The sequence below is a fragment of the Eleginops maclovinus genome, chromosome 19, assembly GCF_036324505.1.
Source record: "Eleginops maclovinus isolate JMC-PN-2008 ecotype Puerto Natales chromosome 19, JC_Emac_rtc_rv5, whole genome shotgun sequence".
In the NCBI taxonomy this organism is placed as follows: domain Eukaryota; kingdom Metazoa; phylum Chordata; class Actinopteri; order Perciformes; family Eleginopidae; genus Eleginops; species Eleginops maclovinus.
In genome coordinates, this window is record NC_086367.1 from 14687359 (window position 1) to 14829515 (window position 142157).

Genomic DNA, 142157 nt, shown 5'->3' on the forward strand with positions numbered 1-142157 from the left:
TCCAATACGTGACGCCAAAAACATGTATAATCATGTGAAATTAAACACATGCTTTTGGGGGCAATCCCTGAATGACACAATGGAGTGACACATGGATGCCTCTCTTGGATGTCACTTAATTGATACACAATGGAGAGTGCGGGCGTCACTGGCGGGGCGTAGAGTAAGCTGACAGACAGGCCATGTCAGATGTCAGCTTGCGGAGCGCTGTTCAACATGTCTCCTCCTGTGACTGACAACCCACCCCAATTAAACTCAAACTCCAAAACATACAGGAAACACATACAAGTACACCTGCTCTCTCCCTCTCACACACTCAGACACACTCACCCTCCTTGGGTGTGGGACAGCTGTGGAGCTTTGTCTTTATTCATTCAGCGCTAATTGACCTTGTTTTACAGGGCCCATCTTCAGCAAGGAAGGCATTGTTTGCTTGCTGCATGTGTAGGCCTATAGTTAAAGGCCGTACATAAACGAAATACCTATAGAATATAAATAGAACATGTCAAGGTTTTCTATCCATTCCCAATCTATTCCGATGTTCAAGGCAAAACCTGGACTGAGCAGAATACTGATGGTTTTCTCAGCTTATTAAATGCAGGACCATGTGCAGATGGAGCTTTTTACTTCTAAGTATGTCACTCTGGGTCCCTCTAGTGTGGTAACAGACAGATGGGAGGTAGGATTTTAATCCCAGCCTCCATTTACTGCATTCAATACAACAAGGAACGTAGGCCTGATAGAGGGCTTGTTGTATAGCTCTGAATAAAAATAACATAATGTACTGTGTATAAGATTGGCCTGCAAAAATCTGTATTACTTTGGTCATGTTTCTGGAACTGGCAATCCGTTTTTGTATAATATGATTTGATTGTCTCCACAATTCCCTACCCAAGATCACAGTTTTAACTTCAACAGCATTTAATATTTAGAGACTGCTCTGTGGAAGCAATAATAGGCTACTCTTTAAAACAGTTATCAGAAAGAAATAATTGACTGAGGGAAATTTGGGCCAGCAGATAGCAAGCAGGATTCAAAGATCTTCTCTCTTTTTGCACTATTTTATTTATCTTATTCGCACCATGTACGTTGAGTTGTTGGAGGAGCATGGGATATAAGATTTTCATTGCCAACATATAAGTTGTATATGCTGTGCATATGACCAATAAAACCTTGAAACCTTGAAGAGACTCATTTAGATGCCAAGAGAAGGCAACATACTCCCTATTTCTGGTTACATTATGTCCACATAAGAGGTTTGCATTAGATGAAGATTTAAAAAAGCACAGGCTCAGTTTTTGACTACGATCAGCAGGTTGGAAATGCTTTGTATAAATTGAGTCCAGCTATAAGGATTATCTTTATCTGTGGGAGTAGAAAAAGAAGGAAAAAGAGGATTTTGTTATGTTTATTCCACTCATTCATTATACAGGATGACTGATAAGACTGTGTTCTCAAAAACAAAAACACCCTTGCATCAACATATACTGTATTTATATTAAATGTATATAATTATATAGCCTTATATTGCCTTTCAAAAGATAAGATACAAATCCACATATCATTGTTGTTATAAAACCACCATATCCAAGGGCAATGTGTAGGATTGTTCAAAACAACTTGTTTAAATTGTTAGTTAATTAGGTTGAAAATGTCCCAGCGTTGAAAATAATGAAAAGAGCTATAGCCGAACACACCAAGAATTAACTTTACACACAAAAATGAAAAGGTATTTATAATGTGGGTCAATTGTGGTAGGCTACTGGGTCAATCCAGCACCGATCCAGTAATACAATTGGTTAAACTTCAACCATTAGCATAACAACTAACCAGAACAGATGGGTACTTTTGACCCAGTTTTATTTATATTATTTCCATTGTGCTATTCAACGACACCAATATGGGGTTACTCTAACCCAGTTGACCCAATTACATTTCTGTTGGTTGAGGGAAAAACAAACAGACACTTGTTGTTTGTACACTCTCTATGGTTAATTTGTTGTATTTGGTTAACACACGTTTTTCTTACCTATATTTGCTTAAACTTAACAAGCTGCAATCATTGTTGTTAAGAAGCAACGTCATTTAAACTGTGTATTGCTAGTAATTAGTTTATGCAAAGTGTAGCTGATGTTGAACTATGAAAATCATGCTTTTATAATTTACACCTAAATATGTCCACCCGACTCCAAAATCACAGGCAGAGTGGATTTAGAATGAATTATTAACCCGTATCATAATCACTCAGGTTGTTAATTTAGTCCCTCACTGCTGACTGACAGTTCTGGGACTGCGCCTCGCGACTGTCCGTACAAATGGAGAAGCAGCAGCAGATGAAGCACGCGGTCCAGCGCTGCATTGATGCACAGAAAGACGAGCTGCACAGTTTGAGTCAGGACATTTGGAGCAACCCCGAGCTCGCTGGAAACGAGACACAGGCGCACGATAGGCTGGTCCGCTTCTTCTCTCGGGACGACACATGGACGGTAGACAGTCACTACAAGCTACCCACCGCATTCCGGGCCGTCTGGGATCTGGTCGGTGGTCGCAGGCGAGCACTGAACGTAGGCTTCCTCTGCGAGTACGACGCGCTTCCGCGTATCGGACACGCCTGCGGGCACAACCTGATTGCGGAGGTGGGAGCTGCAGCTGCTCTGGGGCTGAAAGCTGCTTTAGAGAACCAGAATGAACTCCCTGAACCAGTTAAGGTAACCTTTCAGGTTAAGTTCGATTCAGAAGGCCAATATTGACTCCTCACTGTTTTGATCACTTTGAATCTCCAGAAGTCTTGAGTCAACTCCTCTAATGATTCACTGTTTCAGAAGTAAATCACGTTAGGCCTTTTGCCCAATATAACAAGGGAATAGGCTTGTTCCAACATTTGTGAATTGTCAAGGGTGGAATTCCTAGACCCAGTCTTGTGTTTCAACGTGACATATCTGTAAATTCCACAAACATTCCATAAAATCCTCAATAAATCAACATTTTCATTGTAAACATTACAATTAAAAGTCAGATGTTAGGGAAATGTATAACAATATTAAGCATCATTGTACTTTTGTAAGTGTTATTTGTAAAATAGTATGTATATGATATCATTCATGATTCAAAGGCTTTAATGTCATGTGCACACAATATACAGTGTAGAAATGGCAGTCAACATTTCAAGTCCCGAGCTCCTCCAGCAATGCAACATAGTTATATAAGAGATAAAACAAATTTTAAAAAGAATATAGAATAAAAATAGTGCAAGAAGAAGTCTATATACATGTATAGAATATGATATGTACAAACACAAAATGTAAAATGAAATGAAATACTGTTTATTACAGTGATAGCTATTAAGATAAATAAATTGCAAGATGCAAACTGATGAATGCTTTTTGGAGGCACTTTACAGAGCTCAGGTGTTCAATAGTATTAAGGCCTGTGGAATTAAACCATCTCTGATGATGTCAAAAGACTGAATAAAACTCCTTTTACACCAGATAACAGTTTTGGGAACTCCTGCGGAGGAGGCTATAGGAGGAAAGATTGACCTGATCAACGCAGGAGCCTTCGCTGGCATGGACCTAGTCTTCATGGCTCACCCCGCTCAGGAAGATGCTCCATACCTGCCCACTGTCGCTCTCGATGAGTGAGTTCACAGACATTACGAGTTCACAACTTGCTCTGTGTGTCTTAACCACCATTGTATATTTCAGATATCCACTAATGCACTGTGATGTGACACAGGGTGATAGTGAAGTACTATGGGAAAGCGTCTCATGCTTCTGCGTACCCTTGGGAGGGACTGAATGCCCTGGACGCTGCTGTGCTGGCCTACAACAACCTCTCTGCACTCAGACAGCAACTCAAACCAGAATGGAGGCTTCATGGTGAGAAAGAGGCAGAAACTGCGACCAGCTGAGCTTTAAAGTAAATGAAAAACAGTCTCCCCTCAAAATAATTTTAAGAAAAGTAAAAGTATCTCGCAAACTTGCATGATAAGGTCACTGACGTGATTTAATTACTTGTAAATGAGCTTTTATGAACTTGGGCCGCTTTGTGTTGTCTTACAGTGAAGTTGCACAATCCTTTAATAAGTTTAGCAGCCAGAGGGTATCTCTGTGATGCATTTTTTCCAAGTATCCAACATATTTACATCCACATTATCAGATGGTGTCATGACAAAAATGTGTCAAATCACACCTTCCATAATCTTATATTTTGTCAAGAGCAAGCCCACATATCTTCAAATAAAAGAAACTCAATATATCAGCAACAAAATAAAAAGTGCTTCTGTAAAATAATTGTGTCTTACGGATGTATTCCTTCCTATCCTTCATCGTGTACATTTTATTTCCAGGCATCATCAAACATGGAGGGGAGAAGCCCAACATTATCCCTGCCTACACAGAGTTGGAGTATTATCTGCGCACGCCGCTGGTGAAGGATCTTTGTGACCTAAAGGCCAAGGCTGAGGCTTGCTTCAGGGCAGCTGCTGTTGCCACCGGCTGCCGAGTAAGCTTACCTAAAAATTCAAGTTCCTCTTGCTTCCCCTCGGGTGCAGATGTAAGCACCAACAGTGTATTTCAATATATCTGAGAAATGCAACGTTGGCGTTGACTTTTGTTATATAATATTGCCCTTTTTAACATATTCCTGTTATAACGCTCCAAGTTCTGTTCCACTTTTACATAATTCACCGTTATCTTCAGGCGGCTTTCCTCCTATGCCTGCATTTGCTTCAGGGAAGTTAAACTGACTTTAGAGACCATGCACGGAGCACCATATTTGTTGATGATTGAGAGTAATCTCTATTGTTATATGTCGGATTTTTTAAACAAAGAAATACTTGTGGTTCCTTCAGGTGGAGATAATCTACCCATACAATTGCTACTATGACATTCTGCCTAATGCCACGCTAGCAAACCTGTTTAAAAATAACGGAGAAGCTTTGGGGATTCAGTTTCCGCAGCAGCCAAACAACTTTTCTGGTATGTGAGACTAAAAAGCCCTTGAATCATAGATAATTATGTCTTTATAATCCTGGTTTGTGCAGAAAAAATCTTTCAATTGAATTGAATTAACAAAGAATAATGATTAAAGGGTATTTATAATGATTTGGCAGGTTCTACAGACTTTGGCAACGTATCATACGTAGTCCCCGGTATCCATCCTTTCTTCTACATCTGCACCGAAGCGGTAAACCACACTGAGGAGTACGCCGCAGCAGCAGGTAAGGCAGCACGTGTTTGGTGTGAGCAGATGTTTTCAGATTCAATCATACGGTTTTCCAGGTCACTCGGTTTGTCTCTTTAGTTTCTATTTACTTTTTTCTTCCTCTCTTTTTTATGTGCCAGGAGCTGAAAAGGCCCAGTTGTTCACCCTGAGGACTGCCAAAGCCCTGGCTATGACAGCTGTGGATGTAGTTTGCTGCCCCGATCTGCTGCGGAAAGTGAGAGAAGACTTTAGCCACGCCAAACTGAAACAGGGGAAACACCTGGAAGGCTTGGATAAATCTTTGACGGCTCCATAAATACGATAATATGAATAGTAGTAATTGATTCCTATGGCTTGTATGGTTACTTTTGAAGGATCGAGCTTAAAGAAATACATGAATAATAATGACTTTATTCAGGACATCACAAAGAGAAGGTGCAAGGATGTACTAAATAAAATCAAATAATATAAAAAATATTCCAAAAAATACTTAAACACTAGTAATATTTACATAAGCAGCTTCGTCATATTAAAAGAGAATTAGCAAACTGCACCAGCAGGAAAAATGCATGGAAACTTCCACTGAAATACCACCTTCTTGAATTGGAGAGTTTATTCCCAATAGACTAGATCTTGTCGAAGTTCAAAACCTTTAACATTAAAATGATTGTAAAGATAATCGTTTTACGTCTAAGTGCTGTTTGCTTTTAGTGCTAATTAACAAATGTTATTATGCTTTAACTAAGATGTGTTGAGTTTCAGCTCCAAGCATACCTGTGCCAAGTTGCTTTCATGGCTGTAGACTTAGTTTTGAGGAGTCTTTATTAACCTATACATCAAGAACCACAATTGAAATAACCATAAAATGTATTTATCTTTGACATTTTTGTACTGGCGATTTGATACTCTGTATATAATTGTACAATCAGTAGAGAATGTAATCAACACTTTTGAACATATCTCATACATGACCCGAATAGAAAATGACTTTGCTTTGAGTTCTGCCTGGCAGTGCCATTCGCTACCTCACTCCTTCAGATTTCTCAGCATGTTTTCAACAGCAGCACAAAGGTCGACTCAAACGTTTGCTTCCCTTGAGCTCCTTTGAGAGATCACAAATGTGGTGTAAAAATCCGGTTGTGGCCATCTTTTTGGATGCTTTCTTCTTTTCATTTCTCTCTGCTGCAGGGATTCAAGGATAACGGTGCACACAGCTTGAATTGTCAGCTTGCCCTTGGTGATGTTACTTGAATAAAAAAAGAAAAGGATGACACGTTCTTTCAAAAACACTTTTGTCTGTAAGAAATCTGAAATGGGCTTAATGTATTAAAGCCAAGTTTCCTGATCTTTCACAAATGAGCCGAGCTTCTGTAGTCAGATCATCGACACCTCTCTACTTCAGAGGATATATTCAAATTCTGTTATACCATTAACCGTTCACAGGTAAAAGAAGGGATACTTCGATTTGGTATGAAAGCTAACCAGCAATATCAGACCTGGGCTGTAGAGAGAGGAGAGATCCTGCAGCTGGTGGCAATCCAAAGTGTAATCACTGTGAAAGCTTGTCCTGCAGCACAGTTTAAATATACTGTAAAGGAGAACAGGATAATTGGATTAAATTGCGAGACTCTGGAGTTTGTACCAGAAAAATGTAGCCAAATGCTTTACCGGTTATGAGCAGATTTTAATTGATGTCTTCAGAAGCAACATTCAGAAAAAAGCGATATTAAGCCATGCAGCAAAATCCATTTACATCTGTACATGTATTACACTGAGCAGATTTCAAATGTACAATAAGTTGACTGTGTTCTTCAGCACCTGTAAGTTCAGATAACAAAGCATGTGTTGTATCTCATTGATACCATTTTTTACAGAGTTTAATATATTATCTGAATGTTTTGTCATAAAATTGTCATTAACCACCAAAACATAGTTTAGTTTAAAGCTGAAAAAGACGATAGAACAAGCAACTAACAGGTCACTGTAACCTCAAAGCCTCACAACATCAAACAGAGGAGATGAGCTTCAGTTGTATCAAAAATACAAATATGAAATTAGTACATTTATCAAGTCAATACCATAGTTCATATTCGGGATTTACTTAACATACATATTAACTGTGGTGTTTTTATTGACTGCATTTTTTGCTCTTTTTACTTCTACTGAACTTTGTCGAATCACATAAACACAGTAAGTAGCTTGACAGCAAAGTAACTGCATTGATGCAAAGATCAACAGAACATTTAACACATTCTGAATCAAACTAACGTGCTGCAAAGGAAAGACTTAAAATAATCACATTATCAGGTTTTTAGAAGAACATGTTTTGGGAAGTTCCCCTTTTTTTTTCCTCAGCCAAGAGTAAGTTGAGTTTTTCACCACAGAATCATATTAAGAAGGTAATAACGACAAACTATCCTCAAAATATTTTCAGTTTGCCATTGATTGTCACGACTAGTTCATATACAAAAGAGAAGGAATGTGTTCACAAGTGTCAGTAATCTGCTTCCAGTTGATATTTTCAGTAAAGAGTTTCAAAGAGCCACTGCATTGAGAACTGAAGTGAGTTGCACAGATTCACAGGTCCATGTGTGTGAGTCTCTCTGTGCAGTGCGTTTTCAGGAAACAACGATATCCAAATGTCTATAGTAACAACATGAAACCACACAGATTTGATGGATTGATTAAAAACAGCTATGATGACCGTCCTGTCCTGTCAGTTGCTGATTTAAAATTCTGCAGTTTTAAGTGGCTGGGTCGAAAAGGCAATGGTCACCAATCTGTCAGTGGTCCCCATGCATCATCATGTCCGAAAAGCATCCCATGTTTTCCTCCTGCTCCTCGGGTCTCAACATCATCTTCTGCTTCCTTGGTTACGAGTAGATAGACCAATAGATGATGTTAAAGAGGATGTACGCTCCAGGAAACACAACCCTGGAGTACTTGTCTATAGCGTGGGTGTCTATCCAAATGTTCACATAGCCTCTGGAGGCCTTCACCTCGCCTGTGATCTGCGGGTCGTTCAGAGACACCTGGGCCATCATTCTGTCCTGTCGACCGCCGTTCACTGGCATCCCATAATTCCCCGTGGTGTTGACATCCATGGACCCGTAGCCAGTGATCTGGGGGTCGATCATCATGTCGTCAGGGTTGCCAATGCCGCATGTACACGGCAGCTAGAGGAGAAAAAACAAGTCATTATTACACTTTGAAATCTTATTGTGAACGCTGTGTAAAGCCATAAACTGAAACAAAGAATATAAATCCACTAGTTTGTTAAATGTTATTTGTCTACACACTGAGGGACTTTAAATCACTTTGCCTTGAAACATTTATAGAGCGAAGGATGTTTGTGCTGGAAATGTTCCTCGGGGTACGTGGGCAATTTGGCTCCATATGCTGCGACATTTGGCAGATGAAGAATAGTGATATACTCAGAAATAATATGCCAAAGAGAGCAGCTTAAACTGAGCCAATTTAGAAAATATTTATCTGTTTATTTCAAATTCTCATGAAGTATTAAAACATGCTTCTACCGGTTTTGAAAAATGTAAAATGTATCAAATATTTTAATATAAAATCAGGTCAGCCTGGTGCTGTTTTGACTTTGAGAGAGAGCTTCTAATGCATTTCATTTTACCTCAGCTGTCTCTTCATGAGAATATCTTTCTTATCTGAAGCTATTACAGCAACTCAGCCTTCATCAGAAGACTGTTTAATATGTGGGATATTCAAAAGATCCCGTAGAACACTTTAAAATGGTTGGATTTGAATTTTTAGTAGCCTATAAAGTATTAGTATTTATTAATGTTTACCACCAAAGAGGACACTTTTGCTCAGATTTAGGCTCATCCTTGTCATTTTTGGTTTCTATTACAACACATTTTCATGCTTTAATGCTACACATAACTGTTCTCAATATTAAATCTCTTGTTTAAAAAAAAGACAGCATGATTTTTCTTATTTCAAACCAAAATAAAGCTTTTCATGATTTGCCCCCTTTAAACATATGTCATGGGTGTTTAAAGGGTTCAACTATAACTGTATAAGCTGTTAAGGACATGATGTCCTCTGCACAGATCCACACTATATGTGGCAACGGCTAAATTCAGGAAAAGAAATCAGCATTAAACAAAAAGAAAATGTTTGTTTCAGTTAGTTAATAATTTATTAAAAAACATCAGAGCTTTCTGTTGCTTCCTTATTTTAAGGAAAGATTGAGTCAGCTACACATTTATTATTTACACCCTGTAAATGTGAATTCCTCACTGACATAAGAGTGAAGCAGTTTTTACTCTTATTTACTTCATCTTCAGCAATGTTGCACTCACTAAGAATCAAGGACTTTCGAGTGCTATGATAAGAATTTGTCTAAGTGTTAATAGGTTAACTGTGTGTTCGACTTCAGGTGATGAACAACCAGAGGGTAAAAAGTCACTAACACAATACTTACTCTCTCCCTCAGTTTCCTCTCTTTCCTCTCCTGCACGGTGGAGAGGTAGTTGACCGCCGCGTACTCTATCACCGACAGGAATACGAAGACAAAACTGACCCAGAGGTAAATGTCCACCGCCTTGATGTAGGAGACCCGCGGCATGGAGGCGTTGACCCCGGTGATGATGGTGGACATGGTTAGCACTGTGGTGATGCCTGGAGTAAGACACACAGACAGTTCAGTCAAATTAGAGCGCTAAAACCAAACTCTAGTACTTTTGTTACATAATCTGATACAGTATTTTAACTATCAGTGTAGGAACTCTCTCACACCTCCAGAGGAAGGCCAGTTACAGCTGCAGATAAAAATATCAAGACTTGATGTTTGAAAAGGATCAGTTTTACGAGTTTTGGGGATGAGTAAGCATGAAGTCTAAATACATTTTTCCAAAGCTTGGTTTAAACGATGTACTCGCTGTATCACCAGTGGTTGAGACACATGTCATGCTTCCATCCAAACCCTTAAAACTTTTGTGCGCCACCATTTTCTATTGCAACTGGAATAACTACTTTGCCACTATTTCAAAAATACTTTCAACAACTTTAAATGTCTCTCCTCATATTGCCTTATTTGGCCTCTAAGAAATTAAATATTCTGCCTTGCACTTCCTTCCTGGCATGACACCATCCTCTTCCCTGGAAGTCTTCTTAAGCTCCCTCCAGCACTCGGTGGTATCTTGTCCCTTCTGAAGCTAGACAAGATTAAATATTCAGGGAGAGCTAATTCTGTTAAGTTCTTTAAGAAGAGGCAATCTTTAAAAGACATATTTCAACTCTCTTACATTTCTTTACCCTGACTGACGTGAACACTTTCTTCTTGGCTTTGTTGAAGGTTTGTTTTTTGTCTCTGAAATGCTATTTTAATTAGGGTTTAATCTTTGTGCTTTAATTATATTATGATATTTTTATTGTATTATTTAACTGTGATTCTCAATGTTAAGACACGTTGTTTCTCTCTACCTGCACCACGTTTCTTACAATTCTTCTGGACAATCTGGAGGAGGTGGCGGAGGGGAGGACAAGGAGAAAGCAGCTGGAATCTATCCTTGAGAACCCCTCCCACCCGCTCCATGTAGAGCTAGTGAAGATGAGGAGTACGTTCAGCCACAGACTCGTCCCACCTCGGCACAGCACAAAGCACTTCGGACAATCCGTTGAGTCTGTAACCATCAGCACAACCAAGGGCCCCGTAACCCGTACTGGACATTAATCAAATCTGCACTGTTCACTCTTAATCGTAACTCTATAATATTATTTTGACTTTTTGTGTGATTTTTTTGTATGATTTTTTAACCTTTATTTCACTCTCACTCTGCTGCTGCTGCTTTAACTCCTGAATTTCCCAGAAGGATTAAAAAAGGTCCATCTTATCTTATCTTATATCCTACTTTATATTGTGTAAGCTGTAATTTGGCCCTTAATAGTGTTTTATTTGTTAAATATTTTGCTAAAAATGTTTTTTTTTCACTTTGTTAGTTCCGTTTTATTTTTCTATTTTACGATCCTTATATTGTATAATTGTTTATCTACTATTATCTGCTGCAATTCCTTGTTTTACCTGCTACTGTATTGAAAAGCAGATATCCTATCTCACCCAGCTACCCCATTTTTTAGCTGGGAATAAGCCACTGCTCCATACTTAATATTCTCTTTGTTGAGCTAAGTTTTTCTGCCGATACATCTCCCTGTGAAAGAAACTCCTTCCTACCGAGCGGCACCCTGGCGGGGACGGCCCTGCGATCGATCCAAAAGGACACCCAGGACAACATGACCATCAGAGTAGCAGGGAAGTAGGTCTGCAGCAGGAAGAAGAAGATGTGGCGCCGCAGGGTGAAGTGGATGTACAAACGATTGTACCAGCCTGGGAAGAAGAAATAATAACACAACATTGTCGTATTTTATCTGCTTATATATCGCACAAATACTAAAAGCGGAGGTTCCAAGCTGTTGTGGCAGGGAGAGATAGGAGCGAACAAGTTACATGTTGTTTTAAGGAAGCTGCAGGGCTTTCACAGTGGCACTCCGGCAGTGCACAAGTGTTTGACAGGAGCTTGATTTATTTTCACAAGGATTATATATTAGTATATTCTTCCTGGTGTGACATTGAAAATACATGTGAGGAAGGCTTAATCCTTCAGTTGGAAAAGGCTTAAGAAGTTAAAAAGGACTCATTGTAGGTTGGAATTCAATTGTGATTTAGTTTTTCATGCACGAAGCAGACATTTGCCTAATCAGTTCGGTATACTGTATGTCTTAGAAGTGCTTGTTGTGGATACAGTACCTGTGCTGCTGTAGAAAGCCAGCTTAGTGGTGGTGTGAAATTTCTGGATGAGGAACTGGGACAGAGATATTCTTTCATCCGTGTTCAGGGATTCGTTGCCCTTCTTCCAGTACAACATCAGGTCGTCATCTGTGTACGCATCTGGAGGGGAGAACAAGGAGTACATCTGTGACACACCAAAATCAGGACAGATTTAGTTTCATTTGCTGGGTTTTAATGTGAACAAAATGTGCAAAGATTTAAAACGACTTTTCACAATTCTAAAGCACCTCCAGCAGTCCCTACAGACTACAGTGTTCATCACACTGTGGGATTCTGCACGTTTTAGAGCCTTATTAGCAGAGGAGCTGAGAGGGGGATGCTAGAGGCGAGGTTTTGGCATCACATAGAATCATATATGTGAGATTTCATCAGATATCGGGTGAGCAAACTTGACATTTCGGCCTGAGGAGAGTGCAGTAGTAATATTTTGCAAGGAAACTGTAAAAGAGGTGGCAAGGTATTCAGTAAATGTTGCTATTTCTTGAAGATGAGGGAGATGTTTGTCATATCAATTGCACTTCAAAAAGGTCAGTCAGATAGTAATCCATTCTCTGGGAAACACAAACATGGAAGCAGACATAACGTTTTTCTAATACTCTGTCATGTAGGAAACGTTGCTATCTGATCATTGAACTGACATATTGCTGACTTTCTCAAATATTTGTCGACGTTTTTTTAATTTTTTTATAAATCCACTCACAGCTCTCAATCTCCAGCGAGCAGGTTTGGGTGTCCAGAGGGAAGCGGCTGAGGTCCATGTTGCACATGGCAGTGACAGTGACTCTGCAGGGAAACCAGCAATGAAGCAAAGAAAATGAATGCCAGGAAGGACGCAGGGTATAATCACAACAGTGTGTACATAGGCAGTTTTTTTGGCTGATTGAAAACAAGAAACATTTATTTCTCTTCCCGTATTATTGTTTCACTTTTTCCCTTCCACCATATTCCCATCAAGAGGCCTACTTCCACACTATCAATGTAAATATTAAACCAATTGATATTTAAAAATCCCTGCATCAGCTGACAAATGTCACACAGCATTTTACATTTTCCTCTGGTAACTTGACACAAATTATCAAATGACTCATACATTTTATTCCACACAATGCTTCCCCTGCTGTGAAACTATCTACAAAAAAATCTGTAGTGACCTTTATGATTTTCTAAAGACTGCTCTGCAATCTTTTCAATTGCCAATTTTGGTTATTTTTTTGTATGTTGGCTCTTTTTTAAATGTATTTACAGTACAGGGAAATAAGCTTTTCTCTTTGATTCCTGTTTTTTTTAAACAATAAAAGGCCAAAATCATTCTCTTAAATGTCATATTTTTTTAAGATACAGACGTTTCCGACTGATTACTATCTTTCTGTATGATATATTTGATATATTATTTATTCAGTATCCTCCTCGGCTTGGTGCGTGCTCCCGTAGATGTGTTTACCTGAGACTGTAGAGGACGTTGCCGTCAGGGTAAACCCTCAGCATGACGTTATCGGTCGTGGTATCGTGGATGAAAGATCGCTTGGAGTGGACGAAGAACATGTCAGGAACCCAGATCTTTTTCACCAGGCGGCTGTCAAAGGTCATGCTCTGGTTGTTGGTGCTGGGGAACGACAGCCGCTCATCCTTCCAGTAGTGACGCAGGTACAGAGTCATGGTGAAGTCCTACAGGAAGCACAGAAACTGGTTCTCAAATGCTTTAATTAAGTTAAAGTACCAAAACAATAACGTAAAAATACTCCATGGCAAGTTAAGGTCCCTTTAATACAGTATTATCAGCTAAAGAAGAATGAATGAAGGAAACCTTTATCGTCCCACAGTGGGGAAATTTACATTCCGCATTTGACCCATCCTAGTGTTAGGAGCATTGGGCCGCAGTTTGTCTTTCCAGGACTGGAAATGGTAAACCTTCAAGATCCCAAGCCAAGTCCCTATGGACTTTGCCACCACCGCCCTAATGTAAATGAATAAAGTAATGGATGCGAGGTGGAGCTAGTTCATTAACTTTTTATAAGGTTGGGCTGTTGAGAGTCCAAACCTAGGGGTCATGCCCTTCGAAAGGTTCTCAGTATAATTTAATGCACAAAATGTGTTATTTTTGTTTGTGTTTTTTTCTCAATTCTGTACTTTTCTTTTATATATAAGATCATATGAAACCATATGAAACATTTGGTGTGATTGCTACAGTAACTAACTCGCTCCTGTCCTATCTCACGTCAGCTGTATACCACCATCTTTATTACTTACCATATCAACCTCAGAGATAGTGTCAAGACTTTCAACTTGAACGTCCACTCCAACAGGAATTGGAGGACCTGAAATAAAGACATAAAGTGTTATTTCTCTGCATAGATGCTTGTTGAGCTCTACGTAATGGACTGTGTGTTAAACATATAGGGTGACTATAACAGAGGCTGTTTAAATCATCCATGTTTCCAAAAAACTACAACAATGAACCACAGTAAATATGTAGAGCATCTGTTTGCATCACATCTGTGTCAGTCTTTTACTTTTGTCCCTTTTTAGCCTTTGTAATCTGCATCATCATACACCAAAACAACACAATTAGGTCACAATAAGGGATCAAAGTAGAATGTCGCAGTGGATAAAATCTAGCTCTCCTTTTAACTTGCAGCTGAGCAAAAAGGATCCTGAGAGAGGTCACTTGGAAAGTTATCAGCAGCAGATTGTGGTGTAATTAAAAGTAGGAGTGGTCTGATTAAAAACAGCACATGTTTCTCTTTTCCAAGCCTTATGTCTAATGACAAATAAAAAGATAAAGATGGCTAAAAGGATTATAAATTTAAATGTCATTACTATTTTCTAGTAAAAGCAAAAGCCGGTGAGCTTTACTAACATTAAATCACTTTTGTATACGCTAATGATGCAAAAGACGTTTGTTAACCCTCGTGATATAAAGAAGTGAGCTGCAATTGAAAGTCAGGGACAGCTTGCATGGTGGAATTAAGATCTCCAGGAGCTTATGGGACTGCTACTGGACAGATCTTATCCAGCTTAACATGCAGCCTATATACTGTGCACACAGTATGTCTGAGCTATACACCCCTTTTATTTAAAAGCTCTTAAATTGGAAGTAACATTTCATTTTTTACCTCCAAAGGCAGGCCTCATGGTGAAATCGTGGTCGTCTATTCTCAGGAGCTGCTCGGATTTTGTCATCAGAGATTTCGTCATGTCTGGACTCCGTTTGTAAATTGGACTGTGAAAACAAAGATGTTACTGCAACGAGCTTCAGGGATATATTGTGTGCTGCTTAAATGTCAAAATGGAACATCCGAAGAATAAATAAGACTGTCATTTTATCATCAAAGGTTTAGAAAACTCACCTTCCGGTTTTTTGACCTCCACTCCCGTCCATCCTGGTTTCTCTTCGCGACCTAATGCGTTAACGATAACAAATATATACTGTACATGATAAACATCTGTTACATGTGGCAGCAGCACAACATTAGAACAAGTAGAGTCCGCGCTTGCTGAGATATCACATTTAAATCAAGTTTAACCTTTACTTAACAGGGGTTTTCATTGGCAGCTGTGATAGATATAGACATAGATTCATTGTTTCAGAGAGGGGACCACGAGGTATATTTTGTGCTAGATTTGAATACCTACTCCAGTCCAGCATCACATCTGGTATAGAGTAAGCCAGCTCCTTTGTAGTTTTACTTTTCAATTGTCTTTATGACTATGCGTTATTGTGTTTTAGTCAGAGCCACGAGCAGAGAGAGAGAGAGAGAGAGAGAGAGAGAGAGAGAGAGAGAGAGAGAGAGAGAGAGAGAGAGAGAGAGAGAGAGAGAGAGATGTTCAAAAACACTAAAATGGATTAATAGAGTAGAGCAAGCTGTGACAGACAGGGACAAATCCCTATGACAACCACAGACATGCATAAAGGAAATACCGCAGTGAGAGAGAAAGAGGAGGGAGAGATGAAGGGACAGAGCGGAAAACAGACAAACAAAACTAAGGAAGAGGGTTTCTCTGGCTAGCCGCAGAGCTCTGGTGGGCAATGGGTGCTACTTGTATGCGTCTATCCAGCAGCTGGTTTCTAATCCTCTTGGCATAAAGGCCTCTGCAATCCCCCTCTCTGCCTGCCCACGCCTCACAGCAGGCCGCCTGTCTGCACATGATTTCTGCTCTGCAGACAGCGACCTGCATGCATGCACTGCTGCATCTGGGTCAATGGGCCAGATTCCTGCAGAGGTCATTTTAGACACAAGCATGAATGCAAAGAGAAGAAAAACTGAAGTGGAGACAAGGCAATTCATGTTACTGGGTAGAAACAGGAGGTATTTATTATTTAATTAAAGATCTGAATACTTCTCAAAGGAGGTTTGCACCTGCTCTGTAGATCAAGGGAATTGGGCATCATTTGGAAGATTGTTTTTGTACTTTTTGATAAATATGTAGCTAGTTAGTTACAGCTTTGACATTGCCTCAATGCAGGGAAGACCAAGGAGCTGGTGGTGGATTTCAGACGGCGCCAACACTCTCTCCCCCACACCAGTGAACATCCAGGGAGTGGACATAGAGATTGTGAAATCCTACAAATACCTGGGTGTTCATCTGAACAATAAACTGGACTGGTCAGACAACTCTGCTGCTCTCTACAAGAAGGAACAGAGCAGACTCTTTCTGCTGAGGAGACTGAGGTCTTTTGGGGTGCAGGGGGCACTCCTTCAGACCTTCTTTGACTCTGTGGTGGCATCAGCCATCCTTTATGGTGTGGTCTGCTGGGGCAGCAGCATCTCAGCTGGTGACAGGAAGCGACTGAACAGACTGATAAGGAAGGCCAGCTCTGTCCTGGGGAGTCCTCTGGACACTGTGGAGGTGGTGGGAGACAGGAAAATGGCAGCCAAGCTGTCCTCCCTGCTGGACAATGTGTCCCAGCCCCTCCAGGACACCCTGTCCTGCACTGTGCAGCTCCTTCAGTGACAGGCTGCTGCACCCGCGGTGTCTCACGGAGAGAAACCGCAGGTCCTTCCGTCCTACAGCCGTCAGACTTTACAACCAGCATGGCCCCTGGTAGACCCCTCATACTTAGAAAAAAAAAACTGACTAGTGCAAACAATTTATGTGCAATATATAAACATAAATATGCCATTATTAATAACTGTGCAATATTTACCTGGCTGCTATATCTCACTACAGGATGCGTATTTTGTAAATTGTGTGTTTATATATATTTTTAAATGCAGATTTTCTTTGTAAAGCTGTCTTGGGCTCTGTTGCTGCTGTAGCAAATGTAAATGTTCCCTCTGTGGGACCAATAAAGGGATTCTGATTCTGATTGAGATGAGTTGCTTTGGTATGCTTCTACATCACGGTTCCTCAAAGGGCTTGCCGGAGGATAACAGCGAGAAATGTTGTGACCCCCGAACGTGACATTTGTATCCTCCATTCCCATTCTGCCATACTGCGCCCAATAAAAACAGAATGACAGAAAGCAAGATGGTTATATGGCACGGCAAACTATTTTAGTGGAAAAGTCAGTAGGGGAGGTGAGATGGATCAACTAAGGTTTCCGGAAAAATGCATCAGCTATTTGCATCTTAAACGATGCAACATCGAGCAACATGTTCATTGGGAGAAGCACACATTTAAGCTTGCACAGTTTCTACAGGTGTTCCTGTTTGAGAGTCAGTGCTCACACATTCAAAAACAGTTATGTCTCACCAAATTCATATGTGTAGAAAGTCGTTCAGCGCCTTTGTAAAGGACTGCTTGGTGAAAGTGGCTGAAAGTGTGTGTCTTGATGGGCTGGCCCCCTGAATTGGCACTTTGACAACCCATGTTTATGTGGAGGTGTGTAAAATACAAAAGTAAGAATGAAAATGGAAAAATAGGAGCATCATTCATGTTTTAATTAAGTCATCCAACGACCATTTAAATGTATCTTAAAACCTCATGAGCGCTTTCTCTTCAGATGTTTGATGTGTGGGCACTCTGCTGTCCTACACTTATCCCTCTCTCTGCTTCCTCTTCAACGCAACGAGTGAAAAGAAAATGTAAGTAATGTGGGGAAAACTCCCACAACACACGCCAGCAGCATCAAGCCGCTTTTCAATTTCACACTCCAAGAGAGGAGGAGTGCAGTGATGAAAAACAGGGAGAAGAAAGATTCCTCTTCTTTTGCATAAGCATACGAGAGTTTCCCTCCCATGCTGAAAGAGGAATGACAGATTTATATTTGATCTGTATTCTCAGACTGTGTGAGCAGAGAGGAAACATGATGAAGTTTGATAACAAGGCAAAACTGGGGTTTAGAGATTGCAACTTTGAGCTCTCCGTCTTTTGAAGATTTTCAACAGATGATTACGATTGTGCTCCTATTGAACTCAATGCTCATCTTAATCACATCAGGGTTGAGATCAACACTTGAGGAGCGTTTAGCTTTAAAGAGAGCATGATCTGTTGTGCTCTGACAGTTTTTCATCATGAACATAAGAACCAGCAGGTGTGTAATGTCAAACAGATTTATCCCTCTAAATGGATGAGACTCCTAATAGCAGACTGCTGTTCAACGTCGCCTCTGATCTATAAATAACAACAGTTCCAGCATTAAAAACGATACTGTATCTGAAGGCAGAGGGATTAATGATTCGACAGGGTTTGATGAATAAATTAAGTGGATGCAAATCATTCAACGCTGATAGCATTATGAGGCATACGCTGCTGTAATTCCCCTGCTTGGGAAAATCTTATCATCTTCACCAGAGATTAAGGCAAAGACAGTTTCTCAATTGAGCACCTCAGGATATAGTTCAGCTCTTTACTGATATTTCCAAGAGAACATTTGAATTTGTAGACGTCAATGCTGGAAAAGAGTCCAATCCTGCTGTTTAATGGGGATTTTTTTGGCGGAATATATTGACTTTTCTCCTTGTTTTGTATGTATTTTTGTCCTTTGTGCACTGACAATACATCAACTTGACATTTTATCAACCAAACAAAAATGTGATTCCTAAATAATAGAAAATGATTGCAGTCTTGAGTGAGTTATGTCTCTCTCACAGCACTCGACAGGTGTTCATCTGAGGATGGTATTGAAATGCCTTGAGGCGTTTTTGCTGTGCATGTAAGCAGTTATCTTTTTGAAAGACCCTGCAGATGTTTGTTTATGCTTCAGATGTTTTATAAATGTAACTGACTCACTGAAATAATGATCTCATTTACATTTGTAATGAAAATCAAAGACTACGATGGTTATTGTTTTTTTGTTTTGCTGTGTAAAGTCACATTTCTTACACTGAGTAAGTATGTCAGGATGCATCTGTACATGCTGTTCCCTGCACTCAGCAGCAGTGAGAATGGAACAATTCTTATATTCCATAAATCAAGGTCAAATAAATCTTTCCAGTCCTTTTTAAGCAAAATGTAGGCATTTGCTGTTTGTAGTCTTTTTTGATAGTAAACTGAAGATATTTAAATATATTTTTGGTTTTGATTCAACAAGACATTCGCTCTGGGAACATGTGAAGGGCATGTTTTTGTTTGTACATTTCATAAAACAATTGATAAGTAAAAAAAACTAAAATCAACCAATTAATCAATTGTAAAAAATATAATATTTATGACAATTGTGCAATATATTTAGGCATTTAGCTTTCTGAATACCAATTTGAATACAAAAATCCATCCATCTTTAAGTGTCTTGCTGTGTCATTATGTGCCCAAAATTAAGTATGACCAATCAGCATCAAATTATAAACATTTCTAATGTGGGTCAAAAACACTAAGATGCCACAAGCTTGTTTTCTTTTTGTGTAAATGTGATACTTCTTTCATCATAGGTATGTCCGACTACCCCTCACATACTGCTCCCTGCACCTAACAGCAGATAGCAGTTCAAATAAACACACTTTTGGCAACCTTTCTACATGAACTGTTAAAACCATTTCAATCAATAGTAGGTAGAAGTAAGGGTGCTTCAGCGAGCCCCTGATCTAGTTCGTTGTCCGACTAAAAAATCCGATCCATGGGATGCATTAACACGGGAGCAATTAGCCTACATAACAACCTGGAAGTGACATTGGCTACAACTGCTGCCATTGGGGATATGAACTGGCCTGCAGCAGTTGTGGGGCAAAAGAACATAGCACTCAGTAGTAGGGCATAAATAGATGTGGGGATTTAGGTGTCCTCTCTCTCTCTCTCTCTCTCTCTCCTCTCCAATCTGCCTGAATAAGTATGTTTTCTGAGGGGGAGGGAGCAACACAGGTGACACAGGAAACTCGGGACAACATGGTGTAAACATATAAAAACACAGAAAAGGAAAATAATAAAGCCCTCAGAAGAAAAATAAATTACTAAGATAAGAACGTTTGCTTGAAAAGCCTATTTCAAAACACTCATACATGCTGTTGAGAGAATAAAAACATGCATTTCCAGTGTTTGTCTTCCTGTGTCCTTTGACATTACCTGGTCTGTTTGTAGGTCTGCAGCTTGTGACCCCTCGACTGGGTCATCCTCCCAGCGGCACCGGCGAGCCAAACACAGAAGAGCACAAGAACAGCATCCACCTGCATGGTTCACATTCCCCAGAGGACGCACCTCTCCTGTCAGTCAGAAAATATTCCCCTCAAGGGTTCGGAGCACTCTGCCTTGCTGAGACATTCCCTTCTCCAGCGCCGGAGCTGATAAGAGGGAGGAAAAGCAGCAACAGCAGCAGCAGCTACACTCAGCTATTCTATGGCCTGAGTGGAAAACATCCTACGGTGCTTAATCTCCACAGTGGGAAAAGCAATTTTGACTAAACCCATAAATCCTTGAGCGTCAGATGGTACAGATTTGATCCCTCCAGCGGCGGATGTGCCTGCCTCTCTGTGCTCTGCTGTGCTCAGATACCCTGCACTCTGATGTGCTCTACTCCACTTTGCACCGCCCAGAAACACCAATTCTCACAATGATGCAGCGCGCTCATTTGTAAGGTCACCGGTTTAGAGATGCAGGCTCACAGAGGGAGCTCTGTGTGCGATGTGAAAGGCTCCTCAGCTCCTTTTGATGTAGGAGTCTCGTGTCTGGCATTTCAACAATCTCTACCCAAAAGGGAAATTATATGCATATCTGTTTGTTGATGTTTGGAAGAAAACAGTTGGAGGGTTTTGTGAATACAGAGTTGTTTTCTTGCTGTCTGTTACTGTTTTCTCTCAGGGGAATGGGAATATTTTTAGATGCTCCAAATAATAATAACACAGGTGGATGTGTTGACAAATCCAGCAGAAATAAGGCCAAGAGAGTTTGATAAACAATTTACCTACAAATCGACATAGTTAATCGAATATGCAAAATATAATATTTAACAACGCTACTGACTCTTTAATATTTGTAGACTTTGACAACAGTTATTTGGTCCACAGTTTTGTCAGTCGATGCATAAAATACACAGTCAGTCTGATAATCACACACCTATCAATCTCCTTTGAATATTAAAATAGGTGAATACAGTGATTTTTCATTTTAAGCGACACATTAGAGGCACTACTTTTCGTCTGTCAAGGCTGTCTGAATAAGCCAATCAAGGATCATCTCAGCCCAGACGTCACCAGCCATTTGCCAACCCTCTTTTTTGTTTTAGCAGACTGAACAGTTGGATTATAAAATCATGAATGTGGGTTAGCTCCATGGACGTCAATCTGAAAATTGGTGTAAATACTGTTGGGGATTGTTTGTGTTTCAGATTTGTGGATCGTTCTGTACAGTAGTCCTGCTGACCTGGCAGCAAATATAACAGCTGCCAAACTAGACATCTACCGAACTATCTAGGATTTATTCAATCATCTTTTAGTTGTTGTACTGGAATTACAGTGAGCCCAGCGGTGTTCACATATGTAAAAAATATGCTAGAGTGGTGAAATAAAGAGAAATAATAAAAAGAATACTTTTTGTGAATATCTCATTAGTATGACATGCAACATAATTTTGACTAACAACATCACAATGAACGTATTACATCTTACTCACTGTATGAGCATGTGTTCGATTTACTTAATCAAAGTTATTTAGGACCGACTGATATTGAGCTTTAAAAGGGTAAATCTACACTCTGAAAAGAAAAAAGGGAAGTGGCACCTGCCTTTTTTGGAACGCTCTCTAATGGATTTATTATTGGTATAAATCCATTAGAGAGGGGTGGGCTTTTTGTCTTTCTGACCACAATCAATTTGGATGTAGTACCACACACCACACTGAGAGGGAGAGCAAGCTGTCAGCAAAAGTTGGCAGCATTACAAGATTAGCAGAAGTTACTCTTTGGCCTAAAACAATCTGACAACCCACATTGGCAGATATTTATTTTTTAAACATAATGACCCAATATTTTAACATCAGCAGTTAATAATACTTTACCAAATAACAAATAATAGTTCAGCAGAAGACACAGTGTGCAGATGTTTCAGTGTTTCTTATACATCCTTTTTTATTTCTAGCAAGCATGCATGACATTTAGATAGAAGCAGTGGTGTGTGTATCTTTACATTAAGAAAAAATAGTGATCCCTTAAATAAGGACAGCAATTGGGTTTTACACTAAGAGGGATATTTTAAGGAATGAACTTATTCTCTGCTCTGAGCTGTACATTTTTAAATGTATAAATCCATCATACAGATTGATAGATAGAAATATGTGATAAACTAAAATACGGTAATTGTATTGGCCATTATAGATCCACTGATTTACAATAATTACAAGATACCACCACATATGTTTACCTATCCTATTCTCTTTAATATAAGGTAGTAGCCTACATGCAAATGTGTTGTTTTTATTACCCTGGCAGAAGTTGCCATGCTTTTCCTTGTTACCATTAAATGTCCAAAAAACAAAAGAAAAACCAACACAAATAACAACAAATGTAAAATATTCCTCAACATGTCAGTCACATTGAGTTTAGATGTGGGTGATCATTACCTTCAAAACAGGATCAGGCACTGAAGGGACTCTTACCCGTGGATGTGTGTATGTGGCCTGTAAAGTGCTCTTACCTTTTCTACCTTGTTGACCTGACTTGACTTGGCCCACATGCTGTATAGTCAGCATCACTCACAACTCTTGCGGTGTTTCTCTCTTTATGTATCTGTTGTTACACTCAAAAGACATAAATAGGATTTTAAAAGTCTGAACTATAGCGTTGTGGGTATGATTTAGGTGCATAAACAATCACTATTAGTACAAAAGTAGCAAAAACGCACAAGGTTTCTACTTAAACCACCCTGTTATTTTTGTTTCTACGTAGAACCACGTCACCCTCTGGCGTTAGCCAATGAACGGTGGTCATTTTATCCCTTTTTACATTATGCCCTGAGTTTAGTCTGTCAGACAGGAAGCTACACTGCTGTCATGCTATACATCGTCTAAACAAACGTCAACAAATTGCATACGTTGGGTTTAAGTCCGTGGTTACAGAAAATGATCAGGATTGAGGGCAAGGCGGGACACACGACCTTTTAATCCTAGTGAGTGAGACGGCATTTGTGCCTGAACGGCTAACATCAGGGTTTAAACACTCTCCCGGATGCAGCGAGGTCATTGGCTAGCGCAGTACTGGCGGGGCAATGTAGTTAATGAAAGCTTAAGCAAAATATGTTTACTGAAATAACAACTTTTTAACTCTTATTCGTGATATGTCAAAGACAATTGGATGCGTATACGAGAACTTAATAGACAAGCACGAGGCGTATTGGTTAAAATGAAGTGATTAAGTGGTTTGATTAGTTTATGTAGAGTGTCAGATGTGTTTAGCGCTAAGCTAGAGGGAAGCGCGCTCCGTTGTCATTTACTTTCAGCTGTATGTTCGCTAACATAGCTGTGCTGGATCAAGATGAGCTCTTTACGGGAGATAAAACGTAAGGATTTATTCATTATAACCGGTGTTTGCAAGTTGAAATGGGTGTGTTTACTACATTTGCGTTGATTGTTTACACTGCTGATATGTGCGATCCCCCTGCAGAGCTGCAGAAAGCCAAAAGCAAAGTGCAGAACAGCAACAACATTAGAGAGGAAGCAAACATCTGCAATCTGCTGGGAGAACTGCTCTCCAAAAATGGTAAGTGGTTCCTACTATTCACAATATTGAATATACTGCTTGATGAAGACATTTGTCAGTAGGAAGTATGTGCAGATTGCTCTTATCATATAACATAAGGACGTATAGAAGACAACAGATCAGAGGTTTTCCAATATAATTGATGGCAGTGTGTTGTATAAATGGTAAATGCACTTAATGTGTATGGTATAGAATGCATATTATACAGATTTACTCATTCTTGTATATTTTGATACGTAAGAAATTGAGGTGATGTGTTTTTTTCTGTGGCCTTTATCAATGATTAAACACCTTTCAACTCTTAAATTGGTTAATCAGTTGTCCTTCAAGTCTCTTGTATATCTTCCCTAATATTTTAACAAAAAGTCTGTTGATTTCTAATAGAGTAAAGTACACTTTCTAGATAACTGTCTCATATTATAAACCAATCACTGATCTGTTCTTATTTTTTGTGTATCTCAGGTGATTATGAGGCTGCTATTAGGGAGCATCAGCAGGAGCTATCCCTCTCTGAGGCGCTTAACGATGTGATTGGACGAGCTGTGGCCAATCGTAAGATAGGAGAGTGCTATGCTGAGATGGGAAACATTGAGGCTGCTTTGAAAGTGAGTAAAGTGATCTGCTTTGTTCAAAATTACCGGGACAATACTACTGTGGCCATTAAACCTATTGAAACCCTTTTAGTTGGAACCAAAATGATACAAATGTAGCAGACATAATTCAGGCTCATATTGAAACTATTCAGGGTTAGTAAAGCATGTAAAGGAGTTTTATGTATTTTTGTCCTCAGCACCAGCGACGTCACCTGGACCTGGCTCGCTCTGTCAGTGATCATGCTGAGGAGCAGAGGGCACTTGCCACTATTGGTCGAACCTACCTCTTCCGTTATGAATCGGACCAATCGAGAGACAGTTTGGAACAGGCAGAGGAGGCCTTCAAGAAGAGCCTGTCCATTGTGGATGACTGTCTAGAAGGTTGGCACCGTTTGTATCCTCACTGTGTGTGAATACTTTTTATCTTGTCTGTTTGTTCTTACAATTTAAAATGTTTATTACCTCCAGGGACTGTGCCACAGCGAGAGATTAGTGAGATGAAAGCGCGTCTCTTCCTCAATCTTGGACTGGTCTGTGATCATCTAGGGGAGCCCAAGCGTTGCAGCGAGTTTATCCGACGAAGTGTCTTCATTGCAGAGTAAGAACACAGAGTAAGAAAGTGTGCATTGTATATCAAATATTACCATAAATTGTTGGTCATTTTGATATCTTCCTTTTTCGTCCTGTAAAGGAGGAGTCAGCTGCTGGAGGATCTCTACCGTGCAAACTACAACCTGGGCAACATTTACTTCCGTCACGGTCAACACTCGAATTCTGTGCGCTGCCTTGAACAGGCCAAAGAGTGCGCCAGGAAGATCAAGGAGAAGTTTAGTGAGAGCGATTGCTTTCACTGCATCGGCAAGGTAGAGGCCTATCCTTGAGAATAGCAAAAAAGCCAAATAACATTCACTAGCTGACCCATTTTTGTTGCTGTGCACATTGTAATTAGTGCTTCCCCATGACATTAATCCACAGGTGCAGCTTTCTCTGGGTGATTTTGTAGCAGCTCGACGATCTTTGAAGAAAGCTCTCCTTCTGGGTTCCAGCAGCCATTGGAGAAGCAGGCAGTGAAGAAAGCTTTCAGATATGGTGATGGACCTACTTTGTTTAATCAGCTCGGTGTGGCAAACTTGTTTGTATTTAGTTGAAATAATTTCTGAGTTGTTGGTGTAATTTTTTAAATTTTTAGCGGATCAGGGCTGTAAACTGGAGGAAGAGTTGGGGGAGGATCAGGGCAACGAACTTACCTCCCATCATTCCGTGGGGCTGGCAGAGCAGCTGGGGGACCTTTACTGCAAGGTTGGCTGCTACAGAAAAGCTCTGGATGCATATCAATCTCAGGTAAAGAAGGTTTCAATGTTCACTTCAGAACTCAATTTTTACCACGTTGGAACTCTTTTCCAGATTGAGGTTTTTTCACATAATATAATTATTTATGTCATCTTTGTTGTCTGTGTGGTGCAGCTAAAGGGCGCTGAGGCGTTGGGAAAGCCTGCCAGGGAGCTGGCTGTCATCTACGTGTCTCTGGCTGCGACCTACACAGACCTGAGACAGTACAGCAAGGCGGAGGAGCACTACAGGCAGGAGCTGGCTCTACGGCAGGGCAGCGCTACTGAGGTACACATGCACTACATCTATCTGATACCACATTATTCTCATTATTAAAAAGGCCATTCTATGGTCATAGTGATATAATCTGCAATGTTAATACAAAGTCTTGCATGCTTGAAAAGGCTTAATTTTAACCATAATGTTTTCAGGTTAGGAAATATGCTTTGCTTTAATTTACTCAGTGAGCATTTGTGTTTGGACACAGGTAAATCATGCATAAATATTGTATCTAATATATAGTATTTTGGTTTAAATACATAATCACCAGCTGAATCACCTGCAAGGTTGTTGGAGAATAACTTAGTAATTGATGGGAAGTGTTACTTTAGACCAGGGCTGTCCAAACTTTTTTCACCGAAGGCCACATACAGAAAAATATACGGAGAGCTGGGCCACTTATAGAGGTGCATATTGCCTCATAAGTTAAGTTATAAGATCAAAATCAATCAAGTGTAGGTGAATAATGTGCGATACTTTAAAATGCTTTAAGGAAAAAACAGCCTACATCCCATGTCCTTTGTTGGCAGCTCATTCCTTAAAACAGAAGCCTCAGATTGCTTATGGTAAGAGTAAATATGAAGATTGGGCTTTTTTTTATCAACTAAGATTTGTTAGAAAATGTTTTAAATTCTAAATGACTGAATTTATTTGAAAATTGGGCTCATTAATATATTTTAATATATATATTTGAGAAGTACAATTTAAGACAAGCAAAAGTTTAATTTGTGGGCCATATTGCATTACACTTTTAGAATTAGCTGAGGGCCGATTCAAAATGGCCTGCGGGCCGCATTTGGCCCCCGGGCCGTAGTTTGGACACCCCTGCTTTAGACTGTCAAACTGTTGAATATAATTTACAATATTAAATAACATTATAATAATAAATCCTTCATGTCATTTAACCACCTGTTTGTGACTCAGGAGTGTAGCACTTGGCTGAACATCGCTATGGCTCAGGAGGAGAGCGGCTGTGCGTTGGAGGAAACAGACAGCAGCTACAGTTCAGCCTTGCGCATGGCTGACCAGTCTGCTCAGGCCAGACTGCAGGTGAGCGGGAATATACTTTAGCAGTACTAATTTAATCTACTGTATTCTCACTTTATTTCTATTTTATAGTGTGTATTTTTTACATACGATATAAATATACATATTTCTACTATTGATATGTTTCATTTATTTATGTCGTTCACTCATGTGCAATGTCTTGATAACCTGCTGCTGCTGTAACAAATCATTTTCCAATCTTGGATCAATAAAGCATCTATCTATCCATCATACACAACCCACCTTTTTTAAATAGCTACATGTCATTTCATTAAGAATAATACTTTGACTGTGAAGGGTCCAATCTGTGTACGAACGCTCACTTTCTCTCAACAGAAACGCGTGTTGAGGCTCTGGCTGGCGTCCCAGGGACGCCGTGGCTCATCGCAGGCAGAGGACACTGAGGCGAGGCTACAGGAGCTCTGTGCTGCTGAGGGCTGGAGTCCAGATGGGAGTGACGGTGAGGAGGGTGAAGAGGAGGAAATGGATAACAGTGAGCCACTGGATGACAGCGATGTCATTCTCTCAGAATCAGGTAACACTTGCATCCGGGCTCCCTGACATTTTTCTTGATTTTAATGAATAATTTTAAAGTTATTTTATGTTTATCTTGCATTACTTTCCATTCTGTTTCTAGATGATGATTTAGAGGGATATGACAAGATGGTGTCCGGAAGGAGGAAGGCATTAAGGGTGAGTGGTCTTTAAGGTATCACTAGCAACAGTAATTATCTCCTCCTTATTTTCTATGTCTTCAGTGTTTTACTGCTTTTCTTTATTTCTTATCCTGTGTTAGTGGAACAAGAGGAACGAGAAGGGTGAGACATCTCTGCACAGAGCGTGTATAGACGGAAACCTGAAGCAGGCCCAGTATCTGATGGAACAGGTGGGGAAAAGAATATTTATAAAAGTTGTTTTATGTGGTTAGAAAATGACAAAATGCAATAAAAAGAAAAGTCCTCAGTTAACAATAAAGCGTCTTTTTGATACTGAGCTTAGATACTAAAACTGTTAAATATTTGGGGCACAAAAACACATTATCTCACTTTTCTCTGCTTTAATTTATGTCAGGGTCACCCGGTGAACACCAGAGACTATTGTGGCTGGACTCCCCTTCATGAGGCCTCCAACCACGGTCACTATGGTAACTGATCTCATTTAACTCTGTCAACCTTGGGTGAAAGTTGTTTTATAAAAGCAGAAAAAATAAACATTTATCTTCTTTCTCCCATGCAGAAATCGTAGCCTTGCTTCTGGAGCACGGCGCTAACGTCAATGATCCCGGCGGCCCCTTATGTGAGGGAGTGACTCCTCTCCACGATGCGCTCACGTGTGGAAATTTCAGAGTTGGTAGACTCTTGGTGGAGAGAGGGGCTTCTGTCACCCAGTGCAACTCCAAGGTGTGTGCGCGGCATTTTGCCCTTTTATTAATCACAAGATCTGGTTCTGTAACAGACAGTGATGTGCTTCAGGAAATCGTTTTATCCGTATATTAGTAATATTAAAAAGTTTCAAACAACTTAAATATATGTTTCTGAATGTTGAATAGCTCCGCTTTGTGCAACTCTTTCAAATACACCGGGTGCCAAGCTGAGGAAACTCACACATATCTGGATTTTAAATGCAATGTGTGTTATTTAGTTGAACTGAAATGCCAAAAGTCCAATACACATTTGTGTCTTATCTCAAGGATGAAATAGATATGTATCCTGTTTGTTTTTCATAATTAATTCATTGATTCCATCTTCCATATAAGTCCCTTTTAGCATAAACTAAATGTCTTTATTTTTTTTCACCCATTTACATGATTTCTGTACCCATAATTTACATATAAGTTTCATAATATCCATATAAACTAAATATGTATCCTAGATAAAAAAACATTTCTGTTCAAGTAATACAAACTCTCCGTCTAAAACATGAGTCTGTTTGATGTTTCCAGTCTTACATTTTGGTCTTTGTTGATGATGCAAATGGAGCTGTTGTGATGCAAGAAGAATGTCAGGCCAGATCTGATAATGAAGTATCGTCATCATAACGTTTTCTCTGTCCTTTGTCAGGGCAACACCCCCATGGAAACCCTGCGTCACTGGCAGAGGACGTACAGCAGGGAGTTGGACCAGGAGACCAAGCAAGAGTGCATCGCTACAGAGAGACTGCTGAGGAAGGCGCTTGCAGGGGAAGGTGAGGCCTTTACATCTCTCCACAGTTTGTCCTCGCTTTGCCTTTTAGGTCTCCTTTCAGACATCACTTATCTGTCTCACACAGTGGCTGCTGCTCCGGCCCCAGCCAAGCCTTTCGATGCCCTGCAGGACAGCCAGCTGTTTGATGCTGAGAACTCAGAGCCGCTGCAGTCCTCTGGGGGGGGCTGTTCCTCCAGCCAAAGCCGACCCAGAACAAATAGGAACTCGGAGGTGGCTGCAGCACCTGCCAGCCCCAAACGGTGGCAGAGCAACGGCTCAACACTGCGGCACAGAGCCAGAGGAACAGAGGCTGCTGTTCTCTATGGGGTAATGCTTATTTATTTGTAGATCAAAATAATTAATCCCTTTTGTTTCTGATTATGTGCCGGCCGACTTTATACACCTATTAACTAACTAACTTTCTGATCTCCTGCTACATTATGAACCATCCAGAACTCACAGGTGTTCTGGAACGGGTCAACTTTCTGTCCCCAGACTTAGAACTAAACAAGGAGAAGCAGCGTTCAGTTGTTATGCTCCAAATATCTGGAACAAACTCCCAGAACCATGCAGGGCTGCTGCAACTCTTACTACTTTTAAATCCAGGCTGAAAACATTTCTTTTTGCCGCTGCTTTTAATTGAACTGTACTGATCTAACATTGCACTGTGACTTTTATTCATGTGTTTTATACCTGTTGTGTTTATTTCATTATCTTTTCATTACGCTCTTAATGTCTTTCATGTTTGTAAAGCACTTTGAATTGCCTTGTGTTGAAAGGTGCTATATAAATAAACTTGCCTTGCCTAACAGTTGATTGGAATGGAGGCCTTTTAATCTTAAAGCAAACACCGCAGTAACTAAGAAGCTCATCAGATATTAATGGGCTGATTCAATCCAAACACAACAATTATTATCCTTCTTAATTGGTTAATATACCTATACATTTTACACTTATCCTTCTCGTTATTAAAGTGATATACTGCTGGGATGTACTGAACAAAATGTGATTTAATAATAGGACCTTCTAGACCATATTATCCTTACTGGTCTTCCATCATCCCTTCACACAGTGAAACGGGGATTAAAGGAAATACTTTGTGATATTAAGGTCTGAAAAAGTCTTGGATTTGCCCCTGCAGAAACCTTGCCACTGAAATTGAATTATTTGGATGTACAATACCTGAATCTATTTGTGTATATATAGTCAAGTTAATTCATATACTTCATATGTTTCCAACAGAATAACTTCAGCTCCTCAGACGACAGCGACCCTGAATACACAGTAAGTCCTCCCTGTGCCGCCCGCCCTCGACCCTGTTTCACTGCAGCCCCGAGTCAAAAGGAAGTCCCTGCAAACAAGGAAGCCAGCTCAATCCCCAACTCGGGCCGAGAAACTCTCAGGGAGGCTCCTGTGCCGTATGTTTTTCAACGAGATGAGTACCACAGTGCCATTCGAGGCCTAGGCAGTGCCAAAACTCTCATCCAGGGTCTGACGCAGCCTCAGTTCTCCAGCACGCCAGCTGTTTCATCCAGCAGCAAATCGGCCCTAGTTCCTGAAGAGGAGTATCTAGCTGACAAGTGGCTGGAGGATGATTTGGGGGAACTCCAGCCGAAGAAGAAGAGGAGGCTCCGGGTGGATCAAAATGGGACGAGAGGAGAGGACAGTGTCTTGTCTTCAGCAGCAAGGAGTCAAAACAGGCTCTTTAACTCTGACTCCAGCAGAGGTATTGATTTATTATTTTGACCCATGATATGATTGTACTTCCTGTTTCTTAGTACTTCATATTGCTCATATTGTCTTTCAGCTTCTTCAGTTCCTTCGTCCTCCAGCAGGAGTCTCTCTCTGAAAAGGAACGGCTCTCAGAAGCCTCATCAGGTGAAGATGACTCAGTTGCCAGGGATGATTCGTTTAGGCAGACGAGAGGTCAACAGGTCACACAGCCCCACCGTAACCGACGATGAGGACATGAGACCTGAGACGCCACCACCTCCACACATACACATGCAGGTGAGAAACAAACCTGAATCCTGCCCTTCATCTGATGAGTTACAGATGGAATCAATGCTATAAAATGTAATGGGAAAAAAGTAATTTTTTGCAACTAGACAATCATTAATTTTTCAGCGTCACTCTGGGACACAAGTAGAACATCATTTGTAAGGAATCTGTCTTTATTCTTGATGAACTTTAGACTGTAATTAATGTGCCGGTGACTAAGAAGGAGATGATGAAGGAGGCAGTGCCATTTTAAGACACTGCTGCACCCTGACTGTGTTTTGATATAATTCACGATTTGGTGGGGTTCCCGATATGTTTTGCTTATGTGTATGTTTTTTTTATTATCAATTTATTTCAGCCTCCAACTCACACTCTAGCTGCCCCCCTGCCTACATCACTGCCTCCACCAATCAGAATGAGGGTCAGAGTTCAGGAAGATGTTTTCCTCATCCCAGTTCCTCAAAGGTTTGTGTACACCTCACTTTTTTATACACATGAATGACTGCAGTGTAAGGATGTCTTAAGTTGCAATGTTTTTTTCTTACAACTTTGGGATTAAAGAACATCTATCCATATCCTCATTTAACAATTACCAGTGAGGCGGACTCGTGCACGGTGTCATGGCTCTGTGAGCAAGCGGCTCAGCGTTATTACCAGAAGTGTGGACTCCTGCCTCGCCTCTCGTTGCAGAAGGAAGGTGCTCTGCTCTGCCCTCAGGACCAGCTGATGGCTGTCCTGCACACCAACGAGGAGGCGAGTCCAAGTAGCACTTTCACTGAATATAATCTTTTCTTCTAAATTAAATCTTAAATCCATTTTTAAATGGCAAAGAACATACTTAATCTGCATACTAAATGCCAGATGGAATATCTATTTTTTGTTACAGTCTGAAATACATACTGTATGTCAGTGAACAATGTTCATTTTTACATTTTTCACAATACAGCAACGATAACCGTAGTCGGAAACGGGGAATTAGCATTGGGCAAACATGAGAAAATGTCTCAATCTGGTGTAAGATGTTCAAGACTAACATTTTTAAACCACATGAATCAACACACTCACAAATTAAAAGCCAAAAGGATTCCTTTTACTTATTTTTCTTAGGACAAAATAATTAACATGGTGTGTTGTGTTTGAAGGTTCTGGCTGAAGTTTGCTCCTGGGATCTTCCTCCTCTCCCCCAGCGATACAAGAAGGCTTGCAACAGCCTGGCAGTGGGTGAGCATCACACACAACAAATGCACACAAACGTACACATTTTGAAAACCCAAACTGGAGCTTCTCTCCCTCTCCCTGCAGAGGAGAACAAGCGTGTGACCCATCTGTGTGAGGTGCAGGATGGGAGCTCCTCTGTGTCCGTGTGCGGCCTCAGCTTGCCGCACTCCTCCCTCAACCCGCTCCTTCGCGCCCTCAAACTGCAGGCCAGCCTCACGGAGCTGTGCATATCCGGCAACCGTCTCCATGACAACCTTCTCCCTGAGCTGGTTGCCACAACAATCACCATGCCTCGCCTTCGCCTGCTGGACATTTCTGCGAACGCCTTTACAGGGGAAGGGCTGGAGAAGGCGGTGAATGCCTTAAAGGGACAGTGTCATCCTGCGTTCCCGGTAAAGAGCGGTTTTCATTCTTTTGTGTTTCATTATTTGGACCTAGATAGTGGTGAAATTGTACTTTAAATTATACAATATTATAGTACACTTAACCGAAATAACAAAAAAATGACTGCTCAATCACACACATTGTTTTAGATTTCAGATCGTAAACCGAAGTGGGGGGTAAGAAGTGTTGTTGCTATTTGAGTAGCGTGTGACACTTGCGTATGTTCCTTCTGTGGTGACAATTTCGGTTTTGATGATAAATTCCAAGTGTTTGTCTCATCACAAGTAGTTAATGCTACACATGGAGTTCACAGTCCCTCCCTGTGTGTCCAACCCTAACCCTACACAGGGGTGGGGGTTGTGGTTGAAGCACACGTTTCCTGCACAACTGACGTAAACCAGTTTATCATAAATGAAGCTTAAAAGAGAATTCTCTCTTATGCACAGTGCTGTCTGTGGTTGATTTCCTGTTGCAGTGCCTGGAGAGCTCAACCTCAGTATGAACCAGCTGGGTGACGCCGTGTCCGAGTCTCTGTCCTGCTTGCTGTCCTGCTGTCCTCTGTTAGCCAAGCTGTCTCTGCAGGCCTGCGGCCTCACCGCACGCTTCCTCCAGCAGCATCGCCTGCTGCTGGCCAACGCTCTCAGAGGTTGGTTCAACGGATGATAACTAATATCAATAATGGTCTCAAAGATAAAAAAACAACCTTGTATCTTACCATAAACAGTCATGGGTTTTATTTTGTAGAAATTGAGACCAAATGTGGTATAATTGTATTATAAATCTGCAAAGTAAGAGAAGAAAATATTTCAGCTTAAAGATTTTTCGGTGATTTAAAAAATGAATATCTTTTTTTAGGAACGGGCCACCTGAAATCAGTGTGTCTTTCCCACAATGCACTGGGCTCCACTGGCTTTGAGCTGGTGTTGAAGACTTTGCCTCTCCACTGTCTCACACACTTGGACCTGTCTGCCGTCCGAAGGGGTCCGGCTGATTACCCGGCACTGGAACACCTCGCTAACATCCTGTCGCAGGTACACACACATAAGTCATGTTCTTTACACACAAAGAATAAAGAAATATTTGTCAGAGCTTGAATTATTTTGTCTTCCCTTGTAGGAGGGGTGTTCACTGACCCATCTGAGTCTGGCAGCAAACGGGTTGACTGACAGCAGTGTAGCTGCTTTGGCCAGGTGTGTGTGTGTGTGTGTTAAATATAATAACCAACAAACCATAATGATTGTGTGATGATGTCATCGAAGCATGCTGCCAAAGGTCAGTCAATACATGTTCAGAATTATGAGAAGTTACATGTTGACTTGCCTTATTTTGGGTTATTGGTTTCATTTCCGGCCTTGTACTTTAACAAAGAAGAGGAATTGAAGGGACCTCTCTGCTTTGGTCTGACTTAATTTTCCTCTGCAGTCCTCAGTTTCTCTGAGTAACTCTTATTTGAATTCTCTTCCAGGTGCCTGCCTTCATGTCCAACTCTGGTGAACCTGAACTTATCAGGAAATCCGTCTGTTACTTCAGCAGGACTTAACAACATCCTCATCTCTCTCAGAGAGGCCTGTCGACCTTTGAGCCTTCTCAACCTTCAAGGTTCGTCTGTTAACACGCTTAAACATTTAACATTGTATTGGGTGTCATTTGAAGTCACATGTGCTACATTACCACAAAATATTGAAACTGGAAGGTACAAAAAGGGTTGGTTGAACTGAAAGGCTGCAAATATTTTGACTTGTGTTTTTTATTGTCCTTTGATATCAGGATTTGTGACAACTATTGTTTAAAAAGCGTTTTCTCTATTTGCACATTTCAGAATTTATTTCAATAGCATAGCAGGAGGAAGCAAACAACAAATGTATACAATTATTCTAAATAGATAAATAAATAGATATTCATTTTATAAAAAACGGTATGACATACACCACAATTTAACCAGCATTAAGTGATTGATACGGTAGTTAGTTTAAAGTGTTATACTATGTCTACCCCAGGGGTGTCCATCGGCCCTTAGCACATTCTAAAAGTACAATGCAATATGGCCCAAATTAAACTTTTGCTTGTCTTATATTGTACTTCTCAAATATGTTAAATATGATGAGCCCAATTTTCAGATAAATTCAGTCATTTGGAATTTAAAACATTTTCTAACAAATCTTAGTTGATAAAAAAAAAAGCCCAGTAACTTATTTCTATAACAAGCTTGAAATTGAACCTTCATTTTTGCTCTTATTAATATCAATATTCACCTCTAGAAGTGGCCCAGCTCTCCGTATATTTTTCTGTATGTGTCCCTCGGTGAAAAAAGTTTGGACACCCCTGGTCTACACCGTGCATACTAGGCTGTGTGTTATAATACATATCATGGATTCTTGTAATGCAATATAAAGATAAGCTGCTTGTGGCTCCACCCACAGGCTGTGAGGTGTGTGGCCCCTGGGACAATGCCAGTCTGGACGGTTTGTCGGATCTGGTCCAGGATCTCCGTATTTGCTCGCAGGGACTCAACAAGCTGGACCGGCAGGCCTTAAAGCAGCACTGGGACAGCAGCCGCTCACCAGGACGCTTCATTGACCGAAACACTAAGTGTCTGCTCTCTGCTGCAGCCTCATCCTGAAGGAGATCATCATGATGGCACATCTTCATCACTGACCCTGGGTCCTGAGTCGCGGGAACTCATCAACACAAAACATTTATGCACCGGTTGCTATATGACGATTTTCTTCAGTTAGCGAGGATCGCTTGAGGCTGCACGCTTGAATCCTCGAAGGGAGCAAACCGCACTGAACAAAATGCAGTGACATGACATCCAAGGACATTTTGTGTTATTGTCTATGTTTCATGTGTTTTGTACGGCTTATTTATGTGTATCTGTAAGTCTTCAATCTTTTTATGTTTGTGTTTGTGTCGCAACAACTGGATGATTGAATGATTTTGCTATAAAAACAATTAAAGTGACTAATTTCGCCTTGGTCTTCCAGGGGCCCATATTTCATCTCTAAGAGGGAATAGAAACCAAACATAGATCAGAGTGGCTGTACGTTTTGCACACAAAGGAACATTTTTACCAGTTGATGGTGATGTGAGGACACTACTTAACATCTCCACTGAGGGCAGGGGTAGCTTCTTTTCTGTCTATCTCAACAGGCTTTTTAAATGTACCACTGGTCTTTTTTGTATTATAAAATGCTATATATTTCTTTAGAAGTGCTGAATCTATTTTTATAGTTGCTTTTGTTTATAAAAGTGGAGTTCTGGTAAGGAAAAGATCACAGGTTTCCGAGAAGCTTTGCCACAGAAATGTCAATGCGTGATTTGACACATCACAAACCTCATAGTAGCCACGTTGTAGCCACACTACTGGTATTGTCTGAATACTGTCAGCGTCTGACTGTTAAGACCACATGTTCCGGGATTAAAAAGTGATTTATCTAACAATGAATATTCATACAATTTGAAATGCAAACATTTATTGGGACCAGTTGTACACAGATACAGAAATGGCAAGTAACATTACAGGTTTTGCAAAGAACAAAAGTACAAGAGAAAGTAAATGCAGTGACAGAATTCATATCATATGCTTAATGCACGGTGTGGTCAGTCCGTCACTACCACAAGCGTTTCCTGTTTAGGATGTTTTTATTTATTCATCCATCCATGCGACGTTTGGGATATTCATTTGTATTTGAACACCCTCGTCACTTTCATAAACTTGTTGGAACAACTTCTTTGGCCTAATGGGAGCAAGACAAGATAGCAGGAACAAATATTAGATTAGCAAAAACATTCCAGGTAAAAGCCCTGCCTTCAAAATTGTAATTAACAAAAGCGCTCATTATAAAGAATGGGTTATATTGATAAAGCATTGTGTTGTTAACACTTTGTTACATTTCAGAAGTGTAATGTTGTAGCTGGTCATCGTAGGGCTAATTTATCATGTGTGATAAACGTTTTATATACATATTAAGCTAAAAAATATACTGTGGCTTTTAGAAAAATGGAGTGAAGTAAAGACTGCTCTGAATGCAAAAAGAGTCAATGTACCATAGTGACGTTACATGACTGAATGATTATTGAAAGGAAAACAATTTAACCTTAAAGAGTTGTTATAATATCCGAGCAATAGAGGTTATATCATTAAAATATTGTACAATGGCGGGCTGGAAACTCACTTGCAGGCTTTGGTGTTGACACAGATGGTCCGCACATCATCCGTGGTCGTGAGCTCCTCGATTAACACTGATATGTTTGACTTGACAAATTTGCGGCACAGCGATTTTAAGAGGCCAATTTGGTTGCAGATGTTCATCAGCTTTGAAGTCACTTTCTATAAGAGTACAAATTATCATTAATGCTCCTACTTTCAATGCACCGACTAAATCAACCTCATCACTAAGCTGTCAGTGTTTGAGAGTTTTACCTCTCTCGTTCTGTTCCGTCCGAACTCTTTCTTGGCCTTGTTTAAAGCCCACTTGCATGCCCAGCACAAACCTGGAAGCTGCAGATCAAAATGACACATCGTTTTAATACTACGGAAAGGAAGGAGTGCTTCAAACAGTACTTATTGAACGGAAAAATGTTAATTGAGCGGTAAATAAACAACTAATCAATGGTTTTAAGAGGAACTCATTACATGCAGGGATGCATTGGAGCATTATAATGTTTATTAGTGGAGTTTCTCACTCAGTTTGCGGTCATTTTTTCAATATATTATGAAATCATTGTCATTTTAAGTCAGGTTTTCATGAAAAAAGTTTGATTGATACATTCTGCGTTTGTATTTTAACTTGTAGCATCTCCTGCCCACTGTAATGATAATCCCTAAATTAGTTCAGGCTTGGATACGATAACAAATCTGGGTTGAAGGGAAGTTAACAGCTGCATAGTTTACAGACGATGCAGAAGATAGGTATTTTAGTCTTTGTACATTATCTAACATTTTGTCATCTGATATTAGTAGATGAATTGTGGTCTAGCAGAAGGTTAGTAAAGCAGCCTCGTTACCTTGCCGGCCTCCACAAAGATTTCCATTTCCACCTGCTCCTGATCCTCAATGTTGACCTCGATGCTTCTCCCGTGGACTGTCCATACTGAAGAGACAAAACAAAACATGTTGAAAAACAGTCAACATGATGATAAAGACAACGCTACCCATTCACGCAAACTTCAGCACACCTGAACATGTCACCAGAATGCACACAATCAGGACCGAAGATGATTCCATTGCTGCCAGTGAGTGCAGATCTCTGAGTGTGTATGACTGCATGAGTATTTTATACCCAACAGCTTCCCACAGAACCCCCCCACTGAAGGAAATGTTAACCACAACAACAGGTTGTTACGCAAATTGGGTGGTTTTGTTGAGACCACTAGCTGATCAAACTTGTTCACACCTCCAACTTAACGAGACTCAACGTTTCCATTTAATGCACTCACTATTCAGTGTCACCCCAAAGACTAAAAACACATCATTATCTGTGTGAAGAACAAACTTTATTTATCTTTCAAATTGATCCAATGGGTCACTGTGCAGTTCATGTGTATAACCCACTATGCAGAAAGGTGATGTTGAGCTTGAAGCCTGGAATTATTTGGTTGTAAAAAAGTTAAGGGGTATTTGGATTTTTGGAGTTATGCCCATTTTAACGTTCATATTTGTATTGTGTGCCTCTACTGTGACATGTTTACATGCTTTAATATTCAAAAAGCTCTTTATTTTTCTCATAATGCCTGTGCTGCAGAACCCCTTTTACCCTCTGTCTGCAACCAGAGCCCAGTCTGCTCTGATTGGTTAGCTGGCCGGCTCTGTTGTGAGTGGTCACGTACAATGTGTTGGAGCGCTAGCACTATTTCTTAATGCTCTTAATGCTTTGATTGTTGTAAAGTACTTTGAATTGCCTCGTGTTAAATGGCGCTATATACAATAAATAAACATGCCTTGCCTAACCAAGTAAACAAAGGCGTCCAATTGAGGCAATTCAGAGAGTAACTCCCTCTGGAGGGAACTCAGGGATTTTAGCCTTTGCAGACCATTTGCATGCACAAAAACCCAATGGTCTGTAGATGAAAATTAATTCCAAGCTAAATGCTATGCTACTATAAATGGTAACATTTAAGTTTAATATTTTACATATCTGATCATAAATAAAATAAAAGATGTATGCAGGTGTTGTAAGGACAGTTTGTCTAAACAAAAACAAATACTATTTTTGTTACATTTTTCAATTATCACAAAATGTACATAAGCATTTCAAGTAGTATTTTTTTTAATTCAATGCTTTGAACTATGGAACATGGGAGAGATCCATCCTGCAATATCTGATATAAGAAAGATTCAAGTTAAAAGGTTTTACTCACTACCAAATAAGATAGAAAACAGTCAGTCTAAAATTGCCATGTTAATACAACGTTTCTTAGTGCAAAATTAAGGTGCTTTTAACTGAAATTCATTAGGGTGTGTGTGTGTGTGTGTGTGTGTGTGTGTGTGTGTGTGTGTGTGTGTGTGTGTGTGTGTGTGTGTGTGTGTGTGTGTGTGTGTGTGTGTGTGTGTGTGTGACAACTTCTCACCTCCTCTGTATGATGGTCAGTATTTTCCCTCACGTTTTGACTAGAATGGAAACTCTCCTCCTCAGTCTGTCTAAAGATTTACAAAAATTAACCACAGCTGAAATATGTCTCGTTAAATATTTAAAATACAAAAAAAAATGGGTTATTAATGTGGCTTACTGCTGGAGAGCATGAGATGCACATTGTTGGTAGGAGTCATTGATGTTTCTTCAGCTTCACCGTCTGTGGCTTTTTATAATTTGTATGTCTCTGAAACACATGTACACATTATGTGCCATTGCCCTTGCTAAAGTCAGACACTGCATTTAAAAGAAAAGGTCTCACAAAACAAAAAGTATTTCAAATGTACTTCTTAAACAAAACAAACGCAAATGTGTGTTTTTGAAAAAGAAACTCAATAAGTTAAGCTACGGAACAAATATAAAATGTATTAACTTAATATATTTGGTTTAATGTTAATATTTCTGTTAGCTCTGCAGGTGCCTGGCAGCAGTTTTGGGGATATGTAGACAGCAACTAGATAGATAGAATCTTCGAGTTATATTTATTTAAATATATTGTTTTTTATGATCCCTTTGCAACAAGCAAAGCCTAAGATCATACATATTTTTAAAAGCTTGAAGTTACGAACGATTTATAGACGAATGAACATGCAATGGGTTTCAAATGTAATCCCTTACTATTTCTCTTCCCCTTTAAAGAGCCTCTTGTTCTGCACATATTAGTTGTTTTTTCCTTGATATAAAGGAAAAAACAAACTTACCTACTTTATTCTTGTATAACTAATGTGTGCTTTTCTTCTACATACTAATATGTTAGCTTATTCTGTGTCATAGCATGCCTTCTTTTTTACCTGCCCCTTTTGCTACAGAAAATGTACATTTCTCCGCTGTGGGACTAATAAAAGAGTTCTGATTCTGACTCATCTTCATCAGGAAAATACTCAGAGGGGACATAGGTGCACATACTGAAAGCCCACATGTATAACGGTGTAAATGACAAAATGTGAGAAACATGACACACTGTTTTAGACAAGCAATGTGACAACAATTAACATGATGATTCAGCCTCTAGGGATAGGGCAAGCATGATCATTTCTGACGTGGGATCTGAACAAAACATTGTATACTGCTTTGAACCGGTATTCCTCTATCCTGTGACTGTGTAACACCCTCTCTTGTATATAAGCATGTGAAGCACTCTGTTCAAGTAACTGCTTGTACCATATTCCTTTATGTGATGACTGCTTCCATTCATGCAAGGATAATAAATACATGTAATCTTGTTTTGAAACTTAAGCCGGTGATGAGTGTGGAGGAAACTTCTGAAGCAATGGAGACGAAACTCAGAGAGACGCTGGAGAGCAGGAACCAAATGGCAAGACATTTACCGGTTGCCAAACCAATTCTGAAGATCTCGGCAATAGGAAGAGGTTTTAACTAGTTCCAAATGGATAATCAACATTCTTCAAACGTCAGACTAAACAAGCTCAGACAATATGTTTGACTTAAACTGTCATCTAGGTCACAAATAAATAAGGTGTTTACCGGAGCATAGTGGGCCAGATAAACTGGAGTTAGCTGTCCCTAAACAATAAAGTCAATCTTAGGTCAGCGTGAGCTTGTACCCACTGTGGGAACAACAAGGCTTCGGAAGCCCAGGCTGCCCCTCCGTAATGAAGATAACAGCACCTGCAAGGCCGTAGAGCCAGGTCAGAGGAGGACAGAGAGAAGAGATGCAAATGAGCTAAAGATTTACAAGCTTACACAAAATAATCCCTAACAATGAGGGAGATATTGTTTGTTTGATAATGAAGGCATTATCAGAATGTCTTTTATAAACCTACAGTATCTAACTCGTGAGCCTAGCACCACCAGCAAACATTTGCAGCCATATCCTTCCTGCTTCACAACTACTGAGACCATATTTCACACCCGTAGTTCATATACTAGCTTTTCCCACGCACAGCATGAAATATGTAAAAATTAACAAGTCTAACCTAATTGTTTGAATAGGTAGATGAATATGTGTGTCTCTTTTACCTATGGGATATTACCCATGTACCTTACAAATGTTTAAACCCCCAAAGAACAGTGTTTTAATTCATCATGTAACATCATTTGGCATTTACTGATTTTTTAATGTGCTTTATTGTTATTAGAAATTGAGTTGTAGCATCCACAGAGCAATATTAGAGTTCATTTTGACTTTTGCTTTGGTCTCTCCTACTCCTGAAGGAAGTATTCGACATAATGGCTATACTAAACACTTCACCATCTTTGCCAGCTTCTTCTCAGTGTGTTTCTGGTGTTTGATGCTGCAGAGCAGGTATTCTAAGCTACAGTGTTTTGTTTTTACTGAAATCAGTTATTTGCTGCATCTAAAAATGACACAAGAGTTGAGAAAGTAAACCAAGACAGTAGGACCTCTACACCCAGCGGTGTAGGAAGAAGGCCGGTAGGATATTAAAGGACCCCCATCACCCCAGCAACAATCTGTTCTGTCTGCTGCCGTCTGGCAGATGGTATCGCAGCATCCGGACCAAGACCACGAGACTCAGGGACAGTTTTATACCACAGGCTATAAGACTGCTGAACTCCTGAGCTCTGTGAATGTCTACTCACATCTGTTTATAGTACACATATATATATATTATACACATCTGCCATATACATCTGTTATACGTAATATATGCATCTGTCCATACCTCCTCATTCAACAGTGTAAAGTATTTAAATACTTTCAATGTATTCCACATATGTATATATTTCACATCCTTAAATCTTTATTGTTGTTATTGTAAATATTCTTCTCTCTTTTTGTACTATTTTATTCATCTTATTTGCACCATGTATGTTAAGTTGTTGGAGGAGCATGGGATATAAGTCTTTCATTGCCAACATATACATTGTATATGCTGTGCATATGACCAATAAAACCTTGAAACCTAGCCAAAACGAAGAGATCCTATGAAGCTCTAGAGCTGAGTGTAACTGCGTTGAGGGATAATAGAGAGATAGATGATAGATATGTACATATATTGATCCCAATTTGGGAAATAATTTTGTTACAGAAGCAGCAATGTGATCCTACATTAAAATACAAATACTTAAAAAGTGGAATAAAACGACCAATTAAAGTTAAATTAAAAATATGATATCAAATATAAACAATATAAAATATTCTGGATAATGAATAATTGATGGTAATAACCATAATGTTCTTACACTAAAACATATTATTTAAAAAAAGAAAGGTTTAATGGTGCACCAAGGCAAAAGTGTGCCACTCATCAGGCACATGGTAGATGTACTGTTAAAATCCGCTCAGTCGCTTGGTTGATGTTGCTGTTACGCTAACAAACCAACAGGTGGAGCTAGAGTCTCGTTGGCATCCTGCAGTAACGGCCTGTTGTGTGTCATTACACAGACAGTCAAAAGTCACTGAGTCACAATCCAGTTCTCACTTTATCACATCATAAAATACATATTTGCATCAATATTTGGGGCCCGCTAGAGCAAATAATGAACCTTTTCACCAATTCTAATTCATGGACAAGAGAGATGTTCGAAGGATGACGGAAACATGTTTAGATATGTTAAATATTCGGCTTGTGTTTTTATAGGAAAATAATTTTAATTACACTGGGGTACAGAAAAAAAGCACATACATGAAAGACACCACAAAATGATCAGAATACACTTCAAGTTTGTTGTGATAAAGAAGACATTTTAATTTTGTATGTACATTATTTACAATGTGGAGTTCTTGGACATTCAATAAAGCCACGTTTTAGTGCAGAACAACCTTTGAGAGATATACTATATCTACTATGATGCAACACCTCTCCATAAACGCACTTAACAGGAATTTGAAAGAGAAGTGCTGTTCAGAAACGTCTTTGCTAAAAAGAGGAAAATCCCACAGAAGTGATCGCATTTTAAGTCGACACGCAAACTAGAAATGTTTCATTTTCTGACAAGGTTCATTGTTTTACATTTTGTTAACACTGCATTCCCAACAGCTCACATGATCATGAAATCACTTGTGTTCTGATTCTTTTATAGATGTACCTTGTCATTCACTTTTATTAAAGTAAAGCAGTGACATTTTTTGCCAAAAACAACAAAAAGAGAGATCATTTAATTGAAGGCAAGCCTAAAAGAAATGGGTCCCAAAGCATGGAGACAATTTAAAAGGTAAACACTGGTAAAAAAAAACACATTTTGTTTCTAGTGGAACACAGATTTTAAATAAGGTTTCTGATTTTACCGATAAAGAAAGATGTATATTACCGTCCCCATTGAGTAGTTCACGAAATGCAATGAGTAAGACATTTTAAACCTGGGGAATACGAGGGCGATATTTTAAAAAGACCACTGAGCATTTCTGAAGTCTTTGATTGTGACAAATTCCTCTGATAATACTCCCTCACATCTCTTTGTTGCAACTGATGTGTCATTTTTTTACATGAAAAACATGAATAACTTTTAAATGTCTACTTCAGCACTGTCACTGTATAGTGTGGAAGTTATATAGCAAGTTTAAACAAAAATAACAAAATCAAGAGGACAAAGAGTGATGAGTCAAAGAAAGTAAATGTTCCTACTTATATATGTTGTTTAATGTGGTCCAATTTTCCGTTGCCTTCTGACTTCTGGCATTTTATCATCCAAAATAATCACCCATTTATTGCAAACTTCCAAATCCTGAATTAAAAGCTTAACTTTTTGCTTGCAACATGATGTCAGAGCATGAGAAACTAAACTATTTGTAAAAGGAATGCTAATGGATGTGCTTTGTGTTTGTTTCCTTTTCTTTGGCTTAAACAGGCAGACAGGGGGTTTCTATTTTAAAAACCGACAGCTTGTTGCAGAATCAAACAAAGGGGGGAAAAAACACTCCTATCAGCTATATAAATTAAATTGAATCCAGTGAAACAGAGGGCTCCTGTCTACCAGCAAACACACTGTAATGTCTACTTTAGCATCTAGCTCTGTGCTAGAGGGAAGAAGGTATGGAGACTCCGACCCACAACAAAGCAGAGTCTTCATTCACAAAACCAGCAACACTTTTACATCAAAACTTCTGACGAGGCAAAGTCCCTCACTGGTTTCTCTGAGCCATTTTGCAGTTTAAGTTTCCTCCTCCTTTCGGTTGTCTCAGTCTCTCTCTCTCTCTCTCTCTCTCTCTCTCTCTCTCTCTGTCTCTGAGTGTTTGTCTCATATGATTTCCAGAACATCGCAGGGCACGAAGCCTCTCTTCTTTCCACTCGCCACTCTGATGAAGCCGCTGTGTTCGCCCTCACTGCTCACACAGATCTGAGGCAAAAGATTAAAATGAACTTTAATTGAATGTAAACATAGCTAGTGCAGAGAAACATACACAAAACATTTGATTCAATATTTCAATCAATGTTAGCAACAGATGGTAGCACACAATATGTGAGACGGAGGTGGAGTCTATATACAGTATATAGACTTTAATGTGGATGTGTCAATGTTCATACTAAATAAAAACACCTCGGGAAGACTAGAAGAGTAAAATTCAATGCTCATTTTTATCTTTGTCTCTCTTATCTCAGTTTTTTTTCTTCTATAATCCCCAATTGTTTATATTGGTTAGCCATATAATTAGCCACCTAAAATCTATTGGCGGAGTTATAAATACAATGTTCTCATATCATTCAATCTGTATGATACATTGTCTAGCTCGGAGGATCTATTTGCAAATGCGACCTATTTTTAAAGATAATGATCGTGTAGTTGCGCTTGTTTATAATATTGCTATAATTATGAGACATTACTGAGTTCCAAAACCGATGGGGGGCTGTTTTGATTCTTTCGTCAAACGTTTCTATGATTCCAACAATGACCCTGTTGATGGAGTAGAACACATTGGATCTACATGCTGGCTTTGAGTACGCTCCAAAACCTTCCCCTGGGTTTTGTGTCAATGGAAAAGAAAGGCAGCGGGTCAAAGACTCTAATCATTTTCGGTGGTTTAATCTCCACTGGGGGTTCTTTACTTAAAATCCCAACATGTCCTGGAAAGCATTGTGGGAAAAAAGGGTCATGACCAAAGTAGAGCCATTATACCAAAATGATAATCTAATGGTTACTCCTACGAAGGATCCTCTGTAAGCAAACTCCAGTCGAGCTTTTCAGGTAATAGGTGTATGCGAGGGAAGAGAAGATGAAGGTATGGGGCGATGTGGGAGCTGCAGGAGGGTAATAAGATAGGCTAAAGAGCTGCAGGATGATGTGAATCTGATGAGCTCTCATGGCAGGAGTGTGATCGTGAATTACACACAGGTGTATTGTGGAAGTTTTTATATTCACTCTGAAGGTCATTGCTTCCCTAACCATGATGACAAGGACGTTTATGTGCTCAAGCCTGCTGATGGTTGGTCTAAATTAATAATGCGTGTTCTAATGGCTCAAAAGGCAGGCAATTAACCTTAACAACCACCCCACTGTTACTGTTTGTAAACGAATATAAACTAAGCTATCTAGCCTATTATACATTTATCTGTCAGTTTTTAGAATGCCTTTACATAATGGCTAATAATCAATACTATTAACTAATTATCTTATCTTATTTTGGTTTATTCTTTTTTGCAGGATGTATTTTACTATCATTTTTGACGTTTTTCACTTTGTATGTTTAAGAAGGTTTTTAATAAAAGGTCAAAACCCAGAGGTACTGAACAACAAAAAGCAGAAATATAACAGAGTTGCAGATGCAGGAGATGAAGCAGCCGACCCATAATAACAGGGCAGGATAATGAAGGATATAAATAAACACCCTATTTTAGGAGGGACATCCTGTACAATCTGTATTTATGTTCAGACTTTACACTTCAAATGTTCATAACCAGCCTATCATCAGCGTATCATCTTAAGGTTTATACCGTAGGTGTGTACAGTACCTGTCCCTCCTTTAAGGTGACCTGTCCTTGTTCCTTACAGCCGATGAACGTCCTGTTACACCTGAACACTTGGTCCTCAATCCGAACCTGATGAGCATAGGCCGCCGGAAAGTAACCGATCCTGTCCTCAATAACGCCCTGAAAAAAGAAGACGAAAGTAAACATGAAAACAGCTGAAAACTGAACAGTATATAAGAGGATAACAAACCAGTGGTTAGATAAATCCTTAAAACACAGTACAGTACACTAATGTCTCCCTATACACCTGGTACATAGATATAAAGAGGATACATGTGTCTTCATCTTCAGTACCTAAACATTGTACTGTGCATGTGTTACAACAGTATCCATAACAAACTGGCCAGATGTCTCTGTTTATCTACAGCATGTAGAAAACAGCAGCAGAGGTAAAATGCGTGATGAGTTTCTTCATGGTCTGGTGGCAACCGGCTGCCTCTGCACAGTCACGTTTCACCCTTTTGTCTCCCCAATTTATCTGTCGTGCAGTTGTGTCTTGAGGCAGCCTGTTGGCTCGCTCCTATAATTTAGAGCTCAACTTCTTTTTGTGCTTTGTGGAAAATCCACATTGTATGTAAACTGTTCAAAACTGCCTATGCTATCTTATAATTTTGCAGATTTGAAGGTTAATTATATTATAAACAAAGAAAATGTTGAAGACGACATGTCACTATTCATAATGGTGTTATAAGTTGGTTTTGTACATACCTTCCACCAGTCATCATTCGAGTCATCAGCCACTAAGATTCTGTCTCCTGCGCTGCAATATAGAGCACAAAGACAAAAATACTGAAAAAGGGAACATTTTCCTCCTCTCATATTCATGTATAGTGACAGAAATCTCCTTAACAAATAAGTGGTAATAACCACATTTACGGCAGTATTTTAGTGGTACACGAGAGCCTATACAAAATAAAAACCATACAGGGGACGGAATTTAAAGTCCTTAATACATCTCTGGGTGTAAATCTAGGATCATTTATTAGTGATGACGCCGACTTTTTTACCTGGGAACTTTTAGCATAAGTGCAATATCATGCATGTAGCAATTCATTGTATATCCAAAAACCCTTTAACGTGATTCTTAAAGGTCCTCTGGAGTTACTACGTAGCTAACAAAATTGAAACAAGAATCCTGTTCCATTTTATTCCTCTGAAGTGAATCTTCAACTGCTGTCATGGCACATACATATGTGTTTTTCAGAGCAACAGGGTGAATCACATAGCACCTTAAAGTTATTGTAACTCTGTCAATAATAACAGAAGCTGCACCTTTACTTGATCTACTTGACAGACCCACTTGTATGCATATGCTGTAGAGCCAAGCAGATGAAGGTGTTTTTGTTTTCCGGATGCACCTCAATCCTGTTTGCTGTAAGTCATTTTTCTTTGTCCAGTAAACACATGAATCATTTTACCATGTGCCATAATTACAAACATCTGTTCCAAGCCGTTGGCTAAATTTGATCAATAAAATTCCAAAGGGCCAGCGCAGTTGAGCCAAATGTTGGTTAACGTAATTTCCCCATTTTCTTCTCCTTGTGGTTCAGTAACAACACCGGCTGTGCTCTGTAATGCTCACCATGACTCAGAATAACACTACTTATTACACGTGAGAAACAGCATAGCACCTGGTGTTATAAAACCTTCTAGGTTGAAAACAAAGTACACCTGTTGTTTCTTAAAGAATAACAGGGAATGCACTTTATGAGTATCTCTTTTGAGTGCTGTGCTTCAAAACCACCTAAAATCACACTAAATAAAATAAAGGTTTGCAGTGATCATTGTCCTTTAAATAACATAAAGACTGCGGAGTGGGTTATCTAATTCTGTATTCTAGCAATGTAGAAGTCATCATGATTACAATCACCACAGAGTGGAAGGTAATCATGTAATCAGAGCATGTAGCACCAACTGAAAATAGTCACAAACCGGATTTTCTCACTTAAAAGAAAACTTATGATTAAATATTCCACTTTTTCCTCCATTTGTACTTTGATGTATTGATTACTGTGTGCAGCAAAACCCAGAGGAGAATAACATTGTTGGAGACTCTCATAAGAGAATACATTTGAAACAAAGCTTGCCAATGGTATAGGGGGACGAGATAATTATTTTATTTCCAAGGAATTTTAAATCACGCCTAACGATTGAAGTACTTTCTCAACGTGTGTGTGAGAGAACAAGTGCACTCCTTAAATCCTAAGAGAATACCTGTTAGGATCAAGAGCAATTGCAGGGTGTCCCGCAGCACTTTACAGCTTAGGCTGAAGGACTGCTCATGATAAATGCTCTCTTCCTGAGGGTCTTTATCAAAGTATGTCGCAGATGAAGCCCTGTCAACTATGGTTAAAGAATGAGATAGAATATGCAACCTGTTCTATGTTAATATGTGGAGTGATGAGGCCCGAGCCTAGACGCCAAACCCAAACTACATACTGTTTCTAATAAACATATTAATGAAACACGTGAGTTGTCTGACTGAAACAAACATATATATTTTTTAGCATGTATAGGCTACAGGATATTCCATAGTTAAATCCATTAATTTCAAGTTGTGAAAATTATTTCCCTCTTAGTCAAATCATCCCAGCGGTTGTCTGCATCTGTAGCCTATTGTCTCATTATACCACATTGTGAATTAATTAAAAGTAAATATATAAATTGTTGTGAACACAGATATGCCTATCAGACAGAGTGCTGCTGTGCCTCCTGTGATCATTAGTGGCTTCAGAATGACCGCTCAGAGGAGAGGATTCCTCATTACTCTAAAGGCCTGTTGTTCCACTCGTCTCTCCTCGGTTCCCCTCCTCGACTCCTCCGCTCTCGTCTCCCGTTTGGTAGGATAAAGACGCGAGGCAAGGAGTTGAGGAGAGGAAACAGAGAAATGAGAAGGGGCTCCAGACAATGATCAGGTGTTTTTAATGAACTGCCAAACCAAAACACCCAATGTGACTTTTAAATAGGCATTTTTCATAATAGACATTGTTGACTTGTCACAGTAGAAAAATGTGAATAATGCAATTTAAGGCTGAATAAAGCTTCTTTGACTTTCACTGGGACGTTTACAGAGTAGAGCCATTGTTACTGTAGTTATTAACACCTGTACTTTTCCTACTATCACAAGTTATACTGTCATAAAAAAGGTCTTACATAAAAAGCCATAGTAAAATAAGTAATATTATGCAATATAAATTGTCATTGTATGTCACAATGAAAAATTCATAGAAAAGAATGCCATCGTTATATCATGAAATAATTGCAGTTTGTCATAAAGTTATAGCATGGAATGTGCTGAAGCTAATGTTGCTAGTGCCATAGGAAGTCGAACAAGTAGATAGTAAAGATTTTTTATTTTTTTATTTTACAGCTATCAAAGAATGGACTGCATCAGTGGACACTTTTAGTCATGATAACATCACAGTGAAAGAGATAATGGCAAAACAAAAATATTGGAGGAAAATCAAGTGAAGAATTTAGAATTTAGAATTTAGAATTTGAATTTAGAATTGGTTGATGATGTCATCATTATGCCATGATCAAAGCAAAAAGACTTTGTTATAATGGAACTAAATGATGTCATAGATTGCATTCCACATGACAAAGATCAAAGCAATGATGACATCCTCATAGCAAAGTAAAGCAGGATTCGGACACTTTCTGGTCATATGATTGTATTCTAAGGAAGAAGACAGTCCGACTTTAGATCTTGTCTGCTGGAACAGTGTTGCTGAACATTTTACAGAAACAATGACTTACTCAAAATCGTATAGAGATGAGCCTGCATTATTTCAGGCACAAAATCCCACAATAATCTGCAACAAGTCCATAAACTACATTGTACTGGACTTTGTAGGAGAAGGGTGTTTTGGAAAAGTTGCCAAGTGCATTAATCTGAAAACATCTGAAACTACAGCAATCAAGATCCTCAAAAACAGAAATGAAGCCGACAAAGAAGTGACAATGCTTCACGACATCAAGGGACTTCACCCAGAGAAGAAGAACTTAGTGAGATTCATGGATCAGTTCAAGTTCGAAGACAAGTATTGCCTAGCCTTTGAAATGCTGGACATGAGCATTTGGGACCTTTATGAGCAGAAGCAGGCAGCATTTTCTCTTAACGAAATCCGTCCTGTCACACAACAGCTACTTGTAGCTTTTGAAGCACTGAAGGGAATTGGCATAATTCATACGGACCTGAAACCTGACAATGTAATGCTTGTAAACCACAAGTGTGAGCCCTTCAGGATTAAATTAATTGACTTTGGTTTGGCCTTACCAGCTTCCAAAGCAGAGGTTGGAATGGAAATGCAACCTATTTGTTACAGAGCTCCAGAGGTGGCCTTGGGTCTCCCTATAACTGAAGCCATCGACATGTGGTCGCTGGGATGTCTCCTGGCAACAATGTATTTTGGAACCTGGATTTTCCCTGAGGAATCTACATACGAACAGATGAGAGCTGTTTGCCATCTTCTTGGTCAGCCAAAAGAACACCTGCTGGATGCTGGGAAATACACTTGGCAGTATTTTAACAGGGTAAACTGTTTGACTCCAAGATGGGAGCTAAAGACGCCAGATCAGTACAAGTTGGTGTCTGGTTTCCAGCCCGAAATGTCAAGTTGGGATTTTGAGGATGTTACAGATTTGAAAGTTGCAGTAATGGAGAAGTCAGAGGAAAATGACTACGTTATATGTGAAAACAAGATGACATTGTCAGATGTTATGTGTGAAGACAAGATGGCATTCTCAGACCTCTTAAATGGGTTGCTCAATCTGGATGGTCAGATGAGGATTACGCCCCGACAAGCCCTAGAACACAGCTTTGTAACAATGAATCACCTAGAAGAGAACATGTATTCCAACCTTCATGCAGCAGAGGCCTTTGAGATGATGGAAATCTGCACCCTGGATCTTTCAGATGCAATGTGGGATCCCTTAAGCGACCCTGAAACTGACATGGAGGCAATTGACTCAATACCTGAGAGTTCCCGATGTGCTGCCAATGCAAACACTGAGAGGCCTACCAACGATACAACCTCCCAGTCATACCACTGCAATCCCCAACACCAAAACAACGAGTCAGCACCCGAACCACAGCAGACACAAAATCCCACAATATTCTACACCAAGTCCACAAACTACATTGTATTGGACTTTGTAGGAGAGGGGTGTTTTGGAAAAGTTGCCAAATGCATTAATCAGAAAACATCTGAAACTACGGCAATCAAGATCCTCAAAAACAAAAATGATGCCGACAAAGAACTGAGAATGCTTCACGTAATCAAGGGACTTCACCCAGAGAAGAAGAACTTAGTGAGATTCATGGACCATTTCAAGATCAAAGACGAGTATTTCCTAGCCTTTGAAATGTTGGACATGAGCATTTGGGACCTTTTTAACCAGGAGCAGGCAGCATTTTCCCTTAACGAAATCCGTCCTGTCGCACAACAGCTACTTGTAGCTTTTGAAGCGCTGAAGGGAATTGGCATTATTCATACAGACCTGAAACTTGACAATGTCATGCTTGTAAACCACAAGTCTGAGCCCTTCAGGATTAAATTAATTGACTTTGGTTTGGCCTTACCAGCTTCCAAAGCAGAGGTTGGAATGGAAATGCAACCTATTTGTTTCAGAGCTCCAGAGGTGACCTTGGGTCTCCCTATAACTGAAGCCATCGACATGTGGTCACTGGGATGTCTCCTGGGAACAATGTATTTTGGAACCTGCCTCTTCCCTGACGAATCTACATACGAACAGATGAGAGCTGTATGCCATCTTCTTGGTCAGCCAAAAGAACACCTGCTGGATGCTGGGAAATACACGCGGCGGTATTTTAACAGGGTAAACTGTTTGACTCCAAGATGGGAGCTAAAGACGCCAGATCAGTACAAGTTGGTGTCTGGTGTCCAGCCTGAAATGTCCAGTTGGGATTTTGAGGATGTTACAGATTTGAAAGTTGCAGTAATGGAGGAGTCAGAGGAAAATGACTATGTTATATGTGAAAACAAGATGACATTGTCAGATGTTATGTGTGAAGACAAGATGGCATTCTCAGACCTCTTAAATGGGTTGCTCAATCTGGACGGTCAGATGAGGATTACGCCCGGACAAGCCCTAGAACACAGCTTTGTAACAATGAATCACCTAGAAGAGAACATGTATTCCAACCTTCATGCAGCAGAGGCCTTTGAGATGATGGACATCTGCACCCTGGCTCTTTCAGATGCAATGTGTGATCCCTTAAGCGACCCTGAAACTGACATGGAGGCAATTGACTCAATGCCTGAGAGTTCCCGATGTGCTGCCAATGCAAACACTGAGAGGCCTACCAACGATACAACCTCCCAGTCATACCACTGCAATCCCCAACACCAAAACAACGAGTCAGCACCCGAACCACAGCAGACACAAAATCCCACAATATTCTGCACCAAGTCCACAAACTACATTGTATTGGACTTTGTAGGAGAGGGGTGTTTTGGAAAAGTTGCCAAATGCATTAATCTAAAAACATCTGAAACTACAGCAATCAAGATCCTCAAAAACAGAAATGATGCCAAAAAAGAACTGAGAATGCTTCACGTAATCAAGGGACTTCACCCAGAGAAGAAGAACTTAGTGAGATTCATGGACCATTTCAAGATCAAAGACGAGTATTTCCTAGCCTTTGAAATGTTGGACATGAGCATTTGGGACCTTTTTAACCAGGAGCAGGCAGCATTTTCCCTTAACGAAATCCGTCCTGTCGCACAACAGCTACTTGTAGCTTTTGAAGCGCTGAAGGGAATTGGCATTATTCATACAGACCTGAAACTTGACAATGTCATGCTTGTAAACCACAAGTCTGAGCCCTTCAGGATTAAATTAATTGACTTTGGTTTGGCCTTACCAGCTTCCAAAGCAGAGGTTGGAATGGAAATGCAACCTATTTGTTACAGAGCTCCAGAGGTGACCTTGGGTCTCCCTATAACTGAAGCCATCGACATGTGGTCACTGGGATGTCTCCTGGGAACAATGTATTTTGGAACCTGCCTCTTCCCTGACGAATCTACATACGAACAGATGAGAGCTGTATGCCATCTTCTTGGTCAGCCAAAAGAACACCTGCTGGATGCTGGGAAATACACGCGGCGGTATTTTAACAGGGTAAACTGTTTGACTCCAAGATGGGAGCTAAAGACGCCAGATCAGTACACGTTGGTGTCTGGTGTCCAGCCTGAAATGTCCAGTTGGGATTTTGAGGATGTTACAGATTTGAAAGTTGCAGTAATGGAGGAGTCAGAGGAAAATGACTATGTTATATATGAAAACAAAATGACATTGTCAGATGTTATGTGTGAAGACAAGATGGCATTCTCAGACCTCTTAAATGGGTTGCTCAATCTGGATGGTCAGATGAGGATTACGCCCGGACAAGCCCTAGAACACAGCTTTGTAACAATGAATCACCTAGAAGAGAACATGTATTTCAACCTTCATGCAGCAGAGGCCTTTGAGATGATGGAAATCTGCACCCTGGATCTTTCAGATGCAATGTGGGATCCCTTAAGCGACCCTGAAACTGACATGGAGGCAATTGACTCAATACCTGAGAGTTCCCGATGTGCTGCCAATGCAAACACTGAGAGGCCTACCAACGATACAACCTCCCAGTCATACCACTGCAATCCCCAACACCAAAACAACGAGTCAGCACCCGAACCACAGCAGACACAAAATCCCACAATATTCTACACCAAGTCCACAAACTACATTGTATTGGACTTTGTAGGAGAGGGGTGTTTTGGAAAAGTTGCCAAATGCATTAATCAGAAAACATCTGAAACTACAGCAATCAAGATCCTCAAAAACAAAAATGATGCCGACAAAGAACTGAGAATGCTTCACGTAATCAAGGGACTTCACCCAGAGAAGAAGAACTTAGTGAGATTCATGGACCATTTCAAGATCAAAGACGAGTATTTCCTAGCCTTTGAAATGTTGGACATGAGCATTTGGGACCTTTTTAACCAGGAGCAGGCAGCATTTTCCCTTAACGAAATCCGTCCTGTCACACAACAGCTACTTGTAGCTTTTGAAGCGCTGAAGGGAATTGGCATTATTCATACAGACCTGAAACTTGACAATGTCATGCTTGTAAACCACAAGTCTGAGCCCTTCAGGATTAAATTAATTGACTTTGGTTTGGCCTTACCAGCTTCCAAAGCAGAGGTTGGAATGGAAATGCAACCTATTCGTTACAGAGCTCCAGAGGTGACCTTGGGTCTCCCTATAACTGAAGCCATCGACATGTGGTCGCTGGGATGTCTCCTGGGAACAATGTATTTTGGAACCTGCCTCTTCCCTGGAGACACTACATACGAACAGATGAGAGCTGTATGCCATCTCCTTGGTCAGCCAAAAGAACACCTGCTGGATGCTGGGAAGTACACTTGGCAGTATTTCAGCAGGGTAAATTGTTTGACTCCAAGATGGGAGCTAAAGACGCCAGATCAGTACAAGTTGGTGTCTGGTGTCCAGCCCTAAATTTCAAGTTGGTATTTTGAGGATGTTAGAGATTTGAAAGTTGCAGTAATGGAGGAGTCAGAGGAAAATGACTACGTTATATGTGAAAACAAGATGACATTGTCAGATGTTATGTGTGAAGACAAGATGGCATTCTCAGACCTCTTAAATGGGTTGCTCAATCTGGACGGTCAGATGAGGATTACGCCCGGACAAGCCCTAGAACACAGCTTTGTAACAATGAATCACCTAGAAGAGAACATGTATTCCAACCCTCATGCAGAAGAGGCTTTGAGATGATGGAAATCTGCACCCTGGATCTTTCAGATGCAATGTGTGATCCTCTCAGCGACCCTGAAACTGACATGGAGGCAATTGAGTCAATACCTGAGAGTTCCCGATGTCCTGCCAAATTAAACACTGAGAGGCCTACCAACGATACAACCTCCCTGTCCTACCACTGCAATCCCCAACACCAAAACAACGAGTCAGCACCCGAACCACAGCAGACACAAAATCCCACAATAATCTGCAACAAGTCCACAAACTACATTGTATTGGACTTTGTAGGAGAGGGGTGTTTTGGAAAAGTTGCCAAATGCATTAATCTAAAAACATCTGAAACTACAGCAATCAAGATCCTCAAAAACAGAAATGATGCCAAAAAAGAACAGAGAATGCTTCACGTAATCAAGGGACTTCACCCAGAGAAGAATTTAGTGAGATTCATGGACCATTTCAAGATCGAAGACGAGTATTTCCTAGCCTTTGAAATGTTGGACATGAGCATTTGGGACCTTTTTAACCAGGAGCAGGCAGCATTTTCCCTTAACGAAATCCGTCCTGTCGCACAACAGTTACTTGTAGCTTTTGAAGCGCTGAAGGGAATTGGCATTATTCATACGGACCTGAAACCTGACAATGTCATGCTTGTAAACCACCAGTCTGAGCCCTTCAGGATTAAATTAATTGACTTTGGTTTGGCCTTACCAGCTTCCAAAGCAGAGGTTGGAATGGAAATGCAACCTATTTGTTTCAGAGCTCCAGAGGTGACCTTGGGTCTCCCTATAACTGAAGCCATCGACATGTGGTCACTGGGATGTCTCCTGGGAACAATGTATTTTGGAACCTGCCTCTTCCCTGATGAATCTACATACGAACAGATGAGAGCTGTATGCCATCTTCTTGGTCAGCCAAAAGAACACCTGCTGGATGCTGGGAAATACACGCGGCGGTATTTTAACAGGGTAAATTGTTTGACTCCAAGATGGGAGCTAAAGACGCCAGATCAGTACAAGTTGGTGTCTGGTGTCCAGCCCGAAATGTCAAGTTGGGATTTTGAGGATGTTACAGATTTGAAAGTTGCAGTAATGGAGGAGTCAGAGGAAAATGACTATGTTATATGTGAAAACAAGATGACATTGTCAGATGTTATGTGTGAAGACAAGATGGCATTCTCAGACCTCTTAAATGGGTTGCTCAATCTGGATGGTCAGATGAGGATTACGCCCGGACAAGCCCTAGAACACAGCTTTGTAACAATGAATCACCTAGAAGAGAACATCTATTCCAACCCTCATGCAGAAGAGGCTTTTGAGATGATGGAAATCTGCACCCTGGATCTTTCAGATGCAATGTGTGATCCTCTCAGCGACCCTGAAACTGACATGGAGGCAATTGAGTCAATACCTGAGAGTTCCCGATGTCCTGCCAAATTAAACACTGAGAGGCCTACCAACGATACAACCTCCCAGTCATACCACTGCAATCCCCAACACCAAAACAACGAGTCAGCACCCGAACCACAGCAGACACAAAATCCCACAATAATCTGCAACAAGTCCACAAACTACATTGTATTGGACTTTGTAGGAGAGGGGTGTTTTGGAAAAGTTGCCAAATGCATTAATCTAAAAACATCTGAAACTACAGCAATCAAGATCCTCAAAAACAGAAATGATGCCGACAAAGAAGTGAGAATGCTTCACGTAATCAAGGGACTTCACCCAGAGAAGAAGAACTTAGTGAGATTCATGGACCATTTCAAGATCGAAGACGAGTATTTCCTAGCCTTTGAAATGTTGGACATGAGCATTTGGGACCTTTTTAACCAGGAGCAGGCAGCATTTTCCCTTAACGAAATCCGTCCTGTCGCACAACAGTTACTTGTAGCTTTTGAAGCGCTGAAGGGAATTGGCATTATTCATACGGACCTGAAACCTGACAATGTCATGCTTGTAAACCACCAGTCTGAGCCCTTCAGGATTAAATTAATTGACTTTGGTTTGGCCTTACCAGCTTCCAAAGCAGAGGTTGGAATGGAAATGCAACCTATTTGTTTCAGAGCTCCAGAGGTGACCTTGGGTCTCCCTATAACTGAAGCCATCGACATGTGGTCACTGGGATGTTTCCTGGGAACAATGTATTTTGGAACCTGCCTCTTCCCTGATGAATCTACATACGAACAGATGAGAGCTGTATGCCATCTTCTTGGTCAGCCAAAAGAACACCTGCTGGATGCTGGGAAATACACGCGGCGGTATTTTAACAGGGTAAATTGTTTGACTCCAAGATGGGAGCTAAAGACGCCAGATCAGTACAAGTTGGTGTCTGGTGTCCAGCCCGAAATGTCAAGTTGGGATTTTGAGGATGTTACAGATTTGAAAGTTGCAGTAATGGAGGAGTCAGAGGAAAATGACTATGTTATATGTGAAAACAAGATGACATTGTCAGATGTTATGTGTGAAGACAAGATGGCATTCTCAGACCTCTTAAATGGGTTGCTCAATCTGGATGGTCAGATGAGGATTACGCCCGGACAAGCCCTAGAACACAGCTTTGTAACAATGAATCACCTAGAAGAGAACATCTATTCCAACCCTCATGCAGAAGAGGCTTTTGAGATGATGGAAATCTGCACCCTGGATCTTTCAGATGCAATGTGTGATCCTCTCAGCGACCCTGAAACTGACATGGAGGCAATTGAGTCAATACCTGAGAGTTCCCGATGTCCTGCCAAATTAAACACTGAGAGGCCTACCAACGATACAACCTCCCAGTCATACCACTGCAATCCCCAACACCAAAACAACGAGTCAGCACCCGAACCACAGCAGACACAAAATCCCACAATAATCTGCAACAAGTCCACAAACTACATTGTATTGGACTTTGTAGGAGAGGGGTGTTTTGGAAAAGTTGCCAAATGCATTAATCTAAAAACATCTGAAACTACAGCAATCAAGATCCTCAAAAACAGAAATGATGCCGACAAAGAAGTGAGAATGCTTCACGTAATCAAGGGACTTCACCCAGAGAAGAAGAACTTAGTGAGATTCATGGACCATTTCAAGATCGAAGACGAGTATTTCCTAGCCTTTGAAATGTTGGACATGAGCATTTGGGACCTTTTTAACCAGGAGCAGGCAGCATTTTCCCTTAACGAAATCCGTCCTGTCGCACAACAGTTACTTGTAGCTTTTGAAGCGCTGAAGGGAATTGGCATTATTCATACGGACCTGAAACCTGACAATGTCATGCTTGTAAACCACCAGTCTGAGCCCTTCAGGATTAAATTAATTGACTTTGGTTTGGCCTTACCAGCTTCCAAAGCAGAGGTTGGAATGGAAATGCAACCTATTTGTTTCAGAGCTCCAGAGGTGACCTTGGGTCTCCCTATAACTGAAGCCATCGACATGTGGTCACTGGGATGTTTCCTGGGAACAATGTATTTTGGAACCTGCCTCTTCCCTGATGAATCTACATACGAACAGATGAGAGCTGTATGCCATCTTCTTGGTCAGCCAAAAGAACACCTGCTGGATGCTGGGAAATACACGCGGCGGTATTTTAACAGGGTAAATTGTTTGACTCCAAGATGGGAGCTAAAGACGCCAGATCAGTACAAGTTGGTGTCTGGTGTCCAGCCCGAAATGTCAAGTTGGGATTTTGAGGATGTTACAGATTTGAAAGTTGCAGTAATGGAGGAGTCAGAGGAAAATGACTATGTTATATGTGAAAACAAGATGACATTGTCAGATGTTATGTGTGAAGACAAGATGGCATTCTCAGACCTCTTAAATGGGTTGCTCAATCTGGATGGTCAGATGAGGATTACGCCCGGACAAGCCCTAGAACACAGTTTTGTAACAATGAATCACCTAGAAGAGAACATGTATTCCAACCCATATGCAGCAGAGGCCTTTGAGATGATGGAAATCTGCACCTTGGATCTTTCAGATGCAATGTGTGATCCTCTCAGCCACCCATTTAAGAATTGTGAAGATGGAATTTTGGGGTCCCCTAAAACCAGCAGTCTTCAGAAACAACCACCAAGCCTTGGAATTCTTCAGTGTGTAAAAAGTGAATTAGTTTCCTTTTTCTGAAGTCCTCTTCAGCCTGTTCCAGCATGGGTTTTCTCCGGATACTCGGTTTTCCCTTGCTAGTTGATGATTATGCAACAGGAAAAAACAATTAGTAATTTGAAATGGTTCTTTAGTGTGAATATTAATCTGAATCAGAATCAGAATTCCTTTATTAAAAATTTGTTAGAGCAAATGTTTTGTTATGTGTCTAGCCTGTAACATAGATATGGGCTTTATGTGACCCCAGTGTATTAAATTAAAGTGTTATTTCAATTAATAAAAATCTAAAACTTAAAAGTACAAATCTATGATATAATATTTTTATTGAGAATTAAGGAAAAAATTATAACATATGTGTAGTTTGAAAAAGTCATGGTAAAATAGGTCATACTGTAACAGCTTATAATACAAAAATGAAAATACCAAAGCAAAATCTTTTTTTTAAATCAAATATTAGTTCTTTGCCTTGGTATGGATTTGGATTAATTTCATTTCAATAATACTGGTATTGAGTGCTACAGTTCTGGGAAAAATCTGGGTGAACTCCTTGGTGTATTATACACTGCCCAGCCAAAAAAAAAGGTCACACTCTAATATTCGTTGGACCGCCTTTAGATTTGATTACGGCACGCATTCACTGTGCCATCGTTTCCACAAGCTTCTGCAATGTCACAACATGTATTTCTGTCCAGAGTTGCATACATTTTTTTTTTTATCTGACGGGAGATTCAGACCACTGCGCACAGTCTTCTCCAGCACATCACAAAGATTCTCAATCGGGTTCAGGTCTTGACTGTGTGGGGGCCAATCCATGTGTGAAAATGATGTCTCATGCTCCCTGAACCCATCTTTCAGAATTTGAGCCCGATGGATCCTGGCATTGTCATCTTGGAACATACCCGTGCCATCAGGGAATAAAAAATCCATTGATGGAATAACCTGGTCATTCAGTATATTCAGGTAGTCAGCTGACCTCATTCTTCGGGCACATAACGTTGCTGAACCTAGACCAGACCAACTGCAGCAACCCCAGATCATAGCATATCAATAAAAACGTCATTGTAAAATAGGTATTTGGAGAAAATGATATCCATCAACCCTCCGATCCATCTTCTACTGCTCATCTGAGTCAGGTCGCAGAGGTAGCAGTTCCAGTAGAGGGCCCCAAACTTCCCTTTCCCTGGCCACATCAACCAGCTCTGACTGGGGGATTCCAATTATATATAGTAAAACTTTTGTAGGCCATACACTTGCTATAAGACACAACAGTTTAGTATTTTATATTTTAAAAAAAGTCCTAATAGAGTATACCATGAAAAAGTTTTAATATAGTACTAAAATTACTTACCAGTGAGGTATATTTTGTAGCGATGTTTGTGAAGATGAGGAAGAAGTCTCCGGAGAGACACCAGCTTGTATATAATAAGGTCTATTACAACAGCATAGTATCATACACCAACACGGGCGATACGAGGTTCCCAGAGCCAATTGTGGAAGTCCCCCCGAACTCTCTTTGTGCGTGCAATTTATAGGAGAAAATGTGTGTGCGTGTCCGATGTGTGTGTGTGTGTGTGTGTATGTGACCAAAGCTGTTCTATAAGAATGTGTACCCAAATAAGGTGAGCTATAAGGTTGTCCAACATGTCTTGCGTGTACCCAAATAAGGTGAGATATATGTTTGTCCACCATGTGTTTTTCTTACTCATCTCACTCTCTGCACTCTCTATGACCTCAGAGAGTAACTAACTGTATATGTGAACCGATTTAACTACCTGTGCATGCACAAATAATACACCCCCATCTTAGCTACCTCTTGCACTATGTTTCTCTAACAGGAGCTATAAAGTGACATTCAAAAGACTCTCAGGGTAAATCCATGAAGACATGAGATTGACTATTATTAATAGACCCTCATGGCACAAACGCATGTTTTCTTAATTAGGCCACTCCAGAGAAAAAAAAATCTTTGAGGACTCTTACCTTCAAAAAGGAAGCTATTTAGTTTCTTCCTAAATCTATTCTTGCGTTCTTTGACTACTGTTGCTCTCAATGGAGTGATTATATAAGATACAGGAAAGAAGCACAGACACACAAATAGACAGAACATTGAACGTCCTGGCATGAAAAAGCAGTGTGTACGCGTGTGTATGAATGAAAACGGAGCGGGATTTATCTTCTTCTTCAGAAAGTTTTATCAAGTTTGTGATTTGATTACACAGGAAATGTCTCAGCCTTTCTGTTTACTTGTTTAATCCTTTGTTAAGGACATTTTGAAGAGCAAGACATGTTTTAAAAGTGATCACTTTCAGAGTAAGTCAGCTATATTTCATCAGACAGTGAGTGATTTAGTAAACTAACCTCATCTCCAGGTCATGGCTGTCTTGGGGAGTAAAGCTGAACAAGGCCACATAGTTGTTGAGCTTAAGCACATCTTGTTGTAGCTGGATCTGCTCCAACTAAGAAACACACACACACACACACACACACACACACACACACACACACACACACACACACACACACACACACAGAAACACATGAACACCTAAACAGATTTGGTTGTCAAGAAGTCTGAGGAAAACATAGCTGACAAGTTAAACAAAGCTCATAGTCACAAAAATACAATGCAACACCATATTTTCTATTGTCACTTTTCTCGCTTCTTAAAATAGTATTTTGGCATTCACATAGGCAGGAGAAGCCCTTGTTTACTGAACACTGATAGACTGGGGAGCCGCTTAAGTTGTTCTGCAATCTGTTCCTTTAATCCACTGTCAACAGGAGTGGGAGAAACAGGATCACGTTTCCATGAACACTCAGGAAGTTAAAACAGGAGAGGGTTGTGGGTGGAGAGGAAGTTGTCAGAGAAGTGTTAGCACAATTAATGAAGAGGCCCGGCGCCACACTGGTGCTCTTCACACCTGCTCTGGGTGGGCGTCTTCTTGATTCATCAACAATACCTATCCGGCTTCCTGTGTCCCTGAAATCCTTCCAAATGAGAACTAGGTACTGCATAATTTCTGCGGGGAAACTTTGCCAAAAGGTATGAGAATTACTTTTTTAAGACACACTAATGGCTGTTTTTGAAAGACAGTGGAAGAATTTGCCGTCTTTGTGGTGCTGTGTGTTTAATGAGGACAAATGTTCCTGGTCTTTTGTGGCTCCTCGAGCATTGTCCATGAGGACTGGCAATGTGTGTGAAGGATGAGTCGAGTTAACTGCAGCCACAAGGCAAACTGCCTCTGTGGCCTCTGGGTGAAAACAACAGCGTAAAGTAGTGGCAATCCATTACAGCTAAATAAGAGCCGCTCACTGGCCTTGAGAGACTGTCGATGCTGAGGGAGCCTGGAACAGTGCATCGGGTATAGCAGGTTGAAATAACAGCCTCCATTGAAACAGAGTTAATGCAAAGAAAGGCTACAATCAGTAAAAACTAAAACAAGTAAATGGAGGAACAGCATGTATTCCTTTAGATCCACAGTGACTGATTGTTTTTAAGCCAATTGGGTGTAGTTTAACAACCTGTGAATACAACTGCAAGTCCAACATTAACATTTGCTAGAACATGTTGCAATATAGCACTCCACTTGGTACTTACTAGTTGCTACACATGTTTATTTGAACCATTGTTTTATAAAAATATCGATATGTGCAGCTTGAAGGGGTTCACTTCATTTATTTCGACCCAGAGTAAGATACGTTTGGCTATCGGAGGTGAAACATTTTAAGCTTTAATGAACGAAAGCGGCCTCAAATAAACAGACAAGCAAACAAAGCTCCACCTAAAACAAATGCAAACTTCCTAAACAAAGAATCCACCCAAAAATGAGCCATGACTATTTGAATGTCAATTGATATTGGGTAGCTTAAAACTAAACGTGGAATGTGTGAACAGATGGTGATCGTGTGTGTGTGTCTCTCATCTCAAATTTGAGGTTTCATCTCGGGCGGAGGAGCAGTTTGAGCGTTTTTCCCTACTCATTAGCCTGCAGAGCCTCCATCTGTCTGTCCGCCAGCCCGAGCTAAAGGACGGGTCTGCAGACGGACAAACAGCCTGCTGTCAGCTGCGCTCGGTCCAGTCTGATGACACAGAACAATGCACTTCAAGTCTCTTCCCCGAAATGGATGGCTGCACTGGCAGTTTGTATTGCAGAGAGGATAGGTGTGTGCATGTGTTGTGTTTTATTTGCCTTGTATGGTTATTTGTTCATTGTTGTGTTTGTCCAAGTATCTGTGGGCTTTTTTTCCATTGTTGACAACAGAGATAAACATGTTAAACTGTAAAAGTAAACAGGATAGATTGCTGCACGTAGACAGAGTGTACAAAGAACACTGATACCGAAAGCTCCTCTCCAAAACACCGTATCATGGAAGATAGAAAGGAAAAGAGCCGATCTGAAATCTGCCCATGAAATATTCATGGTTACTCTGCAGGAGGTGCCAAGATATTCAGAGAGGTTTAACCTTTTTCTCCCACCACCAGCATGAATTTTGCAACATCATCACTGCATCTACACTGTAGAAAATAATACTAGAAGCACAGAGCTGCAGATTGAGACGTTATATGACTTCAAGGCTTCTATCAGTTCAGGCCAGTGCTCTTGTCAGCTCCGGTTTGATTTGTTACAGCAGGAAGAGAAGGTTTCCTTCAGAGTCCTGGGAAATCGAGCAGTGACGATGGAGGCGAGGGGCAAAGAGCACTGAGCTTATTGGAGACAGAACAGATTGGCTGGATATCAGTTCTCAGAGTGACCATGAAGAGTTCAGGAACTGGTCAGTAACAAAGTCTGTTCTCAGAGGTTGTCAGACTGCACCACTAATACTCATTACTGTACTGAGCTGCAGAATAACAATGAATGTGAAAAGAGAAAAGCGGACAACCAGAGTTGCTGACCAGACAGTATCGGTCGCAATTCCTCTAAATACGTATTTTCTCTCGTCAGCACAAGATCTGTATTATGAAAAAAAGATTAAATGGATGTGTTTCTTACCGGTAAGTCATCAGGACTTCTCTCTGGCTGGAGGTAATGTTCATTGCCGTTCTCGATTACTGTGAAAACTGCAAAGGAAAAAAAAGACTAAATTAAATCAAATGAACTCAAGAAATGAGATTGAATCCTACAATGCTACTAAAGGCTGCAATGTTTAAAAGAGTATCTGTTACACACCAAAAATACATACTAGTATTTAGTTTAAAAACTTAGAAGAGACATGGAAGATATTATACTTAGTTTTATTATGAGAAATTGTGACTGCAATCATCTCCGCCTTGTGTCTTCTTCTTTGGTTCACACATTTACAAACTATCTATTTAAAGATAAAGTGTTTTTGTGTTATTTGTTCATTAACTTGAGCACTTGAAAGGTGGCCCTGGCTAAAAACATATAAATGTATTATTTTGTAAGGTCGGTCGGTTTTCTCTGAAGGAACAGAGCCAGGTAGGTATTGCTTTGGTGAGCTTAACCTTTACCTTGTAATGCTTTCTTTCCTTGCTCCAGTGAATGCTCCAGATTGTAAAGGGTCAGTGCCTTTATCTTCACTACATAGACTATTGTGCAGCTGAGAAACCAAGGCACTATAAAATAAAGCGCTTCACACACTGCAGATCAACAAAGAGACAGGTCCTAATGTTTTTCGACATGATACTCTATAGCCGGGTCAGAGTGAGGAAACACAACAAAAAGAGCAAAGAAAAGCTTATTTGATGGTTCAAGGGAGGACAATTTGATGTTGCAACCTTCTCAGACTCTCTTGGTGGGAGAGCGTGTGTTTACCCTGTGTCACTGCATGGCTGTAATCCAGATGCAATCAGTGTACCGCAACAAATACTCACCATCATCGCTTTGTTTTCTCGACAGCTCATGCCTACTGCTGTGAGCCACCACTTCCTCTGGAACATTATCCAAGTCACTGGTCTGCAGAAAGAAAAGATAAAACTGAATAGAGAGATATAATAGCCGATAAATATAGAATTTCTGAGTAGAAAACTAGCTTAAAATGCATCCACTTTCACATTCTAACCAGCTATCTGCGAGAAAACTGTTTTGTAGCAGACATGCTGTTTCTTAGTCCACATTTGGAAACTATTATCATAACCCCTGTGGAGATCACATTGTCTCTGTGAGCCTGCACCGCCACACACACACACATAACAGCTGCAGCAGACAGGACAGGATGGCCAACAGCTTTCAGATGTCATCTTACGTACCCAGACATTTAAGCTTACACTAAAAAGTGATAAGCAAGGAAAAACAGAGTTCCTTGTGTATTACACAGAGATGAGAGGAGGCTGGAGAGTGTAGCCGTGCTGTACAATCATCCAGTCCATCTTCATAGCTGTGACATGAGCACCCACAACTCCCTTCATCAGTGCCTGGACCAGAATGCCTTTATTGGTAGTGTTTACAGCACTGCAATGGCACTATCTATGCAGACAATCAGTGAAAGTATGTCTGTCGCAGTGAAATACAAATATATAGTACAATACATCACATTTACTGAACTGTATGTACATTAGATTTATCTTTAATAAAAATAGAAGTCTTGTGTATTGTTTGTTTGATCGGGGTTGATACGGTAAAAAAAATACACTAGCGGACATGGTAATGATCTTCCTTCTTACTGAGTTTCTTTGTGGAGACTCTGAGCCACTGGCCCTCTTGGCTTTTTGTGCCAGCGACGTGCCAAACCTCAAGGCCTCGTACACAGGGTCAACTTTGTTTCCACAAGCTGTAGAAAATAATGAAGACAACATTAGAGCTAATGGCAAACAAACGTTAAGCTTTCTGATCAGCCACGAGGTTTAGACTGAAAAAACTGAAACATTGACTTTAATAAATGAATTGTCAGCAAATTTCACATAAATTTATTAGGTTAGTCGGAACCAAACATATTAAGTTAAGGTTAGTTTATTTATAAAGCACATATCATCACTTTGAACTAACCTAGTATAGATATGTGACATTTGTTGACATAATACATGTATTTAAAGTCTTCATTTTCCATTTTTTTCCGTGAGATTTTAAACAGCAAATGGCTCCAAAAGAGTGGGAAACGTTTTTTGCTTCACAGCATGAGAAATTATTATGCAGATTTAAGCTGCTCACCAATGGGCATGACTTCTTTGATGCAGCCATACTGTTCCTGGATCAGTAATGGAGAGCTGTAGTACCGCCGAAAGCCTTTTGGCTGAAACACAGAAAGGGAAAAAAGAGAGGGACAGGCGACAGACATTACGAGACAAATCAATATGCAGCACCGCAGGCAGCTCAGCGGCCTGACACTGAAATACTGCACATAACTCTGCTGTCGTTTGTGAGAACATCTGACGGATAAAGCTCTGCCGCACTGAAAGTCAGCCGTCACTGTAGAGATGGGTCAAAGCAACTGTATTTCACACTGAAGACTGAGAGACAATCAATGAATTTCACTTTAAGGGAATTTCATGAGGATCACTGCTGATGTTTTAGATTGTTCTCTCTTTGAATATTGTTATGTTTTCTTCCCGTTTTGTAAAGCACTTTGGGCTGCTTTGTGCATGAAAGGTGAAATACAAATAAAGTTTTGTGTTATTATTAAAGGCTAAAATATAATTTTGAAGAAATACAAATATAAATTAACAACTTGATGCAAGTCATTAAATAATGACGAGCTAATCCACAGCAATTTATAATAACTAATTCATTTCTATATCCAAATTGGTTTAGGATCAGGTAACATTTGTGTGTAGGTTACTGAAATAATAATGTATTGAGTTATTGCGTAAAGAACTATTAGAAGAGAATATTTTAAAAGGTAAAACCGTTAATCGACACCTACAGAATTGTTGGGAAATGTGTGTTTTACTTGTATATATAGAATTGAAAATGCAAGACAATGTGTCATACGGTATGTCAGGTGGTCCACTGAAATGAACCTGACAAAAAAAAACCGATGGTCATTAATTTATCCTCCTCTAATCTCCAAAGGCACTCAAACATTTATCATTTATATATCCATTATCCATCCAATCCATAAATCCCATCAGTTTGGAATCCTTCGTAGGTAAAGAAGAAAGACGATGGAAATGTTCTCTGGGTAATGATTAATGTATATACCTATGTTCAGGTTTTCTTTTTTTATCCTTGTGATTTCTGAAAGTATTCCCAGATACATTTTCATCCCTCTGTTCTCGAGTGGACGTGAGCATTAGTGTTGGACACCTACATCTCACAGGACTGCTTTTTTTTTTTGTTTGTTTACATTTTATGTATTCAAGTGGCAGGTGGTAATATATTCATTGCTAATCAGTTGTCATGAATTCTTCTTTTGACACTTCTGATGTGAAAAACATGATCCAACCTGTTCAAGCCGATGAGATGTTGATTTTAACATGGCAAACTCTTTTAGGATTCTGGGGAAATCTTGAAATAGTCATACTGTAGATGCCTTTCTTATTAGAAAAGGAAATCTCTATGCTTAACCATAAAAACAGGGAGATTATGAGTTTGACGTTAATAACGCCGAAGCTGAAGGTGAAGTTCAGTAGTCTTGCGCTACCAAATTGTTGACACACAAAGGCTGCCTGTAAAACTCCATTTATTATGAATTAATTGTGACTGTATCAGTAAGAAACACCATGAAGACACAGTGATAACATTAGTTTGAAAAGATTCAGAGCATGAGGTAACTTGACTTCTATGCTAAATTATTCTCAAGCCAAGGGAAACAAGCATGGCTGAAGAAGTATCCAAGTTTAGAATAAGTCGAATTTAGAGTCGCGCTCCACTGGGAAAACTGCCTTTTTTATGCTTGATCTCTCAACCTCATTTTCCACTCCTGAGAGTCGATCATATCTAAATGCCTCATCCCTTAAGCATCTAGTGGAAAGTAATCACAACAGGAAGGGAGAAAGACTGCCTGTACTGTGACTATTTCCTCTATATAATGTCCACATGACGTACTTTATTCTTGCTGTTTGACACAAACTTAACTTTTTCCAAATGTTCTCAAATGATTCCAGTTAAATTGTTGGGAAGGGATTAGCCAAATACTGTGGGGAACAAAGTAAGAAAGGTATGAAATCACATTTAATTTGATCTGACAGTGTTACACTCCCTTTCTTCTTGGTGTGGGATGAGTGCGGATGACTAAAGAGTCCCAGTCCACTCCTGACTGCCAGTTTGCTCCACGGCAATAGAAGTGAAAGCAATGACTGTTTTTTTTTGTGTTGGCTTATACTGGTGTAACTGAGTCCTCCCCAGTAAAAACGCCCTAACGGACCAACTCCAAAACCAAATGTTCTTGCCATAATGCAGGTTCACAGATGACGCTGAACAATGATTGATCACATTAGAGCTCTCAATCACTCATGTAATTACCTAAAAATTAGGAGAGGCCAAAAGAAAGAGTGTTGCTCAGAGGGAGAACAATATAAAATGATAATAACTAGGATGGTATGAGTATGTGGTTTTACAGTTGTGAGCTTATTACAGTACAGGGTCAATGCCTCGGACTTGTGATGTAACAACACTAGAAAGCTGACGTATCGACTGTACCCACTATTAAATAAACAATTTCATGATGAAGTTTTGCCCTAGTTCTTTATGTCAACAAGTAAGCACATTTAAGTTCAACCTATAAGCTCTATCTTAACACGTTGCCCCTGTTTTGGCCCCCATTTATTGCTCATTTGTCAGGGTTGGGGAAACAGGACCCAAGTGCAGTAAATCAAGGGGAAGCAGGTAAGGGTCAAAAACAAAAAGCGAGCTTTATTCAAAAGCTGTTGATGACAACACGAATCAAGGGGAACACAGGACATGAAAAACACTTAGCTTCAGGCATGAAGGGCAACAGGAACAGGCAGGTAACATGGACAAGATCAGGGAAGAAATGACGGCGACCGAACAACAGACAAAAGAGAAACGGGGACTAAATACACAAGGGTAATCACAAGACAAGAGACAGCAGGAAGGGGGAGGAGAAACACAGGGGCAACAGGTGAACACAATGCAATCAGGCACAGGAGGGAAACACAGACAGGAAGTGAAGCTTAACAACAAACAAGAGGGGAAAACATTTCAAAATAAAACACACAACACAAGGACATGACAGATATGAAACAAGGATCATGACATCATTAACAGAGAAATTCATATGAAACAACACAGGGAAGTCAGTTGCTGAAATTATAACAGCACAGATGCATTTCATTTGATAACATTGCACAAGAAGTGATCGATGTAAAGCTTTTCTCTTATCAGCCTTTCAAAAACAAGAACAAGAAAGTATGCTTCAAACCAGCCAGCTGATCACTGACAAATACCGACAACTTCCCCATTGTTGGATATTGATTTTTTGACCCTTTTTTTGTTATCTCATTGTGTCTTATAGAAATATAAAGGCTCAAGTTGAATGATAAATGAAGTGATAAATATTCCAAATATATTTGTACATTTCATTTTACGACCAAAGCTTGAGTTAAAAAGGAAATCAAGGCAAAGGTGAAAGTGTGAAAAGCCGGACACATCATTAAACTGTTACGTGTGACTTCAATAGTTGTTATAAAACTGCTTTTGGGTGATTGATCCTGTTTCAATAGTTTAAAGCTGGCAGCAGCATGGCAGAACTTAACAGACGTCAGCATTTATTTTGCTTCGTTGATATTATCTAAGACTCAGTGTGATGATATAACGATGATCAACGAAGAGGATGGACAGTGGTCACAGATGTACCAGCAAGCTCACACATAAAGTGTGATTTCTGAATAAGCACATTCTGGTGGGAAAGAGACATACAGCCAATTCTAATATGTCTGTTATGGTTTCTGTCAAAATGACATCAGTAATTAAAAGCTCAGAGTCTCACAAACTGTGGACAGTAAAGTGGCAAATGTACCTTGTAACCTGGTGTCTTTTAATATTCTGCGTCATGCATCTCACCAGTTTGCCCATGCAGCGCTGCTGTCCCACTCCGTTCTCACACTTGTGGTGGAGGCTCATCTTGCAGGCTTTGCAGCGGAGGCCGTGCTTTGCTGTGTTTCCTGCCAGGAACACCACATGCTTGGCTGTTGTACCTGATGCACACACAAAAAGGTAACAGGTTAACACAGGACCTGTCAGGAGCTGGACTCGAAAAGGGTTCCTAAGTGAACAGTAAATCACACACAGAAAGGCAGAGGCAATGGAAAATGTGGTTCAGAAGTCCTTCACATTCATTTCTTCATTGTCACACTTGTTGCAAGCTTAGAATTTCTGGAGCCTTTCCCAGGATCCACTGGGAAAAACCAGCGTAGTGGCTTGTGGAATATTTTAGCGTTGATAAATTCAGAAAACGTGACACATGATGTGTACTTTTTTGCAAAACCATTTTTAACTAAACAGACTGAGACTGAACCAGTGGCATCTGTCCCATGAGAACCCTTTTTAAATTGCTGCCCGTGTGCAGTTTTACCCCCTCTTCTTAATACCTGACTCACAGTCGCTGGAATAAATGACGAATAATCTGACTTTTTTGTGAACCAAAGTTACGCAACATTGCAACTATTAAATGTTTGTGTGTGGTGTGTGTGTGTGTGTGTGTGTGTGTGTGTGTGTGTGTGTGTGTGTGTGTGTGTGTGTGTGTGTGTGTGTGTGTGTGTGTGTGTGTGTGTGTGTGTGTGTGTGTGTGTGTGTGTGTGTGTGTGTGTGTGAATGAGTAACACATTAATATGCAGAGGGATAAAGAAACAAAAATGAGAAAGATAGTCATGTTCAGGGTTGAGATGTGAGATGTAAAGGGGAAGACAGAATAAAGTAAATCACGTGGCAACATCAAAGTTGTCTATAACAGGATCACTGGGCTCGGGCTCTGTCATCGTGTGTGTTTGTAACACAGAACGAATTACAACAATAAAGAAAGAGCTGCATGCAGTAGCAGGTATGTGTAAGTGCAGTAAGTTGGCATGTTTGAGGAGTGAAAGGGAAGTGCAATGTCACTGTTCATTTCACAGATTTAATTGAAATACGTTTGTCACCAGATTTGACAGACTACTTGTTAAAAGGTCTTGGCAGATTAAATGACACATAAGCTAACTGAAGGATTTTCCATGTTTTGACCATGAAGCATCGCAGACTCTATTCCTGCTCAGGGCCATTAAAATAATTAATGATAATTGGGGTTGACTGTAAAAAAATAAATAATCATATATCATTTCATAATCTAAAGCAGGGGTGTCCAAACTTATTTCATCGAGGGCCAAATACAGAAAAATAGACGAAGGGCTCGGCCCCTCACTAGAGGTAAGGTATATTACCTCCTAAGTTCAGTTATGAGTGATCAATCGATCAAATGTAGGTAAATGATACTTTAAAATGCTTTAAGAAAAAAACAGCGTACATCACATCTCTCCGTATTTTGTTGGCAGCTCATTCCTTAAAACAGAAGCTTCAGATCGCTTATAGTAAGAGAAAATATGAAGGGTATATTTAAGCTTGTTATGAAAATAAGTTATTGGACTTTTTATGTTTGGGAAAAGTTGGCTTATGAACACATGAATATTACTGTATAACATATTTAAACATATATATTTAAGAAGCACAATAAAAGACAAGCTCAAGGTTCCTCTGTGGGCCATTTTTCATTATACTTTTTGAATTTGCCGCAGGCCACATTTGGCCCCGGGCCATAGTTTGGACACCCCAGATCTAAAGTATCCAGGTTTACGACCTCATAAACATTTGTAATTAAATCGTACATCCCTACAAAATGATAAAAGGAGAGAGGGGTCAATGAAAAACCTAATCATCTCTAACTTATTTATATTTATGTTACATATTATATGACAAAAAAAACACCACTTGTTGCCAGCAGTTTATCATTTGATGGTCGTTTCACATTGGCAAGAGTGGATAGTGTTACAGTACTGAGAGTCCCAGTGCTGCTATTAGTTACAGTCCGGCAGCTATGCACCTCCAGCTCTTTATTGAACCATCAATGAGCACAAGCCCTGGTCTGGTACACTGTCTGTATGCATGTGTAACAAATGATGTACATGACAAGGATTCATTGATTTCATTCAGTGTCTGTGAGAGTGCAGGGAGAATATATGTTTCATTACTGAAAGGTTGTCCACTCTGTCCATCATGTGATGTGCATAAATGAGCACTGAAGCAATGCAATACTTCAGCATTTCAGTGCAGTTTATCCTCAAAATTGGAACATATTCAGTCTGACGAGCAGGGTTAAGAGGGTCATTGAGCAAGAACACTGTTATATGGAGCCAAGCAGTAAACACAACAAACCATCCAGGCAACCTAAGGTACAAAGACCCTTGAGTAGTTTACTGAGCCAACACGGAGGAAAATAAATCTCTGCTTTCTCTACATGTGCTGTAATGTGAACTGGTGTCTCAGCTAGTATCTGGAGCTGGGCAGCAGTGACAAGATCACAGTAATGGATGGAAAACCCTTATCTGTATTCCACAGTTAAAGCTCTGGTGTCGCTTGGGTGAGCCTTCCTGCTGCAGAGCTGCCGGAGTTAGTTAACCTGAGACAAAAACCGTGAGAAATGTGATCCCGGTCCGAACGTCTCATCGGTTAGCTGTAAATCACTACAACAACAAAACAAAAACAGTAGCAGCAATGAATACAACCTGCACCAATTTTCAGGTCACGCCATTAAAGGTCAAGAGATGCTGTTTAATGAACACTTCTTTCTCCCTCAGGTCAGAAAACATTTTCTCTATATCATCTTCAGGAGACCCTGAATTAACTTCCGACCCGTCTTTCCGAATGCTCAGGGACAGAAGGCAAATCTGACAAGGAGTTGACTGGTTTGTTTCGGCTGACTCGTTCCAACATGGAGCAATAATGAGACGCCTGCATGTTAACTCGTAACAGCTAATAAGGTAACAAACCACACAAGTTGCTGACATTGTCCACTTCCTTCAGTAATGACTGGGAAATGACGTAACTTTGTTTGTGTGTGTGTTTAGTTACTTTTTCCTCCAGGCGGAGAGAGAGGGTCCTTAAAGCAGTGCAGCTGCCGAGAAAAAGAGTCACAGTGCTGCTCTCTCTGGTATTTGGTTTTACTTGGCTAGTCTGCTTTTAAAGCCCATACTTCATTTATGCTGCAGAGGTCCTGCCAGATTTTACATACCGTCTTCATCTTGTTTCTTATTTTCTTCCCACAGTCTTTCTCCCCCTGAATTTCCCACTCTTCCTCCCCACACCGTCTCTCACAATGCACACTCTCCTTACAATAGCCTCACATTGATCTATTAAGCCACTGTTGGTACTTCACGCCTCCTGATTTCCTGCAAATAACCTTCATCGTGACAACAGCTCCTCCACCTCCTGTGCTCCATAAGCTCTGAGAAAACACTGACCCGGGCAGCTTTCTTTGGTTTATTTGCCGATTTTAATTAGTTTCTCAAACAGTCATTCGATTGTTTCAACACTGAAACTATTTCCTCATCTTCAAACTAACCGGCCTAAAATGCTGAATACTAGCACACACCTCTTACACAGCACATGCGTGTGTGTCTTATATGCGTTAATGCAGGGAGAACTAGTAAAGCCTCACTTACTTACTAGCCAACCTCGATCACTTACAACAGACTCATTTCTGTCATCTCATGGATTTCCTAGAAAAGATTTATGCACATTATTCAAGTGAGATTACTCTGTCCTTCATGATGAATATCATCCTGTCTCATTAATTAATCCAGGAATTTAGATGCCTTGGTTTGAGGCATTTAAGGCCGCTTGTAAGTACATTACTGCCTAACCCCTAAAAGTGTATGCAGTATCAGTAATTCCTGACTGACAGGTGCATTCTTCGTACTACTATCTTAAAAATATCTAGATCTATCTAGAGATTTAGAAAAGGCTAAATGTATATGCACAGAGTTCTGGTATTAATAGCCCATAAAAGGAATACTATGAACTGGGTTAAACCCCATCCCACTACCTTGGACCAATGGACACAAAGACTTAAGGTTGAAAACTGTATGGAAAATGTAACAGTGAAACTACAAATCAAGATTGAATAGTATTTAGAGAAATGGTCCCCTTTTATAAAGTATTTAGCAAAGTGAACATATTGTAAACAACTAATTGGAACCCCTGTACGCTATATTGTATTCCTTGATTATGTTTTATATATATATATATATATTTAACTGTAACTGTACCATGTTGTGTGAGAATCACTGTCAAGGATCTTGTTTTAATAAATGTTCAAAGAAATATCCTAAATGTCCCTCTGCGTATCACTCTCAGGCAGTATGTACTTTTAGACAAAACTAAGTCTACTGCACAAGAATTGTTTAACCAGCTCTTTGTTATATTTGTTATATGAGTTTGTAACCTTGAATCTATAAATAAATATATTTTTCATGGTGTCCCAGTAAGTTATTTGTTTACACTCCATCAGGCCCAAGCAACAAACCCATTCACTCATATAGACGTTTATTTATTCAACTATTCTCTGCAAGGATCCGCAATCAATATCTCAGCATAAGGCTGGACTCGATCAGAGCAGATTTATACACCAGCAAACCAGACTCATTGTGAGCATAAAAACAAGACACCAGCTTTCATGGACAAAGAATGCACACTGCACATTGCATTCAACCCGTGTAATGACTAAGAAAACAACATTGGGTTGGACAAAAAAATAGTGAGAGTTGACTTGGAATAAATACAGGAAGAAGCGGAAACTATATTAAGCCTTTGGACACAAGTAATCCAATATGTAGTACTGTAAGCCTACATTAAGTAGGATAAGACATTTTGTTTATTTAAAAATCTACAAGGAACTGAAATTTGGTATTTACAGCTCTGGAAGAATTAAGAGACCACTCCAAACGTTTCTTAAATCTCAATCTCTACATGTATGGCAGCTATTCCAGCGTCTGTTGAATCCCAACACGGAGAAATGTTATCAGTAGTTATAGAATACAATAGAATATATATATAGAATGTAGAAGTTGTACTGTTAGATACTTGTCTTCTCCATTTCAGATTTCTGAACAATCTTGACCATTTTGGAGCTTTATTCCTAATCATATCACATAAAACCTTTGGACACATATGGGTTTAAGTCTCTGCCCAACCACAAAGGTGTTTTCACTAAACCTGGCTGATTAGCCTAGAGTTTAGTGTAGCTGCGCTTAACTCTATAAGCTAATAATAAAGAAACATCCCGCCCCTTACAGGTGTAACCAATCTAACAGGAGGATGAGAAGGAGATTTCAATCAAGCACAAGATCTAATCAGGCAAAAGTGTAAACACCTGTGTGATGAACTGTGGGAGTATAGTGGCTTTACCTCTCTTCTTTTAACTGGTTTTGAGTACATTTCTTCAGAGACACTGACAGTGATGTTCCTCTTAATTATAACAAGATAATCACTATAAATGATTTATTTTCCTAATGTTGAATGGCAATTGTTCAACTGAACACAATGTATGAGCTAGTGTGACTACAAAGGGGTTTCAAAACAAAGATGAACGCCTACCATAGACATGTTAATATGTTTTTGCGATATTAAGAATGTTCTAATCTAGCTTGGCTCCTTTTCGTCTGGTAAACCTAATAAATGAGTCACTGACACTATAATATGATTCAGCCATTTGTATTATGGATGACACGTTTAATTTGCACAGGCTTTTATATAATAAAGGATCCTCCTTGAGGAAAAAAGGTGGGTGTTTAATATTCCCTAGGCTATCTTTTGCTATTAGCATACTGCTATTACTCTACATATGTGGCTGTATATAGGGTGTATAATACATATTGAAACAGTAACATTGATGAATATCAAACCTTGAGTTAAAATAAGTGTTCATTTGATTTAATCCATTTGACTATCAAAATGTCCTCTCCATATCCAATGATATACTATATTATTGAAGTTTATCGTGGTGAATATGTACAGTTCTTTGGGGTTTTTATCAAATCTATTATACTGGCAAATGCACAAAGTAAAAAGAGCAGGTGTCCCTGTATGAAGGCTCAGTTGCTGTGCCCTTTGTCCCCTCTCTTGTCTATCTGTACTACCTTTTCAATGGAAAAAATACATCAAAATACTTTAAAATATATTCCTATATTTATATTTAGTTGGCTGTACATTAATATTCATTGAATTACAAGAAACATTACACTTCATGGAACCTTATTCACATCTATTGATAATTATAAAACCCTTATACTTTCTCAACTCCATAAACTTTCTGTTGAATGGCCAGGATTAGGATTTATTAATCACATTTCTCTTGTAATTGTACAGTTTAAGTACCTTATACCAAAACTATTTGTCTCTGTCTCCACCTTTTGACTCTGGATGTCAAGAGTTGGACCATGACAGCACAATTGTAGCTCATTACGCCCATGGACACACACGATACTATGTTTGAATTAAATATGACAAATGAAGAAGAAAGCAGCATCTTCCTTCATGATTGGACCAGAGGGATCAGCACCTTTCACAGGACCAGGCTGGCCTTACATCATACCTTCACTATCATTATCCATTCAAGGCTTCGGTCACTGGAAATGCCACACAGGCAACATCACTTTAGTCTGACAAAAAACTAGAGCCTTTCAACTATGCAACGAAAAGCAAAGACTGTTGGCAAACTGATACAGTGATATATATCCATGTTTTAAACATACCCACATTGTTACTAGTCTGATGTCTTTTATCTGCGGTGGCTATCAGAGGCTAGTTGGGCAGATGGTTCGGGCAGCAACTTTCATTATCAATCTGATGCCCTGAGACACAAAGTCCTAGTGGTCCCTCAGTAACGATACATAACAAGGAGGGGGGCAGCCAGAGAAACCAGAACATCTGGCGAGAGACGAACAGGTAGAGCAGCTGGCTATCTGACACCTCAGCCGACAGATGGAGGAACCTGGCTCGGTGTGCGAAAAAGAAAAGGAGGGAGACACTATGCTCAAATGTCTGTTTGTCAAGATGGATGGTAGTATCAAGTGCCTTATAGGCTTCTGTGTTCATAGAAAAATGTTGTGATGATGAAAAAAAACAAGGGTGGGAAGGGTTTAGGAGAATATAACCTCTGTATCCAAACCATATGTATATATGAATGCAAATGTATTACTCTCTATTTCGATTCTGATGACAGAACAGTTTTGTTTATAACTTCATCAGCTTATCTGATGAAGGTCTCATTATGAAAAGGTTAGTCTCAATGCTTTGATTGCAAAGTTCATCTGATGATGTGCAGGATTTTTTTTCTCCTACAATCTTTGCTTGATACTCTGCTTCCACTAATGAAGGAGGGAGGCTGTGGAACCATACCTACGATCATGTGGTTGCAGACATCACAGAACGTGGGTTTCTTGAAGATGTGCTCCATGAAGCAGTGTCCTGCCGAGTCTACCTGCAGCGGGTTGCGTGTCTGGGAGCGCGACGTGGGAGGAGGAGCGGAGGGGATGGCTGGAGGGACGGGCGGGATGGGCAGGTTGGTGGTGTGCGGCGGGGCCATGTTGCAGAGATGACCCGTGCTGCTGCTCACGTCTGAGAGCAGCTCCATCTTGTTGTCGTTGCTGTTTCTGAAGAAGTTGTCTGCACTCTTGCTGCGCATGGTCTTGGTCTTGAAGGATAAGGAGCGCTTCAGTCTCTGGAGCTGAAAAAGAAAGGAATAGTTCAATACAAATGGAGCGAGGAAAAGAAAAAGACAGAAAATAAATGAGGAGAGAGAAGAATTCAGCAGAACTGAGTGAAGAAAATCAATTTCTATAATAACCCTAATAAATTACAAATTGAGACTGAAACCTCCAGGCACATTTCTCAGTGTCCGATGGCCGATAAAAGACTATTGCGAGGGGCAACTTATCATTTGTAAGTGGAAAACCTTCAATGTTTCTTACATGGAAGGTAATGTGATTTCCTGCTGAGAGCAATGCATCACTTCAACACTTTTTCTCACACACTGTGCTTTCATATCTGGCAGCAGTCTTCATTAATCTCCTTAGGCCACTTTATGACAGTAATGCAATTCATAACACTCCTCACTGACAACTTCTCATTTAACCTCCCAGTGAGTTCTTCCTCCTCTGTGAAACCCATTTAATTCTGGGTTCAAACATGCAATAAAGAATCTTTAAGCACCTCTAATGAGATTTTATGGTTAGGATTTCTGGATGGTGTGCCGCATCAAGTCTCTTATTGCAGAAAAATATTATTATTTAAGTGCATCATACCCTAGCACACATTACAGGCCTAAATGTATAACTGCAAACAGGTGAAGGTTTGCTGTTTGTACTGTGTGCAGAAAGGTTAACCCAAATGTTTTAGCTATTATCATTAGCTTTGCACACACAGACAGTTAATATCAACTGATCTGGGTCGAGATACTCATATGTTATCTCAGACCTTAACTACAATACAATTCATTGAAAAATGCCATTGTTGTTGCAGTATTTTTGACTCACAACCTGAACAAATAGTTAACTTTAGAGAGCTTCCCACTGCAGCTTTGTAAGGGTGAAGATCAATAATTCAACGGGTCAGGAAACAATCAATTTAGAGCCTTTCTCTACCATTACCGCCCACACAGGAATGCACATCAGACATACAGCACGCACACTGTAACCTCTCACTAACATGGCTTTGACTCACCCTGAAAAGAAAAACTGTGGTTAGCAGACATTCAGTTAGTTATAGTTGACTAAATCAGATTGTTCATCACTTATTTTTAGGTGGGAATTCTGCATATATTGTAGTTTTTTAGTGAAGATGTGATGGAAATGATACTACATGTTCCTGACATGAAGATGTAATAAATAAAATCTCTCTAAATCAGTAAAGTCAACATGCATCAAGGAGCTCATGCTGTGATTGATGTCATCAAGAGCTGTGATTTATCAAAAAGACGGAAGGGTTAATAAGGGCTGGAATGGGTTATGAAAAATAATATATATAAATGTTTTGAATAATGCATATCCATTTTAAAGCATATACAAATCCAGTTATGGCTTAAGATCATTAAGATAATGTTACATAAAGTCACTAACTGATGATGCCTATAAACAAAGAATGCCGAACAGAAAAAGTTGTAACGCAAAACAACTTTTATCTTTATGCACATGCAGGTATGATGGACTAAAATCAGCAGATAGCTAAATTTACACAAGAGTGGAGGCTCACCTTGCGCTTCTGATGTTCAGGCCTCACAGTATTCTTTAAGGAGGAATAAAAACACAAACAGAGCTTCACTTAAAAAGGTAGAAAACTTTTTCAGCCTATTCTGGAACTCGTTCTACTTGTACTGCATGTAAGGAAGATTCAACATTTGCTTTTATCCTTGTTGTTTGTTTTTCCGATGTTCTACGACCATTGGATTTTGGAAGAAGTTTTATGGTTTGGCAGAGGCTTTATGTGCGATGTCAGCCAGGAAGAAGAACTCTTTTAAAATGGGACCAGCTGCGCCAAAAAAAAAAGAGCTCACATGCACACGCTTTAAGAGACACAAGAGTCAAAGAGGAAAGCATGTCTATGATTCCGATCACCACCAAAAAACAGTTTCCCTTCACAAACTGAACATAATAAAAGAGACTTATACATCCCATCGGTCCCGTGCAGGCATTTTGGGGACAGCAGAGGGGAGCTGATAGCCATCCACCAACATGATGACTAGTCCAATATTAAATGCTATTTGTAGTAGTCTGGGCAACATGTGACCCACATAGATGGCAAAATGCCAGAGGCAGCTGTGGATCTCTATCACTCAGCCACAGGAAGAAGGAACAAACCCAAATGACTCTTACTGTGTACATAATAATTCTGCATCACCATATTGCTTCTTTTACCACAGCACAATGAACCTATTTTTAGGCTGACATGGGGCTTTAAATAGCCTTACCATGATCAATTATTTAGCAACAATGAATGTTAATACTATGAATCCCATTTAGTTACAGGTTATAGACTCTAAACTGGGGAGAAACTCTATTTCTATAAGCCTGTGTATAGTGAGTTTGTAAAGTGATTTAATATAGACATAAAGGTTTTTTGTTATTGTACAACCTCATGGTCTTATTTGAATGGTGTTGTAACACCCTGAGCAGTTTTGTTTAACTAACAGTGGGTCTGTGGTGACTCTTCGTGACACTTTAAATGTGATTGCTGTCCTATTTGTGCAGCTGCTGATTATTTTGGAGTCATCGGTATGGTATCCTCTTTAAAGTTAATTAGTTTAGGCTGTTGAATGTGTTTTAAAAGGCAGGTCAGTCTGCGAGTTAGTGGTAAAAAGTGACATGCGCTGAGGTGTATGTAAGCTGCCTCTTGAGTCCGTTTTATTGTCCTGTTGAAAGAAGTTTGTTTGCTCTGCTCTATTAATAAGACTTGGACCGATGCGTGTCCCTCAGTATATCTGTCTATCCCGGGGGATGGTGGTAATAGTATATAAGAACAAAAATGAATTCAAACCTACCTTGGTTTCCTGCTGGCTGGAGTCCGTCATCGGGGATTTCGGTGTCTCATTCTGGTCCTGTTCAACCTCGTTGCCCCCACTTTCGTCCTGAATCATGTTGGCCGGTGGAATCATCCTCTCTTTCTGGGATCTCTGAAAAAACTGTTGATCTGCAGAGTTTGTTTCCTCCCCAAACTGTTTACGTCGTTTCCACACCACTACAGTCACAGTGACACTGGGATACGAGGAAGAAAATCATCCGGACCCAATGCTGCTGCTGCTGTTAAAGGGGGATCCTAGATTCATCCGCCGGCAGGAAAAGATCAGAAAGACGTGACGAGGAGCTTGGAAAAAAAGGAGTTTCCAAAACAAAAGTTAAGACTTAGTCCAGGTAAAGCTTTGAAAGTGTCCCTGTCCTATTAAAAGCTCTAGCGTTTGTGGTGTCGTCCAGCGTAATGTTTCCGAGACATCTCCAAGTGTGTCCACGCTGCGCGGAACGCACTGCCTTTACTCAGAGGGGCGGAGAGCGAGTAGAGGGAGGGAAGGATCAGGAAGGACGAGAGGAATTATACAAGGATTGTATCCTGCCAAAATGTAGACGGAAAAAACACTCAGAAAAAAAGGAAAACAACCATATGGTCAAATTGAATCACTGCAAAATAAATAAAAAAATAATGAACAGGGTAGCTTCATTGTTTCACGCGTTTCAAGGGCAAATCCACTGATATGGACATGGATGTTACAGAGAAAAATGATAGTGCTTTGAAAGTGCAAGGGATTCTCACTTCACCGAAGTATAAAAAACGACAAAAGCTTCGTTTCCCCCCAATTATACTAAGCGGTAAAAGGAATGACTAAATCTGTTGTAAAAGTAAGTAAAAAAGCTATTGGTGATTCTTTGTCTCGTGTTAGCAATGAGCATACAATTTCAAATATGATCTTACTTTGCCAAGGAACTTTTGACTTCCCAACATTTTAGTTTGTTAAGTCTTACTTTTCCTGTCAGGGCGTTGCATTCCTTTATGTGTGGTTCTTTTTGTTGATTCAACAACTATGTACGTCTGGATGCATTTGGTAAAGAGAACATGAGTAATAGATCCTAGTGTGGCCTTAAAATTAAAGAACTGTGCCATGTAGGCTACCATATGCTTTAGAAGACTATACCTGAACGCTTGTATCCCTCCAAGTGCATCCAGTGCGCTTTTTGCAAGGTGTCTCTTTGAAATTCACTTTTGTAAAATAACACATTCAAGACTCAGCCAAGACAACAACAACACTGCCATGAACTATTATCACATCAATGAGCCATTCTGTGGGAAGTAAACAACATTATGACACTTAAGCTTCTACACTGAAATATAAGGCGTCTTACCCGCTTCAGATGGGATAGGTGTCAGGCCCACTGTAGTGATACATCACGCTGCCTCCATCCTGGCTCCCCTGTGATGTGATGTCCTTGAAGTTATGGGACGAAAGGAGGCAGGCGCCAGACTGCAGCCTCCTCACTCTGACAGGAATGCAAACACCAACACATCCCAGGTGGTGAGGCTTCATATTCAGCGCACTTTCTGCTGGAGTTTAGAGGGGATTCCTTCCTCAAAAACTCAGCTACATCCTCTGATGATGCTATTTAGTTTTGTGAGGCTAGTAATAATTTTGTCAGATTTCAGTTTGCCAAAAAATTGTGGATGTATTATTTAAAGCACTGCCCAGACACTTTGGATAAACAAGCTCTCTACAATTTACAGCATCATCAAAAAGCACCATCTGAATGACGAGTTTTCAGGGGCAGATGATACATTTAGTGTTTTCGAGCCAGGCGTCAGAGAAAGCATTGCAGAATGACTGTTAATACCTCTGTGGATGATGTTGTGAGTATATATAGCTATCTACAGTAAACTAGTAATTGCGTTTAAGATAGGTTGTTTGTCATGTGCTGATTAAGTTTAAAACATGAACATAAAGTGTTATTAATCCACAGCTTACAGGTTTCTGGTATCAATGCCAAGATGCTGCTAAGCCAAAATAAAGCAATGCATTTAAAATGTATCCAGAGAGAGATCAATGGCTCAGCAGTTGGCCTGTCCTTGTACTTGTTAAACTTCCGATTAAGCCCATCAAAAAGCTCTAAACATTTACATCACGGTGACCCCCCCCCCCCCCCCCCCATTAAACCCTATGTTGCATTCCAGTAATCCCAAATTGAAGTAATTTTACCTCCCACTATAACCATTAAACATGTTCTTTATGAATTTAGCAGTTTTGAGTTGGGCATCTTTTGTCAAACTTCTGTTTAGAAAGAATGAGAAGTTAGCGAAAACACATACATGTTTTACTAGAAAGGTACAACATTTTAGGAAAGTACACATAATCATGTTTTATTTAGAGAGTTTGATAAGAGGATTGATAGCACTCTGTTGTCTGTACGGTAAATATGTTACTGACCCCAAGCAGCTAGTTAGCTTAGCTTAGTAAAAAGGCTGCAACGGAGATGCAGCTTTCATGGCTTTTATTGATGAAAAGCCATGAAATAAGATTACATTTTTGCAGTCCTCTAAGAATTTGTTTCTGAGCTTACATGTCAATCAACCTCTATGATAACCAAGGAAACTCATCCAGTGATCATTGTTAGGGAATATTTTGTGTATTGCATCTCTTCTCTCTGTCCTCCTCTGACCTGGCTCTACGGCCTTGCAGGTGCTGTTATCTTCATTAAGGAGGGGCAGCCTGGGCTTCCGAAGCCTTGTTGTTCCCACAGTGGGTACAAGCTCACGCTGACCTAAGATTGGCTTTATTGTTTAGGGACAGCTAGCTCCAGTTTATCTGGACACAGATGCTCCGGTAAACACCTTATCTGTGACCTAGATGACAGTTTAAGTCAAACATATTGTCCGAGCTTGTTTAGTCTGATGTTTGAAGAATGTTGATTATCCATTTGGAACTAGTTAAAACCTCTTCCTATTGCCGAGATCTTCAGAATTGGTTTGGCAACCGCTGTGGCAACTCGTGTCTACAGTAAATGTCTTGTCAGTTCTCCGGCCGTAACTCCGAATAAACCCAACAGTGTTTTGCCATCAAGTTCCTGCTCTCCAGTGTCTCTCTTGAGTTTGGTCTCCATTGCTTCAGAAGTTTCCACCACAATCATGACTTCAGGATTGTATTACCTCCAGGAACACCATGTAAATGAATCTTTATTTTGGATCTTTTCTCCAAACTACTGAGCTGTGATGCTTTCCTTTTGAAAGCGTTGTCCAAATTATTTTAACCACTTGGTTTGACTTTTTAAGACAGCAAGATCAGTTTTGAGTTTCTTCATTGTAAGGACAGTGTTAAGATGAAAGCACATTTGAAACCACAAAATGAAGTGGCTTTTGATTATAGCTCACCAGCAGGAGCGTGCACAATGGTCCCCAGGTTGAGTCAGACATCAGAACATGAGTCAATGTTGCATTTGAGTGTGTGTGTGTGTGTGTCCTGTGGTGTCTGTGGTTTCTGCGAATCATGTCCGTAGATATAACCAAATGCATGACCACCAGTTGCGCCAGTAAGCCAGAGGGGCCAATTGTTGTGGAACATGGTAGGGGAAGGGTGGCGTAAAGAGATGGGAGGAAGACTGAGCGATGGGTGTTGAATGGGGTTTCAGCGAGGCAATGTAAGATCAAGCAATTTCATGGCTCTGGTGTCTTAACAATTTATGAGATCTCCTGATAAAATGAGTTATTAAAGACATCAGAGTAACTTTCTTTGTTATAACCTTGGTGTATTTCCTCCTGTTTACCTGCTGCCAATAAAGGATAGCTTGTAAAATACACTTGAAATGTTTAGTAGATTATATCAGAAAGTACATTCCATCCCAGCAGACATTTCTGCAAAGAGGATCACAGTCAAACTTTCCAGAAACTGTTTTTCTGTTTTGTTTTCATAACCTGCTCTCGTGATTTTCCTGCATTTCTACAAACTGTATTCACTCTCCTCAGGGAATATGATGATTCGACATGTAAACACCTGCAGGTCAAATTTAATGTAACTGGAATTGTTCAGAGTGCAGAGTGTCTATTTTATCTGTAGATCTACATGGGGACTTGCACTCAGGAAATGGTTGCTGAAAGATACAATCTTTGGTTAGAAAAAACAAAACAATATTCAGTTAAATGTATGTTTTTATTACAAGATGTGTTTAATATGCAGCTAAAATGTTATATTAAAAGTCTATGTGTATGAAATAAAGAAACCAAAACTAAAGTGAGCTAAGGCCAGTAAATAGGTTGACAGGCTACATTAAGAGCAAACCACACACACATACAAACGCAACACAGGAAAGGTATCTCACTTGGGTGCCCCTGTGCTCACCACAGCAAACAGTTAGGGTGACTAGCCCCCTCCAATGACTGGCTCTCAGCTCCAATAAAATCAAAGAAAACTGGAACAAATGTAAACAAAAGTATCCCGGGTTGGCTTTAATCACGTGACCAGTCACTGGTATACAATTGGAAGCAGAACAATTTAACCAGATTACAATATACTGCCTACCTGTGCAAGACAGACAGAGTCAAAGGTAAGCAAAAAGGCCAACAGGTGCTTTTTATAACCCGGGGGAGGAGTCAGGCCCCGAGACGCATTCAAGAGCACTGCACTCTTTTTGAGAGCATTACCCACCACCCTTGCAAAAGCTGAATGAATGATCGATCACCATACTTATCATAATATAGTAATGTACACATGTAACAAATACAGAGACAATACCACAAAGTCTTTTGCGCAGTAAACCGTCACTTCAGTTTGCATGTGTACTGAAGACCTGTTGGTGAGGACATATATTTTTAGATGTGCTGAATATGTGCGATTGATTCTCTGCAGGAACTTCAAGCTGTTGGCAGGTTGATTCCACATAGTTGTAAGTGGTGGTCGGCGTACCTCGCTGCATATGTAATGATTTCACACAAAAATGTGTTGCATTGGTCACAAAAACACGTCACTGCAGCTAAATTCTGCCTTTGGAGGATTACAAGAATCTCAAGCTGTCTGAGTTTATGCTGGTTGGACTGAAACTATATACAGGATATTCCATCTAACTGGTAGCCCTTTGTTACCCTTTGCACTATGAAGGGCTATTGCTAGAAATACAATTGTTCAATGTTCAATCCTGCAAAACATTAGCTGATTAGTACTTAAAACAAAGTAAAGGTTGATGGGAATGTAGTTTTCAAGGTAATTTATCTTAAAAAAGTAGGACTATTGACATGTTCCTTTATGGTGGCATTAGAATAACAATTCAGGGGATTACTGAAGTCAGTAAAAGTCATAAATCTCTCTACAATATGTAATCATAATCCATTTAAAGCTGTTAAGGTAATTCAGTCCGAACCAAAGAATGAACAACGCAGATCAATCAAAAAATAAATGTTCCTCCATTAATTGCACATTTTAATTTAGCAGATTGTCAGACAGAAGCTCTTTATGTGGATCTAAATGGGGAAAGCAGGTTTCAATAACAAAAGGTAAGCTTTAATAGGTGAGGATGATTTGTTTTAAAATCATAGTTGGTGTCTGTAATGTCATTACCAAGTGGACGATTCAAGGCATTATTCCATGAGTTTGAGCTATGAGCAGTGTTTTATTTGTGTGTGCTGAACACACCCCTAACAAATCACAAAAGCTTGTTTAAAAGAGGTTACTTTTTCTTTTTAACACTGCCTGATCCAACCATGCCATTTCCGCTCATTATGTCTCATGAGGTTATGAAATTCCCCCTCAAGCTTTGTCTCACTCCAAACTCCACATATTTGCCTCTTTCTGGTTTGCTCTCAGCTACTCTGGGAGACTCAACTTGGCAGCCAGTTATCGGTGTGAAGTTTTCTGCAAACTCACATGGTGTTCGTGTCAGTTTCCAAGAAGAGATGATGTGTTTGAATCAACATTATCAGAGTCATGGCAGAAGTAGAGCTAACGTATGATTGCAGTCATCAAAATAATACTCATTTTTAGCCGTTAGCCTTTTTAAAGTAATTATTTACCTTCTTTAGATGTATTATAACACCATGGTAAATTGATGGGGGGTTATCATAATTACTTGTGTATCACCGGAGCTGCTGAACCATGAATACTTTGAAATTTGCAGCAGATATAGGATAATTCATATGGATAACAAGGCATTGGAAAACGTTTTTGAAATGGCTCTTTAACCTCGGTCATCTAAAAGTCTACACCAGGGGTTCCAAACTTTTATCACTGAGGGCCACATACAATGAAACATAAGAAGGTCTGGGCCCCTAACTAGAGGAGAGGTATATTGCCTGAAAAGTTGAGTTATAAGTTAGCAAAAATCAATCAAATGTAGGTACATTATTGTTGATACTAGAAAATGTTTTTAAGATAAAAACAGCCTTTCAATTATTTTGTTGGCAGCTCATTCATTAAAACAGATTGCTCATAAAAATGGGGAAATATGAAGGGTCTATTCCAAGCGTGGTGTGCAAATAAGTTATTGGGCTTTTTTTAATCAACTAACATTTGCTAGAAAACATTTTCAAATTTAATTTACTTGAAAAGTGGTTTTATTAAGACATCAATAATGTGTCATATGTAAACATGTATATTTAAGAAGTACAAGCATAGTATAACATATTCCATTATACTTTTAGAATTTGCTGAGGGCCGATTCAAAATGGCCTGCGGGCCGCATTTGGCCCCCGGGCCGTAGCTTAAACACCCCTGGTCTACATCATCAATGTATTCTCTTTATTCTCAGCGACAAGCAAACCTGAAAATGTTAGCCATTACCAATGACAGAGACTGACATTAAACACAGACACAGACACACACACACACACACACACCCACACACACACACACACACACACACACACACACACACACACACACACACACACACACACACACACACACACACACACACACACACACACACACACACACACACACACACACACACACACACGCACACACACACATATTCTATTCTTGCAGTAATGGGCAAATTGATTCCCTAGGAACCAAAGCTAATTAGCTCATTTTATTATGAGACATCCTAGAAATAGTCTCTGCAGGGAGCACGACAAGTAATGAGAGTGGATGACTGTGTGAGAGAGAGAGAGAGAGAGAGAGAGAGAGAGAGAGAGAGAGAGAGAAAGCGAGAGAGAGAGAGGAGAGAGAGTATCAAGGAAAGAGATTTCACTTGAGAAAAATGTATGTATGGTTAAAAAGTCACGAGTATCCATTTTTTGGTGTGCTTATTTGCATAGCGAGATATCATTTAATGCCACAACAGCCAAAATATAATCCTGCAAAATGTTTGTTAAATATTAAATAATAAATTAAATAAAAGTCCTCTAAATAAACCATCTCCTCGGATCTTGCATGTGTTTGATAACAACAGCTTCACTAAATTGTAAAGATTTTTCAGCATCAACACTACCCTCTTGTTTGTCTGTGATGATCATCTCGTCAAACTTTCAGAAGGAACGTTGATATTAACACTAAAGGTTTTAAATGCAAACGTTTTCTCAGCATGTTAGCTGATTTATTATCACCTTAACAAACATTTTAAGCACTCCCTTCACAAGACACTTATTAAATCGAGTGTACAGATTGGTGGATCATTTCATCGTTATTGTTTTTGCACTGGATGAGGCAGTAGCCTACTGACCCCCCATGTGTTACTGGTCTCCAGCTGTTCACAGCAAATGAGACAGCAGAGACTAAAAACAGCACAGCTGATCCTCCTCCTCATGAGAGCGTCACAACTCCGGCAGGATGACCTTATGTCAGAGCTAAAGAGGTTTTGCCTTTCTAGGTTTTATCTTTGAACATGATTTATAAATGTGTTGTAAATTCAGAGGAATTTGTTTCATGAATTATCGTCTCACATAAGTAGCGTTTAGTTATTAGTTATTAACGTTTTATTTATTTTTTGTCTCGATGAATCAATTAGTTAACAAATCAAATAATTAATGCCAGAAAAACATGACCAGATGCTCCGTACAAAACTATATTTTAAAAAATGTACGGCAGTCAATATGCTTCATAACACTTTAATACATCGCCACCATTGTATAGGATAGAGCTGACATAACTGATGTTCTGTCTGTGGTTCTCAGTCCATTTGTTACATATCAAAGATGTAAATCTTTAAATTAATTCTTGATTTCGAGATTATTGGATCAAAAGCCTTCACCTGACAGTTGTATTTTAAAACTAAAGTTTGATCATTTGCTTCACACTTCATCAAACATGCAATTCATGCAGAACCACCGGTTTTTGTTCACATTGTTTGCCTGAAGTGAGATGTTTTATTTATACCATGGGTCGGTTCAGCCAAAAAATCAGATTTATTAAAGACGGGATCCAACCGTGCTGTTAATCCCCTTGAAACATGGCTCTATTGGCTGCTATGCCAATTCCTGTGGTAACAAGGGAGCTAGTTAGCAGCCTGTTTCTCAGCTGCCTTTGATTGATACGAATTTTCACTGTCCTGGAGATACCCATCATTAACCTGAAGAAATCTCTTCTTCAGTGCTGCCAATCAGATGCAATAGAGACATACTCTGCAGTTTTTTATAGTCTGGTTTTTCCTTTAATCATATACTTTGCAACAGTTGTTTCATTTCTGGTTGCTGCTTTTAAAGCACCACCTTCCATACCCTCAAATTAAGAAAGGCTTTTTTTCAGAGGCAAAGTGGGTATCAGCATTGAAGGCCTCATGATGTCTTGTAGTAATTGTGGTTATTTTATTTATCAAGAAATGTGTATGTTAATATTTAAAGCTAAAGCACAGTAAACTGAAGTGCCTAGCTATTCTTCCCCTGGGCCCAGTAGGTTAATTTGGCCCTGGAGACATTTTGCTCATGGCTCTAAAGATTTTTGGTCATACATTATACATGTGTTAATTGGTTAAAATGGGTTAGGTTAAGTTAAAATGTTTAGATAAACTATAAAATAGCAGCTCATGTATTTGTTTATTCAATCCCCTGTGGCAGTGAAAGAAAAACATTAGTCTATTTTTGAAAATCCAACATGTAATTCAACCACTATTTCACAAATGTATGTCGATGTACTGCATCATTCATGAATGGCTACCACACAGGCCATAATACTGGGGTACCATCAGGACTATTGCTTATCAAAACATGACTCTGATATGAGGTCAAAAGACAAAGTGCATCTTTGCGATGTCTCCCTTTCCTTGGGTGGAATTTCATGAACTTACAGTACGATCATTTTTCTTTCCTCAATTTACTGTATTTTCAAAAAGAGGCTGGCAGTCTGAAACAACGCCATGAAAATGACTTGCTCCAATTAACAGAGTCAAATGATGGATATGAACACAGCCCAGATATCTGGGTGCTGTGGTGTCCTAATGTGAACCCATCAGCCTAATCTGTAATCCCCCGTCATAACGCCATTCTCATTGATTTATTTTATACAATTACTACTTCCCCTATCCTACTCTGACTTTATCTTGACATTTCAGAGCAAAAGAGTTGGCCACTCTCTCCTACCGATGGTTACATGAGAAGGTACCACTCTTGTCTTTCCTGCTATCAAGTGCCCTCAACACTTCCACTTATCGACGCAATTTACTTTGCATCACAAAGCAATCATGGTGAGAGGGCAACCCACTTATAGACAGAAATGCTAGAAAGGCTCAGAAATAGAAACAACAGGGTGGAGCTGCAGCCGCTCTTGTGTAGCTGTTCCTGTTGTGAGTCATAAGTGTTAGTTTTGTGTCTTGGTGACGTGGGTGGATGCGTGGGTGACACTGGGGGAGGGTCAGTGGGAGCAGCAGATGCAGCGCTTGTCTACCCCCAGACCCTTGTCATCCACTCATTTAGCTAGTTGTTGCTACGATACAACATGGGAGATGACACTCAAACTCAACAAGCAGACAGTAACACAAAAAAGCTGTTACGTGTTTACACATTCTGGAAATTATCTCGCTATTTCGGAAAACAATTGAAATGAGAAACAGGCTCATTTAGCTGTGAACACTAGACATATTGCAACAGTTTACATATCTCCCAATTGGTATAAATTGGCTTTTGCTGTCAAATAAAGAGGGTGATGAGTATTTAACAGTATTTGGATGAACAGGGTAGCTCTTGGCTTTCATGAGGATAATGAGGAGGACAGACTTGTGTTTTAAAGATCATGAAGCACAGAGAATTCAGTTTCTGGAATTTCCTCTGCTTATTCCAAAGTTGAAGGCCATCCACTCTAAAACTTCATAACCACACTAAGGAAACTATTTGCTAAACTCTTGTGTTAAAAAAAGGACCCTGATAGCTAAATGCGTTGGGTAAACATTGTGGTTACTTTGTACTTAAGGTTGAAAAATCCACATTGTTGAATTATACATCCAAGGGCCAAAATGTTTCCAACATTTAATAAATATGCTGCCAAGTTTCCAACAAAATAAAACCAATTCAGGGATGTGTATGTTTCTTTTAAATAAAGCACTATTGCACTATTTGGAAGGAAATTGCAAATATATTTCCAATAAATACAAAGAAAATACTGGATGTTTAAAGGCAAGTGAATTAGGATAACATTCAACACATACCCGATAAAATAAAATCCCTTTTAGATAATTGGTGAATCAGCATTCATCATTTTAAAGGTTATGATAAAACATTTAATCAATAAAGTGCCTTCAAATTGTTTTCTTTGTCAGGGGTTAGGGTAAGGCTTCTGTCTGACAATATTTCCCTGGTGATTCATTTGTATTCTGCTATCTGGAAAGCTACAAGTGTAATGTTGGGAAAACACATTTTTATCTTCCAACATTGTTTTAAACTCAGACTGATACTTCAGGACCTTAAAATGTTAACCACAAATGAAGGCATCTACTGTCACTCCAAGAAATATGCCAATAAATAATGCTCACTGCGACATGTCTTCTGTAACACCTGCTCTATGAGAGTGATAGATAGATCTGTGCTCCTCTGGTTTCGCTCCAGCTCAGCTGTAGCTCCCTATGACCCTCCCTGCTGCAGTGGTACTCAACGCGTTTGTCACACAGATCAATCAAACCATGTTTCTGTTGAAGGTAAAAACCTCTCATGACAGGGAAAACAAAAAGCAATTATTCTGATTGTTTTTGTTCCTGAAAGTGACAAATGGGCTTGGAACGTGGCAGACTCTGGGCAGCATTAGAGAACATCGAGGACAATGTAGAGAATTTTGTGTTTCCTGTGACGGTTCACCTTATGAAGAGCTTCCAGCAACATAAGGAGACAATGATAAAAAGCTCTGAGGCTCAGGGAGATGGAGGACCCTCGCTGACCAGTCAGTATGACTGATATGCTACCTGTTGGCGTGTTTGCTGCTTCACTGCCACTTATCACTGAGTGGAAACTTGGCTGGTGCTATCTCGTCATGTGGTGGGTGTGAAGTTGGACCAACTACAGAGGAGAACAATTAAGAGACACATCTGCAGGTGGGACTATGTTGATGACTTGCAACACAGAGTTAATCTGAAATACTTGTCAGAAAAAAAGTACAAATTCAGGTATAGAGGGGTTTATTTTAAAGTCCTAAATAAGTTGATGTGTGCTCTCTACCAAATTGTGTTTCCATTTGAATTGGAGAACATACAGAAATAATTATTTTTTTAGCCACATGCTTGCAGGGTTCCTCTACAGATAGCACCATAACTTTAATCCAGATCTATTTTATGGTCCAGTTTAAAAAAGGTGAAGCTGTCCTTTTTTCCATTTTGAAATTATGTCATGTTGTTGAGAGAGGCAATTCCAAAGCTCCAATAAACCTTCAGTAACTGTCCATTCACGCGTCCTATTAACCTGCTTTAAAATTGTTATCAGAAGTGTTATAGTGATGAAAAGGTGCCAATGTGACTTTAGAATACAGGCCTGTATTTATAGGAGCCTAATTCTGACTCTGAGCCCTATTAAATGAGCTCTCTACAGACATTTCCATGTCTAAAATAGGTAGAGAGTTCATTATTGAAGGTAAAGAGGGAGAAAGTAGGCCAAGGACTGTAACAGAAAATAGCCTGTGACTCGCAGAGGGGCCGAATCATCTCGGGAATGAACAGGAAGTGGAGATGGAAATGTGGGTTAACAATAATCCTCGAAAATTAGACACACAAGTGCAGGCCCCCGTGGTTTGAAGTGAAGATGAACATCATGCTACGTCTGTGGGGTTTCATACAGCTAAAAAAAAAAGGTTAGTGATGGAAGTGAATTTTCATGTTATTCGTTGCTATTCAGTATTTTCATTGTGATTATTATTATTATATTATATTTTTAAACAAGCACTAGTAGATTATTTTACAAATGTTTATTTAAGTATAATATTTGACATGTAATTCTCATTCAAATATATTAATTGACCCACCAGTATCTTGAAATCAGCTGCATATGTAGAGGTTTGTGACATAGGAAGGACATCTAAATTGCTCAGTAAATTAAACTAAGTATTCCTTTGTTCACAAGTACTGCCCCCATGTGGTGACACTTTGCACTACAAGAACACGTTGACTTCACAGATAAAAAACATTAGTTAGTTTCAAAACATCAGCCAATCTTTATTTACAAGTCCTAACATGACAAAAAAATAAACATACACACGTTGGTGGTGGGCTCAACCTTACTCAGAGGTACAATGGTTAGAAACCCTTGACAAACAAGAGAAACAAAGTCAATAAATTCCCTTTGGAAAACCTCATTAACTAAATTCTCTGTTAACTTATTACCGGGACTAGTGAAGCGGTTGTTAGACTAAGCTGTAAGGTTCAACGTCTTGAGTACAGACACAAAATATATTTAAACTAGCACATCTCCATGTTCTCCTCTTGACTTCAACAGACAAGTGAAAGGCCAATTCAAGCTCGATACTTCACCTCCATTGCATACAGAGACACACAGATGGGGACAATCTTGTTTCAGTCTTCACGAAGCTCAATTTCTCACACTTCAAAGCTACACCGAAGTACTCCCAGTAATGTAGGCAAAAATGTGATAGAACACAGAGTCGGAGTGACGTAAGAGGGTAAACAGCAAGTATTTTTTATGTGAGGGGTTTAAAAAACCTTCCTCATTACCACACACAACTGGTATGTTTGCAAAATAAAAACACAGTGGGAAAGAAGTTGGAAAGAAGAGGATGGAGGGCACATTCAGGAAATAGCAGGCAATGAGTGATGGGCTGAAGAATGCAAACCCATGGCACTTTGACTAATATGGGAATAAAAGCAAGCTTCGGAAAAAAGGCAATAGATCTGTTATCCAGAATATTCATCATGACCACACAAGCATTTCACCAATGGCTTTTTTTCAACTGCATACAGAATTATGTAGAAGCCCTCTTTAATGTTGCATCATTATAAGGGGTTTAAGATAGTACACAAAAACAATCTACACAGGGGGGAAATGTGTGGCCTAAAAAGACCTGTACATGCTTGCATCTGTCAATCGCCTTTTTTGAAACCCAGCTAATGAAGGGTGCACATTTCCCTATTTTATATTTCTACACCACACAGTTCAAACGATATCATCAGCATATTTATTTTCCTTTCAGTTTGGGGTTTTAAAATCAGTGTTGTGGGATTCAGCGACTATCAATCAAAGTGTGCATTACAAACAAGAGGACAGGCATACAAGGCTCAGTGGAACACACAGACACGAACACACAGACACACACAGACACACACAATGTGGTTTGCACATGAAGTATTTGCAAGTATGTTAAATGACTTCTTGACAACTGAAAGGAAAATGTTTTGTTGCATTTCTTCTGTAGAAAATTCAAAAGGAACAAAGGATTCTTTATAGCGGGTTGGACAATGAGCTATAGCGAAATAAAAACAAGAAAGAAACTAAAATCAATACAGCCTGAACAAAGAGAACATTTCCCGGGCAGCAACCTGTTTCAAAGTAAATTAAAAGCCATTTTTTCAGAGAGTAAATAAACTAGATGCAATTATGCAGAGCAGTGCTGAAACCGATTACTAATTTTACTGAGTTTTTCAGTTGCACCTTACACTACGGCAGCACTGTGAGGCTCACATTTGGTTTGGAAAGTCTGGGACCAAGTGTCTGTTTTTGTTCTAGCTCTGGCAGACAGCTATTGCCTTGGGTCTGAGGAGAGAGGTTGTGGGTCCATTGGTACATAATCCACGGGCAAAGGCCTAAAAATAACGAGGGAGAGAAAGAAACAACACAAACTAAGAACCCACAAGTGAGCTTAAACATTTTGCCACTGAATACATAACCAATGATAACCTACCACATGACTTCAAGGTCTCATTGTACAAAATATAAAAAACAAACTACTCCACAATCCTATTCTGACTTACATGGAGCAGCAGGATCGGGTATTGACGATAAACATGTGATCAGTCTACTTCCGTTTCAAAGCGTTAGTATCTTCGTCTTTTAGGACAAACTTTTTCCTCAGAGCTTCTGAAATAAGAGAGGCCGAGTCCTCCTCCCTGAGGGACGTACAGCCTCTGTTGTACCTGCACACCCAACAGAATGAAAACACGTATGAGAGGGTACACAATGTTATTTTCACTTCATGTAGGAATATTAGCATATCAATGGGTATTTTCTTTAAAACTACAGTAGGCATTTTAGTAAATATGCATATTTGGTTTCTTTTCAAACACTGAGATGGGAAAATGGATACCAGTCTTGTAGTGCTTGGTCAATATGACTTAGTGAAGGCCTATTAGTCTATCCTCTGACTTATAATGAAAAATAATAGGTTTGAACAATTATCAATATTTCATAACAATCCCTCTATTGAGTAGTACATTGTCCAAGTTGCAGTAGGTGAAATATTTGTTTAAGCTAATTATAAATTGTTGTATCTGTTGGAATAAACACAGCCGTGGATAAATCAAATGCTCGGACAACAAAATCCCCAAAATTTTATCGGGGCTGTTAACGGGTGCGTCAACTCTTACCTGTCTTTGCTCATCTTCATGCGGTTCATGTCCTTCAGGATGTCCATAACATCAGCAAAGCTGGTGGACTTTGAGAGCGACACTGTATCCTCCTCTGCCTCCCGGAAATCCATGCTAGGTCTGTCCAGGTCGAAGGTTGCTGATGCCGTCATGGAAACATGTGGCAGAGGGTCAGGGACTAGCTCTGACAGGACAGAGATCACATCTTCCTCTTCCTCCTCCTCTTCATCCTCTTCTGTGACATCACTGATAACAAAGGAAGCGGCAGCAGTGGCGGCCGGCTGGTAGGGCGCCGTCTCAAAAGGCGCCATGGAGAAGCTCATACTCGTGTCGTCTGGGGAGAGCAGGTCGGGGGTCAGGGGGTTTGAGCCTGAAGAAGGAAAAAAGTTTGACTATGATAAATAACAGGGCGAGTTATACCACTTTTAAGTGTTGATTTGAATGTTGTATACAGGTATGCTAGAGTTGTTTACAGTGTTTGTACTTCAAATTACAATCAATAAAGTTCCCCAAGCAGTATTATATTTTTTTATGAGAGAGCGTTTATTGTTGTACACCTTCCATGAAAGCCCAGATGCTTCTAGTATGGCCTCACCAACCTCACAGCTTAACAGTATCATCGGTTTGGAAACCCATGACACTAGATTTAAGAAAGCAAGCTATCTAAACAATAGTTTTTTTATTCAAGTACGCTTAAAATCTCTAGCAATGCATGTGAATATGTGACACTTGTTCTTGATACCCCAGGTAAAATGTTCAACGTGTGACACACAATCGCCACTGACCTACAAACTGATGCCAAGATATCTTAGCATCGAAGAGCTTAAAAAGAATCAGGCCAGCTGACTGGGCAACAAAGGGATCAGTCTCACATGAAGGGAGTACATCAGTGACACAAAGCAATCTGAAAATCTACAATGTTCTGAACAGCATTATAAATCCTTGTTTTATTTCCAAGTGTAAATGGTTGTCTCCATAAATGTTTATACACTATTCAAACACTAAGTCCAAACTCTACACTGGACAAGTTTATATTCTGTTCACATTCATTTTTCTTTGGTGACCTACCAGAGTCAGTTGACACAATTTTGGCTATCTGTGAACGGAGTCTGCTGAGCTCGTCCTGCAGGGCAGTAGTCCGGTTCATTGCCGTCACCCCAGGCTTCCTGAGCCCCTCCACCCGCTTACCCTCGCGGCGGAAGTTGGGTACGGATGAGTTCCTGTGGAGCACCAGGAGAGGCGTGGGCCGCCATTCGTGTTTTAGAGGACGAGAGTCACTCCTGGAAAGAGAAGGGAGGATGATCATTGTTACTGAACAGTAATCTTAATTTTATGGAGTATACTGGATGTCATCTGATGTCTCTCTCTTTGCCTATACATACTCTTCAGTATATGCAACAGTAATCAGTACTTGACAAGCAGATCCTTTTTAGGTTCAGCCCAATACAATTGCACCACACAGAACACATATCTTAGTTAATAATAATGGTCAGTTTAAGCCACTCACTACAGCTGCAATTTTCAGCATGAAACCATGATGGAAGTACGGCGACTGCAGGATAATGCAGTTATCGATCAGTTACTTGGCACAACTCCATAACCTTAGTGGTTGTCTATTAGGGCATTACTGGATATTTACCGCACTCTGGCATATGTCTCTTCTTCATCGGCGACAATCCAGGCTATGTCTGCCAAGGTAGGAACCATAGGGCCTTCCATAGGCCGAAGAGGCGGCAGGCCCGGGAGTTCCTAATGCAAAAGGACAAAAGCTAATGTTGTATATGCAAACAATAGATTTTCTACTGCAAGGAATAGAAGACCATACATACTAAAGAGATAAAGAACTACATGTAGGCCTTAAAGGATCATATATTTACCTGGAAACATGCCCTTTGTGGAGGCCTGAGTGGAAGAGTGGAGCCAATTTTTCTCACAAAACTGCGAGCAGATCCATGAGGCTTATTCTGCCAGATAGGAATAACTTCCTGTTAAGTATATCATAGAAAAGTCCTGTCATTAAACTTTAATATCTAACTTTTAATTTGTGCAGAGTCATGAAAGAGAAATACAGTGTTAAGTTAAATGGCATTAAGTAAAGAAATAAGACAGGATGTAAACGTACTGTGTCTGTTTCCATGGTGATGGTGGTTGCACAGCAATGGTTGGTGCTCGCAGTGGCTGAAGACAGAGCAGTTTAGTGGACAGATGCCATGTCAGTGTAGATACCAACTCTTGGAATATAAATGAGGGAATACTTCTGTTAAGAGACAAGCAGACGAACGACACTGCATTAATACACCCACCAGCACAAAGGGGAATTGTTTGAAAATTATAGCGTGGTACAAAACTTTTTGTGACGGATTCACTAGACAAGAAACGTTTTCATAGTTTTCAAGTTAGATGCATGAGGGGGACACAGTTCAGTCACTTTGTATGTATATCACTTTAATGGGTATTACTGGGTGATTATTTAAATGATTATTTGCACAGCAAGCAATTAACAATATAACACTTATTTCTTTTAAATGTAGTTTTACTGAAATCATTATGTTTTAAGCAATAATAGGGTAGGGTATTCATACTGGAAAGATACACACCAAGCATAGCCTTTCACACATTAGGCAATTTTTTAAAAGAATGACAAAGATTTATCTTAAAGAGGTCTGCTTTTTCTCAAAGGCTGGGAAAAATGGTTAAGTTACATTTCAAAACTGGAGGCATAATCTGTTTGATTATAATTTGGACTGTCCCCCTTTCAGCACTGTTCTCTTTAAAAGGGACATAAATGTTTCACCGTCTGTAAAATACACCCTGTAAAGAAAGCAATAAAGGAAAAAAAAAAGTATTATCATATTTTGATGGTTTAATTATGGACGAAACCTTCCGCAATTTTGCGACAAACACACAAAATAAATGATATACAAACGCATATTGAAGGGTTTGGAGAGCTAAGGCTAGATAATGCTTGAACGACTTAATCATTTTACCGTGATGACATCAACACAAGAAGGAGCAGAGTTACTATCACCAGTGCTAAAATAGCTAGCAGTTAGCTAACTAACAGCTGACATGTTGGACGGCTAGGTTAGGTTTGCAAAATGTTGTTGATTATGTGGCTACAGTTTGCTGTACCTAAATGTCACCGTTGATACACGATGAAAGACAGGCATATTATATGACAGTGATTAGTAAAGCTTGGTTCGGTTCATCATCGCTCGGTAACTACGGGGAGCAAAACCACAGTGACCGTCAGTTAGCTTTAGCATCCCCAATAACGGCCCCCTGGTTGACCCTCAACGGTAGACTGACACCACCATATTTCACTGTTTCTCTTTTCCTTACAAAATGCAATTAACGCTGCAATTGCAAAACTCACGGTAGATTCGGACTGTACCTTAGAAAGCGGAGCCGTTGAATTATTTACGAGCAGCAGCTTCTCCCCCTCGTCTTTCAGACCTGAGTTGTGTTTTTGCTTAACAGGCCGGAAACCTGTGCCTCCCTTTCCTGTGATTTGATTGGCTGGAGCACCGGGAGCTTCCTTGTACAGAGCGCCCTCTTGAGGTTTAGGCGAGCAGTGCAGAATATAGGATACAACCCCAGACTTCATGATAAACTCAAAATATCTTTCGAAAAAACTGTAACTTTACTTAAGAGCTGTGTAACGTTATGAGATCATACGATAAACTGGTCTAAAATGGCAATAATTTGGTTGATTATTATTTTCATTTTTCAAGCAGTCAGTGAAACAATTCCAATATTCTCTGATTCCAGCATTTTAAATAAGAGTATTTCTTGCTGTCTTGGACATATATAATGGTATTAAACTAAACAGGTTATCATTTGTGATGGCCACGTTTTTTAGACTAAACAATTACTCATTGACAATCTACCAGCAGATTCATCCGTAATGGAAATAATGGGTATATGCAGCTCTAATTCACATCGGAAAATGTAATAAAATGATCTTCTTGCTATATTATTCGATGCTAATCCCCAGCAACAACTAGCCTAGGTGTTTCCGAAAATATCTCGATTTATATGCATGGAAACCCAAAAATGACGAAATTTAGAGCTCTGCATGCAGATAAGTCTCTTTTTTCAAATCACCGAGGGCTATATAAAATTGTTAGCAGATAACATATGACTAGAGAAACGTTTAAAAAGAAAAAGAGACAGAAAATAAATCAATTTCTTAATCTCCGAGGAGATCTAGATCTTTCTGAAAACACAAGATGAATCACTCCCATATACTTCCGCATTCACTGCTCACAGCCGGCCGGGGGATTATTATCTTGATAATCGGCACGACCGCCTTCGAATAAGTGGGCGGGGCTTGAATAATGAACTAGTCACTGTTGTCTGCAGTGATATCATAACACTGCAATATGAGGGCGCGCTCGCATGACCGTACCCGTCCCCATCCCTGGGCAAGACACAGGTCAGTAAACGTACTTTTCACATGACGCTGCCATCTCTGATGAGCTGCTGATATTCTCTACCATAGCAGCAGTCTCGGTCATCCTGTAATGTCGGCTCAAACGCTTACTTCCTCCACGGTGGTTATTGCACGACTGGCATTTAAAGGAAGCACATTTTTATCATTATTTAAATCTATTACATGTGAATTATAGCAAGATGGCTTTAATCATGCAGAATCACTGGCTCATATTGTTGTTATGGTTTATTCAGGTATGACATGCTAATCTCATTGTTATTCTGAATGAGTGGCTGAATTAAGCTCTTGCAGGAATGTACTAAAATGCATTCCTATGTGTTGATGTTATCATTGCCTTATTCAATGCAGCTTGCACAGTAAAAAATACTTAAATGCAGAACCTGGATCATATTGATGTGTGATAATATAATACATGTTTATAGAATTATTAAGATATTGTGGAAGTGCAAACTGCCCTGTCTGACACCTTGGAGCTTGACATAGACACATTGATTGTTAGCATACACAATTATATGTCTCTATATTGAGACATCTCGTTGGCATCCTGACTTCATTACTCTGCAAATGTCTAGCTCTCCTCCTTATGGTGTCATGTGGGTGCAAGTAGAAGTTTAACCATTGCTTCCCCCTCCCTCTTCCTAGTTGTTTGTAAAAATCAGCCCACATCATATGACTTCCTGTCTTGTGTAGGTGTAACTGGGGCAAATGGTAGGCAAGGGGAATAAAAGGAGGAGGAAGGATGACAGCTGATCCGCTCATCCCTCTGCCACCACTGCCAGCCTCATACTAAAGAAGACGAAGAAAATGGCTCAGTCTGTAAGGAGGCCGGAGACTCGGGGAGCCAAGGACTGCGAGCCCCAGAGGGACAAGACCAGGACAAGCTACTTTGGCAACGTCAAGACCAGGTCAGGCCTGTAAATATGTGGATTACTGGACGAAAAAAAAAAGGAAAACAATTTAAATAGACATGTGACGTGTTTGGCTGGAATTTGATATACAGTAACTTCATTATTTGAATAAGAGGGGTAATATGTCCAGATGAACACTAAGCATCTGTCATGTCAGACTACAATGCTAACAGGAATACTCTGTTAGCACAAAATCCACATTTCCATAAACTGGTTTTTATCAACTGTCACTGTCAAAAAGCATTATGTGGGTGAAAGCTATGACAGCAACAAGCCATCATGCAGACCCAGACAACTCCCACTCCCCTTATAAATAACTCTGATCAGATTGTGAATGCTGGCCTATGCAATTATTTACCATACACATCCTCTAACCAATTCATCCTTGTATCCCTACTGTCAAAGGGAAAATCCAACTTGAAATAGAGTTAATATTGTAGCATGGGCATTCATTCCTAAGGAGCAGTTTATGTGCAGGAGTTATCTCTCTAATAGTAAATCCAAGAATCTGAATCAAGACCGTGAGATGTGGATGAATTTAAATGATGTTGCTGGCTATCAACATGTGTGCATTTGCTGGTTTTCTCTGTTGTGATCTGTTGTCAGTTTTCAGTGTTTTTAGACAAACAAAGCAATTGCTAATGTGACGAAAAGTGTTCACTAATTTGTGTTATTTTATAAACCAACCAATTATTGATGAATGGATGTAATTCATCAGTAAAATAATGTATTATAGACACCCCCTTGTGATTTTGAACCTGTAGCAAAGACTGTTGAGATTTTGTAATTGATGAACAAATGTTCCTTCCTTTATAGATTGTGAATAAATTGTACCATATTACTACCACCATTCAAGATAAATCATATGGTGACTTTAATGGAATAAAGTACATTTATTTGTTCACAACTGTGCTAGAAAGAAATATTTGGTCACTAAAACAGTTGCATTTCACCACAAAATATCACTTGATGACATCATTAACTGAGATTACATAAGTAAATGGGTAAAGTTTATATCTTCAGCACAGAGAAATCAAGATAAGATTCACATATGGGATTTTTTAAGGATATATTGTCAAGCAAAACACTTGCTTTCAATATTTTAGTATCAATACCAACTGTGTGTGTAGATGCGTAACCTACCTAAATATAGTCTGATTTTTATCAGTTTTTCTCTGCTCTCTTTCAGGCTGGGTTCCAAGCTTCCTCCTGGCGTCTCTCAGCCTCCACAGTTTGCTAAACGTCCCTGGGAGAATCAACCTCAGGCCCGTATGATGCAGGAGCCTGTGGCCAGCAGCCAGCGTCAGCTCCAGCCCACTGTGGGCCGACCTCTCAACCACACCCCCCACATCAGAAACCCCAAACTGCGGCAGTACTACCTGCAAGGTGCACATGCAGGGTTCAATATGCTAGGAAGGGAGCAGGCAGTTTGCATTAAGTATATGCAAACTTTTGGATTTCATTTACATTTTATAATTCTCATGCTGAGTTCGTTGGCAGTTTCATGTTTTTGCGTAGTTATTTTCACACAGAGTGGAAAGGCAGACGAGAGCTGTAGTGCAATACTCCTGTAAAAAAATGTGTTGATAAGCATCATTTTGACAGAAATTGATTTTTCTCTCACAGGGACTGCATGGGACCTTAACAATACTGCAGTGAAGCAAGAGCATATGACTGGACCATCAGGTGACAGCACAAGCAGTCGGGTGAGTCACGTGTTTTTGGCTTTTTAGACTTAATTGTACTTCTTGTGTGCATTGAGAAACAGAGCTTTTGGGAGTAGTCAGAGGAGAAGTTGGGAAGCGAGAGAAAGGTAAAGGATTTATTGCTGCAATTTTTTAATGATTAGTTATGTTAGAGCCAGCATTTTGCAGCTGGTAATTGGTCTCACAATTCATGGTCATAAAAGAGTTGGACAAAGAGCGTCCAAGGTTCATATGTGAGTGTCTGAGCTGTCAGAGCTGTTCACCGTCGCCATGGGAAAACAAGGTCTTTTTCAGAGCCTATACAACAAATACAACCGGAGGAATGTATCTTCAGATGTTTATTCAAAGGTATTTCTCAGCTAGTTGTTTTTATTTTGGTGCAGACATCTTAAATATGATAGCTATGCGATAGATATGATATGATTTTGTTTTCTAAATGCCTGTAAGTCTCTATGTTATCATGAATCTTGAAAGGGTGTCAGTACTTTTTACTTTATTTAAGCAATTTTCTCAAATCTTCCTTTCTTTGGAAGGTTATTTTGTAGGTTTTTTTTAATTAGTGCATGTTAAAATTGACAGTAGCTTTTTTCTGCACATCCTGCTTTTTTTAGAACTCTTGTTCGCATGTCTTTGTTCTTGATCAAGGAATGCATGTTTTTTTAAAGGGATAATTACAATCCACATTTATAGTATAATTATGTAGAAACACTCACACACACAGTTTATGCCAAGACAAGCACAAACAGAGCTCCAAACATATCCACACAGTCACACAAAAGCAATTTTTCTGTGGTCAAATAATCTTTCAAGCTACAGTGATCTAATTTAGGTCAATGGATCCATCTGTCAGTGGATGACAGTTGTGGAAGTGATGCTTCACGCCTACTGTTAAAATCGTGAACTCTTCTACTTTTAGATATTTATTCACAAGTTTCCATCTAAAACTGATCTGATTGGTAACCATTTGAGTTGATTTAGAGTGAATACACAGAGTATGCTCAGCACAATAAATAGCAGTGGGTTTTGGGTCCATAATTATATTAAAGTAGAAGTTAGAAGAGATCTTCAGTGTAATATGCTTCTGCACAACTGAAAGATTTATTACATAGGCTACTTATTGCATGAAGATGGATGCAAAACCATCTTATGTATGACAGAAACACTTATTAATATCTGATGTTTGATCAGATTTGAACCCCTGCTGAACCCCTGTTGCTCTTGTGTTTCAGGGTCTCCCTGTGGACACGGTGTTCAGCATCTCGTCACAGTTCAACAGTAACAAAGCCTTCTCAGCAAAAGAGGGGAAAATGGACAAATCTTCAAATGTACACTCTGCGACAGCTACGCTCATCACTAGAGAAGTAAGAGTCAACTTTTGGCCCCTGAAAGTGTCAATTCGATCCTTGTCCATGCATAAAATACAAACTTGATGAGTGCGTTGCATGCTTACACAGTTTTTTTGCTTGATGTTGACAATATCTGCAAACACAATATTTCCTTTATCTGCCCAAATACTTAAGCTGCAAGTATTTGGCTTTAGACAAGAAGTGTGTTGCTCCATCTTAAACCCTTTTCAGGCATAAATACCTCACCCCCAATCCTAACCTTTAAGCAAACTCGAAATGCCATAAAGCTGTAATAATATGCCTTGAGCCCCACCACAACCCTCATGTGTGACATGTAGCCTCGATGTGACTACAAACAAAGACAAATAGGGAAATACAGGCCTGTAGAAAGAGGAAGTAGTCATTCAGTCAGCAGGTTGTATCCATTTCAATGTCAGAGCTATTCTTATCATGACTTCCATTCTGAAGCAGCTTGTCGTACCGACGGGAAAAAACACTTCCATCGGTCAAGGATCCTCTCAACCAGAACTGGACTCGGACTCTGATCCTAAACTGAAGCGGGAGGTGAACGCTGATCTGGACTCTTTGGAAACACTCGCTGTTTCACCCCAGCCCCCCTCCCCAGAGGCTGAATATGACAAACTACTGGTAGGAAAAAAACAACTTTCTCACTGCATGTTCGACAAGCTCACTTTGCCTTTTTTTGTAATAAATACTGTTACATGTGAGTAAAACATTTTTGTTATATGCCACAATCATATAAAAAGAAGAAAGCTGTCTACAAGGTTTTTTGTATTACATCGCTGACCTCATGCATCACTCACTTCAACACTTTATTTCAGATGAATACATTATAGTTTTGACTACACTGAATTTACCCAACGGCTGCAGTAACTACTTATTTTTATTTAATAAAGAATTGTCATCAATAGCAGTGCAGACAGATGCACATTGGTAGTTGAACAGAGTGTATAACATTAATGGGATCACCATGCATTCTTTTCCAGTTATTAGTTAGTAGTGGTGACAAAGAAAAAATGAGCCTGGGTGACTTTACTATAAAATAAAAATAACATGTTACCATGGAAACAAGCAACAAAACAAAACACAGTCATGAAAACAAAACAGCGCTGAGCGAAGACTGAATTTGATTGAACAATTACAGCAGCGAGCAAGCATGCAACTCTGACACATTAAACATGGAACTCTTTCATTAATGGAGAACATGGTTTTTCATCACAAAAGTGATATAAACATACTTAAATATAAAAAGATTATATAAAATGCTGTGGAATTGTTCTTTAAGGGCTGCAACTGGGATTATTTTCAGTGATTAGTAATGCCCCCACGCTTTATAATTCATTTATAATATGGAGCTTCACAATATCCCAGGTTACCTTATTTAAATTGCTTGTTATGCCCAACTAACAGTCCACAAGTTATACTCAGCCTATCACAATACAGAGCGACAAAGAAAATGGTGAATATGTTCATTTGTAAATGCTTGATCCCTTAAAAATTCAGAATTTTATCTTAAAAATGACTGAAATGCTTAGTTAATTGTTGCCGGTTATTCATTCCAACTCCAAGATGTACATGTTTTTGTCGATGCTGATCAAATTTGTGATGCTGACAGGATGTGGAGGCAGTGCCGATGCCTGACGGACAGCTCTGCTTATTGGCTCTGCCGCCAGAGTGCTGCCAGGCGGAGGGACCGGAGGCCATGCAGTACCTCAAACTGTTCTGCCGCCACATCACAGACCGTAAGGTGGGTGTGAACAACACTTCACTCTGATCTCTGTTCTCTACACCTGTAGACACCTGTAGGCTAACACCAGCACTTTCTATCTTTGTCAGGGTGTGGTTTCAGGTATCCTGCTGGTGACATCTAATAAAATCTTCTTTGACCCGTGTAAGACACACGCTCTGGTGAAGGAACACGGCTGTGAGGAATACCTTCTGTCCTGCTCGGTTGACAGTCTGGCATCTGTTTCCTTTTTCTCTGACATCTCGCATGTTCACTTCAACAAGTCCCAGCAGAGGTCAGCAATGATTCAGTCGTCCTAAACTACACCCACTGACTCAGATTACATAAAAAAGTAAACCCAAGCATTTTGTATTTCTTAATAGGAGAAAAGGAAAGAAAATGTTCCAGAAGTTGAAAACAGACAAAATCCTAGCAGGCGGCTTCCCAAAACCAAAGCGGGAGTCTGTGCCGTCTCTGGTGTCTTTGGCAGATTTATCAGATTTGTCCAGTCTGGCTCCGACCCTGACCAAAGAGGTTATTGGGGAGGAGGAGGTGGAGGGCAGAGACATGGCGGAGGCTGAGAGGGAGTTTGATAGCAGCCCTCCGGAGTTGCTGTCTGAAGGAGGTCTGGGAGTGGCCGTCCTGAGCAGTGCTGCCACCTTCTGCTGTGGAGCTCCAGAGGTGGGGAGTAAAGTGAGGACAGAGCTGCTGCTGAACGAAGAAACAGGGAAGACCTCTGTGAAGAGTCAGACTGCAGGTAGGACCTGAATCATTATCTGTTTATGACGTGTTTTTGTTTTTCCCTAATTTTAATTTTCTGCCCTGTTGTTCTCTGTTTACTTTAAGTGCCTCTGCGGTCATCAGCAGGAAGTCCTGGGAGCCTGATGTTTGTGCGGCTGCGGGTTCAGCCGTCTGCGGGAAAGAAAAAGGGAGGCCTTCAGCTGGGGTCGACTAAAAAAAGGGATGCCTGGCTTGCACTTTCACAAGAAAGGTACAGTACGTAAAAGCAGAGAAATGTTCATGAACCAGAGATTCAAAGGGGTACGCCAGAGATTTACTCACAGTGCTGTACTTGAGTATCATTTCAATATATTCAAATGTTCAAATTACACTTGATATTAATAAATAATTCCATTCCACACATTTCTAGACAGATTCTCTCAGACTTTCATACTGGAAATTATCCCACAAAACATGTAATCAATTTAGAAAAAGTATGCATTTCTATAAATTAAACTTCCCATCAATATTAAGCAGTGAAAATAATCTTGAACAGGCTAATCCATTACATTTCTGCATTTATGTTGGTGCATCATTAATAATAATCAATATTATTGTCAATATGACTATACTAAATGCAGAACTTTGGTAATGGAGCATTTTTATTATTTTGCATTGCTGTACACTTTATTTAATTAAGTGAAAGCTGTTGAGTACAACACAATCAGAACTCTACCTCAGTCGATAAGAGAATTAATCATCTGTGAATGTATTCATAAAGGTAATATATTAAATGCTGCTGATGTCTCTGTCCGTGTTGACGCAGCTGTCAGGCTTGTTTGTCTTTAAACATGTCTGAGCGGCGGCTTTGTTTCCCCATGCAGCTCCGACGAGTTGTATGCATACCTGAGTCACTCCCGACCAGACCTTTGCATACTCGAGGGAGGGGAGGAAGATGAGAGGGCAGGACCGTGACGAAGAGGAGTTTGTACTCATTGACGACCGAGAGGAAGAAGAGGAGGACGAGGACGAGGACGAGGATGTGTTCCAAAGGCACCGCAGCTCAGGGGATGACTGGGAGGTAAACAGATTCATTTTTTGAAAAAGATTTGTTACTAAACTGGTGCGAATTATGGTAATGACCAGGTTGGTTTGTTTGTGAAAACAGTTGCCTCAGGGTAGGTCACTCCAGACTCAAATGAAGAAAAAATGCCCCTTGATGTTGTAGGATGAACTGGCTTCTTGTGTTTTTAAATGTATTCTTTTTTTTTTGCAGATGGTGTTGATGGAGGACAGCGGGGAAAAAAACAACTCTGGTCTTCGACAAGGAGCCCGACGGACTCAATAATATCTTAGCGAGCAGCCACATTTTAGAAGCTTCACATGTCAAAGAGGTGGGCGACTCACACATAGTATACACACATTCTTCACACACAGTTTGTTCCTATTTAACTTTCAATAAAGCCTTTTTGTTTATACTGTTGCCCTATCAAAACTAGTGGAATATAAAAATGAACTTTCATTCACCCAAGTTTCTTTTTAATTCAAAAGGGATGACTAACTGAGGTTTCAATTGAACTTTGAGATTCTAGTTATCCATAAATTGGTTGCTAGGAAACATCTGTAGCATTCAAAACAAATCACCTATGTAAACACGAAGTCCCTTTCAATACAAACCAGCTGTAACATAAAAATTGCACTGAAGGGGGCCACATTTAAGATATATGTATATACATTTGATTATGAGGATTCAGGAATAATTGTATTAATGCAGTTTAAGAGATGGAAGTAAAAACCAAATCCATTTGAGGTGTTAGTATATTGTGTAGTTTTATGGTTTCTAAATGAAATATTTCCAATTTCTTTAGTATTCTAGGCATACTTAAATCCAATAATAGGCTGTGTTTTTTTTACACTGTTTTTATTGAGTGACGCCAGCAACTGTCCGTATGACAAGTTGTGCCCCTCACTTAATACCGTTTATACATTTGCAAGCTTGTTTTTTTTAAGTTAGTTCAGTCAGCTATTGACACACTTGGCTACAGCTGGGAGTTAGGAGGTGTAAATATATAACAAAAATAATCTCTGTGTGAGAAGAGAGAGATATATATAGTTAGTCTTCATTTAGTGAAATACTTGCACTTCAACAAAGTGTGAATTTCAGAACTGCTTGCTGTTAAGATTAGGCATCAGCATCTGGCCCTCTTCATGTTTATGCTCCCTCCTCCCCCTCCCTTTTAATTAAAAACCGTCTCCCTCTTTGAATGTCTCTCAGCTATGTCAGGAGCTTCCCCCGAGGACGGTCGGCTACAGCTGGCACCTGGCTTACAGTACGTCCCGTCATGGCGCCAGCCTCAAGTCCCTCTACAGAAAACTCAGCACAACGGACTCCCCTGTGCTGATTGTCATCAAGGATGCACTCGACGAGGTAACACACTTTACATAACCTCTTATATTAATTAAGGATGTTGTAATGTCTTTTATTTGTATTAATTGTGTTGTTGCTGTCTTTGGTGACTCATCAGATATTCGGGGCCTTCCTGTCTCACCCTCTGAAGCCCAGTGAGACGTTCTACGGCACAGGAGAAACTTTCCTATTCATGTTGCATCCTCGCTTCAAGGTGAGCCCGCTAACAACCATCTCAACAGAGTGTTTATGTCTTAAGTTAAGCCAATTTGTAGAATGTTGGTTAAATATAGCAAATTATACATTTATGTGTAAGGTCAAAATGCCAAAGGGTGTTCTTTTCTGACTTGATAAGTGGCACTAAAACAGTTTTGTGGTGATTGAGTCTGTCTTTTCCCTGCAGTGCTTTAGATGGACAGGAGAGAACTCCTTCTTTATTAAAGGAGACTTGGACTCCTTTGCTATTGGTGGAGGCAGGTAATGTGTTTTAACCAGTTATTTTGTTGAGATCAGTTATATGTACTCTCTTTTATATGGAATCTATTAACATATGTGAAGAAATATTGATAGAAATGTAAGTCATTTATTTTCTTTGACTACTCTTGTCTATATTTCTGCAGTGGTCACTTTGGTCTGTGGCTGGATGAGAATCTGTACCTGGGTCGCAGCAGCCCCTGCTACACTTTCAACAATTGCTGCCTTGCGGAAACCGATGACTTCCGAGTGATGGAGCTGGAGGTGTGGACATTCAGCTGAAGAGGCCATTTCTCTTAGATTTGCCACATCTCTGCTGATCAGCATTAATCACTGAGCAAATAACTAACACAGCCTCTCATTCATTTCATGGTAGCATCCATGTAAAAAAAATCTACTACAAACTGCTGGATTTATCCCTGTGAATAAGTGCTGTGGATTTTAACAAACTTGATGAACTGAACAAATCTTGAACAGCGCGACGTCCCAGGGCGGGGGTTTAGTGGTTGAGCCTATCCTGAGGGTTTGGCAGCCAAGCTGTGAAATGTAGAGCTGAACTGGATTCTAAGAGTCCTTGTTTTTGAATGGAATAGGTTACAAGTCTCTTAATGTGAATCACTTACTTTATGATATACTATCATTTTATCACGTAAACATAATGGTAGAGCTGTATTTTAAGCTAATGCATGTCTCCGCTTTCATATAACTGTGTTTAGTTAATGCTGGAAGTTTTCCAAACACACTTATTAGATTTCCTTATTAAAGTCCAAACTGCACACACACATCATAAATCTCACAAACAAAGGCTCCGTCATCACACACTAATCATTTTTATGGGTTTTTATCAGTTAGTGTCATAGACAGCATAAATGAATACTGGAAGTAATCTTCAGCGAACACTTTGAGCTCCACTTCGAGAAAAGCTTCTTAATTTAAGAGCATCTGTACATTCAATGGAGGACTATCCTGAATTATTTTCATTTAAAGTGCTTACTCATACACCACTGTGCTTTCTGTATGTGACAGAAAAAGCTAGAATTATTGCAATTTTGTCTCAATTGAACTGTTAAACACTCCCTGAAAACCCAAACTTCTTTGCTTACATTGTACAATATTGTAGATTAGTTAATAAAAATAACAGCACAAGTGAAAATGTAAACTCTATAAACATGTGTATGTTTTATTGTTAAACTGTGCAGTTCATGGTACTGCAGATGTTGCCAAAAAGCACAAAAAACTGTTTGTACAACGTTTTTATTATTTCAGGCTTTGAAAAAATGGCATTGGTAGTGAAAGACTCCAACCAGTCAGATGTTTCACATGGAGGGGAATTGGTATGACCTTGAGAGTGCAATACTTTCACAAAGTCACATTCCAGGTTAATGTTACTACATTTATCAAATGTCACTGTTACTATATAAACTAGTGTTCTTGATCCCTGTGTTTTTCAATGTCATAGTAAAATAAGACAAGGACCTGAAGAGGAAACCTTTTGTATGACTGAAAAAGATCAAAATGAGACATATTGTGAAAACAGATTATCGGGACCTACCATTAGCCTAATGGTAGGTCGCAATAGTCATGTTGTTTCTCTCAAACATCAAGGACTTCCTCTTGTCACGCTTAAGACAAGAGAAAATATATTTTGACTGGATCTTGCAAGAGGAAAACAACATAAGGTGTCACATGCCTGTCACTTAAACAATAAAGACAAGTCCATTTGGTTCCATCGAGTTACATGAATATGAAATTCAACAGCTGTTCCCGCTCTGTACATATCTAAAAAAAACAATCTTCTTTGGTGTGGTCACATATTCCACAAAGAACAGAAAATTGGCAAAATATTCAACATTTGGTTCAACACAAAAACAACCTAAATGAACAATTGTATATACCACAGCCCAATGTTTCCTGCTGCTTTAGTCCCCTGAGTCAGAGAGGGTGTTCCCTGCAGCGGCCTCAGCAATAACATCAGGCGCCGCCCGGCCCTGAAAGGGCTTTTAGGCAACATCTTCACAAACTGCTGAAACACAACTTAAGGCAACACAGGCCCCGTCTCTGGGTTTACTGAGCAGTAGGAAATGCGACACAATGATAGGAAAGCAGAAGTATGTTTCGTTGTGCTATGATGGGTGTTTGTTTATATTTATATCACCTTAAACCAGCAGCTACAAGCAGAGAGCAAGTCTAAATGTGTTTACATGTCTGTCACTGTATCTCATTAAAATACAGTTATACTATACTGACTATCATAAGGCTTGAGAATATGTCCCTGTACTGTTTGTCACAATGTAAATATTGTGTATAAAACTGACTAAAAAGGAGAGGACTAAATAAATAGCAACAAAAAGGACAGAAGGTGAAAAAGTGTTTCAGCTGCCACATGGACAAGAACGCTTCTCTACGTAATTCTTGGAGGCTTTTCCTTATCTTGCATCATTACCCAGAGGAATGATGATTATATCCTCCGTTTTGAGTTTCTCAGGCTCTATCGCACACACTAATTACTGTGCCAGGTACTGCTTGGCTTTCTCCAACCCCTCCTTCAGGAAGCTGATGTAAGTGGCTGTGGAGGGGTCCTCAAACCCAGCAGAGAAGCTGAATGTTGCTTCTTCCTCCTCTGGTTTCATGGCGGTCTGGTCCAGGAAGAAGTTGGCATTGATGTGGTGGACCTTAAGTCATACAGGAAGTTTTAAAAAAAGCTTTAGGTTAGAATTTTTCCAAACAAATGTTAGGGAAATGTAACATCCAACAGACAAGACATTTCCTTATTTAAATGTAAGGTTTTAAAGGAATGTTTTCACTTATCAAATTATGTTTTTCCACACTTGCTTGTTTAAAACTGAGTCCTTAATGTTTCATAAATTAAAGGCTGATTAAAGAGACAGGAGAACAATATTTACAATAGTTCCATTGGGCAGTGCCACCATCATCTCCACAGGGAAGTTGTAATTCTCCAGGTGTAATTTGGCCTTTTCACTCAACAAAGGGTTTTGCTCATCAGCCTATAAACGAGAATAGGATTGTAAAAAGGTAATGCAGTATGAAACATTTATTTAGTCAAATCACTGGTTGGATTTCTTGAGGTGTTGCACTGCTCTCACCTGCATGTTCTCCAGCTCTCTGACTAGAGACCAGCTGCTTATGAAGCTCTGGTTGAGCAGGGCCAGGACGGGCGAACTTTCCAGGACGGTCTCCCGGAGAGTTCGCCCCGAACCTGCAGAGGGGAGAGTTGGAGATGGGAGAGATGTTGAAAAAGTAAAACATGTACATTTAAGCTCAACTCTAAAATAGTGTAATAATGAAGTGTTCAAAAGTCAGCAGAGTCAGTAATGTGAGTTAAACAGCAAACTTTACCAACATATTAGCCAGCACAGGCTACTGAGTATATTAAACTAACCAAGTCTATGTTTAATTACTTATGAATTCAACTTGTCACTGTTAATAGGTATAATATATTACTATTGATGCTATGCTGAAAATTGACTTAATGTATTTTTTCACACAAAACCCCCCAAAAGAAAAAGTCACCTAATTTTCGCTCGTAATAAATATATAGATCATTTATTTGAGATACTTGAGTAAAATTGGGATGTCTATACTGACAAAAGAAATAGTTAATCTTTCACACCAGGCTACGACTTTGTAGAAAACCATGACCTGGAAATGTCATATCAGGCCTTTAATTTAAATACTAAGTCAGATCTCAATCACTTTGCTGTGTAATGAACACATTCATGATCTCACCTCAGCAGGACTGGTCGTCTAATGCTCCCCAAAGCAGAATGGAATGCACTAGTTTATTCTCTGCTGCTGCTCGCTCAAAGGCTTCTGAGAAGGGCAAGTAGGAAACCTGGGAAGAACAACAATTATGGCAATGAAAAAGCTGTGAAACCACAACATTTAAGACAACAGTGTTTGAAATAAATGATTCACTGATGGTTACCTTCTTGAAGGGGTAGAGGGTGACCTCCAGTCGTCGAGTGGCTTCTTTCTCACTGATCTCAGAGGTCCATTGGATGTCCTCAAAGACGAACTGGATAGGCTCGCTGTCGCCATCTTGACTGTCGATGATGTTGCCCTCCTCATCCATGATGATGGAGGGAGTGGACGGGCCCGTGGCCTGCAGCTCTAACTGTGAGCACATTCAGAACATTTTACACAAACAATTCAAGATAAAAAACATAATATACTTTAAGCTGTGTCATTTCTTTCTGGGGAAAATCTTTACTTTTGGTGGACACTTGTAAGGTAGTGACATTTTATTGGTTTTAGAAAAAGTAACTAATGGCAAGAGGCATTAAAATAATCAATGCCTAAAATGACAGAGCCAATGCTCCCTAAAAGTTTACATAACCAACAAAAAAAAAAGGTAATTGAATGAATGCTAGCCACTTCCTGAAAATAGACACCCAAATTAAATTTTATTAAATTCAATTTGTTTAATTTGGCTAAATCTCACCTATTGATGGAGCATTAAATCAGAAAATCCCATAAGAAAATAGAGACATCTTATGAGGTGTCAATGCATGTGTGCAGCTGTACCTGCGGCAGGTATCCAATGTCCACCTCCATGTTGCTGCTCTCACTGGCCCCGTACAGCCACTCCATGTCCACATTCAGAGACCTGACACACAATATGATACATCACAGGAAAATACTGAGTGGAGACTTCATGCACAAGGTTACTGTGTGTGTTCAAGGGATTTACCTGTCACTTGGGACGTAGAGGTGAAAGTGGCGGACATGTGATGCATCTTTAGAGAGAACAATGTTTCCAATGAACTTCCCTGGGGTGAACCAGAAGGGAAAGTCTGGAACATCATTCAGCTGGAACTCTGCATGAATCCTGAGGAGATAAACAGAACGAGGAGTTGAGTATGAACAGCATGTCAAGTTCTGTCAAGAAGCTACTGGAACCCTTTTGTGTAGCCTCTTGCATTACAAAACACTATGAAATCTCACATTTGTGTTTCCACTCCAACCACAAATGTTTTTCCAAACAGGGAGTAAAGAAACAAAATGACCACGTTAATAATCCTCCGCATGCTGATAAAACGAATGGCTGCGTGCCAGGGAGGACATTAAAATTCATAGTGCGTTCTGAATATTATGTAGCACTAATATAAGGTAGACATAATGCTGTAGTTATGCTGTAGCTCTTGCTGAATTGCTCCTTACCTGAACAAAATGTCGTAATAAAAGTCGTTGCTGGCACGAATGCAGGCGACTGCGCCCTGAGGGGCAAAACGTGATTTGATGAAGGGCCGCGGGTGGAACATACTTAACAAGGAGTGGATGAGAACCTGCAGCAGGAGAGGAGCATATATCAGTATACAGTCATCACATGCCTTTAAATATGAAATATTTTATGAGTTTTAAGGATACCTCTTTGCCCTTTGGTGAGGGAGGGTGGTAGCGATTGTTGGGCAGGTACCCAGTGAAGATGTTGAGCTCACTGGGAATCACCCACCACGTGTCTCCCACTTCATCCTTGTTCTTTGGGGGCAAGAAGGCTCTGAACTGGCTGGCAGTGAAAGAGGAGGCTGGCACTGCTGGGCTCTTCCATGAGCGCAGGCCACTCAGAGAGCTACGAGACACCTGAGAGAGCAGGAGGCAGAAATTCAGAGATGTGATCAATTTATTATTGGTATGTTCTTCAAAACTAGAAGACGTGCTAGTAAATGCTCAAATGTAAATGTATTGCACATTTTATAAAAAATCATTCATTCATTTCAATAATCTCTGATACTATATTTAAAACCTGTTGATGCAGGCTCATCTGTGATTACTATCCAGTAGTCAAGATAAAGAGAGCAGTAACACAATAGACAATAAACCTCGTCCAGTTAGGTCCTGTCTTACCCCGAGGAAACCATCCTTGCTTTTTGTCATGGAGTCGAGCAGCAAGGGCTGCATTTTGGCCTCCAACGTCAAAGTCTCTCCATTTGGGTCATGGGCCAGTTCCTCCTCAAAATCCACCGGGGGTGTGATTCCTGTAAGGTAGCCGTAGATATGAGAGTAAATGTGAGACTGAGGTTTTTGTACATGACAGAAGGCAAGATATTAAATAAAAAGGGACGTTGTACCTGTGAGTTTCTCTGCAATGGGTTTAAACTCCTCTGGGCTGAGATAAAGGTCATGGTCAGTATCTAAAGAGGAGAAGAGAAAAAGGCCCTCTGCACCTAGGGTTCGAATACTCTCCTCCTATTGCAGGGGCACGTGTTAAGAGTCTGTTCCTTATTCTCCATTGACATGCTTCAGGGATTTTCAATAAAGCATTAAATCTAGGACAGTCAGCTGCCTCATCAAACAAAACACAAAAATTTGGTATGAAAATTAAAGCACTGTTGTAGCAAAACAAGCATCTTACTTACTTTATCACTATTCCTTTAAAATATATTAATGTCTCTGAAGTAATATGTCCCTATAGCATTCATTCAGCCTTGGCAGTCCTGTCTGGATAGAGATCAGCCAAGAGGCCACAGATTCCTAGCATGCGTTTCCCAGACAGATGCTGCCTGTACAATGCTGGGAGAGGGGGAGGGAAGTATAAGATCAAATTGGAGACCCTGTGTAGCCAAACAAGAGGCAATATAACACATGAGGTTGACTTTCACCAGCTGTGACACAGATTTACCTCCCCTTAAAAAAACATCATGGGGTTGAAAAAGTGCTGATGTGGTGTTTGATGGCGACTGCTGTCTGACAATTAATTACTTTGAAGTCTGATCAAAGCTTTTTGGTCATAGTGAACTACGACAGGATGTACCTAGAGTAGCGTTACAGTAATTATAAGTCATAACATGTCCCAGAAGGTCAATGTAAACTTTCTATGAAGACAAACAATAGAGTAAATTGGCAGTTTTAAAGATTATATTAATACATCTTTAATTGTATTATTTAAGTTATTTTCTAAATAAGATGACTAAGTTAAGAAAACTGCTGAATTATGAGGCGTTTGTAACATTAGTAGATGTGGATCTTACATGACGTTTGAGGAGTTGGGCATCCTGGTAATACTTGATTCCAAAGGCGAGAAGAGGGACGGCACCGATTAAAAGCAGAGTCCACATCCCCCGGCAGATCCAGGACCCAGAAGCGGGACTTTGGTGCCCATTCTGCGGCGAGATTTTGCGCTCATCCTCGGGGTGTGTTTGATCCACGTCTGCCGCCATCCTCGACATCAACCACAGCTATTTAGACAAGAACATGGTCGTCGGATAAGGTCAACAAAAAAGCGCCCAGCAGTGTAAACTTTTCTCTCGTTAAGTGTTTGGAGCCTAGCTACGTTTCCTCTATCCTGTAGGGACTGCCTGTCTGTTCCAGCCGTTACAATCCCTAGCGAGGCAACAGCTGTGGAACGAAAGCTAGCAGCACAGATTTCTTATTTCCCACATCTGATCTACCGCCGTATAGATGTGGTTTGAAATGCGTCAAGAGAGCAAATGACAGCCAACAGAAAACCGGATGTTTGGCGTGTCTGGCTTCAAAATAAAAGCATTCGTAGCTCGCTAGTCGTGTGTACTAGGTCAATTCAATGCAGTCTTTTCTTAACTGTTATCAACCAGATGCTTCTCTATTGAAATGTTTGTTGTGATTTCACGTTTTTTTTGTCTTTGATAGAAAAATTGTTTTTCGACCTGCGTATTCTTATTGACTTGAACACCACTTTGTAGAGACAATGGATATTATAAAACTGATTGCAAATGTTGGTTTCGGCTTGGGCATAACCTTTAACGTTACATAGACGATAGAAATAACCGATTTCATTATGTGTAAAAAAAAAACTTTTTCAGGGATCACTCATAGCCCAATTGATCGTCGCTTTATTTTGAAACTGATGACCGGAAGTTTAAGTTTCCGTTCTCTCTCACTTAAACTAAAGGTAGGGGTTGGCACCCTAGCAACCTTTAAAGTGGCAGTGTTGGCTTCCTCTTCCCAGGAATGTCTGCTGAAACGCTTCAATTATACACTTCTTTGCCAAGGCTCACTGTTATTAGATTGTTTGGAAGCTTCGTCTGTACCAGTGGAAGGCTTTGTTTTTGCTGGACTAACCATTGAAATACGTTAACAACGGGGCCAGTGGTTTTCATTCTGCATAGAGGAAATGTTGGCAGAAATAAAAGGGGCTGCTGTACGGTAACCACACCGAGCAGGATACAGATTGAAGAGTGTTTAACCATTACCAGAGTAATAACTGAAACAAGATCCACTCATTTAATGTTGCACATACCAAGACATGAACACAAGCCCCACTTCTAGAACTCAAGTGTGTTCTGCTTTATTTGGCTTGAGTAGGTGACCCTTTAAAATGAAGTCTGTGTGACCCCTCTTTGAAGTTAGGATTATAGTGTGGATAGGAGTTGGGTGTGTTCCACCAAAGAGTGTTAAATCCTTCATGGATTATATCATTTACATTAGACTAGTTAATTCCTCTCAATCCATGTCAACATGTACAGTTTCCTCACCTCAAATAATTACTGAAGTAGAAAGGAAATTACAATGAGTCCTCCAGAATTCCTATAAACATCTTGGTGGGTTTGTAACCCTCAGGGTTTAGGAAAGACTGCAATAAGCACACTGTGGTCTCATATGAAAGCAATCTGCAATCTAAACCTGCCTCATGTTTATTAGCATTACACACAGTCCTACACATGCTCAACATTTACATAGGTACATGGTGGATTATACCTAGTATTAAGGGTAAAGGCTTTTCTGATCCTGCTGAAATATGTCACAATAAAGCATTTAACATTGCACTCAAAATTTGTGACAACAAGGATTAACCGAAGCATTATCCATTTTGTAAACACTTTGTTTATTGGGTTGATCAGTCCATGTTCTCTTCCACAGTCTGTGTCTTCACTTCCACTGTTTTTGCGGGGATGTAGGAGCCCATACCTGCTGCTCGCTCTGCCTCTGCCTGGGTATACGGCTCCTCTCTAAGCTGTTTCAACCTGGAAGGAAAAGAAGAAGAGGTAAGTTGTGAAAATCACAGAGATACTTGGCATCTTCACAGTTGCAGGGAAATACATAAGGTAAAAAGTAGTCAGCCAAGATATGTGAACATATAAAAAATAATATATTGGTGAGATAGGGTGCCTTACCGTCTTTTGTGCACTTTAGTTTTGAAGTGCTCTTTCAATGATCTCATATCCACAAAATATCTCCTGCAAGACATGAGGGAACCCAGTGTTAAAGGCTAACTGCATAGTACCATTTATTATAACCTTGTCTAAGATCTCTTTTGTAAGAGAGATTTGCAAAGTGAAAAAAAAAAAAATGGATAGAAAAACAGACAATAAAAAATAAAACCCAACCTGTCACAATAGAAACTATAAGATGCATTTCTAAAAAAAAAAAGGTCCAGAGTTAAAGGTTGAGGTTAATCCAGTAAGATGAGACTATTAAAACCTGCTTAACATTCTGTATCAGCATGCATTAGATATCTGTGCTGCGTTTTATAACACAGGATGTGCAATGTAACATAGTACATTTACTCAATTACTGTACATAGGTCAACATTTTGAGTTGCTTGCAATCAACTTGAGTATTCATATTTAATGCTACTTTCAAACTTTTTAAAACAATACATCTCTTTGGGAGATATTGTACCATTTACTGCACTACATTTATTTGACAGCGAAAAGTTCTGGTCATTCATAAACAATGTAGACTATATCATGACGTATTATTACTTATTAAGCTACATAGCAGTTTGTTTATCAGTTACAATTGGCCCCTTTAACCGCATCAACAATCCTATTCTATTCTGAAGTTGAATTGAATGCATATATCAATAAAGACTACAATTCAGCTTATCTTCTATTGATAACAAAGATTAAAAATTGTCACTAGCAGGACTACCATAGATAAGAATCAGTGCAATTGTTTGATTTGCAAGACAAAACAATTTAACAACGACTTACGCGCAGTGTAAACAGTAGTGTTGAGCACATCCTGTCACATCTAAATCCACCTCCTGATTAAGCAGCTTGGCTGCTGCCTCTGTCTTCATGTCCGAGTGGATCTGGTCCAGGTCTTTGGTCCTGCGCTTTGTCTTCCATGTCTTTGCAATGTGCTTCTTCTTGTCACTACTGTGGTTTCCTGTTTGTTTGGATTTTCCCATGGTTAAACCTGGCAAGTAGGAAACAGATGATAAAGATATTAACCAACGAAGCACACAAACTTGCTATTTAACACGAACAAATCAGATCCTGTGAAGTAACATTTATGTCCATTAGAAAACGTTCAGCTCAACAAACAGCAAAGCAAGGTATTAGATCAACAAATCTTCACATATGTATTTTAGCTGCGCTTACCGTTTACACGTGTGGCCGAAAGGGCCTTATTTACTTCCGGGTTAAGAAAAGTAAAAAGAAAAGCAACCCATTAACCTGTAGAGGGCGCCAAACACCAGTATTTGGCAGACAATAATAAAAGTTACAACAAGTCTACAACAATCCGTGTATCTACGGACGTATTGCTATGTCTAAAATGGACAACATTGTTAGGAGACGTAAATTATACTGCGATTCTGGACTGCGGTCAACTCAGCCGTCTCTCGCGTTTTTCCCCCTGCTATATTTGATGAGCGATACAAATATATATATATATATATATATATATATATATATATATATATATATATATATATATATATATATATATATATATATATATATATATATATATATTTATTATTATTATTTTTTATTTTTTACATACATACATTTGAAATTGATACTGTTTCACTTTGTAGAAGTAAGCCTACTACTGATATTCTCTGAGTGGCTAGTTTGGGTGGACTGTTACCACCCTGGAGTGAAATGAGTACTTGATTATGGACAATTCTTAATATATTCTTATCGAAAAACAGAGGGACGATAGCTCATACATAGATTTCAAAGGTGTTTTATTTTGAAACTGTACATCATAATGATGATACTCTGAGTAACTATTAGGGGTAGCCTGCTACCACGCTGGAGGTCAGTCTTTGATTATGTACAGTTTTAGTTTGGACAGTTCAGTTTTAATTCTCATCTAAAAACAGATGACAAAAAAAAACACTTCAAGCCAAGAGTAAAATGTATATAAAAAACGGTGTACATTTGGATCAATTGTTTTTTCTATTGATAATAAACAGAAAAACGACTGCAATGCTGTCAATTAATTTTAAACTTTTTCATGGATTCACCTTCCTATCAAAAAATATATCTAAAAGAAACATTTCCAGATGATTTCAATGTTTGTGCTAAACTGAAATATGTAGTGTTCCTTTTTGTTTAGTGAAAATTATCCAAATTAGGCTGCATGAAGTATTTTGAAAGCCTCTTGGATCAGCTGGAAAATGCAACTTCTTCACGAATCTTTAACCATTGCTGTTTTTCTTAGAAACTCATTAAAAGTTGACTTTTTAAAGATACGTTGTTCACACAGGATATTAACAAAGCTATAAACTTGATGACATTTTAGAATATGATGCATTGCTGTAGATAAGTTAGTCATCAATGTATACAGGAGGTAACAATGATTGATCAGAAATAATAGTATACTGCATGAAATCAAACTGTGCGACAATTATATATGGTTATTCAGCTTTATACACAATACAATGAAACATCCTAATTGAAAAATGCATAGCCTATAATTCATTAACCCACTTAAGTTTAGTTTACTTGTTTTCACACTTACAGTGGGGCAAAAAAGTATTTAGTCAGCCACCAATTGTGCAAGTTCTCCCATTTAAAAAGATGAGAGATGCCTGTAATTTTCATCATAGGTACACATCAACTATGAGAGACAGAATGGGGGAAACAATCCAGGAAGTCACATTGTAGGATTTTTAATGAATTAATTGGTAAATTCCTCGGTAAAATAAGTATTTGGTCACCTACAAACAAGCCAGATTTCTGGCTCTCACAGACCTGTAACTTCTTCTTTAAGAGGCTCCTCTGTCCTCCACTCGTTACCTGTATTAATGGCACCGTTTTGAAGTCGTTATCAGTATAAAAGACACCTGTCCACAACCTCAAACAGTCATACTCCAAACTCCACTATGGCCAAGACCAAAGAGCTGTCAAAGGAGACCAGAGACACAATTGTAGACCTGCACCAGGCTGGGAAAACTGAATCTGCAATAGGTAAGCAGCTTGGTGTGAAGAAATCAACTGTGGGAGCAATTATTAGAAAATGGAAGACATACAAGACCACTGCTAATCTCCCTCGATCTGGGGCTCCACGCAAGATCTCACCCCGTGGGGTCAAAATGATCACAAGAACGGTGAGCAAAAATCCCAGAACCACACGGGGGGACCTAGTGAATGACCTGCAGAGAGCTGGGACCAAAGTAACAGAGGCTACCATCAGTAACACACTACGCCGCCAGGGACTTAAATCCTGCAGTTCCAGACGTGTCCCCCTGCTTAAGCCAGTACATGTCCAGGCCCGTCTGCAGTTTGCTAGAGGGCATTTGGATGATCCAGAAGAGGATTGGGAGAATGTCATATGGTCAGATGAAACCAAAATAGAACTTTTTGGAAAAAACTCAACTCGTCGTGTTTGGAGGAGAAAGAATGCAGAGTTGCATCCAAAGAACACCATACCTACTGTGAAGCATGGGGGTGGAAACATCATGCTTTGGGGCTGTTTTTCTGCAAAGGGACCAGGACGACTGATCTGTGTAAAGGAAAGAATGAATGGGGCCATGTATCGTGAGATTTTGAGTGAAAACCTCCTTCCATCAGCAAGGGCACTGAAGATGAAGCGTGGCTGGGTCTTTCAGCATGACAATGATCCCAAACACACCGCCAGGGCAACGAAGGAGTGGCTTCGTAAGAAGCATTTCAAGTTCCTGGAGTGGCCTAGCCAGTCTCCAGATCTCAACCCCATAGAAAATCTTTGGAGGGAGTTGAAAGTCCGTGTTGCCCAGCAACAGCCCCAAAACATCACTGCTTTAGAGGAGATCTGCATGGAGGAATGGGCCAAAATACCAGCAACAGTGTGTGAAAACCTTGTGAAGACTTACAGAAAACGTTTGACCTCTGTCATTGCCAACAAAGGGTATATAACAAAGTATTGAGATGAACTTTTGTTATTGACCAAATACTTATTTTCCACAATAATGTGAAAATAAATTCTTTAAAAATCAGACAATGTGATTTTCTGGATTTTGTTTTCTCATGTTGTCTCTCATAGTTGAGGTATACCTATGATAAAAATTACAGGCCTCTCTCATCTTTCATCTGGGAGAACTTGCACAATTGGTGGCTGACTAAATACTTTTTTGCCCCACTGTATTTATGGACCAAGGGTTGCTGAAACGATAGAAAAGAACAAGAGAAAAAGAAAAGATAGATAGATGTTTTATTCATCCCAAATTGGGAATTTTTATTGAGCAGCAGTGTGTTTTTGTGGCATTGGAATATTAAAAGATAGAAAGTATAAAGAAATTACACTTAAGAAACATAAACATAAAATATATACATACTTAGAGAAGAAAAAAACATATCACAAAGAATAGGTAATATGAAATAAAAACTAAGGATTTATAAACAAACTAGTTAACAACAACCTCCAAATACTGATATGAATAAACCTGACGTCACGTTTGGTGCTTTCCTATGTGAATATCTTTGGGTTTTGGACTGATAAAACGATTGAATTAAAATCATCACATTGGATTTTTAGAAAACTTGGATGGACATTTCTTAGGAGCAAAAGATAAGTCAAGAAAATAATATTTCTGGCAGACTTACCTGACATTAAAATAAAACACCATGCACCCATACAGTTGTTTTTCACATCACAAAAACACATCCTGATAGAAACATGCATAGCATATAACTGTTAACATTATTGGTTAGTTTTCTTGGTGTTCATATTGATATATGCACCAACGGGTTGCTGAAATAAAAAGTTCAATAGCATTCAAGGAAATAAAAACAACCTCTAAATAATCATACCAATAGACCTGGCGTCACTTTTCTGCCAGTCGCCCCCCTCTCCCATTATGTTTTCGGGTCATGCAGGTGAAGTTCAACAAATGTATAAATATTCCGACAGCACTTGAAGGCGGCGTCAGACTGCACTGCATACGCGCGGTGTTGGAGAGCGAAGATGGCGGAGAGTAATGTGGAGTCGGAGCAGGACTGGATCGACCGGGCCCTGGACACGGCCGACGACACCCTGGTTGCAATGGAAACCCTGCTTGCCACACTTAGAGCCTTTGAAGACGTACTCCGGCAACAAGAACTATCCATAGCATCTTCCACGGAGTACTGCGACAACTTCTGTCAGGTAATGTGTACATGCAAACATTGAAGCCACCGTTAGCTTCACGTTAGCTCGCCCAGGGTTGTTTTTCTCGTTTCCTGCAGGCAAAAGCTAATGTACCACAGCTGCTGGCCCGCTAGCTACCTGCTCAACTTTAGGGCTGCTCCATAACGAGAGCTATTGCACATTCTGCGTTTGTATTTATATTAACACATGCGCACGCTTAAACCTTGTACTTCATATTATTGGCCTTCGGATATAGGCTGTTGGCAGATGAGTGATTTAATGTGTGCTGGTTCAAGTTGTTACAATAAGCTGATTGATACAACTCATCTTAGTCAAAACATACTGGCAAGGACCTAACAGATGTTTTTATGTACACTTGCAATTTGTAGCCTACATCATTTATGATTGTATCTATGTGGGGCGGGGCGGCTTCGCGTGTTTATCTACCCGTAGTCGCTAGTTGCAGCGTTTAGCGACTGCGAAATTGCATGTTGTTCATTTTGAGAAGTTGTGCAAATCTAAAATTGCACTTCCATAACGTTAGTGATTGTGTCATTTTTGATAATGGGCTGGCAACGTTGTGGATTTGCCACCGCCATGTTATAAATGATGTCTTTTATTAACAATGATTGTGCACTCATATTTGAATGACCCTTATTCCAACCATCATAAAGTTGTGAGTACAATTTCGTAAACAAATGTTATTAATTGTATTTGATAAAGGTTTTGTTTTTATTTCCCCTGCTTGGTGAAAATGGTTAGAATATGATACAATATTTAACCTTATTGTCCACCAGACAAACGACATCATAACACACACTCAGGCTTTAGTTAAATAACTACAGTTACACATTGATATATAACTTTAAACGTTTCAAGTCTCTGTAAAGTGTGAACTGCTTTGGAAAGATATTAACATAAGCGGGGAATATAAAAGTTGATAACATTTGAAGGTAGTAAAAGGACATTTGGATTTTGTGTCTAGTCTCTTTTAGTCTCATGACATTTCCTTAAATTCAAGAGATGATCTATGTTCTCACCTCACATAATGGTTTAGTAACACCCTGATGTATACAATGTGTTTTGGTTCCACACTTTGTAAATGCAATGTTTTGGGGTTGATTTCCTACAAAAAGTTTGTGTTTTATTGTTTATTTATTTTCTGTTGAAGTCGGAAGTAGTCTGGGTGTCATTAGTACAGTACTACAGCTCTCCAGGGTTGAGCCCTTATTTGTGGCTTCCTTTGAGAACTCACTATATATTTAGACTGATGGGAATTAATTTAGTGCCTCTGTGGACACGCGCAGCAACCAGCTAGGGTCCTATTGTCTGGCAAATGGGACTCCTGGGATCTTCATAGTGATTATGATTTAATGTGTGAGTGTATAGGTGACACTGGTTTACACACACAGATGTGGACTCCTTGGTGCCTGGGGACTGTTGACAGTTCAGACATTATTGACTACAAACAATAATGTGCCCTCTGGTAAAGGGTCAATAAGAGAACATAACCATTTGTTTGTACAGTATCAGTTATTTTAAACTGAATAATGTATTTTTTAATACAGAGAAATACTTTTTTGTTGGGTGGAAGAAGGAAATAACTGTCATTCATTACAAAACACATTCAGGTAGCTGTAAAATGTTATAAGTAAAAGTCTGATAAAGATGGTAATGAACATGTGACCCTCCATCTGTAAGTTGTTGTTTTTCAGCTCACTAGGGGTTCAGGTTTGTCATATTCTGTAAAGTGAGAAATCCCATGAGGCTTAATCAAAAGTGTCTCACACATCAGTGTCAGTTGGGATCAGCTGGTATCTCTCCCAGGTGGAAACCCACTGTTTATCAGACAAATGTCTCTTAAATGATGTTGTTCCTGTTTCTTTAGTTCCTCGTTTATCTTCATTTTTGACACTTTATGATGTTTTTTTGTTTGTTTAAAGGCACTTATGCACTATGCTGGGAGCAGGAACTCCATGGAGCATGGTCTGCCTCTTCTGGAGGTCTACTGTCTGTCCATTAGCTGCTTTGCTGCTGCCCGATCCCACCTCACTGCAGAGTCCGACAGAGTGGCCCTTGTTTTGAAGAGACTAGCTTTGTGAGTATTCAAAAATGTTGCTGTTCCTGTCACATCCTGTCACTGTGGCATCGTTTTTCGAAGGATATCAATCTTGCACCACTATGAAAACAGTACAATCATAAAGTAGTGATGATAAAAGAATGGTGGTTTCAACTTATCTTTTCCTCTGCTCTGTGTAGAACGCCTGTATTTTACAGAATTGAAACCTAATGAGACTTCTAGAATAAACAGATTTTTGATGAAATTTTACTATTTTAGCTAAGTTTGGGTCATCTTTCCAGACTGAAGAATGAGTCGCATACAATTTGATAATCTGCCACCAATTGGTTTTTTTTTTACGGTTTCTGATTATGATAAATATAGTAATTTTGCAGTCTGTTAAAGAAGGTTAGCCTATTAAATCTTTCTTTGGGGTCTTAGATCAGCCAAAGTACTTGCATTAAGAAAAGACGTTGTTTCACCGATTTGAGCTGAATTCAAAGTCTTGCATGAAGGACCTTGCATTAGTAACCTTGTATATGTGATTCTACCCCAAAAATATGTCAGAACTCGTCATTACTTTTTCCAATGTTACTTTTGACATGTTTCAAAAATGCTGAAAGCTTTCTCTTAATTTAGGTATTGTCACAGACTGTAGTTTAACTTAATATGACCAGACTTCCTACCCGCAGTTTTTCTTTTTGATTTAGAATAGAAGTGTTAAGAATTATCAGAACTAATTGAACTAGTTCTCAAATTGTTATTATTTCTTGCAGGAGCTGTTTTGAACTATTGCTGTCAGTGCCTGAGAATGAAATCCCGTATGAAGCCTGGGTTCAATTCCACCACTCTGTTCAGGTAGAGAAAGTTATTTCGAAAGATTGTTTGCTGATGTGCTGCAGACTTAAATCCTTGAGAAAAAAAGGAAGTGGTGAAAAGAAAATTGCTGTCTGTTCCTGCCTCAGCAGGCATTATCAGAAAAGCCCACCGATAGGAGGCCTGAGGGAAAAAATGTGTGTTTTCTTTCTGTTTGACCTTGTTGAGACTAAATCCACAGTGTTTTCTCATCTTTTTGTATACAGTCATATGTGAGAAATGCTTGCTGCAGAAAAAACTATACTGATATACTACAAAGAGTAATGGGAACTCATAACCACACAAACTTACAGTATAATTATGAAAGTTTCATTAGTAGATATTTATATTCAAATAAAGCACGTTTCAATATATCCTAGATTAATCACAAGAATTATTTTTGTATGAGCTGTGTTCAAGTTGTATTGCAGGACCTGAAAAGTGGAAGTGAGTAGACTGTGTTGAATAAATGTCCTTTCGGTTTTACTTTGCAAAAGTCCTTATTTTAGGAGTTTAAAAAAAGGAAGAGAACAAATGGTTGTTTTAAAAAAACATTTGAGATACAATGTTTTGCATCTCTATTGCAGATTGCCCATGATACCTTGCTACAGTATGGAAGCACAGACCTCCAAGCTTTACTCCAGATCACGGGAGAGGGAGGCGCGTGGAGCAATGCTGTCCTCACCTCTCTCCTCACCGGCCTGCCCACCAACCCAGACGAAGGTACAGATCTAGTTAACTCAACTATGCTAAGTACTTACTGTCAGGTTGTGTCTTGTCCTGGTAGTTTTCTAAACAGATCTTATTTGCATCCTGTTGCTAGTTAATGCATACATCAGCTTGGAGGGCGAGGGCTTCTTGGAGATGCGTGTGAAGCACCTGGAGAAGATGGGCGAAGTGGCTAAAGCCGTGGTGCTGGCTAAAGCTTGTACTGAATGCAGCTCCATCTCCAACCAAGCTACCTTCCGTCAAACATTTGTCTCCCTGCTCTGTCACCTGCTGCCCAATGAAGAGGCCATCATGGAGGTATTACAGCACTTTTGTCTTTGTGAATAGGAAGAGGAGTACCTGCAGGTTGTTGCGAAGACCCTAATTTAACACAGTCATTGATAGGGGAGTTAGTTGTAAAGCCTACAAGTTGCGATGAACAATGCAGGAAACTAGTTAGCTTGCGAGCAGAGGTCTAAATTAAAGTGATAACTAAATGAATCAAATACTCAGCTTGTGCTCAACTTGCTGTTGCTGTAAGAGGAGACATCTGGTTTTAGCATAATGTGTTCAGGGCTCACAGGAGGTGGTCCGAAATCTCAGTTCGACTGCAGATGAAGTCTCATCTATGCTGAGCAGTCAGGCACACACAGGAAGAACACACTTTTCCTTCCTGGTATTACAACATTTGTATTTATTTAACAATGCATAAAAATGTGGACATATTTGCAAGTGAAACATTTTTATATTAATAAATATTTAAAAGATGTCTATTTATAAAGTGCACCAGCTCCAAAAATAGAGACCCAATTTCACATGCAAATTGAGTCTCCGACAGTCAGTTTGAAGACTCAGAAAACCTGTGAGAAAGGCTTTAAAGGGCCTTTTAGCCGGAGGCACAGAATCGTTGTGGCATCTTCTGATTTCCTGATCATTAGGCGATGGGTTGTCAATGATGTGTGCATTTTTAGTTTTGTTAATTTATCTTTTTAAACTACAAAAAAAAAAGTGTGTAGTAAGAATCCTCATCATACTCGCAGACCAGTTTCTTTAACCCTTTGTCCTGCCTCTGTTGTGCCATCAACTCTCCCACCTTTTACTGGTATGCAGTCAGTTGAAAACCTTGTATATCCAGCTATTAAATGGTCATGCTGTTGAAGGATCACACATTGCAATGTAGGTCAGCACCGTAATCTAACATTCCCTTACTTGTAATGAAAACAAACCATTGCATCATAATCTTTACATATCCCTTAAGGGCATAACTTTTGCATAATTTCTTACTGGGTGTAGATGAACTAAATATTACCGTTATTACACTGGATTTATCAAATTTGGAAACAATGCCTGGAAGAGGATTTGTTTACCATGTCGTTTTCTAAGCAGTCAGCATTGTCTTTACTCTCTGAACAGATATCAAGACTCGACTGTAAGGACGTATTGGAGATCACATGTACTTTGGAGTCCGAGGGGGAGGAGAACACCGCCTTTATCTTGTGCACAACTTTCCTGACACAGCAGCTCCAGCAGCAGAGCCTGTACTGTTCCTGGTGAGTGCTTCCTGTTTGGAGCCAAGATGCTGGGTTGACTGCATGTGTTATACATTCTGACTCCCTGATAAGTTGTGTGTCTTTATTGTTGTGGACATCACAGATCGTCAAAAGTGATAATCTTTGAGAAAATTAAATACGAATTAATTTTCTTATGTGTGTGTTTTTTTTTTCAATCCAAAGGGAGTTGACTCTGTTGTGGAGTAAGCTTCAGAGGAAGATCGACCCCTCGTCGATGTCTCTTCTGGAACGATGCCTTCAGCTAGGTGCCATTGCCCAAACGGTCCTGCATTTGCTTTGCCTCGTCCGTGTCATTCAGACAGAGGTGAGCCCCCAAAGCTGCTTTCCATTTTTGTGCTGGGTTTTAGCTGGTCCATTTGTTTTATAAAAATATCCTGTTCAACATTTTCACACATATCACAATAGAATCTCAGATGTTTGATAAAGAACACAACGAGTTAAAAGATAGCTTTTTAGACGAGTCAGGAGACTGCAGACAAGTTTGTGTATGTTGGTAAACTTAACAGTAATATCATCCCACTATTTATGTATTACATAACATAGCAATTTTAATATTAATTATGTTTTAGTATCAGATTGTAAAACAGCATGTGGTTTTTAGTTTCAAAAAAATAATTGAAATAAGGCTAATAATATATCACTCTTATTTTCAGACGCAGGAAATGGGGATACCTGCCTCGGTAGAACTTTGTGTCAAAGCACTTCAACTTCCAAAGCAAGATGACTCAGAAACCAGGATCTCTGTCTGTAAGAGCGTGTCCTGCCTTCTTCCAGGAGACCTTGAAGTGTTGCGTGCGTGCCTACTCACAGAATTCCTTCTTGGCCCAAGCCCGGAGGTCTTTGGGTCCCTGAAGGAGCTTTACTTGCGCCCAGACCAAAAATATGACCAGGAAAACGAGGTCATTCCCAACTCACTACGCTGCGAATTGTTATTAGCTCTGAAAGCATACTGGCCTTTTGACCCTGAATTCTGGGACTGGAAAACTCTGAAATATCACTGCATCTCACTTCTGGGGTTGAGGCCGGAATCAGATGGGGAAGAGGAGGAGGCAACAGACAATCGAGGTAAAAGTAAACAACCTGAACCACAGGGAGTTGCAGTGAAAGTGGAATCTGAGCATCAAAAGATTATTGGAATTGTTGATGGTGATGAGCAGCAGGATGATAAGCAGTTTTCTGACGCACCAGAAATCAAAGAAGAATCTGCGTCAAAGAAACACAAGTTCTGCTGTAAGATTTGTAAGAGGTCGTTCACTGACACCCAAATCATTCACCACTCCAAGAAACACGGAGAGCGCAACAGACACCCCTGCCCCATGTGCTTGGAAAAGTTCAAGAGCAGAAAGGACCTTGTTCCTCACCTAAAAGAACACTTGCAGAGTAAAGCAAATGTAAACAAAGACAACGTAAAGACAGAAGCTGAGCAGAAACGGATGGAGGAGGATGATGATATTGAACCAGGGGAGATCACCATTGACCCTTCCTTAATGCAGTACTACAAATCCACACATGATCCAGAGGTGCTGCAACACATCGTGCAACAAGCCAAAAGTGTAAAAGAGAAGAATATGGACGATGATGAGTATGTAACGTTTGAGTACATTGACGAACACTTCAACCTGCAGAATCGGGACGAGTATCCGTGTCCAGGAACCGGCTGCACTCGGATCTTTAAACATTCCAAGTACTTGTATGTTCATTTAAAGTTGGAGCACAGAGGTGATGACAATGTGAAACATTTTAATCAGATGAGAGACAAGCGTGAGAAGTGTGTGTTTTGCAGACGCCATTTAGCCTCCGCACACCATCACCGCAAACACCGAAGAGTCCACTATGGAGATCGGCCTTACATGTGTGTGGTTATGGGTTGTGGTGCTAAGTTCAGGACTTCTATCGAGCTTGTCACGCACAAACAAACCCACGGCTTCCACCTCAATTACCAGTGTGAGCTCAAAGGCTGCTACGTCACTTACTCCGACTTGGGACAAATCTACCACCATGAAGCACAGCATTTCAGAGATGCAGCCTTTACATGCTCTAGCCCTGAATGTAGTAAATACTATCTATCCAAAAAAGAATTCATAAAGCATTTATCCACACACAACATCACCTTCTCTGAAAGAGACTTTGAAGCCCAGAGGAAGGCTAGGCGGAAACTTCTGAAGACGCTTACAACTGAAGCCTCAAACCGCCTTAATAAGTCATCTGATCCAGCAGAGACTGATAATGGAGATGTCCTAAACTCTTCCTCAACAAGTTGTGCCTCCTCTTTGCAATCCTCTGACGGCAAGGAGCCCAAAACAACAATGACCCTGGTGGCTGTGTGTTTTGATGGAAGTAAGTTTACTTGTGGTTTTGAGAAATGTGGCATGACTTTCTCCAGAGCCAGAGATGTCCAGAGGCATCTTAAGTGTGCCCACCCAGAACACCTTAAACTGGAGAACAAAGAACACAAACATGACAAAGACAGGGGCTCAAAGTCCAAGGGGATGAAGACTGAAACTGAGCCTGACAGTGAGGAAAAGGGAAAGGGGGAGCTCTCAACTCCATTTCAACCCATGAAGGCAGACACAGAAAAAAAAGAAGATACTGAACCCCAAAACAATGAAACAAACTCTTCAAGCTTTCAAACAAATACGGATGATCTGAGTGAAGTCCTTATGGGGCTCAGTAAACTGGACCTGAATTCATTACCACCTCACAGTGTGCCAACTGAGCCCCCCCAGTCCAACCCAGAGTCAAATACATCCCACACATCTCTCCATCAGGCAATCATGGCAAAGCCTCCTGTTGTGCTGCTCCGGAAGAGGGCCCTACAAGTGCCAGATGAAAATGTAAAAGTAAAAACTGAAAATGTATCAGATGATGATGGTGATGATGAAGAAGGAGACGCAGAATCGTTGGCCACTGCTAAGCCGTACATCTGTGAGATGAAAGGTTGTGACTTCAGGACCGCTCAGAGTTACAGCTTACGGCGACACTATAACTCCATACATGGCCGCTCTGTCGAACAGGCAAGAAGGTTGACTTCTCTGAAAACAACATCTTTCAAGCCTTATGTCTGCCAGCTTTGCTCCAAAAGTCACAGAGAAAAACGTGCGTTGAGGGCCCACTATATTCAAATACATAAATTGAGTGCGACACTGGTTAACAAAATAAGCTATATACGGCATGAGGTAAACAAAAACTCCTCAATGCATGCATCACTGCTCCTGAGGAAGCATGGTTTGAACATATGGAAAAAAGAGATACCTAAGTTGCAACGCAAACCAGAGAAAAAAACTTCAACCGTGGTAAGTGAAAATAAACCAAACTTTGACAATCTTTCACCATCTGAAGAGGGAGGAGAGGACGAAGCGAAGAGTAGAGAGGAAGACAAAGTGCCGAAGGTAGAAAGTGAGGACAGGACAACAAAACAGGTCAGGACTACAAGACGATTGGTAACCAAAAATAATCTCTGCTATATACTGGATAAATTCAGTAAACCCTTTCATTGTGTAGCAAAAAATTGTGATGCCGCTTTTTCCACCCAGGGGGGCCTAGTGCGCCACTTACAGTTGATACACCATTACAATCGTTCTCAGCTCCTGTTGGAAAAAGATTTTGAGTCGCATCACAGACAAGAAGTCAGAAAAGAGCCCGCCAAGAAAAGGCATCTCCCAAACTTAGATGAACCTCAGCCCCAATACAAGTGTCACTTTGCCAACTGTTATGCTTCCTACCACCTCAAAAGCAGCCTAGTGCGTCACACTCGGGATTTTCACTCACAACCTCCAGAGCCGATAAGGTGCAAGTTTGAGGGCTGTACAAGAGTATTCAGCCATGACGATGCACTTAAGAAACATACGCTTTACAGTCACTGCGAGTACTACGATTCGTTGGTGGTACGTCTGCAGAGCACTCACAAAAAGTCAATTACTGGATGCCAAAAAAAGCTTATCGTCGCACCACAGAGTCCTCAGAAAGAAGAATCTGGATCAACCGCCTCACAGGCCGAGGGATCCAGTTCCGAGCCTGATGGGACCATGCAGTCAGAGGAAGCTGTTGTTGACAAGGAAAAGAGCGCAAGTAAGCAAAAGATGTATCGTTTCAGCCATTCTGTATTCAGATCTCACGAAGAAGCTCTACAAATGTGCCAAGACCGTGGTTTGCGCAAGGCCTACCCATGCATGATGCAGGGCTGTGATTCTATCGTCACGTACTCTAAGAGCTTGCACCGTCACTACCTGAGGGTTCACCGCATGTGTCGGGAGGATGTCTATAAAAATGAAGATAAGCTGGTCAACAATGCTGAACAGCTGGAAGAACTGATTCAGAGGAAGTCAGCGAGGCCAACGGTTACAGAAACATGTTCCCCTAATGGGGTTCGCAAAATGGAGTATCAGGCAGAGCCAGAAAACACAGGGGGGCAGCCTGCACCCATGAGCTTACACTCCATCAAGGCAGATGCACAGGAGGAGGATAATGACAACCCAATGGGATTCCCAGAGGAGGAAGAGGAGGAGCCGCCACCTGTTGAGAGAAATGGTGTCCTTGTTGGTGCAGATGAGGTGCTTTACGGCGAGCCGAGCACCGGTGGTCACACTGAAGGCTCTGCTGCATCAGCACAGAACAGCCAGAAACAGGAAGAGAGATTAAGCTTGGATAAAATCAAACCTCTTCTTCGTTCCCTAACTGTTGACCTCTCGCCACCCTGCTCACTGCGCATAACTGCTGAGGACGGCCTTCAAGACTCGTCAGGCAGCAAGGATGGTGGTAAACTGGTGAACGGGGCAGCTTTGTTGGCCGCCTTTCCTGTTCGCCAGCCACTTAAACGAAAAAATGAATTGTCTGAACCACCTTTAAACTTAAAAGAGACCCAGCCTCATGGCCCTTCTCCTCTCCCATTTGACATCACAGCTTATAAGCCTATAGGCTTTGAATCCTCATTCCTGAGGTTCATACAAGACACAACGCCGAAAGACAAAAATGTGTCGGCACCGAAGCGGCGAGACTCTTTCAGACGCGGTTGTTCGGTAAAAGAGAACAACCAGCTGGGAATCTCTCACACCCGCAGGCGCACTCATTCCCCAATGCTCAAGCCCCACACTATTACTGGAGACTTTACACCTGTCCAAAACTTGAAGTCCATCTTGGACAAAGCCCTGGCTGGGTGTGGGGACCTGGCTATTAAGCAGCTCCAGTATCTCAGACCTGTGGTGGTACTGGGGAGGCCAGTGTGCAGCACCACACTGCCATACATCTTCCCATCAGACACCAACAACAGCGAACTGCTTCTTGGAAGTTAGAACGGAGCACCTTTTTAACATAGCTATGGCAAGTTATGTTGTACTTTCACAAGTTGATCAGTATTTTGTTTTCTCAAAATTATAGTATTAGGTTTTTGTTTTGTTTTTTAATTTGCCAAACTGAAGAATCATTTGAAGAAATTAGCATTGTGATAAACAAGTGTAAAGAGTGCACTTTCTTTTTTCCTTTTTTTTTTAGACATGAAAGCATTCAGATAGTTCCTAATAATAAGTTAACTTGTCATTACAAATGTGTATATACTGTAGTCCTCCTAGTAGGAGAAATGTACAGATTTTCCGATTGTTAGACATGGTCAGTGGTGTATTGCAAGACCTTCTCAGTTGTGTATGTGACTGAAAGGAAAAGAAATACTCACTACAAAGATTTTGAGGATTATGTTTGGTTATTTTTCACCTCAGTTTATAATAAATCACTGTTCGGATGCAGTGGACAGGTGTTGGCTGAGATGGATGGATGGATGGATGTATGTATGTATGTATGTATGTATGTAACACTTTATAAATAAATAAGTGTGGAAACAAATATAAAGCCCTTAACTTTCAGAATTGTGTAAGTGACTCTTTCTATTTATACAAAGTCACAGAGAAAAGGGCATCTTGGGTGCTGTTTGCTAAACTGAAAAAAACAACTTATTTAAAATAATATCTGGTTTGTTCTATGTATTTCCACTGCCTGAAATGTAGTGTTAAGGTGTAATGTGTATGAGAAGTTTCTCCTTTCTCTTATAGCTTTGAAAACATCCTTCAAGTAACAACATAACATACATCGAGATCTCAAATTTCAGGCTTTTATCCCAAAGAAAGAGGCCAAGTGTCTAGCTAGAGTCCTGGACCCCATAAACTGTGTAGTTTGTGGAATTAATATGAACTGTAACTTAGTTTTGGTTGATTTAAATAACATAATGTTGCTTTTTGAAGATGTACGTTTTAATACCTTCATTATTTTACTTAGTAGGCCTAAGTAGTTGCATATTTGTTTAACAACTGTGTTACTTTGAAGGACCACACATAAATCCAGGGGCCAGTCCAAAATTGCATACAAGAGTGGATAGTGGGAAGAACCAGTGGCTAATGTATGTCCCCTAAATGTTTTAATTGGGCAATGACTGAAGTTCGATACTAGGGTTAGATATCAAATCTGGTTTTTTGCATAATTTAACACATAAGTGATAAACTGAGATAAATCAGTATTATTAATCTTATATATATATGAACGACTTTCCATTTACACCATAAGCTGAATGAAATCAAGCACACAAGATCACCATTTGCATGAACGATAAATATTCTGCACAATTGAGGTGTGGCAGAGCTTCTCCAGAGGAGGACTCTAGCTCCCCTTACAGGTTTAAAACATATTATCCATGTAGGGTATCATACTCAACATGACGGCACAAGGAACAATAATATGATTTTAAATAAACGTAAGATCGAGATGGGATGAATATTCTTCAATAAAATATAATTACATTTATGTTCTTGAAAGGGTTCACAGTTGCAGTATAATAATGTTTAATATAATGTGTATTATTTTTGTTTAAGAAAATAATATATATTACATATTTAGTAGGCAGGGGTCATGGGATCGTATACAAATAAAATCATATCGGGGTTTTCATAGTAGTAAGCAACCAATTATAAAACATACAGACGAATTAGAAAGTGGTTTCACGTATTGCTGAACTCTTTAATTATAATATTTTGATTGCTGAAAAGGCCAGCTTTAATCATGTATTCATTGGGTTTGAAAGAAAGCTCTCAGGAGAGTTTTAGGACGTGTTTTATCGGGTTTTATGGAGTTCCTCATAACTGCAACAGATCAGCAGCGGAACCACCTTATAGTAGTCTTTGTTTCCACGGGGATATCATTTGTTGCTACACCTTACATCTCGCATGAATGGAAAGATATTAGATGTAAAAGCCTTGATTTAGGAATGGAAAGTGGATGTACAGTTAGTCGATATTTGTCGATTTAACGTGGGTACCCTGTTCCCTTTAGTTAACCTCAAATAGTTGTGTTTGTGTGTAGAGTGAAAGCTAAGTAGCTGCTAGGCTAAAACTACCCGTTAGGCTAGGAAACGGTAACATTAGCGTTAGCCTGAGAGCTAGCCATTCTTGTTCCAACAACACAGAACTAAAACACTGCAAAGATGGTTGAAAGTATTTTCGACCTCCCGGTGGAGAAACAGATATTTTATGCTGTTTTGGGATTTTCGTGGACGGTGTATCTCTGGGAGGCATACCTTTCTTACAGACAGGTAAGTTAATCATTTGTCAGTCAAAGTTCCTCCTCTGTAGCTAAATGTGTTTTTGTCGAGGAGGGAAACAACATAAATCAAATAGTGTAGTGAAGGTTTACTAACTAAAAATGTGTGATTGTCTTATGTTCTTGCAAACTCAAGATTAATGCTACTTTTAAATTAGGCGTATTTTTGGTTTGACAACATTTATATAACAGTAATGTTTACTCAAGCACTTTATGTGTATACAAATGTAGGTATAGTCCCTTTCTGAAACTAGGACAACTGGATAACATTTCTATGTTACAAAGCACTTGAAAAGTATGTTTGGTTATATTTCACCTAGTTTTATATGAGAAGAGTGTTAGCATGAAGTTGACAGATGTTGGTAGACATGTATGTTTTCTTAGCAATACACGCTGAAACAAATATAAATACCTAAATATTATGATCGTGTTTCTGGTCTTTTGTTTGGTAAGACACAATGAAGTGGTATTTTTGGAGCCTTTTGCTGAGTGGGGTGTACTTCCCCTTAAAACAGGATGTTAACAATGTGGTTTTATTTGAGAGAATAGAGAGGAAAGACAATTAGAATTTATGAAGTCAATTTAAATGCACCTTTTTTTGAATTTGATGAAAGTGAGAGTGATAAATCCCCCATACATTATATATGTCTAAAATTGTAGCAAAATAACTTGTATATAACAATTGTTCTGATCTCTTCTCCTTATACAGAGGAGGATATATAGATCAACCACACATGTGCCACAGGAACTTGGGAAGATTATGGATTCGGAAACATTTGAGAAATCACGTCTCTATCAGCTGGATAAAAGCAACTTCAGCTTCTGGTCTGGACTCTATTCTGAGACTGAAGGGACGGTAAGATAACCATAAAGTTAAAAGCAATACATCTTTTAGTAAAAAAAAAACCTGTAGTTTAACAATCAGTTTTATTATTAAGGATGTCTTGAAGTGGGCTGTGTGTTTGTGTTATGAGTCTCATATTTTTGTCACTTAAAACATGGAATACCAGAGAGAACTCAGATTTAATAATATAAAAGTGTTATTGATTATGTTTTCATGAATATTGAGTTTAACATAGGATTTGTATCATATTTATGACACAGTTTAATGTGTTTTTAGTTATTAAAAAAATATAGTTTTTATAACTTAAGGGCTAATGTTTCTTTTCAGTTGATCCTGCTCCTGGGTGGAATCCCATTACTGTGGGAGGTCGCTGGTTCTGTGACGGCTCGCATAGGACTTGGTTCAGAGTATGAGATCACCCAGTCGCTCGTGTTTCTGACGCTTGCCACCCTGTTCAGTGCCTTTACTGGACTTCCCTGGAGTGTGTACAACACATTTGTCATTGAGGAGAAGCATGGCTTTAACCAGCAGGTACATTCAATTAGCAATCCCACTTTTTCAGCCAGAAAAAATGTGTTTGGCTCTGTTTTGGCAATACAACTTTTTCTATCATCCAGTATGATTTTTCATGTCTTGTCATCCTCTCAGACGTTGGGGTTCTTCCTTAAGGATGCTGTGAAGAAGTTCATTGTGACCCAGTGTATCCTGCTCCCTGTTACTTCCCTGCTCCTGTACATCATCAAGATTGGTGGAGATTACTTTTTCATTTACGCCTGGCTCTTCACCCTGGCTGTTTCTCTGGTTAGTGCTTCATTCACCTTGTGTTGAACAAACAAAACAAACAAAGAGTATACTTTTTAGAAAAGAGATATTTGTGTTTTTAAAGGAATGTGTAGTTTGTTTGGCGGTCATGGAGTAGCTTTAAATAACACAAAAACACTCTGTAGTTACACTTTAGCTGGTTGTTTATCAAAATACATCTCCTCTTCTCCTGTGTTTCCAGGTACTTGTAACGATCTATGCTGACTACATTGCTCCCCTGTTTGACAAGTTCACACCTTTGCCAGAAGGAGAGCTGAAAACAGACATTGAGGATATGGCCAAGAGTATAAGCTTCCCCCTCACCAAGGTTTATGTAGTCGAAGGTAAAGTCATAGGCATCATCCAAATACTTTTGCATATTTTTATCAAGTTGAAGAGATCATGTTGAAATTGTTCTATGGGTTGGCTTAGGATACACCAGTCTTAAATCGTCTTGAATGTCATCCATAATTCCAGGTTCTAAGCGATCGTCACACAGCAACGCCTACTTCTATGGGTTCTTCAAGAACAAACGCATTGTGCTGTTTGACACACTGCTGGAAGACTACTCTCCTCTCAACAAGTCTGGAGAGCCACAGCCCGAGCAGGCAGAGAGAGAAGATACATCTAGCGAATCCAAAGCCAAGCCCAAGGTTACTAAGCCATAAACTGCATTCAGAAAATGTCCTATTGCCGTATTCAAAACAAGCGTTCTCTACATTAATGGGAAATGTTCAAACTGGCTGTCTTAAGGATCCCTGTGACCTAGCTGTCATGTATTCTCTTACCAATAACTTTATAGAACAAGAAACAAGGATGCAACAACTCGGAGATCCTTGCAGTCCTGGGTCATGAGCTTGGCCACTGGAAGCTTGGCCACACTGTCAAGAATATCGTCATCAGTCAGGTGACACATGTTCTCCTAATGTCTGCATTTAAACAAAACAACAACTTGGCCTGATTACTCACCATCAAATAAAAACATTCATATTTAAGTTTATATGCAAATAACATCTTCTGACTTTGTTCTTCCTGCAGATGAATTCCTTCCTGTGCTTCTCCCTGTTTGCTGTTATGATTGGACGTAAGGAGCTGTTTGTAGCTTTTGGCTTCAATGACAGCCAACCCACATTGATAGGCTTGATGATTATCTTCCAGTTCATCTTTTCCCCGTACAATGAGGTAAATGTGGTTTGATAAATATTGTTTCCATCAGTTTTCGATCTATTTTTAGTATTTTGCCGTCAATGTTGTCAGTCATTTGTATATTTTGTTGTTGCAGCTCCTGTCCTTCTGTCTGACAGTCCTGAGTCGCAGGTTTGAGTTCCAGGCTGATGCTTTTGCACGCGGCATGGGCAAAGCCTCTGAGCTCTACTCTGCCCTCATCAAGCTCAACAAGGACAACCTGGGCTTCCCCGTGGCTGACTGGTTGTTCTCCATGTGGCACTATTCCCACCCTCCCCTCCTGGAGCGCCTCAGAGCACTGGGCAGCATCAAGCAGGACTGACGGGGCTGGGAGGGGGAGACGCGATCGCTGCCTCCTCCAAAGGGCTTCCGCAGACCGCTGCTGGCCTTGTGATGCACCCTGGTCCTTTTCTACCTATCCCCCCCCCCCCCCATATTGTTTTATCTTGTTTGAGTCATTTCCCTTCTTTACATACTTTTAATTTTGTGCCCTTTAAACTTTTTATCAAACAAAACCAAAACATATTAGCACAAGCCAGCCATAGAAAATTACTCTTGCTCTTTGTCTAGAGAGGCATAATATGCATTTGTTGAGAGCAATACATCCAGGCAATGTGTGTTTAGCAAAAGCTGCTGTCGAAGCAACTTTCAAATTTAGCATATTGACCTTAATCCTTAGTTTTTTACATTACTATATTTCTGAACAATTGTGTTATTCTTTTGCACATTTATAAAGATAAAACCTGAAATTTTACTTGCAGAAATAAATGTTTCTGTTGTGATGCATTCATTGCATCTAAATGTAAAGTCTAAAGAGTATATTTTTAAGCTTATGAAGTGGTTGACCCTAAAAATATACCGCGTTTTATTTATTGTGGATGTAAAGACAAGAAAAAAACCATAAAATTGGCAACTACATACATAATCATGGCATGGCTTTTTGCAGATACACAGGCCAGAATTTAATGTGTCTCTCAAGTGCAACTGTTGCTTCGTTAGAAATATCTCAGTAAAGCTCAAGGGTAAAAGAGTTAATGTACTCAACTAAAATCTCAGTTTTGTCAGAGAAACTAATTATAAACTGTCACAGAAAAAATATGTGGGCCTTTAAATGTGTGTTTTGTTCAAATAGTGAACAGGGGCGGTGCAGAAAAATATCTTTTGAATTATAAACTTAATGTTTTCATTTTTTTACATAAATGGGGATCTAGTTTTTTTGGTTTTTTTAAGCACTTGCTTGCCGACAAGGTTCCAACCATACTTGTACATATGTAACTTTAATTAGTTGTGTAATGGCGTATGATGTGAATTGTAAAAAAAATGTTGAATGTGGTTTGAAATTTTAAGTTGATGAGGTGTTTCTTAGTTTCTTAATTTGGTTTTGGGACAGAGTGAGCTCAGAGCTGCCTTGCGACTAAAGTATTTATAGGGGACCTGGGGAAGGGTGTCTGCCAGGTTCCTTTCACCACATGAGCCAGTGTTTGGTTTGATCAGTGAAGGAACTGTGTACTTTCTTTGCCGCATTGAATAAAATCCTTAAAAGCATTTCTTGTGGTTGATGTTTTTTAACTTTTAGATACTTCAATTAAAGCAAATTCATTAATTATTAGCTTGTCTTTCTAGTAACTACAGATCCAAGTTCATCCTTCGTTTAAACTTTACTGAGACAACTTCAAGTTATATGCCATGATGAGTTACTTCAAATAAAAAGACGCCACTTTTCTATGTGGCAACATGGCATCATTTCTAAGGCTTCCTTTACACTCTTTTACAACTTAACATGGACTTCAATCTTAATGATTGATCAATGAACCAATGAACGATCTATGATAAAATCACTGTTGCTGTCAATTATATAACATTTTGTTGCGACACATACCTAGGATTTAAAAAATATGCATTGATTAGGATTGTCTGTTAGGATATTTTTTTCCATCGCAACTTTATTTGAAACTCGAGGACAAAAGTGCATACAAATTCAAAAGGCTGGAGAAAAAAATAACGTGACAGCTAAATGATATTCTTGATAGATCAATTAAGAGGACACTTATTTTACATTTTATATACGTTAAAATACTTTTTTTTCTAAATGCAAAAAGTTTTTGCCATGATGTCAGCAGAAACGTAGAGAACCTGCACTGTCACGCCTCACTCTTGGACCATACCACCACAAAAAGACACGCTGCATTTCCTCAAATAACCTTTACTAACTCGTTACGTGCATTCAAAAAGACTTGTTTGTATGTTAAAATATCGATTGTTATTCATTCGGAGTCCCATTAGACTAACCTGACCGGTAATGCATGTTGTTGTCACCCCTGTCTGAGTAATAATGGTATGTTCCTGTGGCGTATTTTGAGGACAAGGGCAAGCTGCTCTCTTGTAGCTGTCAGTGTTGTTTTTACATGTGAGGAACAGAAATGGCGAGGTTTTTGAGGCCCAACATCAGGACTTTTGTCACATCACAGCTTAGAATGTCATCCGACCAGGTAAAACACGTCCTTGCAACACACCGCTCGATTGCTGTGTGTGAATTATAGATGAATTAGCCTAATAATGTTGGATAGCTGAAAGCTTTTTGACAAGTGGTCAAACAACTGTTGGTGGCATGATTATAGGTCAGAGGGATTTCTTTAGTAAATACATTTTTTGGGCAGATTTACA

At 39.8% G+C, this 142157-nt stretch overlaps 12 protein-coding genes across 18 annotated transcripts in view; 6 read left to right on the forward strand and 6 right to left on the reverse strand.

The window, feature by feature from the left end:
- The first annotated feature begins 2315 nt into the window (after positions 1–2315).
- Positions 2316–6478, forward strand: LOC134881711 (peptidase M20 domain-containing protein 2-like). The gene is made up of 7 exons (XM_063909233.1): positions 2316–2708; positions 3489–3637; positions 3736–3878; positions 4349–4503; positions 4853–4979; positions 5114–5221; positions 5346–6478. Exons 1-7 carry the CDS (start codon positions 2316–2318, stop codon positions 5519–5521), a joined length of 1251 nt encoding a protein of 416 aa, XP_063765303.1. The 3' UTR covers positions 5522–6478.
- A 397-nt stretch (positions 6479–6875) lies between these two features.
- Positions 6876–23198, reverse strand: LOC134881027 (gamma-aminobutyric acid receptor subunit rho-1). 3 transcript variants are annotated; one of them, XM_063908130.1, is made up of 11 exons: positions 23023–23198; positions 20462–20676; positions 15370–15420; positions 15136–15242; positions 14270–14337; positions 13464–13687; positions 12723–12805; positions 11981–12121; positions 11408–11560; positions 9659–9855; positions 6876–8381 (listed from the first exon to the last, which is right to left on the reverse strand). In XM_063908130.1, the coding sequence occupies exons 2-11, from the start codon at positions 20566–20568 to the stop codon at positions 8079–8081; spliced, it is 1434 nt and encodes a 477-aa protein (XP_063764200.1). In that variant the 5' UTR covers positions 20569–20676; positions 23023–23198; the 3' UTR covers positions 6876–8078. The 3 variants fall into 3 exon arrangements, with proteins under 3 accessions (XP_063764200.1, XP_063764201.1, XP_063764199.1); XM_063908131.1 differs by lacking the exon at positions 20462–20676; XM_063908129.1 differs by lacking the exon at positions 23023–23198 and having other exon boundaries at positions 20462–21157.
- Positions 23199–23423: 225 nt separating this feature from the next.
- Positions 23424–36087, forward strand: tonsl (tonsoku-like, DNA repair protein). Its single transcript, XM_063908275.1, is given in 29 exon segments — positions 23424–23883; positions 23988–24083; positions 24546–24688; positions 24874–25057; positions 25145–25274; positions 25368–25539; positions 25652–25715; positions 25718–25765; positions 25866–26017; positions 26141–26293; positions 27209–27334; positions 27668–27866; positions 27969–28024; positions 28128–28217; positions 28403–28475; positions 28568–28731; positions 29392–29515; positions 29600–29841; positions 30757–31240; positions 31322–31524; positions 31874–31980; positions 32112–32268; positions 32658–32736; positions 32818–33135; positions 33602–33763; positions 33973–34148; positions 34234–34307; positions 34583–34716; positions 35538–36087. Coding segments are annotated over 29 exon segments (4335 nt in total). The 5' UTR covers positions 23424–23858; the 3' UTR covers positions 35738–36087.
- Positions 36088–36573: 486 nt separating this feature from the next.
- On the reverse strand, positions 36574–38508 carry nkl.4 (NK-lysin tandem duplicate 4). Its single transcript, XM_063908274.1, is given in 6 exon segments — positions 36574–36802; positions 36805–36854; positions 37293–37447; positions 37541–37618; positions 38125–38210; positions 38296–38508. Coding segments are annotated over 6 exon segments (495 nt in total). The 5' UTR covers positions 38387–38508; the 3' UTR covers positions 36574–36767.
- A 4887-nt stretch (positions 38509–43395) lies between these two features.
- Positions 43396–82326, reverse strand: stac (SH3 and cysteine rich domain). 3 transcript variants are annotated; one of them, XM_063908272.1, is made up of 13 exons: positions 82274–82326; positions 80923–81485; positions 79638–79670; positions 77787–78114; positions 70425–70558; positions 66612–66693; positions 66128–66234; positions 65339–65420; positions 64497–64564; positions 61864–61952; positions 47345–47396; positions 46619–46756; positions 43396–45008 (listed from the first exon to the last, which is right to left on the reverse strand). In XM_063908272.1, exons 2-13 carry the CDS (start codon positions 81034–81036, stop codon positions 44910–44912), a joined length of 1326 nt encoding a protein of 441 aa, XP_063764342.1. In that variant the 5' UTR covers positions 81037–81485; positions 82274–82326; the 3' UTR covers positions 43396–44909. The 3 variants fall into 3 exon arrangements, with proteins under 3 accessions (XP_063764342.1, XP_063764341.1, XP_063764343.1); XM_063908271.1 differs by having other exon boundaries at positions 61864–61961; positions 82274–82322; XM_063908273.1 differs by lacking the exon at positions 79638–79670 and having other exon boundaries at positions 61864–61961; positions 82274–82317.
- Positions 82327–93441: 11115 nt separating this feature from the next.
- On the reverse strand, positions 93442–99977 carry mtfr1l (mitochondrial fission regulator 1-like). Of its 3 annotated transcripts, XM_063909146.1 has the most exons (8): positions 99243–99973; positions 97971–98105; positions 97726–97833; positions 97488–97597; positions 96917–97128; positions 95849–96218; positions 95237–95398; positions 93442–95068 (listed from the first exon to the last, which is right to left on the reverse strand). In XM_063909146.1, exons 2-7 carry the CDS (start codon positions 97983–97985, stop codon positions 95281–95283), a joined length of 933 nt encoding a protein of 310 aa, XP_063765216.1. In that variant the 5' UTR covers positions 97986–98105; positions 99243–99973; the 3' UTR covers positions 93442–95068; positions 95237–95280. The 3 variants fall into 3 exon arrangements, with proteins under 3 accessions (XP_063765216.1, XP_063765217.1, XP_063765215.1); XM_063909147.1 differs by having other exon boundaries at positions 93442–95398; positions 97726–97812; positions 99243–99977; XM_063909145.1 differs by having other exon boundaries at positions 93442–95398; positions 99243–99974.
- Positions 99978–100139: 162 nt separating this feature from the next.
- si:ch211-15d5.11 (nuclear receptor coactivator 7) lies at positions 100140–110780 on the forward strand. The gene is given in 18 exon segments (XM_063908590.1): positions 100140–100286; positions 100995–101209; positions 102402–102598; positions 102839–102918; positions 104148–104279; positions 104733–104912; positions 105901–106032; positions 106122–106306; positions 106395–106768; positions 106858–107002; positions 107616–107691; positions 107693–107812; positions 108008–108025; positions 108027–108125; positions 109007–109159; positions 109257–109352; positions 109542–109615; positions 109759–110780. Coding segments are annotated over 17 exon segments (2298 nt in total). The 5' UTR covers positions 100140–100286; positions 100995–101108; the 3' UTR covers positions 109895–110780.
- Positions 110781–110850: 70 nt separating this feature from the next.
- Positions 110851–117047, reverse strand: selenon (selenoprotein N). The gene is made up of 12 exons (XM_063908591.1): positions 116602–117047; positions 115702–115819; positions 115478–115608; positions 115001–115213; positions 114794–114918; positions 114324–114461; positions 114158–114239; positions 113559–113747; positions 113360–113465; positions 112717–112829; positions 112516–112617; positions 110851–112284 (listed from the first exon to the last, which is right to left on the reverse strand). Exons 1-12 carry the CDS (start codon positions 116797–116799, stop codon positions 112117–112119), a joined length of 1683 nt encoding a protein of 560 aa, XP_063764661.1. The 5' UTR covers positions 116800–117047; the 3' UTR covers positions 110851–112116.
- Positions 117048–118208: 1161 nt separating this feature from the next.
- Positions 118209–119986, reverse strand: znf593 (zinc finger protein 593). Its single transcript, XM_063909730.1, has 4 exons — positions 119938–119986; positions 119545–119752; positions 118723–118785; positions 118209–118572 (listed from the first exon to the last, which is right to left on the reverse strand). The coding sequence occupies exons 2-4, from the start codon at positions 119742–119744 to the stop codon at positions 118446–118448; spliced, it is 390 nt and encodes a 129-aa protein (XP_063765800.1). The 5' UTR covers positions 119745–119752; positions 119938–119986; the 3' UTR covers positions 118209–118445.
- Positions 119987–123710: 3724 nt separating this feature from the next.
- On the forward strand, positions 123711–134943 carry rlf (RLF zinc finger). Its single transcript, XM_063908469.1, has 8 exons — positions 123711–123913; positions 125839–125993; positions 126731–126812; positions 127397–127532; positions 127633–127835; positions 128931–129067; positions 129251–129392; positions 129742–134943. The coding sequence occupies exons 1-8, from the start codon at positions 123734–123736 to the stop codon at positions 134374–134376; spliced, it is 5670 nt and encodes a 1889-aa protein (XP_063764539.1). The 5' UTR covers positions 123711–123733; the 3' UTR covers positions 134377–134943.
- A 1282-nt stretch (positions 134944–136225) lies between these two features.
- Positions 136226–141038, forward strand: zmpste24 (zinc metallopeptidase, STE24 homolog). Its single transcript, XM_063908471.1, has 9 exons — positions 136226–136655; positions 137373–137519; positions 137835–138038; positions 138156–138308; positions 138511–138652; positions 138786–138961; positions 139111–139215; positions 139347–139490; positions 139591–141038. Exons 1-9 carry the CDS (start codon positions 136548–136550, stop codon positions 139813–139815), a joined length of 1404 nt encoding a protein of 467 aa, XP_063764541.1. The 5' UTR covers positions 136226–136547; the 3' UTR covers positions 139816–141038.
- Positions 141039–141753: 715 nt separating this feature from the next.
- atp5if1b (ATP synthase inhibitory factor subunit 1b) overlaps positions 141754–142157 on the forward strand; it is a 1549-nt gene continuing 1145 nt past the window's right edge. Inside the window, exon 1 of the mRNA XM_063909566.1 lies at positions 141754–141982. Within this exon, the coding sequence (XP_063765636.1) occupies positions 141914–141982 (69 nt within the window). The 5' untranslated portion in view covers positions 141754–141913. The remainder of the gene's footprint in view (positions 141983–142157) is intronic.

Excerpts from the sequence above, each read along its gene's own strand:
- LOC134881711 (XM_063909233.1), top strand. The coding sequence starts at position 2,316 with ATGGAGAAGCAGCAGCAGATGAAGCACGCGGTCCAGCGCTGCATTGAT. Across the intron at positions 4,980-5,113 it reads GCAGCCAAACAACTTTTCTG|GTTCTACAGACTTTGGCAAC; the intron begins GTATGTGAGACT and ends ATGATTTGGCAG. Across the intron at positions 5,222-5,345 it reads GGAGTACGCCGCAGCAGCAG|GAGCTGAAAAGGCCCAGTTG; the intron begins GTAAGGCAGCAC and ends TTTATGTGCCAG.
- LOC134881027 (XM_063908130.1), bottom strand. The coding sequence starts at position 20,568 with ATGCAGGTGGATGCTGTTCTTGTGCTCTTCTGTGTTTGGCTCGCCGGT. Across the intron at positions 14,338-15,135 it reads CATGAGGCCTGCCTTTGGAG|GTCCTCCAATTCCTGTTGGA; the intron begins GTAAAAAATGAA and ends TCTTTATTTCAG. Across the intron at positions 11,561-11,980 it reads GGCTTTCTACAGCAGCACAG|GCTGGTACAATCGTTTGTAC; the intron begins GTACTGTATCCA and ends TCTTCTTCCCAG.
- stac (XM_063908271.1), bottom strand. The coding sequence starts at position 81,036 with ATGATTCCACCGGCCAACATGATTCAGGACGAAAGTGGGGGCAACGAG. Across the intron at positions 46,757-47,344 it reads CGAATGATGACTGGTGGAAG|GGCGTTATTGAGGACAGGAT; the intron begins GTATGTACAAAA and ends TTCTTTTTTCAG. Across the intron at positions 45,009-46,618 it reads TCACCTTAAAGGAGGGACAG|ATCTGTGTGAGCAGTGAGGG; the intron begins GTACTGTACACA and ends CTTTTGCCTCAG.
- mtfr1l (XM_063909145.1), bottom strand. Across the intron at positions 97,129-97,487 it reads GAGACATATGCCAGAGTGCG|GAGTGACTCTCGTCCTCTAA; the intron begins GTAAATATCCAG and ends TTCTCTTTCCAG. Across the intron at positions 96,219-96,916 it reads AATTGTGTCAACTGACTCTG|GCTCAAACCCCCTGACCCCC; the intron begins GTAGGTCACCAA and ends TTCCTTCTTCAG.
- znf593 (XM_063909730.1), bottom strand. The coding sequence starts at position 119,744 with ATGGGAAAATCCAAACAAACAGGAAACCACAGTAGTGACAAGAAGAAG. Across the intron at positions 118,786-119,544 it reads CACTACTGTTTACACTGCGC|GAGATATTTTGTGGATATGA; the intron begins GTAAGTCGTTGT and ends CATGTCTTGCAG. Across the intron at positions 118,573-118,722 it reads ACTAAAGTGCACAAAAGACG|GTTGAAACAGCTTAGAGAGG; the intron begins GTAAGGCACCCT and ends TTTTCCTTCCAG.
- rlf (XM_063908469.1), top strand. The coding sequence starts at position 123,734 with ATGGCGGAGAGTAATGTGGAGTCGGAGCAGGACTGGATCGACCGGGCC. Across the intron at positions 125,994-126,730 it reads GTTTTGAAGAGACTAGCTTT|GAGCTGTTTTGAACTATTGC; the intron begins GTGAGTATTCAA and ends TATTTCTTGCAG. Across the intron at positions 129,068-129,250 it reads CAGAGCCTGTACTGTTCCTG|GGAGTTGACTCTGTTGTGGA; the intron begins GTGAGTGCTTCC and ends TTCAATCCAAAG.
- zmpste24 (XM_063908471.1), top strand. The coding sequence starts at position 136,548 with ATGGTTGAAAGTATTTTCGACCTCCCGGTGGAGAAACAGATATTTTAT. Across the intron at positions 138,039-138,155 it reads AGCATGGCTTTAACCAGCAG|ACGTTGGGGTTCTTCCTTAA; the intron begins GTACATTCAATT and ends TCATCCTCTCAG. Across the intron at positions 138,653-138,785 it reads CAAGGTTTATGTAGTCGAAG|GTTCTAAGCGATCGTCACAC; the intron begins GTAAAGTCATAG and ends CCATAATTCCAG.